The following is a 144,179-nucleotide window of genomic DNA, read 5'->3' as shown; positions in this document are numbered from 1 at the left end:
CATTTGCATGAAGGTGATATTCTGTGTGCGTTACCACATATTAATCCTGATGTCCTCTCTCTGTGGGCCACTGATAACCCTTTTATTGTTTGTGAACATCGTAGCTGGAAAAAACAGAGCTATAATTTTAACAGCGGGCAAAATAAACATTTTGAGTGGATGAATTAGCATAGGCCAAACAAATAGCATATATTTTGTTGTTGTTATTTTTATGTCTTGCTAAAATGTAGAGTCAATTACCGGCACTCCTGTCTGATGGAGGTCAAAGCAGGAATTGAACCACCTTTTGATCTGGCCTTGAAATGACTAATATGTCTTTTTGGCAAGCTTTTGTCACTCACAAACCAAAAAATAAATATCAAGCTGCAATATTAGCTCTGAATTTAGCTGGGCCTTTAGCATTAGTTCAAGATATCAGGGCTAAAGCTATTGCTATTATATTTGTGTGTTCCATTAAAGGTGCTGTACCTTTAATCATTAAAAACTAAACTAGTTCATTTTAAACTCTTTGTATTATTACCTGGTTCCTAATTATTCGTCAGGAGTTTATAAGTGCTTTTCACAACTCTCCAGGGCTGGTTTTGCCATCATGGTAAAGCTAACAACTACTAGCATGGTAACAGCGCACTTCCTGCTCCATAATTAGAAGAGAAAGTCTCATTCTCACTCGAATATATGTTTACAATATATCCATGTTGGGGCAAAATAAAATTACTTTTTTCTGCAAGGGAAAAATAATGTACTTTTTTATGTACCATGTAAATTATATATACACTGTCAAAAATGACCAAAAAAAAATATATAGATAATAATATTGCCTTACATTTTTATTGTGTTATATAAGCTTGACATGCTTTTCAAACTGTGTGGACTATTGCTCTCATCGTATACTTGTGTACAAGTCTGGCCTAGCACTAAAGCAGGGGTGTGCAATTATTTTCCTCCGAGGGCCATATTTGAATCCAGGCAAGTAGCGGAGGGCCGGCCCACGATCATTGGTGTGACATTTTTTTTTTTTCTATATCAAATAAAATATAACTTTTCTGTCAAATATAGGCTATTTAATCTATTATGTAATTAATTTCACATCATCTTTAGTAAGGATACAAGTGCAGACAGATACCTAAGGGCAAAAAAAAAAAAAAACATGCATATTTTTTTTAATATTACTTGGCATGTTTGGCGGGCCGGATTATAAAGACAAATGGGCCATATGTGGCCCATTTGTCACACATGTTAGTGCCATATGAACCATCTCGGACTCTGAGGACCTCAGTGACCGGCCTCCTGCTGGTGCCAGAGTCAGGACTAAACATGGACCGGCCTCCTGCTGGTGCCAGAGTCAGGACTAAACATGGACCGGCCTCCTGCTGGTGCCAGAGTCAGGACTAAACATGGACCGGCCTCCTGCTGGTGCCAGAGTCAGGACTAAACATGGGCCGGCCTCCTGCTGGTGCCAGAGTCAGGACTAAACATGGACCGGCCTCCTGCTGGTGCCAGAGTCAGGACTAAACATGGGCCGGCCTCCTGCTGGTGCCCAGAGTCAGGACTAAACATGGACCAGCCTCCTGCTGGTGCCAGAGTCAGGACTAAACATGGACCGGCCTCCTGCTGGTGCCAGAGTCAGGACTAAACATGGACCAGCCTCCTGCTGGTGCCAGAGTCAGGACTAAACATGGGCCGGCCTCCTGCTGGTGCCAGAGTCAGGACTAAACATGGACCGGCCTCCTGCTGGTGCCAGAGTCAGGACTAAACATGGACCGGCCTCCTGCTGGTGCCAGAGTCAGGACTAAACATGGACCGGCCTCCTGCTGGTGCCAGAGTCAGGACTAAACATGGGCCGGCCTCCTGCTGGTGCCAGAGTCAGGACTAAACATGGACCGGCCTCCTGCTGGTGCCAGAGTCAGGACTAAACATGGGCCGGCCTCCTGCTGGTGCCCAGAGTCAGGACTAAACATGGACCAGCCTCCTGCTGGTGCCAGAGTCAGGACTAAACATGGACCGGCCTCCTGCTGGTGCCAGAGTCAGGACTAAACATGGACCAGCCTCCTGCTGGTGCTAGAGTCAGGACTAAACATGGACCGGCCTCCTGCTGGTGCCAGAGTCAGGACTAAACATGGACCAGCCTCCTGCTGGTGCCAGAGTCAGGACTAAACATGGACCGGCCTCCTGCTGGTGCCAGAGTCAGGACTAAACATGGACCAGCCTCCTGCTGGTGCCAGAGTCAGGACTAAACATGGACCGGCCTCCTGCTGGTGCCCAGAGTCAGGACAAAACATGGGAAATCTGCGTTTCAGTTTTATGCAGCTAAAATCTGGAACAGTCTTCCTGAAGATGTGAGACAGGCTTCTACTCTGACAATGTTCAAATGAAAGCTGAAGACAGTTTTGTTTAGCTGTGCATATGACAGAAAGGATTTTCTTTGCACTCTTCATTATTCCTGTTGTGTGAAGCACTTTGAATTACCTTGTGTGTGAATTGTGCTCTACAAATAAACTTGCCTTGCCTCATTGCCACCTCTGAAGAAATAATATCAACTTTTTGCAACCTTAAAATGTAAAATTTCATATTGATATAAAAAAAAAAAATAGCACTGCCATTGTCCGTGAACAATATTCATAAAGTATGAATGTGCTGTGGCTTTGCTGTGCAACATAATACAAAGAATTATAATAGTAAAATACAAACTATGATCAAATAAAAGGCATAGAATTCACACTTTTTCGTATACTTTGTAATAGTCTTGGTTAAATCTCATGCTGACACATTAACCTAGATGTCTCTCTGCAGATCCACAGCAATAGGCTTCTTATGAGAGCATTCCCACCTCACTCCTTTTCTTCAGACGCTTCAATAATGAATGATTTCCCCTTTCAGAACTCTGTCTGTAGGCTTCGCTGATGTATGGGAGCCCAGAGGGGACATATAGGAAGCATTAGCTCAGCTTGAGATTCGACAAATGGGAAGTGAGTGATGGAGAACGTTGAGATCATTTTGACATTTGTGACGGAGTGAAAAGACATTGGAATTTCAACCAACGTCTGCATAGGGACGTGGATATATTTCACCGCAAAAAAACACTGGATATGAGGAGACATTTCTTCCAACAGAATGATGTTTGTAGTCAGTCACCAGCTATCTTTGGTATTGGATTCCTCTTACGATTGCCTAATTTGAGTGCAGGCCAATTAATCCAAGCTCCTTCCCCTTCGAGTGCTAATGCGATTAATTGGATTGTGGCTAAAGCTACTTGAAAGTGGGTGGAGAAAGTGATGTGACAAACGCTAACTTTACATTTGTGCCAGGTAAATTACATTTCCAGTCAAAATAATTCAATTGAGTTCAGCATATTTTTTTTTTCATTTTTTCACAACCCAGCTATGCCACACAACTGCCACTTCGCATTTGTGCCTGTGCTACCAAATGTTTAGTTTTGTATATGTTTTAATATATTTTAGGGTTAGGAACAAAAATATTTTAAAGTTTTAGTAAAGGAGCAGTACCGCAGTAGGAAAAACAACAACACGGTAATAACGGCTTAATAACATTGCGAATTAAAGAACATTTTAAAGTTATCATCTGAACTATAGGAGGAGTTAGACTTTCACTCTTACCTTCTTACATTTTCACTCTACTTCTGCTACACAATTGATTTTTGTATTTTGTTTTGTTACGCTTGGATGATTGGCATGAAAGCTTTTGCTGCCATGGAAATCTCCTGCATGGATGATGGATAATCTAAGTAAAATATAAACAAGAGCTACAACCAACAACCATTGTTGGTTTGTCTGTTTGATATGAAAACAGCAGCTCACAACTCATAGGGATCTGCTAACTGCTGGGGAAACTGTGGTTGTCAAGTGGCTCGTCATTACCATGTGTTTTAAGACTGCCCTATTCTTCACAAATGCTGGACTGAGATCAATGAGGCGCTGCGGATTGTCTTCAGCACCAAAATTCTCTCTGACTTTAAAACAATGTACCTCGGATGTAAGACTCTAGCGATGGAGATGATTAATGGATACCAGCAGCGAAAGAGGCAGTAACAAAGAAATGGATGATGGGAACTGCGCCGACTGTGAAGGACTGGACTGAAATAACATTGGACCTTTATAAAATGGAAAAAGTGACTTATTTTTTTAACTTAAACATGGACAAATTCAACTGACACTGGGACAGATGGGACACTGTGGGACATGTGCCTAATATTTTGTTTCGTATTTCCTTTTTATTTTGTCCTTACTCTCTCCGGTCTTGTTTGTTCTTTCTGTTGAGCCCTAATAATAATATCAAAAGAAAGAAAAGGACCACAAAAAAAGAAAGGGTTAGAACCTGCCGTAACGTGACAGCATTTGACTGGTGACTTGTGATGAACTATTTGTCTTTTAACACATGTTGAAATTATGCAAGAGTCACAAATGTTTTTGTGTGGTTCCCGTGATCGAATGAAATAATTTTTCACAGCACAGTCGCACCAAGGACACCTCCAGCTCGGTCTTTGTTAACGTTTTTTGCGAATAGCTCAATCATGTAGCTGCTCGTCAAAGATTATAATACACTCTTCACTCGAAAAAGCTTGAATGGACAATACCGAGATGTGGTGTAGTGATGACAAATAAACCTCTGCTTCCTTCAAATAACTTTTATCTGGTTGGGGGGTAAAAAATAAATCTATCAAAATTGTGTTTATCATTTTATTTTTATTTTCTGTTCAAAAGATATTGGTGGATTTTTTTTTGTGTGTGATTTATTTGGCATTAAAGAAATTTTAATATAATTAAACATAGTCTATTTAAATCAGGGCCTCATTTTGACAATGTTGAATTTGTTGAATGACAAAGTAAATCATTCAAAATGTTGCATTTGATGTAATTGCGATGAGCCTCCACACCTTTAATTAGACCTAGAACATTAATATTAGGTTTGTATAACATCAACATGCCTGAATTTTCCCAATTTCACAGTAAAAAGTACTAGTTTTTGTTGTTTGGGCCGACATAGCAGGAAGCTGGAGGGCCAACAAAAATTGGTCTGAGGGCCTTATTTGGCCCCCGGGCCCTAGTTTGGACATGCCTGATTGAAATATAGTCTTATTAAGCTGGACAAAGTCATCAAGAAGTCCAGCTCCGTCCTGGGCTGTGCTCTGGACTCGGTGCAGGAGGTGGGGGACAGGAGGGTCCTGGCTAGATTCACATCTATGCTGGACCATGAGTGTCACCCCCTGCAGGACACTCTGTCCGCTCTGGAGAGCAGCTTCAGTGAGAGACTGATCCACCCTCGATGTGTGAGGGAAAGGTTTCACAGGTCTTTCCTTCTGCTGCTCTCAGACTTTATAACAAACACTGTTAGTCCTGAACACTCGCAATACTGACTTAATCATGTGCAGTATCGTCATATTCATGTGCAATTACTGTCGTGATTCATGTGCATATAACTGATGAAAATAGACTGTTTATTTGACCGTTATTATTAGTATTATTTTGTCTGAAGCTAGCTGTTTTTATTTTATTTTATCTTTATTTTTTCCCTCCATTACTTATTAAGAAATGAGAGGTTTTGTTTATAAGAGTTTTGTTTATAAGAGTTCTTCTATTAAGAGTGTTTTTTAAACTTCCTATAAGTGATCTGTCCTTTTCCTCTGTATCTACCTGAGTTGCAACAACGAAATTTCCCCATGTGTGGACAATAAAGGATTATCTTATCTTATCTTATCTTATTTGTAATATATTCCTGGAATTTGAAGTGTAAGATTTGAATGAGTGTATAACAATGTATTATTCCTAAAAATGTTAAATAATGTTTGGACGGACTTCTATGGCAGGCAGTGGATTAAAAACAAATGTATGAATCAAAAAGGCACACACAACCATCACTGACTCTTTTTTTTGTTCATTCTATGATGTGCCGCAATAACGTTAATAAATGTATGACAAAGTTCATCGAGTCCACAACTGAAAACACACAATTAGAAGAACTTTGCGCGGTCCATCTCTGCTAAACTCCTGCCCACCGAGGCCACTGCCCTCAGCTCAAAGTGTAGCATAAATACAGAGACAAAAGGCAAGTAAGAGCGAGCAATTTGCCATCCAGCGCTTTGTGGAGAGCCTCCCCGGCCCACACAGCTCCATTCATGGATCACGCTTATCGAGAATCAACCGTTGTTCCCGTGCAGACAAAGGCTTGCTGCTGTGGGATAACTTTAATGGGCCATGGCCGAGTCCAAAGAGCGCCTCTTGTAGCGGCAGAGAGGGAGGAGCGTAAAGGCAATGGCTATACTCATTGATAATGATGAAAACAAATTAAGGCATGTGCTGTTAGAGCTGGAGAGGGTTAATATTTTTGAGTTGGCACACAAGTGAGGGCGAAATCTATTATTTGAAAGTCTATGTGAAGTGGAGAATGCATTGCTGTTTTGAAGATCAAGTTGTACAGCAAAATATACGTCCTGCTTTAGGCCTGATTTAAAATGGGTTTGATTTTGTTTTGTTTGGATGTGATTTACCAATAGTTTTCTGGTTTTATTTTATTATTTATAAAGCATACAAGCTTAAGTGATCTATAAAAAGACACCTTGACATCAAAATGACCGGTCTGGAACAAAAACACTGAACATTGCTTCAGAAATGAGGCAGAAGACCATCTCTGCTCAGACAGATGAAAAGTGAGAAAGTCGTACTGTATATTTTCAATAAGAATTCCACGCAAACCTGGACAGATCCAGAGCCACAGGTAAAAATACAGGTCAGAGTGTAATAATGTATGAACATGACAGAATGAAGCTGCTGTGAGCTCTGACTGTGTCCACACTATCAAAAATAGTGAGTCCATGTTGAGTTTGTGCAGCGCCATGTCTGTAATATCAACATTTCATATCAGAAATCATATCACAAGTCCATGTTCCTGTTCCTGCTGCTGATGCATGAATATGGACTCATATATTCAGCCTGAGTGTTGACATTTGGCCCGTGGTCCAAAATGAGTTTTGACACCCCAGGACTAACCCAAAAAAGGACAAACACCACATCATTCTCTTACTGCTATTTGAGAAACACTGCCTATAGTCCATCACGCAGTGCAGAAACTATTCTGTAGTGTACAAATGTCACTAATATCAGGCTAGATAGGTGTACAGAATGACCAGCCAGACAGAAGTGTAAAATATATCTACATGTATCCTCGCATTCTCAGGTAAAGTAGGTTTCAAATCCTCCTCATCCCAAATGATTCTGTCTTTTCTTTTCTAGAATATATTCTTTCAGTGCTTTAGCTCACTTTATGTAATACTTTTATCCTTGTGTCAACATTATGCCTAGCTCCCCGGCGCATTCCCATAAGGCCCGGTACACTCGCACAAATCCATCAGATACACAGACTCTCTTTGCAGTAGAATCCATTCAAACACCCTGCTTTATGTAAATCCCTTTTTCATATTCTACTCTGATATTTTCATAATCCAGCCTTTTGTACCTCATCTAACCTACCTTTACACCTTACCTCACCTCAGCTTTCTCCTAAAATGCCATTTTTTTCATTTTATTAAATATTACAATTATGATTTAAAAAAAATACTGCTGACATGCTGTTAGAAGAAAAGGAGTCTCCAATGCAACTGAATTTTTCATGTCGTTAGTGACGGAAAAGGTTGCATTCAGTCATTACATAGGTCTACTAAACAGTTACTTTACAGTATTCACAACACTTTGACATAGATTGTTCTTTACAGTACTTTCTTTAAAATGTATAGACTCAATGTGGATAGTGTAAATATTTTTTTTTAAAACATAATTATACTAATTACAGTCCAAAGGACACTGACCAATTAGTAAGTTCACTCAGTCCAGTCTGCTTTTTTAATCTTCCAAAGATATACTGTATTTCTGCATTAATATTGAAATTACATAAAAACTGAAACTTTATGGAGTTAAAAATAATGCTAGTAAAACTGTATTGTGATCAATTCAGAGCAGAACCAGTGGAGGATTTGTTGGCAACACGGATTGAGGTGACCACGTATTCAGAAAGACAATGAACAGCATAATACCCCTGCTTTAAATTTAATGCAGGATTAGTTTTTCAAGATATGCATTGTTCATTTCTTTGGTACCATTCTACCAATATTTGACCTTTATTTTATGCAAAGCTGTAAATCCTTTCTTGCGCATGAACAATACACACACAGTTATGACATTATGGTGATGCTTGTGACAAATAAAACGCCATGTCAGCACGTTGATATACAACATGCCTTTTTACATTGTAACTCCTGACTGCCTCATGGCAATATCCAATGTGCTTTATGGACCATATTATAAGAATTGAATTCCAGAACAAATTGTATTAAATCTATGTATAAACGCCTATGGCGTCAGTTGTATGCAGTATATGTAGCATGTCGTGGGTTTAGAGTACCTGTAGTTAAAAGGTGTATTGGGAAACATAGGAGACCACCACATGAGCTGCCAGCCTATGCAGGTGTGTTCATACATTTATGTATGTTTTTCTTAAAAACAACCATGCTGAAGAAAGGGGGCTTCATAAACCAATCTGAAATTACAAATTATTTAAGAAAGGGAATGAGTGAATTTAACTGTAACTGGCAGCAGGACGTGGAAGCCTTTGGACTAGCAAAAATCTTTATGCTTTTAGAAATCCAAAGACCTTGGATCTAATAGCTAGGTCCATAAACTAAGCTGAACACCTCTACGTGCGGTCATGTTTTGTAATGAGGATCCGATGTTGCGTGTTTTTTGTCATAATTTGTGACCTTTAGTGGCTATTACACAAACTCTCCTATATAAAAAACGTTGTAGGTATGGAACAGTACCAGCCTTTAGAATACACGCATTCTGAATATACAGTACATTATAGCTTCTGTTGGAAATTTAAGCGTATCGTTGATGTAATAAGGTTAATTATCACATGCAGGGTTAAATTAAACCCTCCATTAACTTCTTAGCATGACTGTTGCAGTTGCATACTCAGCTCATTGTCATAACTGTTCCCCTTATTTGACATGCATCCCTTATTTGGCCATGCATTGCTGAGTCTGCTCTTGGTTGGCATAATTTCTCGGGGAAGTGTGTCACACACAGTGTATTTGATTCAAGGACAGAGAATTACTATGTTATCACAACACGGCAGTCGGGACAGTTTTATATTCCTTCACATGAGGATGTTTCATTCATGCATGAGTAATCTTGCATGCAGCTTGTCTTCTTTTTAAGAACTTGAAATACTCCACCAGCTGATATCCTTGTGAGTTTAATGTGTTTTCAGCATTAGCATTTAAAATATATTCTGTTTAGTTCATATCTGTCTAAATGCAAACACATCAACATATTTGTATTTTGCTCAGAGTTTGTGTTGTATCACAAAATGTCCTCTTCAAAAATAATTAATATAATGAACTTGATTGATTTTCCTGTACAGAAATGATGTTGTCATGACAGCTCTCAATGCACAATGAAGTACTAGTAATTGCAGGATTCAAACACAGAGAACAATCAAATTAACCAAAAATGTCTATCAAAATCATCCAAACTATCTTCACTTTGTGTTTGCCACCTGTGCTCCTTTCCGTACAACACCCCTAACTGTACAAGAAAGGCAAAGCAACACAACATTTCCAGGCAGAATCGTTCAAATGGAAGAAAGGAGGTCGATCAAACATTCCCCATTTGCGTTTGTTCTCAGTATGGCAGACTTTTCCCGTGGTGCGTGTGGAGTCTGCATACTAAAGAGAGCAGCAGCATGGTGTAGCGCGTTGTTCGGATCTCAATAATGTCCCCCGGGAACCAAGGTGCCTCCACAAACCGAGGAGGAGCTGCAGACTTGGGCTTTATTCATTGATACCGCCCACCGTGGTAAAGAGTTTCAAATGGGAGGAATTACAGGATCAATAGCGTGATTAGCAGAGGCCTTGTAGCGGTAGCGTGTTGCTGGCAATCTATTGTATCAAGCTAAACCCCGGGAAAAGGACGACGGCTGCTACGACCCTCTGAGGATTACTGCAAAAGGGGAGAGGCGCATGAGAAACAGCCTAAAAGAGAGCAAGATCATCTTTACATTCAAGCTGCACCATTATGTTGAAAGGAGGCGGTTTTAAAGGAAACATGTAAAGCAAAATTCACTTTTTTTGAGCTTTTAATCATGTTGTAACATTGTTCCCTCATCAAAAACATACCTGGAGTTGTATTAAACTTCATTCACACTTGTTTGATTAATCCTCTTTAGTAAGTCCTCTCCTATCTGAGCCTCAAAAAACACTATAGTCCAATTTTCCAAGTTTTGTGACCATTTCAATAGCAAGGACCACGCCACAACTATGGAATATGAGAGAATGTTTATTGATAATAATGACGATGGATCGACAATTGAGCGACGATGGAGCGACGATGGAGCTACGATGGATCGACGATGGAGCAACGATGGAGCGACGATGGAGCAACGATGGATCGACGATGGAGCAACGATGGAGCGACGATGGAGCAACGATGGAGCGACGATGGAGCGACGATTGAGCGACAATGGAGCTACGATGCAGCGACAATGGAGCAACGATGGAGCAACGATCGAGCGACGATCGCGTGACGAGAGTTGGCTGGGTAGAGACACAGAATGGGGGCTCTGTCTCGGGTAATCAGCCCAGCCGATTCAGAACCCCCCCTCCGTAGACGGTGATGTGTTAAGGTGGAGATGATAGAGACATGGGGTGGGAGGGTGGGGTCAAGAGAGCAGAGACGACAAGAGATGCTGTGAATAGGCCTTATAAATAGGGCTTCTGGGTAATTAAAGTGTGGTTAAAGAGTAGGGCGTGTTTCCTGGAGGAGTAGAGGTTGAGGCGTGGTCCCGCTCCTGAACCCACATTGACGATTAACATCTCCAACCACACTTGTTTTAAATTTCTTCTTCTTTTTTTTCTTTTTTCAAAATAAAATAAAACAAACAAAATCAAACAAGATAGGGCCAGAGAAACAAAAATTATCAGCTTTTTCCATGCCATGAATACATATTTTACCCAGAGATTCTCCACTTCTTCCAAAGGGCTCTGCCGTTTGTCATCTGCCATTAAGGCCTGCCCAGGAATCCCCGGCAGAACATTAACCTCTATATTTTTTCAAGGAGCTTCATACTCCGGGTACAGCAACGCTATGAATGCTATGAACATTGTTTAATCTGCTTTTCACCCGCCCCTCGAGGCAACTACTGTTGATAAATTGAATTGAATTGAAATCATTACAAGTTGGAAAACACCTGACTGCTAGAGCTATAACTATAACCAAAATATTGTGATAACAACACAAACTGTTATTATCACTTATTATATATATATATAATATTATATATATATAAAGATTTGATGAGGTTATTCTGTCGTCCCATTTGTCCTGAGGCAGACGGACAACTATGGCAGCCATTCTGTGCCTTTTGGTTTATATATTCATTAACAAACATAAGAATGTATTTCAAAGACTGCCTTTTGAGAAGTAAGCTGAATATAATATATTCAGCTTACTTATCATTGGCTGAAGTAAATTGTAACTAATTTGTTATAGAATGAAGCTTTTAATTAAGACGCTGCTTCAGAATGATAGTGTTTGAAATGCATTGCTAGAGTTTAAATAAGCCAAAGGTACAATGTTTGTTAATTTGTCAAATGAGCACTTTAGCCAAGCACAAAGGCGCTTGGCCTGGTAAACTGTAGTAATGGACAACAGGGTGAACGTTCCAGCTGGTTCTCTGTTTTTTGGCTCCTGAGACATGTCTAAGTGCCTGTGCCAAAGTCAAATCCCCAACAAACAGGAGGCCACTAAAACTGTAGTTCACGATTTTACATCAAAATGTTCTGCATGGCTATGCCAGTGTTTCTCTCAGCACTTTTGTAAGAAGGTTGCTTCTTACCTGGAGTTTAGTGAAATAGTAGATCATTCAAAAATTGGCAAAAGGACCCAGACTGTTCCATGTTTGCGATGGTGTAGTATCTAAGATTTTCACATGAATCGTTTCAAAATTCATTGTTTTTTATTTTTTATTTGTACAGATTCTAAATTTAAATTGCTCATACGAACACTATTATTATCTACACAGTTATACCAGATTTAACATTTCATGTTCAAGCAGCCAATATGATTCAAAGTCTGTGTCAAAGCCTGTCAAAGTTCTTAATGTTTCAGGAAATATAAGCCCCAAGGAGAATATGCAAACTCAACAAGGGAAGAACCAGGACCCTCTTACAGCGGGGCTTGAGTCCTAGTCTGTTGTGCCTCCAGGGCGGCTGGCTGTTACTCGCAAATTGTCCTAACACACGATCTGCTGACACTATCTGACGAATCCTCCTGTTAAGAGCTGAGACCTTTGACTGAGATATAAAGGTCACTGGAAATTGTAGTGAAAATGTTTCTGCAGTGCTGCTCGTTGGTGGAGTGGTTCACGCGGCAGCACACAAACCAGGCTCCATGTGCAGCCGGCCGCAGTGTTGTGAGTTTGAATCCAGACAATTTACTGCATGTCCTCCCTTCTCTCTCATCCCCATTTCACACAAAGCTGTCCAGTCTAGTAAAGGCTACGGACCCAAAAAATATAATATTTCTGCAGCTAAACTTGAATTCCCTTTGACATCACTAAAGTTTAAATCTATCTAGTTTGTGAAATCTAAATAAGGAAAACATGTATGTAAAGCTGGCTGCACATTTGAAATTGTTGATTTAAGACGACACAGAAACACAAAGTCTGGAGACCACAGACATGAGGACATTTTGCGAAGATTATTTGTCTCAAGTTCTTCCAAGCAGAAGAGATTGCATTGTCACGTGATTGAACGGGCTGTGTAATGAAAGCAAATAACAAATGTGAATTGGTTTGAGCAGCTAGCTTTTAGCATTTGCTAATGAGGTACTTGACAGATCGGAGGTAGAGGTGGCTGGACCTCAATTGCCCTTAACGACCCAAACTGTAAGGGGAAAATTGTCAGATTTGTCATCAAGGGTAGGGCAAGTTTCAGTTATAACTCCTCCCTTTAAGCAGCACCAATGTGACCTCATGAGAGTATAAACTCTAGCTGCTCCAACTGCTGTCCATCAGATTGAAAATTACATTTGGCTTTTTTTTTCTAAAACAGTGTCTAGTTGACTACCTTTGAACCCTTTTCCTCCCATGGCCCACTCCTGGACAAACGAGAGATTCATCGACTGAATCAACTAACCTGAAATGTCGATGTTACATTCTTATTACAATTCCACAGGTTTAAAATCCAAAGCTTATCTCAACAGCACGACTTGCAACCTTCACTTTTCAACAGTCCAGTGGTCTGCTCTCCGCGCCATGCCCTTGCTGTGTCACCTCACCTCTGTACACTCCTCTTTAAGTCCTTATGCATTTCGGTCTGCAGGGTCTATACACCCACGCACTGGCTGAATTTCATTACAACAAGCTATTACACTAGCGAGCTGCTGGCAAAGCCCCGGGACGCGAAGGCCAATCAATACAGTCACTATCTGCCCCCTCTAATCTCTGTCGCCTGTGTCGGCCCTGCTATCTGTAATAGATCTTTAGGATTACACAGCTCCTGCTTAAGACACTTCTAGGTGCTGTGAACTGGAAGCTCGCAGGACCCTAGGGGGGCAGTGTCCAGTCATGCCGAACCACAGGGGATACACGGGGGGGCAATGGTGGGAGAAACGTACAGCGATCATGAGCGACAACAACAAAGGGCAATTGGAAAATAGTTAAGGTTTGTGGAGCTGAAACAAAATCTGTGCCGTTGTTAAATTTCAAATGGTTTTCTTTGATTACTGGCATCCAACTGTCTTGAAACGCTTGTTAACACATTCCAATCCACGAAAACAATGTTTGGGTTAAGGAATGTCTCCATGGTGATATTTGTCTGGTGCTGTTGACTCATTTTTACTTCCACTTAGGTGACCACAATAAACCCTTCTCCAGATAAGATGTATGTTTCAGAATGGGCAAAACATGCAAATTCCACAACGGCTTCTTGTGTTCTGTAAAATGACCACTAGAGGGCCCTTAAAACTAGTTAGAAAATTGCCCAAAACAGGGGAAAATACAACAACAAAGAAGGCACAGACATTTTTAGATACATTTATATATTAAAACTGACGAAAAAAAGAATTTATTTGTTTTGCAGCTTGTTCTACTTTCTTTTTTTAAATGTTGAGCTTGCACTGTGTTCATTACTGTCCCCAGCTACACAGCTCATTTACTACACATCTGCACTCTCTGAGAAAACAGATCAAACGACGGACAGAAAGAAGCCTCCGTGCGTATCCTTGGATGCGTTTGGAACACAGAGCATAAATGAGCCTTAACGTGGTCCGGGAGTTGAACCCAGAGCCATTCACGCAGCAACCACACTCTAAAATGTGTTGCATAATGGATAATGAAATGCACTTTTTAGTAGACAATATTCATCTTTTTTAGTTTACAAAAAGATCTAATGTATTTTCAAATATCTTGCTGGGTTGTTTCATCCAGGGTCGTCTTGAGCACATAACATTGTCGTGTCCCTGGGAAAGCCACTTCACTCAGATTGCCTACTCAATTCAAACTACAGGTACCGCATCGTTAAGTATTTATTGAAGCCTCACACTGGCCGCTGGTATTGTCTTGTTGCATGTGCATTGTATACCAGACTGCGACGCAAAGGTGAACGCGGTTGTGGAGCTGCTATGTGGATAGAAAGAGAGAGCACGGACTGCGAAGGACGTAGCGGAGAGGTGGATGAGTGAGGAGAGGATGCGGGGAAAGAGAAGGAGGAGGGATAAGCAGCAGGGCAGGAGAGGAGAGAGCCATGTCATTTCTCTAATCCTCCTGGCATTTATACTTTCAGCAGACAGATAATGAAAATGGAAAATAAAATGAAAAACTTCCTCTCTCCCTCCCTCTCTCTCTCTCCGCGACTTGCCAGTGGATTTCCTTATATATAATCTGTTGCACTTTCTTCACCTTTTTCCCTTTTCTCGATGCGTCAGAAGGATGGGCGGACTCAGCAAACCTGCCTACATATTATTTACCTCCTGCTTGAAAGGAGCGTTATGGAACTTCTCTGGTGGGCGTGTCTCACCGCGGCATGCCATTGTCATTCCTACATAGTTTTAACTCGCACAATCTCACACATATCAATAATAATGCAAAGGTTAGATGCAGAAAACTCCCCCGCGTGGCTGTGCTTGTCTGTTGTTCTACGCTGACAGCCATAAGCAACACTAACATGCCGTGTAACTCATGCGCTGTGACGTTCCTCTAATTGGACCGCAGCTCTTTGTCCTGATTTACAAGTGCATCGGAGCCGCTGTCCCGGGGTGTGCACGTTATAAACTATAGGATCGTTCCCTTTTCATTTCACTCCATCAAAACCCTCAATTAAAATGTATACTGTCTGCACGAACAGACTTAGGAAACAGATTTGGCAAACGTTTTGTGGAGCTTTTAAAGAGATTTGAACCATGTTATAATAGTGTCTCGCCCCCAACATCAATGAGGTTGTATTTTGCTTCATTCGCGCTCGTTTCATTCATCCTGTCGTGTTTGAATTTCCCCCGGAATGTTGGGTCACGGGTAGAAATCAGCGCAGTTTCCGAGTCCATAAACCGCCACCGGGCTCGTTCTACGGGCCAATCGTGTTCGCCACTAACGCACGGCTCTGTCGCCTTAGCGTTCACGTTGCCGATGGGCTTAGTTTATTTGTTTACATTGTTCGTTCCCGCCGCTGACAGCCGTTCAAAGTTAAAAGAACACAGTGTAACTCTTCAGGTTCCTCCACCTACTTGTCTCCACGGAAATGATGCTTTTCCTTATGTTCCACAATATGGCACTAAAACATCTGCAGCAGCACGTGTCGAAATGAATACTTAAACGCACAAAGAGAGTAAAAGGCACTGCAAGCTCACTGTTGTCATCTATTGTGCGCTAATGATTCTATGAACATAGATAAAGAACTAGGAAGACAATAGAGTTCAAAACAAGAAAATATACCTTTACCCCGCCTTAACTGTGTTTCGCTTAAGGACACAACAGAATGGGATAAGCTTTAAGTATAAGTATTTATATAGAATGGTATATATCAATTTCATGCTGCTTTTCAGGAATTTTTGAAGAATGCATCTCCGACAGTGACTTTTAGTGATACAGGGACGGAGGGTAAAGGAGGTCGGGAGGATGTTTACTTTTACTGCATTCGACATATTTCAATAGACATTTTTGTTCGTTAGGGATGGATGATTTGAACATAATAGGCGCATGGACATGTTCTTAAAGCTGTAGCACTAATTCAAATGTTGCTGCGTTGTCCTCCTCCTGCTCCAGTTAAAGATTAGGATGAAAGTGTATTGAGCACTTCATGGGTGCTTCATAAAGCTCTCTCCTGGCGGACTCAAGTTAACCCGTCCTCCACTGACTATTTTATGTTTGCTTTTTTTCCTCCATCGCATCACAATTAACCCCAAGATAAACGGGGTCAGCGCCAAACAATTTCACTCATCTTCCATCATTTCAACGACTCTGATGATTCCGCAGCCACTAATTCTTCTCTCGAAAACTCGCTCAATAATTTGTTCGACCAAGATTACTTAATATCCAAAGGCGAGGGAATTTAATTACAAAAAAAAAAAAGGTAAAATGTATGATTCAGGTTTATAGTAAATTTGTGTATCACTTAACTGAATTTACGGGGTGCAAGAAGACTGACATTTTGTGTATCATTATGTTTGTTGGTGTAGTTTTAATTGGATACTGGGGCTTGCACGTATTTCACTTTCAGAGCGAGGTAATTGATTTTCCGTCCCGCCGCTATCTGAATAAACTTTGTTTTTGAAGTTGTGAATGTATGTAATAGTACGCGCCATTGGAAGTGCGGATTTAATTTTCACCAGTAAATTCACTTGAGCGCGTTTTCTATTAGTTTTGATAGTGCATTTAGACTGTCATGGTTTTTCTTTTTTTAATCTCTGCCTGAACTGTCTGAGTTTGCATGTTATGTTTAAAATGTACTTTATTATTGTTAGGCTATGTAGCGATTCTTTATTTATGTGGAGTTGTTATTGCTTTGTGATGCAAATACTTTTACTGTGTATGCTGAGCTATGGAGATGGAAATGTAAAATGTAATAGGTCATTATTTATTTTTTGAGATTAAAAAAAAGCTGCAATTGAGAAGAAAAAATGTAGCAATGGACCGGATTCTGCTTTTTGAAATTTGATCTGATAATACATTAAGAATATCACAGTATCGATCCGATACCGATTCTAATGAGTTTTTTATACCAATGCATTGAAATTCCTCGACTATGAACTATTCATCATCATTACTCTGCTTGAACTAATATGAAAATACTAAAATAATAATATATATGTGCAGAAACATGATATATAAACAACATATTACAAAAATGTATTTAAAATCTATTACAAAACAGCATTTTTCAGAGAAAGTTTAATATTAATAACACTAGTTTAATTTTATACAGTGGAGCATTCTAGGCAATGCAATGACATCTGCCCATAATACAAATAGAACTGTAAAATGTATGTTTTTTTTTCGGTATAATCGCGTCTTAGGAAAATGCAATGTAGGTGGTAGACAAAAAAAAAACTGTGAATAAACGTATTGATATTCAGTTTTGTCTTATGTTAGGCGTCGAGTTGGATAATTATTAGTCACTCTTACGTTCACTTTGTACCCAAATCAATGTGTTATTAAACTAAAGAATGAAATGTGGCCTGTATGAGTTATTGTATTTGCACATGATGAGCAGCTGCATGAAACACAAGCAAACATCTGACCAAAGTCTCGAGTGCATTCAATACATTTAAACTTTGTAGATCGAAGGTATCACAACAAAGAGGAGGTGTAATGACAGAGTGCTCCCTTCAGGCAAAAGGATATCACGGCACGTACATTTTGACACATTTTTTTAGGTTTCAAGCGATCTACAACAAGACACCAACAATTTTTGTGTTATATTCCACGTGACCGCTAAGCATTGTGGAGATTGTAACGTTGTCTTGTCTCTTGATCAAACTGAGAAAACTTTAGGAAAGAAACACAGCAAGACAAAGATGTGGAGCCGGTGTATTTTCAAATCTTGAAATTTCCCCTCTGCTGATTTCTGTCTTCTGAGACTGGGGCTGTACAAAACAGCCGTTTGTTCTTGATTTGAAACCTTTAGCCCTGCCCTGCCGCCTCATGCTGTTGTTAGCATATTCGCGTTAGGCATTTTCACCAAAGCTCTTTTGGGGATTTGTTTTTTTGTCCTGTGTCTTCCCCATTAACCTAAAAGATGGACAGTAGACTAATCCTCCAGCTAGACAGGCAACCTCTGACCATGACCCTAGCTCAAGAGGACACATTTCTATTTATAATGTTTATTGTATTCTGTTTGACTTGTTGACTTGATGCACAAGGGAAATTACTTGTACATGTAACACAGAAACACAATACAAAACGGTCTTTAAAAACTAGGAATGCACCGATTTTAAATGTTATTATTACATTTATGTTGAGCATCATTTTGACTGTTTCCCACAATTATTGACAACATGGCCAAACAGCAGTGAAATCCTCATGTTTCTTTCATTTTCCTACTCCAGTAGATGACTATTCCTCTAGTATGTGACCAGCTTCAGTAAACAAGATAAATATAGCATTAGGGTTCCCTGTTTTGGAGCATATACTGTAGATTGAAATTAAATGATGTACTTTAGCTCAAAAGGTTGTCAAGAGAATTTTTTTTTAATTTTTTTGATGGCCCTTAGGCTTTATTAGACAGGAGAGGACAGGGTGAGATGGGGAATGAGAGCGAGGGGAGGACATGCAGTAAATCGTCAGAGTCGGGATTTGAACACACGACACTGCGAAATGATTGTGATTGTCGATTACTAGATGTACTTGACATCCCCAATGAAAACAGAATAAAAGGCAAAGGAGTGTATGTTGCCAAAATGTGAGCTCAAGTAAGAGCAACACTTAAATACATTCATTCTCAAGTAGTAGTAAAAATAAGTGAAGTTAAAAAAAAAGACATATAGTTGGATAAACTACTTTTACGTAACAGTTTGGACTCGATATTCTGATATTTACAAATAAAAGAGATGCAAATTGCAAAAATGAAACTTTACATGAAGGTATCATTTAATGTGCTTTTGTCAAACGTTTACACACTATATAAACCGATGGCTAAAGGTCAAATATTGTCAATTATATTAAAAAAAATAAAAAAAATTGACTACTACTCTGATCTGATCTTATTTTTGGAGCATCCTCGTTCCCCTTCACTGGAATTATCACCTATCGTTGTCCCCTCAGTGTTGCACTCCTGTATTTCTGTGTTCAAATCATGTTTAATAGAAAACAGACAATCACAGGAGATGTCTGGCTGCGGCACAGCTCTGGATGGGACTGGATCAATGTGTTTGGCAAAGCGCAGATCGTGCAGAGACAGGCTAATGCGTGCTGTTCTCCTCTGATACAAAAACACATTCACTTTCACTGCAGGTGGTGCGCCATGTAGCATTGATGTAGCGTAGCATTCACAGTGGAGATTGTTTTAGGCCAGCCATGACCTGTTGAGATTTTGGTTATGTGGTAGAAAGGCGGGTGTATATTTATTCGTTTCGGACCAATAGCGGAGTTGGACGAACCCTTGGACTTAAAGGTTGCCAGTTTGATCCAAGTTGCCCGATTACGATGCGTAACGTTGTTGGGTCCTTCAGCAAGACCCCTAAAGCACATTTCACACTGATCCGCCCTCCACAACCTATCAAGGACATAGAGTGACGCAGCCCGCTTTAGCCCAACTCCAAACAAGCCAGACAGTGACCAACCACGCAGCCAAGAGTAACTTCTGACATGGCATCCGACGGAAACAAGACAATCATTGACTTTACCAGAGAACAGCTGCTCTATATGCCCCATTGTTCAACAAATCTGCAAATGCGGACATTAAGAGTTGTAGTGTACCAATTACGGTCTGTTGCCGATTCCACATTCAGAAACGTCTGCTGCGGGACAGAAATGCATCCTTCGGGGCCAAATCAAAGAGACATATGCTGCCAACAGTGCAAAACCTTCCTCCTGCTTCCTCCTGCCTCCTCCTGCTTCCTTCCTCCTGTCTCCTCCTGCCTCCTCCTGCTTCCTTCCTCCTGCTCCCTCCTGCCTCCTCCTGCTTCCTTCCTCCTGCTTCCTCCTGCCTCCTCCTGCTTCCTCCTGCTTCCTCTTGCCTCCTCCTGCCTCCTCCTGCTATCTCCTGCTTCCTCCTGCTTCCTCCTATTTCCTCCTGCTTCCTCCTGCTTCTTCTTGCCTCCTCCTGCCTCCTCCTGCTTCCTCATATTTCCTCCTGCTTCCTCCTGCCTCCTCCTGCCTCCTCCTGCTATCTCCTGCTTCCTCCTGCTTCCTCCTATTTCCTCCTGCTTCCTCCTGCTTCTTCTTGCCTCCTCCTGCCTCCTCCTGCTTCCTCCTATTTCCTCCTGCTTCCTCCTGCCTCCTCCTGCCTCCTCCTGCTTCCTCCTGCTTCCTCCTGCCTCCTCCTGCCTCCTCCTGCCTCCTCCTGCTTCCTCCTATTTCCTCCTGCTTCCTCCTGCTTCCTCCTGCCTCCTCCTGCCTCCTCCTGCCTCCTCCTGCTTCCTCCTGCTATCTCCTGCTTCCTCCTGCTTCCTCCTACTTCCTCCTGCTTCCTCCTGGGCGAATTAGTGTGCACTGGGCTTTAGCCACTCACAGTGCCCAAAGGGTGTGGGCAATATATATATGGATTTGTCACAAAGCCATTCTGGTTCAATTTCTGAATAGCAATAGCAGAGATATTTCTCCTACCCTTGAACCCACTCTGCAAGCTTTAGATAGAAGGAGAAAAACACTGTAGCCTTACGAGGAGTAATCAGGAGAAACTCACAAAATAATCCAGAAACCTATTGCGTATTCAAGATTTGGGGTTTCTATGCTAGGATTTTGCCTGATATGCATGTTATAACGAATGAACCTTTTTGCTGTGAAGCAATCCACAGCCGTGTTGCCATGTGAGGTACTTTAAGAACACCACCATGACAGTGTTTGTACAGGATTCACCATGACGTTTGTGACTCTAACCTAAACCAGTATTCTTCGGTTTCCATTTTCCATTATGAATGATTATACCCTGAAAACCGAATGTTGTTTGAGTCATACGATGTGAAGGGGAAAAAATGAATGTTAAAAAACAAAGCATGCGCCAATGGTAATGGTAATACACCCTTTGTCACACCGACTATGGCATTGGAAAGAAGGATGGATTAGCTTGGTATTATTCGCTCCTTCTTGGCCAAATGTCCCCAGCACTCCCCAAAACAACTCAGCCAAGCTCATTGCATATTCCACTCGGCACATATGGTGGTGAATACATTTTTTTAAGGTAAATCTAAAGTTGGCGAGGAGGTCTGCAGAAGCACTCGAAGGTGCAAAGCAGCAAGACAACTTAATGGTTGCCGGTAATCTCAATTAAAACCAAATTGCCGTTCACACAGTAATTCAAATTAGGTTAGAACCCAGCGCTCCCAAAACTGAATATGCTTACCTCTGCGGAAACACGTGCAAAACTTGTCTCTCCCTGTCTCAAGCAAGAAGGGATGCGCAGAATTAAAACGCATTAACATTTAAATCAGCCGGCGAGATGAACAAAATATGATCAGGGCCTATGCTTTTTCCGTGGCTTTAATCAGAGTTTGGAAAGGAAGACACCTATGGAGCAACTCAAGAAGCTGCCCGAGCAGATTCTCAGGAGAGGCTAAGCTAATAAGTAATTAATGCACTATCCAAGTTGCAATTAGAAAGCTATTAAAATGTGCAGGTGTAAGTGTTTGACATATTCGTGAGATTGTACATTCTTATCATTTTACCTATGCTATTTTTTCTATAATATGCAATTTCATAATGTGTCATCCTCACTTAATGTCTGGAGAAAATTGTGAAGCTCCCCCTTGTTTTTAAAGTCCGTAAACTTACCTTCATTGTACACGTACTGTAATTATTATAATAGCTAATATTGGTTTTGTTTGGTTTTTGCTGGTGTTTTGCGCCGACAAATTCTAGGGCAAATAAGCTCTCGTTGGATTTACACATTATTTGACGTTATACTATAATAAATACCCAATAACCAAAGCTAAAATTCACTCATATTATGATATCATTCCTTTGAAAACTACAGGTTGGATTGTCCAGGTGCAATGTAAAAGGAATTTGACATGAAGCACCAACCGTTACTTAAAAATAAGTCCTTCAACATCTAATCACATTTCTGAAGTTCGCTTTTGTAACATCAGTGGCTCAATTAAAAAGCAGTTTTTATTGTTAAAAGATCCATTTGAGGAGTTATTGCTTTACCTGGAATGCTCCACAGTACGGCATTAAACCACAGTGAAGGAGAGAGCCACACTTATGGACCGACAGGCTGCAGATGTGTCCAGGACTGAGCTGAGTAAGTTCAGGTTGTTTTTTGTGTTTTTTTGTTTTTTTTTTCAAATAAAAAAACAACAACTAATAAAATAAATGCTATTAAATAAAAGCTTCAGTATCCACTTTCCCAATATTGATCCTGGCTTTCTGAATGAATGAAGGGTAAAATTGCCCATCTCATCATCCTACAGAGTCACTTATTCCTCCATCATCTTCCCCTATAGACAGTCTGTCTCCAGCCTGTTCCCTGAGCAGTGTGTGTCTCTATCACAGCCGTATCTCATATGTTCCCTCAATGTAAGAGGATGGGTCAAGCTATTTCATTCCCTTCATATCAAAACCCTGCTCTCGTCCGTCTCACTTCTTCTTCATAGTGTAGTGTGTTGTCAATCATTTTCCCACCTCACGTAGACATTATTTTTCACATTTTGTCTTGAGTATCCGTGTTGTATTTTACTGTATCTACGTATGTGTCTTCAAGTTCAATAATGTGTTTTTTAATTTATTTTTTTAAGTAAGTCAGTTAAAGTTGCCCCACGTTTTGTAAAACAGTAGAAATCAAATAAATAAATAATGATGTGTAAAAGAAAAAATGGTCTGGCTGAAACATCTAGCTGTGAATTGACAAGCAATTTTCTATTAATATAACCTATTTATAAACCTATTAACCTTAGAGTAAACAGAATTAAAACTTGTTATTGAACTGACGCATGAAGTAATTTGTATTTAATTAATATTCTTAATATTATTACATTTGAATACCTACACTTATTTATTTTTTATGGACTTTTTATTATATTGTCATGTATGTCTTCCCATTTAGATAATGCAAAGGCAAATATTACACCACATTATTCTGTACAGCCTTTGCACTGTAAATGTCAAATAATATTCCACTAAATTAAGCATTCATCCTCCTAGCAACCCACATTCTGTTGGCAAATCTTTTACAGAATACTACTTTTATTTCTGTTGATATGGAAAAAAACAGGAAACTATTGTCTAACATGGTTTAAGTTCAGTGCAGTAGCTGAAGAAACGGTGATAAAGCCACTGTTTTTTTTTAGGTTAGTTCTTATTGCAAGAGCAGCGTATTGAAAGTCTAACAATAACACGTTTTCGAGCCACCTGACATGATAGATGAGCCAGTCCACGATGTAGGGTATTGCGATCCATTGCAGAAGTGCCTCTTTCGGACAAGATCTCTGTGACTATGAATATAATATAGAATTAGAATATCCATTTTAAAGCTGGTTCATATATAACCGCTGTCAAAAGCTCTTGTTAAGTACAATTTTAAAAGAAAACACGTTTATAATTTATGTCTTTAAAGAATATAGAAAGATGCTGTCAAAAAAAAACAACCATCCAAAACATGTCAACTTTTATTTCAATTCAACACACAAGTGCAGTTAAGTACATGTAATATGTATGGCGTCACTGCCATCTACTGCTGACAATCAGTACTACACAATATAATGTTAGTATTCCCTTACAATGATTTGGTTACTATGTCAATCAATATATTTGAAAGACCAAATTGGCTTGAAGACTTATTCAAAACAATCAGGTCATGACAAAAATTACACGAATAGGATAGACATGTATAGATGGTTTTGTTATTTAAAATGTAAAATATGTGAAACATAACTCGTGTTTATATAAGCCATTCAAAACAACATTTCTTAATTCATGAAAAGTAAATAGTTCAGATAGAAATTATTTACATTTAGATCTCATTTTGGATTATAGATTGAACTAAAAAGACATAATGTTGCTTCTAAAATTGTCACGGTTATTTTTTTTGTTCTTACGAATATCGATCAACCTAATAATCTTGACATCCCGATAGGCAATAATATAAAGAAGTAGTTTAATCGAGCAGAGGATGGAGAGCTGTTGGCCAAGCAGGTCCCTGTGCTCCATCCATCTCGGGGGCCAGCTGGTTGTCTCTTACTAGGCTGTGATTGCTCCCACCTATAGTTTCTTTGCATTCAGGACACTGGGACTTCTCCATGGCCCCTCCACACTCGGTTATAAGATACACATGACCATTGGGACATTTGAACCAGTGCCCAGGCATTTGGATGGCTGACACAATCATCTTCCTCTCTTCATCGCTTATCCCCAACCCAGTGTCAGGGAATTTATTTTTTAACTCTTCTAAAATAGGTTTAACTCTTTCCTCATCATCTTCAGTGAATGGACCACACTTTTCCAGGGCATCTTGAATAGTATGTTGCTCTGATTTTGACTCGTCCTCCATTCGTTTGAATTGTGTCGTATTCCTGAGCGCAGTCAGTTCAGCCAAGAGCGTGAGTCTTCGTAGTTCTCTCTCCAGGTCGTACATCTGCTGCTCTGTAAATTTTTGCTGTGGAGATTTGAGCCAATCCAGAAGATTACTACACTTCTCTCGAAAATGATCGGTTCTGAGTCCGTGTCTATCATTTTTACAAATAATCCCCAAAACCCTGTCTACTCTTCTGTAAAAGTCAATTTTGTTCTCAATAATCCACAGATCAACTATTGACAAATCTTTGTGGTTTTGCAATCTGGCTTTAGTCTCACTGTACTTGTACAGTGATGTATATTCTGTGTTGTACATGCTTTCTGTGCAACGTTCCCTTAAGGCTAAAGTTTTTGCTTGAATATCTTCCTGATTTCCTGCTATCTTCTGCTTCACCAGCTCTATCTCAGCCAGGCAGCGGTTTATGTGAGAGCCATAACGGAGATTCTTGCGTATTGGTGTTCGACACTTGGGACATTCTTTGAGTTTGATGGCCACTTGTTCCTCATTTTCTTGCTGTCTCTCATCCATCTCCATGTATTGGTCCATTGCTCTACGTTCAATGATGTGTCCACAGTCTTGCAGCTGAATAAAGAGGGCATCCTCTTCCTGCTCAAAGCCAAAGAAGATCTCTGTGACCTCTTCACGATCACAGACACGGCACTTGCCTGGACATTTCTCTCCACACAGTCCGATGCATGGGTGTCCACAGGGCAGAGCCTTGTCACATGGTTCATCACATGGAGGGCGGTCACAGGGCTCATGGCAGAGCTTGGTGCAGGTTTGGTGTGGGCACTGCCAGGCACAGGGTTCCACACAGCGACTGCAAGGCTGGCCACAAAGCCTGGAGCACTGGCTGTGGACGCAGCAATTCTCACATGGGCGAGCACAAGGAGGGCAGTTTGTGCAAGGCGCCTGGCACTTGTGAGAGCAGACGAGAAGGCGCTCACACTTCTGGGAACAGTTGACGTGGTAGCGCCCCTCGTGGCAATGGTGACAGTTACCAGGACAATCATGACCACATTTCAACAACTGCTTGCATGGCACTGTACAAACTACCTTTTCAGGTTGTCTCTTGTAATAACAGAAGTCGTCTTTACTGTGGCCACACTTCAAATCAAAATTAATCTTTACTTTGCACTTGGTGGTGCAGGGTTTCCCACAAACAGAATCACATGGATGTTCACAATCAAGTGTCTTCTGACAGGGCTCTTGGCACACAAAGCTGTTTGGATCCTTGTGGCAAGGAACCATCTGTTTGTGTTGGCATCGAGGGATGGTCTTCTCCAGCATCACATTGCATTTCCCACAAGATTCATAGCACAACAATAAACAGCCATGTCCTAAATCACAAAGAACCTTCTGACATTTCTTCAAACACTGGTATTTCTTGTGCTCTGGGTCATAGGGATGACACACTTTTGCACAGACATGGCCGCAGTCTAAGCGGTATTCACACGGCTGGGTGCAGCCTCCTTCAGGGGCCTGTCCAAAGTCGGTCGCGTTACAAGCTTGCACCTGTCGAGAGGGGTGATTCTGACAGCAGAGCGTCAGACCTGTGCCAATCTGATCCTTCTCCCTCAAAGTGTGGAAGATGTTGCTCCACAGTTTGACTTGGCCAAGCATCTCACTGTTCCCTATGCAGTAAAGGCCTTTCTTTGCACGGGACAGAGCGACACACACTCGATTGGGGATGTTCAAAAAGCCCACCCTGCGCTCCATGTTGCTCCGGACCAAAGACAACAACACTATGTCATTTTCCTCTCCTTGATATTTGTCTACAACACGCACTTTGACCCCTGAGAAGCGACTAGCGGGCATGAGATTGCGCAGACATAACAGCTGGCCTGTGTAAGTGGTGAGGATGGTAATCTGTTCTGGTTTGTACTCCTGAAGAAGGAGGTACTGACACAGAGCGACAACAAACTGTGCTTCATGTCTGTTCTGATGACTTCTTCCATCTTTGATCTCCTCTTCAGGGTGTGTGTGTTCCACAAAGAACAAGTTTGTATTCAGACCCTGTAAAACATGGAGAAAAGTGTGTTGCAGTAGATGTCTAACTTAACCTGTTACCATCCACCTATTTCGCCCTGTGCACAATGGTTGGACAGACCCAAATGGCATTGCTTATTAAAAGAGGATCTTACAGCCCACATGCAAGTGCGATGCATCATTAGAAAGCTTAGGCCTTCTAGTTTCTGCAGATGTGCACATGAACACTGTCAGGGCTTCAGAACTTACACTACAGAAGCCCAAACATAAACAAAACATCCTTTTTTTTAGTCTCCCTGAATGTTGTCAATTTTTAATGGCCCTGAGCATGACATACTTCATTGTGTGCTTATGCGGTTCACTGCACATGCTGTTTATCTTGTTGACAACAACTGTGTACAGTTTCAGATCTCCGGGAACAGGCATTTTGGTGCTGTTGACCTTTTTGTATCAAAAGTATATTCGAAACAAGTGATCCAAATATGTGCCAACTGTGCCAAACTGTTTTATTATAATTTTAGCTCCTCTATGATCATAAAACATACATTTTGATGTTTTGTAGGCCACTAATACCCATTGTAACTGCTAAAAACAATGTATGTGAAAATGTGTAAATATGAGTTTACCCATGAATTTCCCATATAGAGGTGAAAAAAATGAAAAATTAGGCTGCCCCAAATAAATTGTCTGTTTGCTGTAACCCAAGTCAACATGTGGCTCGGACGGTAGGCAAATTCTTATTTTTTTTACTTTGAAGGCAAAAAAAAAGATCCAAATTTTGTCATTTTTTGAGTAGGAGTGACCACCAGGGGTCAGGCTTCAACAGTCCAGGGGTCAGGCTTCAACAGTCAATGACGGAAAACGTCTCTATAACCCCGATCGGGAGACTAAATCTCATGATTTTAAGATATTTTAATCAACCTTTTGTACGCCGCTATCCTTTATTTTGGTAGCTAAGGCGAGTGGGGGGAACATGCGGGGGACACGGGCGCCGCCATGTTTGTTGTGATGATGCTACTGGGCGTGTTTCAATCCCAGAATGCATTTGCGTAAGTCAAATTTCACACCCTGACAGAGAAACACATGTTCTATGGAGAATTCAGTGGCGCCAACAGAGGCAAACCATTTTTTTTAAAAAGCAAATACCGCCTCCTGCGTGTGCTCTGTTTTGTTACAGTCGCATGCGGAGGACTGAAAATGAAGATGCACAAGTGCTGGCCGGTGTCTTCTCAGTCTTTTGAGATGAAAGAAAGGTTTTTCAGCGTGATAAAAATATTCAACACGGCGGTTTAGGAAAGTCCGGTCGGTGAGTCGGCGAAATAATTGAAAAATAAAAGATTTTGAAGTTTTTTCAACAAAATGCTGATATTTTTTTTTTCAGTCGGCTAGTTTCATAGTGGGTCGGTCGGGTTGCGGCAAACAGACATATTATTTTGCCTAGCCTTATTATAATATTTTTATTTTATTTTTGTATTGGTATAATAATACATATATCTAACAAAATGAGCGTCCAAAAGGCTAATAAAATCAGAAAACGTTATGCGTAAAATCTAGTCGGCTCCTGACGAAAAATCTAGGCTCTTTACAGCCGTTACGCACAGAGAATTCTGTGTGTGGGACCCCTAAGTCCCGCCCCCCATTCTAAAGCTATTCTTATTGGCTAGAATAATATGTCAATCAAAGTCTGCTAAGTCATAGCTGACGTTAGCTATGTGGCTAAAAACATGTTAGCTTTGCGCGTCGGAAGCTGCACATTTTTTTTGGATGGTCTCATTCTGTAGTTAACAGTCTGAAGAAAAGATCGATGTCAAACACCATCTTATAAGTCAAACAGGTCATTTGTTATGGACGGAGAAATGCGCCGGACGAGCCTTAATCCTGACTATCGTCAAAGAAGAAAACTTTGTTTACTTGACAATATCTCGAAATCGGATAACTTCAGGAAAAATACAAGTGGATATTGTTTTTCAATGGTTTCTTACGGACAGACTGAGTACAAGGATGCACAGAATTAAAGCCGTTTCGCCCATCATAAACAGCAAACAGGTAGGACATGCGTTTGTAAAAGTTTAGACTTTCTCACAAACTATTTGCAATTGCTTCTTGGGGCATATTATTCAATATTCAATGACGTATTCATTTTGTTGAGAAAATAAGCTTTAAAATTATGTATAACTTGCTGGTATTGACCACAGAAATAAAAGTGATGATCCATCCATCCATTCATTTTCTACCGCTTGTTCCCTTTCAGGGTCGCGGGTGACTGGAGCCTATCCCAGTGACTTCGGGCCTCAGGCGGGGTACAAAAAAAAAGTGATGATGTAAGAGAATATTTGAGATATGGAATATGCGCGCAGGTGGATGGTAACATTAATGAGTGTCAAACATTCTGGAAAAGTCGCAAGAAAGGATCTATAACAGTAATTAAGACACAGACCTTGATGTTGTCATACTCTAACACAGAGGGATGGTTCTCCAGCTCTGAGTAGATGTGTGGGGTCAGCAGACGGGCAATGTCTGGCCTCATGCGATGCTGAAAAACAAGCAACGTGCTTTAATTAGTCATCAAATGTACAACATAAATGTATCAAAGTTTGGCATGATAATGGCACAGATGACAATACCTGATAATCAAGTCTGACGAAGGGAAGTTCCATGTTCACAAGCCTCTCAAACATCGACAGCTCCAGGTTGAAGTTCTTTGCAAGTTCATACACCGTGGAACTTGGACGTAGCTACAAGAAAACTTAGTTAACATTTCTTATGTCAACCGCTTCAATCATAAAAAATACAAAAATTGGAAAAAATGGATACTGAATGCTCAACTATAAAAAACAAAACAAAAACAAAACTGTCACTCCTAAAGAAAGCACAAGTCAGATAGAAACATGATCGTTTTCCATCGAAGTGCAGAGTGAAACTTCCAGGACCTCATGCATGAACTTTTGGCATTCTTCACTGAAAATGTACTTCTGGAAGTTGGGTGAACTCTTACAAACAGAAATTCAATGTTTTTCTCATAATGCAACCAGTTTTAATTATAGCATGACTGTAATATTTACAAAAATGATTTCCTGTCAAAACAACACTATGTGATACAATATGGGCCACGGTTACACCCCCCTGTGCCATCCATGCGTCTGCCAAACCCTCCACTCTGGCAGGGCAGCAGTTGACACAGCTGGCTTAAGCAATCTGAAATGTTAAAGGCGATTTGAGAACGCAGGCGGAAGAGCGCATGCGCACTCCCCCCGTGTGGACTGATACAACACACACGTGCGTTTGTTTATCAGCGCGACGGATCACATCGCATCTCTCGTCTCCCGTAGATTTCCGTCTCTTCTGAGTCAGCTCGAACAGTCTTTCTCCTTCTTAATTTTGTCCCGTACACTGAGGGACTATATTATGATAAATCCATGCGCTTAGACGTGCAGAAACGTGCTGCTCTCATGGGGACGAGCCGCACGCGGCTGCAGGTGAGCGGTAGGTGCGTTTTGAGATTGATACGTGGCAGGACTAATCGGCCGTCCACGCCACGAGGAAATAAGACTCAGATTTGGGCCAAAAAAATTACGCCTTTAAGAAAATTGTTGCCATTTGATTTTCTATCCCTAACCTCTAACCCTAACCCGAACATTCTTCAGATAGCCCTTTTAATGATCCATCAATTATGAAGTAATTGAAGAAGTCAATGAGACAAAATACTTAGGAGTCATAATTGATAGATACATGGGAAACCAAACTTGCTGTTTTCATTTTATCAGAAGGATAAAGCTGCTCTGATATTGTCACTTCTCTCTTATTGTCTCACCTCATGGTCATAGACCTCACCCTCAACACTTAAGCCATTGCACAAGCAGCAATTAAGGTATTTAACAGAAAACCCACGAGGTGGCATCGTTGTGATATCATCCAAAAACAGAATCTTTTCACATTTGAACCTTTTTAGCACGTTGAAACATTGATGTGTCACCACTGGTTTCTGGCTGTCAGGCGTCAGAGCTCTCTCAGACCAAACACCAAAGCCTCTGTCAGAACATCTTTTGGACATCTTTTGTCCCTCGCCACCACAGACATTGTTTGACTCCATCGCCACCACAGACATTGTTGATTCATTTTTCACTGTGGCCCTCAGAGGCAACCGTTGTTGTGATTTTGGGCGTTACAAAAATAAATTGAATTGAATTGGACAGTCCAGTTTTTCTCTCCATGGACCCAGTCTGTGGAACTCTATTCTCACTGACCTTTAAACTGCAGACTGACCTGAACATCTTCAACAAACGTCTGAAACTGTAGCTGAAGTCAGGGCAGAGTTTCGACACTTCTGAGTGAAATTCATGTTATTATTGCATACTTACCTATGCTAATTTATAATGTTTTTGTATTTAATTGTTCTATGGACAGGTGTTGAACATTAGCACTTGAAACAATGCATCTGGTTCATCCAATGTAATTGTTATGTCCATATAATAATGAATAAATATACTCAACACTCCAGCAGTTGGTGACATAAATATGCTTCTGCATAGTGTGATCGGGTGTTTATCGCCCGGGAAGCTACGAAACTGCGATAGTTGGTGTGTACTACTTGATTCATCATTATCTCTCTCTCCCTCTCTCACTCCCGTGGCCAAAGCATATGGAAGTTTAGACGGTGTTCCTTGGTAAATACATATAACATTTTATGTAAATGAGTGATGTGGTATTCATAGCTGGATGTCGGTAAATCAAGCCTCCCCATTGCCTGAGTGTGACTTACCTGCTGATGGTCTCCTATGAGGATGAGGTGTTGACAGGCGCTGCTCAAACTGGTGATGGTGTGAGCCTCCAGAACCTCTGCTGCCTCCTCCACGATCACCAGAGACGGGCGCACCTGCTGCAGCATGCGCCGGAACTTGGCTGCACCTGTCGTTGTCATGCCGATCACCTGGGAGTATATCAGATCCCTTTATGTATTTATGTTTGTGTTTATTTCAACCCAATGGGGTTACAATGAATACATTATAGAAAATTGTTTGTGCAAATACAGCACGTGTCCAGTGCAAGTGAAACATAAAGCCCTATCACATCACAACTCTGTAAGCCTGACTTATTTGGTTAAGTCTGCTAACTTTGTTCTTAATCGGGTTCAGTAAAAGTGGTTAATTTGGAAAAGCTCTAAGTGAGCTATAAAAAATGGGCAAAGCGTGGTAATATAGATAATAATAATATAGATTACAATAGTATCAGGCTTGGCCCATTTACCGTTTTGAAACAACTAGTGCTTTACCGTGGCTTCTTTGAGGAGGCAAAGGTTTTGCTGTCTTTTGACATCAGCTAGTCTGTCAACTGCATTTTGGTATTCTTCTTCAAGATGAAAGGATTTGGTACGAAGTTCAGCTTTGTAGTGTTTCACCCACAGTCTGCGTAGAAGAGGTAACACAATTAGTGGGAAAGAAAATAACATAAAATTGGACCAAATAAGAAACAAATCAGAAAGATTGACACCTCACCGATACAGTCTCCACCTGTCAGGTACACTCAGCGTCCAAATATCTGCAATAAGGCCCGCCTCTTCTTCTGTCATTGTTGAATCTTTCTTCAACTCTTGTTTTATTTTGTTCCTTATCCTTCTCTTTTGTTCCGGTTGATACTAACATTAAAACAATGCAATTAATTTATTTTTCTTATTTAAATGAATATAATATTACGTGACAAACATAATCATTCAATTGCTATCACATTCCACCAGTAGTGGCCATAGTACGTATGTATACACACACAAACCCAACATGTATGTATATTTCCGAAATAATGTAGCCCACAGTAAAACAAAGGAGTCAACGACATAGATTGCGTGATGACTCGCTCAATGTTCACTAAACACATTAGCGTTACTGGGAGGCAAAAGCACGAGTGAATGAATTATATATGGATATACAAATGGTTGCAGTAACACACTAAGCATACCTCCCATCCCTCATTGTTCTCCCCAGCTTTATGCTCTTCAGCTACTTCAGGGTCATCCAAAGACATGGCCAGCATTCTTTTCTCCACTGCCTTGACTGCCTGCCTGGCGTTTTCTCTCCTGTGATCATCTCTTCCGTCAATATCGCGTTCAGCCTCCAAAAGATCTGCCTGTTCAGCTACATGAATGAGGTTTTCTTTTGGGTGCTCTGCCGTGGCTTCAGCTAGCATATCTGAAACAAAATAATCCAAAACAAAACCTTTATGTATTTATTTTATTCTAAAGATTGCATAAATATTGAAAAAATGTTTTATTTAAGAATTACAATCTACAATGAAACATTTACTTCTTGAAAACAGCAAGACATATAATATTTATATTTAAAGGGAAAATTCACAAAGGCAACAGTCAGAGCAGGGAGACCAAGACTTCCGTTTATGGGGGTATCCTGAGGTGTTCCCAGGCCAGCCGAGAGGGATAGTCCGTCCAGCGTGCCCTGTGTCTTCCCCGGAACACCTCCCCGGAACACCTTCCCAGGGACGCGTCGTTGAGGCTAGGGTACAGATGCCCTCAACTGGCTCTGCTCTATGTGTGACTGAGCTCCTCACCTAATCTAAGGGGCCACCCTGCAGAGGAAACGCTTGTATCTGCGATATCATCCCTTCGGTCATTACCCAAAGGTCTTGACCATAGGTGAGAGTAGGAACGAAGATTGACCAGTAAATCGAGAGCCTGTTGACTCCTTGAGCTCCTTCTTCACAACGCAATTCTGTTAAAAAATAACGACCTTCCTTCCGACATCCACTTCCAGGTTTGTGGTTGCCGTTGAATCTTTCCGGCTTCATGAACAGGGGATCCAACTCACAACCAGGTGGTGATCAGTTCAGACCCTCTCTTCACCCAAATGTCCAAGACACAGCTGATGACACAATAACAAAGTTGATCATCCACTTCCGGCCTGCCGTGTCTTGGTGCCACGTGAAGTGATGCTTGAACATGGTGTTTGTTATGCATGAACCCTGACTAGCACCAAAGTCCAACAACAAAACATAATTCCTGTTCAGACCAGGAAGGTGTCATCTCCGGTCAATGCACAACCAGTAACCCTTCCAGGAACTCCAGCGATACTCTGCACTGATGTTTGTCTGACCTGTCACCTAAGATCTGTTTGCCATGGGAGATAAGGTGAAAAGCCAAAGGCAACATTACTCTTAAGGGGCTTCCACACCGCCGCGGCAGAAGCGTCCAGTTTACATTCAAAGTCTATAGTAAACGCGTGTCGAGCGCGTAGTGCGTTATCCGCGGCGCGATTTCTTCGTTTTTGCGGCGCGATTGGTGCGTTTTCTTACGCTCTCGACGATTTGAGCTCGCGTATGAGGCGGCCAAAGCGACGCGCTCAGATATGTTGAGGTCTCTGCAGCAGACGCGCAGCAGCCGCCGCAGCAGCCAATCAGAGCTGACGCTCAAGTGACGTACGTACGTACGTATTTCCCCTCGCATTCCCGGTATTCCCCGTGGAATTCCCCAAGAAGCGCCACTTTTTCCTTGCTCGTCAACAATGACAGATTGAACGATTGATTGTGGCTGTTTGTGGGAGAAAGGAGCTGTACGATATTCACGGTGGAATACAGAGACCAGTGGCGGCTGGTGGTACAAATGATAGGGGGGGCTATTTGACATGACCGTGTTGTTGTTGTTTTTTTAAATGTCCAAAATTGAAATTTTAACATTGACTGTATGGTTACATATTTTAAATACACATTTACAACTGAATTAATTAAGTAAACACACTTTCTTTCCACTTTTGTTAATGATAATACAATGACTTTGAGGCAGATTCCATTTGCGAGAAAATACATTTGACATAAAATTACATGTTACACTTTATAAAATGAAAAGAGCAAATCAAAAATCTCAGTGATACTGTCACTTATAGTGCAGAGTAGCAATTACTACATTAAGAGGAAATAAAAACACAAACGAATGTTCACATTCATTCACTAGGGCCAATTTAGAGTCACCAATTTTTGCCTAACACATGCATGTCTTTGGACGGTGGGAGGAAGCCGGAGAACCCGGAGAGAACCCACGGTAACACGGGGAGAAACATGCAGACTCCACCCAGAGAGATCATGTGATATTGGTCTGGTCCAGGAATCGAACCCACGATCTCCTTCTTGGGAGGCAAGAGCGCTAACCGCCTTTGCCACCGTGCACCCCACCTTGTCATTTATAGCTTTCTTTCATGGGTTTTCTAATAACAAAAGCATATTTTTATCAGTAGAAGTTAAGCAATACTTAATGCTTAGCGATAGCCTTATGCAAGTAAAAAAAACTGCGTGTTTGTTGTCATGGTAACGGAGCACGGAGTTTGACAGACACATGTCTCGGCTCAGATTGATACGAAATCAGCCGCTTTCTACACAAATAAAGCAGCAAACAGTTGAGCAGCACATTCTGAGTCGTCGTTTTGGACGTACCTTTTGTCACAGACGTCTGTAGATCATGGATGTATTGCAGTTTTAAGACGTAAACACGGAAAACACGGCATGTGTGGCACTTCCGCGCGCGTACATGCCCCTGTCTCTAGCGTAAAAAGCGTAGCTCCGTGGCGTAACTTCTACGTTCAAAAGGGCGCTTTCTGGAGCGCCCCAAAGTTGCTATTTTCCTATGGAGAAAACCATAGTGACGTAGTCACTTTTGACTGTGATTTGATTGGCTAAAAATCCCCATTGATTTTCTATGGGGCTCTGGGGCGCTTTTCAAACCGCCCCACGGCTACGTAGAAAAGTGACACAGGCTGCGCCAGGCCGCAGAACACATCTATATCTATTTATAGATATATATATGGATATATATTATTATTTTACACATTTACACTGATAAGAATATAAGATATTTCTGAATAAATGTATCGTTTTTTGACACAAAAAAATTGACGTAGTTGGCAGATTGACAGGGAGGGCGGCGCCCCAGCGCCCTTAATGGATCAGCCGCTGCTGACAGAGACAGAAACAAACCAAAAACGCGAAAACAACACTCTCGATATCTGCAATTTTACACAATGAAAGGCCACACAGACAACAACTCCACTGCTCATGCGACAACACCTCTACTGCGCATGTGCGCAGAGAGCTCGAGCGCGCCGTACGTGCACCTGTGTATAGTGCCCGGGGCGTCGAGAGCGCGCGTCCGGTGCGTAAACCTTTCAAATGTACACGCGCTCAAATTCTGCGTCGGGCGCGATTAGGCGTCTGCGGTCTGTACGTAGCTTTAGGATTATTCAGCATGCCAACTGTACTGCCGACATTACAGACTGTGAGGTGCCATAGATAAACTGCCACAGATAGTTTGGATGAGTACACGGACACTGTGACGTCATATATCCGATTTTGTGAGGACAGCAATACCATCACACACCAAAGTAATCTTCAATAATGACAGACAAGTAAGCAGACTATTTCGGAAATCCAACCCGCGAAAAGCTGCTGGGTCAGACAGTGTCACTCCGGCCACCAGACACTGTGCAGGTGAGCTGGCCCCTCTCTTCACTGACATTTTTAACACTTCCCTGGAGTCATGACACGTCCCAGCCTGCTTCAAGTCGTCCATCATTGTTCCTCTCCCCAAGAAGCCCCGGATCACTAGACTGGACCCCCTGCAGTTCGCCTACAGAGCCTGTGGACGACACCATCAACCTGGCACAACACTTCATCTTGCAGCATCTGGACTTCCCGGGAACCTATGCCATGATCCTGTTTGTGGACTTCAACACCATCCTCCCTGCTCTGCTCCAGGACAAGCTCTCCCAGCTCAACGTGCCTGACTCCACCTGCAGGTCGATCACTGACTTCCTGACGGATCGGGGAAGAATATCTCAGACACTCGGACTATCAGCACAGGGTCTCCACAGGGCTGTGTACTTTCTCCCCTGCTCTTCTCCCTGTACACAAACTGCTGCACCTATAGTGACGACTCCGTAAAACTGATCAAGTTTGCAGACGAGACCACCCTCATCCGCCTCATCTCGGATGGGGATGAGTCTGCTTACAGGAGGGACGTGGACCGGCTGATGTTCTGGTGCAGCGGTAACAAGCTGGTGTTCAACGCCCAGAAGATAATTGAGATGGTCGTGGACTTCGGGAAAGTCCAAGCCCCCGAGCCCCCCCTCACAATCACAGACTCCCCTATCATCACTGTAGACTCCCTAAGCGTTCTTTGCACCACCATCACCCAGGACCTCAAGTGGAAGCCCACCATCAGCTCCCTCATCAAGAAGACCCAGCAGAAGATGTACTTCCTACGGCAGCTGAGGAAAGCCAAGCTGCCAGTGGAGATGATGGTTCAGTTATACACGGCCATCTTTGAGTCCATCCTCACCTCCTCCATCACCGTGTGGTACGCAGCCAGGGACAAACAGAGACTATAGCGCATTGTGCGCTCTGCTGAGAAGGTGATCGGCTGCAGACTTCCATCCCTACAGGACCTGTACATCTCCAGGACTCTGGGACATGCAGGTCGGACCACAGTCGACCCTTCTCACCCTTGACATGGACTATTTGAGCCACTCCTCTCAGGCAGGAGGCCACTCCCCTCAGGCAGGAGGCTACAGTAGATCCGGACCAGAACCTCCCGCCATAAGAACGGTTTCTTTCCCTCTGCCATTGGACTCATGAACACTTCCTAAATCCTGTAAATTGGTGTATATAGTAAGCCTATTTTTTATTTATTTTGTTGTTATCTTATAGCCTATTGTTATTGTTATCCCATGGCACAATTAAATTGTTTCTCTTTTTGACTTATGTAGTTTTTTTTAAATCATTGTTCATTGCTTTATGTTGCACCGAATCACCAAGACAAGTTGCTATGTTTGCGAATTGACAATGTTCATTGACAATGGTAATAAACCTTTTCTTATTATGATTATGATTCTGAGGGGAGGGGGGAGGGACTGTAAGCCACCATAATTACATAAAGCTTGTGCATGCAATGGTTCCACTGTGGTACATGTAAATTATCTTTAGCCTATTTGACTTGATCTTGATATGTTGATTTCAGGACTTGGGCTAAGTGATTATTTCCTTTTGACATATCCTTGGTCTTACCCTGTGTGTTTGATGTGGCATCGCTCTTTGGCACTTGGAGGCTCTCTAAGCCCAGCCACTCCATGATCACACTCTGCTTCTTCCCAGCATACTCAAGAACCCTTTTTTTCTGACAAACAATTAAATGTAGTCATTAATTTTAAATAGTGTGAGTAACAGGTTCTTATTTTAGATTCCAGACATTGTAAACATACATGAACAGCATGTAGACATTCCCAGTGCGGCTCAGCCATAAAACGTTGCAGGACACTTTCATTCAGCACTCCTTTAAAGGTGCACTCAAGCTGCAAGCTCAGGCTCTCCAGATCCCTTTCTGCACTCTGAACCTCTCTAGAAATCTGGAAAGACATGTATTAATATTACAATTAGATGATTCATTTTGTCACGCAAGAGTCACTCTCTGTAATGATAAAAAGTCTGTCAGACAGTTTGTGTTTCTACAGCTCCTGCAATACAACAAATATTGTAACTACAAAATAAACAACATTGATCCTCATGGCAGTAATACTAAGAGTTCTACAGCAGCTGTTAAGAGATGAGCAATTGAGCAACATAATAGAAAATATTTCATAATATGACATAAAGCTTAGTTTCTCTTCAAGTAAAAACTCACAGTGCTGTGTGCAGTTATCAGGTGAGTGGGTAATGCATCTATGAATTCATATTGGTTAGCCAGATCTCGCAGATTGAAGCGCTTTAAGATCTCACTGCTGCTGCGACTTCCTATTCTCACTATTCCTTTTTTGAGAAATGTATGGATACCTGAAATAAAAATATAACATGAGGGAGGCATGCATTTACTCTCAGGAGAGTAACATTCTTGTAGGAGTTGGCTTACCTTCAAGAAACTGATCCAACGCATGGTTAGTGTAACACACAACCAGAATGGGTGCTTTATTAGTTGCAGTTTTCCAAAGGCTTTGGTTGGTCAGCAGAGCATGAGCAATCTTAAGCCCAACATAGGTTTTTCCTAAAGAATAAATTAAATAGTAATGAGGATGTATTTAAGTAGGTGAGTTCTTCTTCCTGCATCATGTTTGCCTTACCAGTCCCTGGGGGCCCCTGTATAATGACAAGCTCTTTAGTAAGGGCCAACTTAAAGGCATCAAACTGAGACTCATCCAGCCCCAGCTTCTCCATTGTGGGCCAGGCCTTTGCATCCAGGCAGTGAAACGGCTTGACTTCGCTCTTGAAGTCCGGGTGAGCCACAGAGGACAGGTCATAAGTGTCAGCTCTCTGCAGATAAGCTGGAGGCTCCACGTCTGGGCTGCAGTCTACAAGGTATCTACAATCACACAGACAGTCAAAGTATTTATTTATCTTTTTAAATATGTAGTTCATAAATGTATCCGTCAGTCTTTGAGGATCATTTTTGAGCATTTCCTGATGTGACCGTGAAGGCCGATAATGGAGCAGCAAAGAGGTGATCTTTTCCCTTGAATATCCATACACACAAAAAGAAACACATTCATACTTTTTAAAGGGCAGCTCGTCCTCCTCCTGCTCTTGGAGGCCCTCCAGGACATAGCGATAAGCTTCAAAGTAGGCAGTGGTCTCTACCATCAAGTACACTTGGTTTTGCTGAGAAGAAGACCACATTTTACTTCAGCTTTAGATGCTTTTCTTTTGTGTGTTTATCATAACATGTCTCACCTCAATCCTGGCCAACGTATTTCTGCTTTCTTCTGTAAAAGTAATTTGAACTTTTCCTTCTTGGAGATCTTTTGGGTCTCGATCTGAGACGGTTGCAAAGAGGAAGCTCTCAAAGTTATCACATGACAAACAAACCAAAGAACCAAAGATCAGCCTCTTGGAATTCTGCCAGCGCACAAACTGTGGGGTAAGAATATAACATTGAGAAACACAAAAATTATGTATTTGGATTGTGCTTTTGGAAAGTGTGCATTTAGTCTTACCTTGAGTTGGTCCACATTAAACTGGATAACATATGCAAGGCCATTCATGGTGCATTTAGGTGCTATCACTTTTGTGTCATGATATACTCTGATGTCATCAAGTCGCTTTGCCTTCCCTTGATTCCCCACATTGTCCATTCGTCCAGTGTTCATTATGGTGAAGAGCAGCTCCTGGATCCCTTCTCTGAGCGGCCTCACAAAGTCCTCCCTGAGCAGCCGGAAGTGTGTGTCCAGATACACGTGTGTGTTTGGGTAGCGCTGGGAGGTGAGGTTGGGTCTCAGATAGGGTCTGTTCCCGTGTTGAAGCTCCTCTGGAGTCGGGTAGATGGGAATGGTCCTGAAGTCCTGCTGGTCTTCTTCTGCACATAACATAATTAATATTATGTGGTGGAAATGGGATTAGCCCACATATGGGTAAACTTACTCACCACCAGTGGGCAGCAGGGCGTAAGTGTCCTTATTTGAGCGTAGGGTGCCCTCTCTGGACTTGGTTTGGAGGTGACTGACAACGTGTTGAAGATGTTCCATATTCTCCTCTATCTGAGCTGGGACATCCACTCCCGAAGTCCTCAGACTGTTGACGGATGTGGGCAACAGTGCCAGGAGCAGACTCACAGGCTCCACTGTGCTGGCAGGGAAGATACTAAGCACCTAGACATACATACAGGAGTACTTATTAGGATTTTTTCTTTCTACATATTATTTTTCTTCCTCCAAAATTCAACTTAATAGTGCTAAACATGTTTTTTATAAAGTACATACAGTTGAATTAATTTGTGTCTCTTACTAAGTTACTATTGTAAGAAATTATAATAAAGGTGTCATGAAAATAAATATTTACTAAAACCACACATTTATTTCTGCTTTAAATTTTAAAAAAAAGTCACACAAAATCCCAAATCAGCTAAACCAGGGCGTTTCAAATGGCATCAGATGTTGTAATCCCATTTATATTTAATACTTTAGACTCCTGGTTCAGAGTCTGTGGTCTAGTCCTGTTCAAGATGTGGTTTATGCCTGTTGTGATCCAAACAGACCAACACTAGGTTTATAGAACCAGGTCTTGTTCTAGATCTACTGCTATGAACTACTCTAATCAATCTAGTTATGGATTAACACTGTGGTAGTCCTACTTTCCTCCCATTTTTTTGACAGAAACAAAGTGCTACATCCCAAAACATGAGTATTACACAGTTCTTAGCTTCTGTTTCATCATTTAATATACTTTTTTAGACCAATGTATAGCCTCCTCTACCTGAGTGAGGATGACCAGGATGTTCTCGAGGTGCTCTGGATACTTTTCTCTGCGGGCAGCGTCAGGCTCTGAGCATACGCCTACCAGGAAGTTTGGCAGGACAGTGCGCAGAAATATGGAATCTTTGATGGTCCCGGCCAGGTGCTGCAGGGTGCTTCTGTCTGCTCGTGATTTGAAGGCTTTACTCAGCACCAGACAGAGCAGTTCCAACATGTCCTTCTTCATTGTAGACTCTCCCAGGAGAGGTTTCAGCGCAGGGTGGGAGGAGACGCTGACGGCCACTTCAGACGGCTCTTTTTCTGAAAATTCTTCAAGCTTTTCGTAGTCCAGGGTATCAGGGTACAGGGATGGTTTTTGGCCTAGACTTATGAACTTGACGTGCCCTCTGCTTCTGTCTTGGTGAAAGTGTCGTGAGGGTTGCCTGCCCGCCCTCCTGCTCATGCTAAACCCTCTGAAACCTCCTCTTCTGTCATAGTCATCTGTACCTCTCACTCTCCACTCCATCCCACTCCACCCACTCCCACTGTTTCTACTTTCTTCTCTGCTTCTCCAACCCCTGCCTCTAAACCCTCCTCTTCCGCCCGTCTGGACCGGTTTTGCTGCCGATTGCCCTGGCCCTTCTCTATCACCAGAGTCTGCAGCCTCAGCCTCCTCTTCTCTTTCTTTATTTCCATTGCTGTCATGGATTCTCGGTGTCGGTTTTGAGCCAACACTTTCATCCCTTGACACTTCTGTGGAAGAAAAATGTTGAATCATAAAATGTTTTATTATCTTTTTATGTTTTAATACACTGACTGTCCAAAAAGAAAAGCTTTTCCATGACCACAGGATTTGTCTTTCCACATGGTTGTTTAAGAAAGGAGAAGCCACTCACTGCATCAGTTGGGTTGAAATACTGTGTTGCAGCTGAAAGATCATCACCTGCAGTATATATCCAATAGGAAGAGAGGACCTACTGTATTTGTTTAGTTAAATCCAAGTGGGGACCCTTTTTGGACAGGCAGTACATCTTCCTGAAATAATTCTAGTCTTTGCTATTTGTGAAAATCCAAATTTTGATTGCAATAAAATCTTGCAGACGGATGTTATGTTATAGACTCACCGTGTTCTTCATCGCTCTCTTCTGATTCCCCTTCCATCACACAAGCGATTTAGTCGGTAGGTGGACCAGCCAAAACCTGTGTACAAGTATTTCTTCAGAATACTGGAGGGGTGGAAAAAGTACTGGAAATTTCAAGTAAAAGTATAGTTACTTAGCTAAAATGTGCTAAATTTCAAGTATATATTTAAAGGCGCAATGGAAGATTTTTCGGCGATTTGAGAACGCAGGGGGGAGTGCTCCCCCCTGCGGACTGATACAACACACACGTGCGTTTGTTTATTAGCGCAACGGAGCGCATCGCATCGCTCGTCTCCCGTAGATTTCTGTCCACTTCTGCGTCAGCTCGAACTGTCTTTCTCCGTCTTCATTTTGCCCCGTACACTGAGGGAACTATATTATGATAGATCGATGCGCTTAGGCACGCGGAAACGTGGGGACGAACCGCACCCGGCTGCAGGTGAGCGATAGGTGCGTTTTATGATTGATACGTGGCAGGACAAATGATTTATCCACGCCACGAGGAAATATGATAAAAAAAATTGCTGAAAAAAATCGTACATTCCACCTTTAAGTATAAGTAGTCCTGCCAAATGCCCTGCGACGAGTTTGCCACTGTCCAGGATGTACCCCGCCTAAGGCCCGAAGTCACTGGGATAGGCTCCAGTCACCCGCGACCCCAAAAGGGAACAAGCGGTAGAAAATGGATAGTCCTGCCAAATAGCACTAAAAACTCATTGTGTCCATGTTTACATGTTTCTATCCTTTTCTAAAGCTACATGAAAGCACAAGAAAAAGACTAGCACAAGACTTCAAATACTCACAAGTAGTAAATTATGCATTCATAAAATTCAGAGAAGTTTAAAGCACATTAAGGTGTATAAATGCTGTTATCCCTCTAAGATCCACCAGGTGGTGATGTTCAACCAGCATTGCCTTTAATGTGGCATGACATGTTTGAATGATTTTCTCATTTTAACTATTATTGGTGTATTAATACCTGTTGTAAATGTACATTATAGTTTTACAACATCCAAAAAAAACTTAATTAATGAATTCAAATGCAAAGGTTATGCGTAATTTAAAAAAAAAGTTGTTCACTATTTTTATTTATTTGTATTTTAATATAATATAAATATGACCTTTGTAACCTTAAATCAGCACTATTATATGTGCAACTTTCTGTACGATTCCATGACCTTTTATCCTACATTTATTCAGGATTACATACACGTAAAAAAATGAATCTAGCTCAACCTACCAGTATTCTGAACTCTGCCCTCTAGTGGTAATTCATAAAACATACTCACAATAAGTTTCATTTCATCAGAACAGGAAATTAGAGTTTGAGTTTATACTAGTAGTCTTTTTTGAACATTTGAACGATTTTGTAAGTGTATCCAGCCCTACGTTATCCCATTAATATTATCATATGCGCATTATTTAACTGTAAAAATAATCATAATAATAATAATAAAATAATTTAAAATAAAAAAAAATGTAACTATACAACGACACTGCAGCTATGACATTCATGGTAATGTCCAAACAACAGCCACGCACAGACTCAGACAGTAAAAACCCAAATCCTTACCTAAGAAGGCCTTGCTTGTTTTCGATGTGCTGGAACAGTATTCTGTGTTCTTCAGAAGCTCCAAGTGACTGATCCGACACCCTATGTGCAGGGTCTTATTATTCTAGTTTAAGTTTCGTTTTTGCAAGATGTGATGCAACCAAAGTTTAAATTCACAAATGCCCAATTACTCTTATGCAGCAAGATAGAAAAGGCTACATGGGCTTTTTACTGAATGTCGTCTTATGCTGCACTTCCTGTATCGAATTAATGTTTCTAATTGTATCCTCCGCATTTCAGTGTCAGTATAGTGAGATGAATAACAGACAAGAGATGTGATTTGGGAATGTGTTTATTTGAAAGCTCGAAGTCAGAATAATAACCTACTGTTGATCATGGTTGAGGTATTGACAAGTAAAAATTATTTAGCAAATATATTGATACATCAAATGTATTAAAAATATATATATATAATAACAAATCTGGCTTTATCATACATTGTTTATTTTGCACCTTATCTGCACATATATATATATATATATATTTATTTATTTATTAAATAATATATACTGTATGTTTAATATCTCAGTTCAATGGGGTGATTAGTCCCTTGCCCCACTTTTTCATTGCTGTCACATGAATAGTATAAAAAGTTAGATTTACACAGAAAACATGATTTTAAAAAATCTCTCGAAAATAAATCAAGATCAAAACAAAAATGACTTAAGACCTCATTACTAATCCGAACCTGTGTCATCATCAGTCAGTTTCATTTCAGGAGAAAACATGAACTGACTGTGCCACAAGTTTTATTTAGTCTGTTTTAAACCAATGCCTTTTAGTGCCATAACCAACTCTAGATATCTCAGATTGATAATCTGATTTGATCTGTGACCGACACCCATTTATCAAGATATTAGAGCAATATTTTCTCCATTTCAAGGCATAATTCTGATTCTGATTCTGAGAGTTCAGTTCAGTTTAATGAGACATTTTCCCAAAGGCTCAGTGGAGAATGTGTCTCCACTGCAATCTTCACTTTTTTTCAGGAAGTGAGGCAAATGATAAATATCAGTTGAGCTAGTTGAGCTAATATGAAAAAACAAAAATGAATATTAATGAAGTTTAAGGTCAAGGGTGGTCTAAGACATAAGGCACGACAACTGAAATGCTGATTGTTCATATTCCTGACTCTGGGCAGCAGCAGCAGGCCGGCCCCTGAGGTCCCAAAAGAGCCGTTGTTTACTGGTCAATGCACAGGTTCATGAGCTGAGAAAATAATGTTATGACTCAAATCGCTGGAATATTAGCAAAATGATCATTAGTTGCAGCCCTGCACTACACAAAATAATATGAAAGTTACTGAAAATGAACACTGATATTAATCATAACCATAACATTAATAAATCATCAATTGAATCCAGAAAAAAGGAAACAAAAAATAATCCCACTACTCAAGAAACAAAAGAACAAATCTTTCTTGGGGACATTTGAAAGTGACTGTGCCATGAGGGTGACTTGTAAAGTATATTTCTGTAAACAGAGCAAATAAATAACATATCACTCCAATAAGATAGTGGTTCCATGGAGGTTCATAAATGCTAACAAGGAGAAAAAAGCAAAGTGGGGGTTGAAATCTGCAGATGCACCTCACTCAGAGCTGGAGAAAAAGGCTTTTAGAGTCTCTGCAGCACAGTCTTGGAAATAACTCAAGAGGGAGTTTAAATCAAACAAGTTGTTTTCATTGGATTATTTCAAATTACTTTTAAATGAACATGAAACAAAGCTTTCAATCTGTAATGGATTTAAATTGTTTTTCTTTAATGCATGCCTTTTTGATTTTGTATATATTGTTTTATCATTGTTCACTGTTTTATGTTGCACCGAATCACCAAAGCAAGTTCCTGTTTGTGAATTTTAAATAAAGTTAAACAAAGGTAAAAATTAAATGATTAAATAAATAAATGACTCAACACTGATCCTGGGGGACCACATGTAACTGTACGAAGCTCTAGTCTTTTATTTTATTTAACATACTGGGATCTATTTTCCAAATAAATTCTGCACTATCTACATTCCTTGTGAGAACAAACTGTGCCGATAAAAAATATTTTTGCCATTTGCAATGAACGATATACAAGCAGGTGGCCACTCCTTTAAGGCAAGGCAAGTTTATTTGTAGAACACATAAAGTGCTTCAAACAACAGGAAAAAATCCTTTCAGTCACATGATCAGCTAAACAAAACTGTTTTTAGCTTAGATTTGAACATTGTCAGAGTAAAAGCCTGTCTCATATTTCCAGGAAGACTTTTCCAGATTTTAGCTGCATAAAACTGAAAAGCAGATTCCCCATGTTTAGTCCTGACTCTGGCACCAGCAGGAGGCCGGTCCATGTTTAGTCCTGACTCTGGCACCAGCAGGAGGCCGGTCCATGTTTAGTCCTGACTCTTGCACCAGCAGGAGGCCGGTCCATGTTTAGTCCTGACTCTTGCACCAGCAGGAGGCCGGTCCATGTTTAGTCCTGACTCTGGCACCAGCAGGAGGCCGGTCCATGTTTAGTCCTGACTCTTGCACCAGCAGGAGGCCGGTCCATGTTTAGTCCTGACTCTGGCACCAGCAGGAGGCCGGTCCATGTTTAGTCCTGACTCTGGCACCAGCAGGAGGCCGGTCCATGTTTAGTCCTGACTCTGGCACCAGCAGGAGGCCGGTCCATGTTTAGTCCTGACTCTGGCACCAGCAGGAGGCCGGTCCATGTTTAGTCCTGACTCTGGCACCAGCAGGAGGCCGGTCCATGTTTAGTCCTGACTCTGGCACCAGCAGGAGGCCGGTCCATGTTTAGTCCTGACTCTGGCACCAGCAGGAGGCCGGTCCATGTTTAGTCCTGACTCTGGCACCAGCAGGAGGCCGGTCCATGTTTAGTCCTGACTCTGGCACCAGCAGGAGGCCGGTCCATGTTTAGTCCTGACTCTGGCACCAGCAGGAGGCCGGTCCATGTTTAGTCCTGACTCTGGCACCAGCAGGAGGCCGGTCCATGTTTAGTCCTGACTCTGGCACCAGCAGGAGGCCGGTCCATGTTTAGTCCTGACTCTGGCACCAGCAGGAGGCCGGTCCATGTTTAGTCCTGACTCTGGCACCAGCAGGAGGCCGGTCCATGTTTAGTCCTGACTCTGGCACCAGCAGGAGGCCGGTCCATGTTTAGTCCTGACTCTGGCACCAGCAGGAGGCCGGTCCATGTTTAGTCCTGACTCTGGCACCAGCAGGAGGCCGGTCCATGTTTAGTCCTGACTCTTGCACCAGCAGGAGGCCGGTCCATGTTTAGTCCTGACTCTGGCACCAGCAGGAGGCCGGTCCATGTTTAGTCCTGACTCTTGCACCAGCAGGAGGCCGGTCCATGTTTAGTCCTGACTCTGGCACCAGCAGGAGGCCGGTCCATGTTTAGTCCTGACTCTGGCACCAGCAGCTGTTTTACAGCTCGTTTGGAGAGGCCAGTGAGCGGCCGTTACAGTAGTCTAATCTACTGGAGACAAACGCATGGATAAGTCTCTCCAAATCTGGTTTAGACACTATATTTTGATTTTGGCAATGTTTTTTAGCTGATGTTATTGATTTGATGTGGCTGTTAAAGTTCAAGTCTGAGTCCATTATTACACTCAGATTTCTAACTTGGTTTGTAGGTTTTAGAGCGAGACTCTGGAGGTGACGCCAACACTTTCTCTTTGTTTCTGTGACAAAGAAGATGATTTCAGTCTTGTCTGAGTTCAGCTGGAGAAAGTTGTTTTGCCTTCACAAACTGATCTGTTGGATGCAGTGAGTGAATCCACTGGTCCATATTCACCTGTGACAGTGACACAAAGATCTTAGTGTCGTCTGCATAATTGTGATGGGACACATTTTCACTGCGTACATTTTTTTTGTATTTATTTTTTATTGTGTTCATAAAAACAAACAATATGACATACACCTTGACACAGTGTTAATCAAATTTGCTACTAGTATTAACATGTGGAAACATCGAAACTTTGACGCAAAACAGTAAAATTGATTTACTCTATAAAGCACGTAATGGCGAATTCAAACAATGGCCATTTTGCAATAACAAATAATCAAATTAATCAAATAGTTAATGAGTCGGTTTAATCCCTCATTTGTCCAAGAGTTTTCTCCATTGTAAAAACATATTCACTTGTAGTCATCATTGTGCTGGATTAACATATTGTGATGGACTCATGAGGAAATAAGAAACATGTAGACAATTTCCCAAAATAAACATAATATTGAAATAGAGCCTACTGCTCTACAGTTCTGAGTGGACGTACATGAGAACAAATAAACTATCTCTCTAATACTCATACATTTTATGTAGAATTAGCATATGCAGTCTGAAAATGAGAATGTACAGTTTATAATTATAACTGTGGTCCAAGTGCACTTGGCCAAGCAGGGCGCTGGGCTCCATCCATTTCTGAGGCCAGCTGGTTACCACTAGTAACTCTGTGACTGGCACCACCAATAACAGCATTGCAATCTGGGCATTTGCGGCTCTCCGTGGCCCCTCCACAATCAGATATAAGATACACATGACCATTGGGACATTTGAACCAGTGGCCAGGCAGTTGGATGGCTGACACAATCATCTTCCTCTCTTCATCACTAATGCCCAAACCAGTGAGAGGGAATTTCTTTTTCAGAAGCTCCAAGATTTGTTTGACCCCTGCCTCATCGCCTTCAGTGAAAGGACCACATTTTGCCAAAATATCTCGTAGAGTTTGTTCCTCCATCTGAATGTTTCCCCTTTGGCCTCGGTTTAGTGCCATTTTGGAGTGAGCGTTTAGTTTAGCCAAGAGCGTCAATCTCCGTAGTTCCCTCTCCAGGTCAAACACTTGCTGTTCTGTAAATCTTTGCTGAGGAGCTTGGAGCAAACCCACAAACTCTTGAATCCTTTCTTTAAACAATTCACCTTCAGAAGAAGACATATTTTCTCTTTCCATCACCAGAAGCTTTGCAACTCGTGTAAAAAAATCCATTTTGTTCTCGACAACCCACAGGTCGGCTGAAGATAGATGGGGGCTTTTTAGCTGATCTTTGATTTTGTCGAATTCATAATTAAATTCTGCCTTGTGTTTGTTTTCCCTCCATAGCTTCCTTAAGGCTAAAGTTTTTGCTTGAATATCTTCCTGATTTCCTGCTATCTTCTGCTTCACCAGCTCTATCTCAGCCAGGCAGCGGTTTATGTGAGAGCCATAACGGAGATTCTTGCGTATTGGTGTTCGACACTTGGGACATTCTTTGAGTTTGATGGCCACTTGTTCCTCATTTTCTTGCTGTCTCTCATCCATCTCCATGTATTGGTCCATTGCTCTACGTTCAATGATGTGTCCACAGTCTTGCAGCTGAATAAAGAGGGCATCCTCTTCCTGCTCAAAGCCAAAGAAGATCTCTGTGACCTCTTCACGATCACAGACACGGCACTTGCCTGGACATTTCTCTCCACACAGTCCGATGCATGGGTGTCCACAGGGCAGAGCCTTGTCACATGGTTCATCACATGGAGGGCGGTCACAGGGCTCATGGCAGAGCTTGGTGCAGGTTTGGTGTGGGCACTGCCAGGCACAGGGTTCCACACAGCGACTGCAAGGCTGGCCACAAAGCCTGGAGCACTGGCTGTGGACGCAGCAATTCTCACATGGGCGAGCACAAGGAGGGCAGTTTGTGCAAGGCGCCTGGCACTTGTGAGAGCAGACGAGAATGCGCTCACACTTCTGGGAACATGCGCGGTGGTAGCGCCCCTCGTGGCAAAGACTGCATTTCCCACGACAAGCATGACCACATTTTAACTCCTGCTTGCACGGAGTTGTACAGTAGGGCTCGTTTTGTGTTTTGAAATGACAAAAATCCATTTTGTTGTGGCCACACTTCAAATCAAAGTTAATCTTTACTTTGCAGTTGGTGGTGCAGGGTGCCCCACAAACGGAATCACATGGATGTTCACAATCAAGTGTCTTCTGACAGGGCTCTTGGCACACAAAGCTGTTTGGATCCTTGTGGCAAGGAACCATCTGTTTGTGTTGGCATCGAGGGATGGTCTTCTCCAGCATCACATTACAATCACCACATGTCTGATAGCACAGGCGAAGGCAACGATGTCCTAAATCACAAAAAACCTTCTGACATTTCTTCAAACACTGGTATTTCTTGTGCTCTGGGTCATAGGTATGACACACTTTTGCACAGACATGGCCGCAGTCTAAGCGGTATTCACACGGCTGGGTGCAGCCTCCTTCAGGGGCCTGTCCAAAGTCGGTCGCGTTACAAGCTTGCACCTGTCGAGAGGGGTGATTCTGACAGCAGAGCGTCAGACCTGTGCCAATCTGATCCTTCTCCCTCAAAGTGTGGAAGATGTTGCTCCACAGTTTGACTTGGCCAAGCATCTCACTGTTCCCTATGCAGTAAAGGCCTTTCTTTGCACGGGACAGAGCGACACACACTCGATTGGGGATGTTCAAAAAGCCCACCTTGCGCTGCTTGTTACTCCGGACCAAAGACAACAACACTATGTCATTTTCTTCTCCTTGATATTTGTCTACAACATGCACCTTGACCCCTGAGAAGCGACTAGCGGGCATGAGATTGCGCAGACATAACAGCTGGCCTGTGTAAGTGGTGAGGATGGTAATCTGTTCTGGTTTGTACTCCTGAAGAAGGAGGTACTGACACAGAGCGACAACAAACTGTGCTTCATGTCTGTTCTGATGACTTCTTCCATCTTTGATCTCCTCTTCAGGGTGTGTGTGTTCCACAAAGAACAAGTTTGTATTCAGACCCTGAAAAACATAATTATAATCCATTAAATATCAAAGAAAGTAACTCTAAAAACACAGAGATCAAGCACAACACAGACCTTGATGTTGTCATACTCTAACACAGAGGGATGGTTCTCCAGCTCTGAGTAGATGTGTGGGGTCAGCAGACGGGCAATGTCTGGCCTCATGCGATGCTGAAAAACAAGTAACATGCTATAATTAGTCATCAAATGTACAACATAAATGTATCAAAGTTTGGCATGATAATGGCACAGATGGCAATACCTGATAATTGAGTCTGACGAAGGGAAGTTTCATGTTCACAAGCCTCTCAAACATCGACAGCTCCAGGTTGAAGTTCTTTGCAAGATCGTACACTGTGGCACTTGGACGTAGCTACAAGAAAGAATCTCAAGATTAAACAGCAAGTAAAGATAAAAGTCCTACATCTTTCAGTGGAAGGGCAAACCTACATCCCTTCAGATGCCCCCACCTAAACAGTGAAAGATCACAGCACCCCCACCAAACCACCCACCCAGACACATCAACCTGTTAGCCCCTCTCCTCTAGAACATATGCGTTTCCCAAAACTGCCACAGAAAAGTCGAGTGAGCGTAGTGTGTTGACAGTATTTCCGGGATGCCCTCCTACAAGACGAGCCAGTGAGGGTGGCCAAGCTCAAACCTTAAGCAGCCATGACAACTGTGTGCGCGTGAATGTATTCTTACTACTGCTCTAGACTTAAATCTTTCAAATCAGTAACAACTTTTAGTTAAGGCCCCACTGCCCTGCTCTCATCTCCAAAGGGCAAACAGCAGCAAATCAAAAGGAGCCTTCATAACTTCAAAAAGCTATGACTTTCGGAAACGTTCTAACAAGCTTTTAAATGTAACACTACCAAACACTGCCGCTAATGTAAAGATTTAAGCCTTACAAAGCGTATAACAGTGTAGTGGAATAAAGGTTTACTTTAACTGATAAATCGCAGGTTAACGCTATAATATGACTTCAATGACAAAGTCTTTGTTGTGTTTTTGTCCATTCAACTTGACAGGCCTATGAATACATATTTATTTATTTATGCAGTGATTGATATTCAATGCAGTTCATTCATACATTTTTGTTTTTGTTTTAGAGTCTTTTTAAAATAATATATTTTTTCCCCCTAATACTCAGAAAGCTAAGCTGCTGAGGATCTGATCAATACAGTTTTCCTCATACAATTTGACCGCGAGAAAGGAAACTAAATCACCAGAGCTGACCTGCTGCGTTATAGGTTTAGAGTAGCGCTGTCTGACTGGTGGAACAGCTCAGTGAAGCGGAACTCTTCTCTTTATGCAATGATAGAAATGTATTATTTTAAAAGCATGTATAAGTATTTATAGTAAGTTTACAGTATCACAAAACTTTGCAAAATGTTTGTACTTTCATATTATTATGAATGTATAAAATTAAAACTTTTTGAAGAAAGAAATATTTGATTAGATCACTGGAGAAATTCATTTTGACGCGGTTAAAGGGGAAAAAAGGATGAATTGCTTTAACGCAAACATTTTCCCGGCCATAATTGATGTACAGTACAATTCCGTGAGTATAATGTATGCAAATGAAACAAACCTGCTGATGGTCTCCTATGAGGATGAGGTGTTGACAGGCCCTGCTCAAACTGGTGATGGTGTGAGCCTCCAGAACCTCTGCTGCCTCCTCCACGATCACCAGAGCCGGGCGCACCTGCTGCAGCACACGCCGGAACTTGGCTGCACCTGTCGTCGTCATGCCGATCACCTGCACGGTTTTGCAGATTAGTCATTTGTAAGTACCACAAGGAGAAGGTAGCCTAAGGTACTTTTTACAGCACTCATACGTTACCGTTGCCTCTCTGAGAATACGACAGTCTTGTTGCCGTTTGACTTCAGCCAGTCTGTTCACGGAGTTCTGGTATTCCTGTTCTAAATCCAAGGCTTTGATGCGCATTTCTGTTCTATAGCGGGAAAGCCACAAACTGCAAAAAAAAAAAAAAGATTAAATGAACGTGAATGAATAATAAATAGCTTATATGCTCTCCTAAACTAGTGATGCCGGCGATTTTTGTTTTCGATCCGATACCACGTAATCCCAATCCGATACCATTGAGTTTTGTATTAAAATGCATTGAAACTTTTACCTTGGTATGTAAACGATATGACCGTATTTTCCGGACTATAAATCGCACTAGCCAAAAAATGCATAATAGAGAAAAAAAACATATATAAGTTGCACTGGAGTATGAAATCAGGTTGCAAGTGTGAAAATACCCAATAATATCACATATAAGTCGCTCCGGAGTATAAGTATAAGTATTAGGGCTGGGCAAGTTAAGGCGTTATTATCGCGTTAACTCATCACTTATTTACACGCGATCAATTCTTTTAACGCGCATTAACGCAGGTCGGAATCCCTTGGTCCGCACCAGTTCTAAAGCCTCGTACAAACCGCTGCGGACGAATCGCGCCCGACGCAGAATTTGAGCGCGTGTGCATTAGAAAGACAAACGCACCGGACGCACGTTTTCGACGCGCGTCCGTAGAATACACTCAGCAGCAGAGGTGCGTCCGAGTCATCCTGCACATGCTCAGTGGAGGAGTTGTGCTGTAAATGGAGTTTAATGTTGGACCATGGCTTTGGTTTATTAACTTTACAAAGTCAGCGGCTATAGGCGCAGCCGAGGCAACCCGCCCGGGGGCCCGCGTGAGCAGGTCCCGCCGGGGGCCCCCGGGGGCCCGCGTGAGCAGGTCCCGCCGGGGGCCGTAGCTGGGGAGATCCGCGAGAAGGGCCCGGCGCACGTCTTTATCAGCTGAAAACGTGAATAATCTGGTGCCTTAGCAACTGGCTTAGTGCAGAGGAGTAAAAAAACACCCAGTTTTAGGAATCTACAAACTTTTCTGGTTCTTTTCAACGCCCTGGCAGTGGCAATAAGCTTTAGTTTTGTGTTTGATAACATTGTTTAAGTTCAAATGCACACAATGTATTTATTTGTATTGAACTGGTTAAGTGTTTGTTTAATGTTATGGCGCTTTAGTCTCAAGTTCTAAGAATGTACAAACTGTACTGAAGTGTTTTCTGCTTTTGGGACATTTGGTACTAGACTGGTTCTGCTGCTCCTAAAATGTGTTTTGAGTGTCTAATGTTTAATGAGATTACAATGTTTCTGACGTTACCTCTGAAGTGGACTGTTCATCTTTAATGATTGTGGCTCAGGATTTTGTGGCAAGTGAATACTTCATATTTGATTTAACTGCTACTGAATAAAAATGCTGATGCACTTTACACTTCTTTTGAATTCATTTTGAATTTTGCACGTTAAAATGCGATTAATCGTGATTAATCAGGGAAATAATGCGATTAATCGCGATAAAAAAATGTAATCGTTGCCCAGCCCTAATAAGTATATAAGTATAAGTCACACCCCGGCTAAAACTATGAAAGAAGGTGCGACTTATAGTCTGGAAATTACGGTACTATTTTCACTCCCCCCCCAGCTATAAACAACGTATTTATTAAAATGTAATGCATTTCAGGTGTTGTTGTTTTATGTTTTTTGTATGAGAATCGAGGATAAAGTGCTTTTTTCTCACCGATAAAGTCTCCATCTGTCAGGTGCAGTAAGGGTCCAAACATTAGTAATGAGACCCTCCCTTGTCTCACAAAAGGTTGAACTTTTCTGCAGCTCATTTTTGATTTTTCTCTTCAGGTTTTTCTTTTGGTTCTTTTGCAACTGTTTCAAAAACAAGAAATACACAATGCTTTTGTTCAGAGTTTCACATAACTGTATTTATAGTCCTACTTCAATCAGGTCTAGCTCTTTTAGTCTAAAGGCAAAATATGAAAAAGTCCTTGAAAATATCTGGTTGTCTTAGGGATCATCTCAAAGTGGGTTGAAGCTGAAAAGACTTACTTTTTTTCGTCTCTCTCTAGACCCACTCCCCCCCCCCACGTTACTAGAGCATAATCTCTTGATAATTTTCTGCGCCGCGTCTTGCAGCAAAAAAGCTTTTCCAACTTTTCTGCACCAGCCGCGTTGGCGACGGCGACGCCCGCCCCTTTTCAGCTTCAACCCATTTTGAGATGATCCCTTAGCTGGCATACTTAATTTAAACCTTATTTACTTTTTTAATGACAAAAAAAAACAAAATGCCTATACAAACGATCATACACAGACATACTTGACCGGATAATAAAAATAGGTACAATTTATGTTGACATGCTAAAGATAGCACTAGTGTTTGGATAGCATTTTTCCTTTTGGCAGTAAAAAACAAAGGCCTCCATGTGTTTAGTGTGAGGTGTTTCAAAACAAAATATGGGTGCAGCTCCTAAGTTTCCGCATCTAGGTGAACATTTCAATCATGAGCGTAATTCTTGTCAAACTGGTTTATTACAACTAAGGCTCTAAAAGAATCGAGTAAGTGAATATCAAGGAACCACCCAGCTATTATTCACAAACAACAGCGAAGAAAATAATTACTGCAGCTAAAAGCGTACAATATCAAATTTAAAATTGTAATATTAACAATTATAACTTGTTTCTGGTTTATTTTGTACCTCCCATGCGTTATCACTCATTCCCGGATTCTCCTCAGCCTGTGCCTCTGGTTCATCCAGAGAAATGGCCAGCATCAGGCCCTCCACTTCCCTGAGAACCTGCTCCGTGTCCCTTTCTTTGTGTTCATGTTTTCCACCTCTGGGATAAATGGAGTCGTCGATGAAACGCTCAGCTGCCATCATGTCTGCCTCCTCCACAATATTAATGAAGACATCTTCAAGCACCTCCGCAGCAGCTTCGGCTTCCGTATCTGAAACACAGACACTTTAACAAGTCAGATCTGTGGGGGAGAAGAACCCACTCACAGAAAGAAAACATGTATTTGAGTCTTTGCTTTGATTTGAGCAATGAAACACCAGTAATCGAATCAATGTATGCATGATGTATACTCCAGAATAGTTACACAATGCACCTTTAAGTGAAGATGTTATATAATGAATGTGTCACTTTATTTGGTAGTCAAAGCAGCTACATCTTTGCAGCTAAGTACGTTGACCTGGACTTGTGAACACTAGTATTAGGTCAAGTGGCAGGAGGCTGGATGATTTGAAGTGCAAGAGTCATATAATCTCTATCCGGAACTTATATCAAGACTGTTTGGCCGGTTTTGTTGCCAGCTTCATTTCAAACTAAGTCCTTACCGTTAAACATGGGCGTATACACTGCATTCCCGTGTGACAGGCCTCCCAGACCCAGCCACTCCATGATCAGATTTAATTTTCTGCCAGGCACCCTTTCAAATCCATCCTGATTCTGCAAAACAGAAAACAAAACAGATGAAATATGCAAATATGTTTTGTAAAAAGGTATAAAAGGTATCAGACATACATAAACCGCATGTAGACTGTCCCAGTGATTCTTTGATATATATCTTTGCAGGAAATTCTCTTGTAGGACTCCTCGGACAGAACATTCCAGTTGCACACTCTGAACCTCCAGGCCGCGTTCGGCCTCACGAACCTCTCTATAAATCTGTGAAATAGTGGAATTCAAAAGTGATCTGATTCTTACGGTATAAATTAAGTGACGTAACCATTCATGAAAAAACCCTCACTGTGTTGTAAGCAGCCGACAGTTGGTTGGAGCCATTTCGTTTGAACTTCTCTTTGTGAGCCAGTTCTCGCAGATTGAATTGCTTCAAAATCTCACTGTTGCTGCGCCCTCCAACTCTCACTATTCCATCAGGGAGAAATTTATGGATACCTGTAAATGTAAAGCACTGTATTAATGGCCAACGAAGTTTAATATAAGTCATTTTGCAGTAAATATAAGGATGTAATGCTATGGGTACATTGGTTACCTTCAAGAAACTGATCCAAAGCATGATTTGTGTAACACACAACCAGAATGGGAGTGTTAACCCTCCAAAGGCTTTGGTTGGTCAGCAGAGCATGAGCAATCTTAAGCCCAACATAGGTTTTTCCTAAAGAATAAATTAAATAGTAATGAGGATGTATTTAAGTAGGTGAGTTCTTCTTGCTGCATCATGTTTGCCTTACCAGTCCCTGGGGGCCCCTGTATAATGACAAGCTCTTTAGTAAGGGCCAACTTAAAGGCATCAAACTGAGACTCATCCAGCCCCAGCTTCTCCATTGTGGGCCAGGCCTTTGCATCCAGGCAGTGAAACGGCTTGACTTCGCTCTTGAAGTCCGGGTGAGCCACAGAGGACAGGTCATAAGTGTCAGCTCTTTGCAGATAAGCTGGAGGCTCCACGTCTGGGCTGCAGTCTACAAGGTATCTAATTTTTCAAGAACACATTAGTTAGTTTGACACGACCTTGACCATGATCAGCTGCACTCTGGTGTCTGCCCCCACACACACTCAAAAAAGAAACATTCCATATTGTAGTTGTACCTCTGAAAGGGCAGCTCGTCCTCCTCCTGCTCTTGGAGGCCCTCCAGGACATAGCGATAAGCTTCAAAGTAGGCAGTGGTCTCTACCATCAAGTACACTTGGTTTTGCTGAGAAGAAGACCACATTTTACTTCAGCTTTAGATGCTTTTCTTTTGTGTGTTTATCATAACATGTCTCACCTCAATCCTGGCCAACGTATTTCTGCTTTCTTCTGTAAAGGTAATTTGAACTTTTCCTTCTTGGAGATCTTTTGGGTCTCGATCTGAGACGGTTGCAAAGAGGAAGCTCTCAAAGTTATCACATGACAAACAAACCAAAGAACCAAAGATCAGCCTCTTGGAATTCTGCCAGCGCACAAACTGTGGGGTAAGAATATAACATTGAGAAACACAAAAATTATGTATTTGGATTGTGCTTTTGGAAAGTGTGCATTTAGTCTTACCTTGAGTTGGTCCACATTAAACTGGATAACATATGCAAGGCCATTCATGGTGCATTTAGGTGCTATCACTTTTGTGTCATGATATACTCTGATGTCATCAAGTCGCTTTGCCTTCCCTTGATTCCCCACATTGTCCATTCGTCCAGTGTTCATTATGGTGAAGAGCAGCTCCTGGATCCCTTCTCTGAGCGGCCTCACAAAGTCCTCCCTGAGCAGCCGGAAGTGTGTGTCCAGATACACGTGTGTGTTTGGGTAGCGCTGGGAGGTGAGGTTGGGTCTCAGATAGGGTCTGTTCCCGTGTTGAAGCTCCTCTGGAGTCGGGTAGATGGGAATGGTCCTGAAGTCCTGCTGGTCTTCTTCTGCACAAACACATGTGAAAGGGTGGGGGTATTTAGAGTGAGTAGACAATGTGAATGCATGTAAGTTAGTTTAATTTAGTACAGTTGTCATTTGTATTTTAAAAGCACATTGGACAACAAGTGCAATAGCTCTCAGTTTGCACAACCTCACAAACAAATAATGGACAAATTAAAACATTTTATTTATGCGCTTTTAAGGACACTCAAAGTCGCTTCAAGCAATAACAAAACATACCTATGTTTTCAGCAGTGGGCGGCAGGGCGATCAGACTAGTGTCCTTGTCTGAGCGTAAGGTGCCCTCTCTGGACTTGGTTTGGAGGTGACTGACAACGTGTTGAAGATGTTCCATATTCTCCTCTATCTGAGCTGGGACATCCACTCCTGAAGTCCTCAGACTGTTGACAGCACCTGGCAGCAGCGTCAAAAGCAGACCCACAGGCTGGACTGAGCTGGCAGGGAAGGTACTAAGCACCTAAAATAATAATGTAAAAGAGGACAAATACATTAGACACCTTTATCTCTTCTTGAGTTAAAGGTGCAGTATGTAACTTTTCATGTAGAGGGTCTGTGAGGTGCTTTGTCTGGAATGTTTCAGTCTGACTCTGGCATTAAATCCCCCAAATTACATAGATTCTTCACAGATCTTCTCACTACTTGCCTTACTCCATGTGTATAGTAGACAAGTAGATAAGATCTGTGAAAAATCCATGTATTTTGGTTGGATTAAACATATGCAATTGAAAAATGCTACCTTTAATTCCATACAGTGGAACATTCCAGACAGAGCAATGACAGCTCCATGGAGGCAAGCAGGTGATGACCACTCCACCAGAAAGTTACTATTTTTGAGTAAAGATTTGTAAGTAATAATTAATGTATAGCCTCCTCTACCTGAGTGAGGACGACCAGGATGTTCGCCAGGTCCTCTGGATACTTTTCTCTGCGGGCATCATCAGACTCTGAGCATACGCCTACCAGGAAGTGTGGCAGGACAGTGCGCAGAAAACTGGAATCTTTGATGGTCCCGGCCAGGTGCTGCAGGGTGCTTCTGTCTGCTCGTGATTTGAAAGCTTTATTCAGCACCAGACAGAGCAGTTCCACCATGTCCTTCCTCATTGTAGGCTCACTCAGGAGAGGTTTCAGCGCAGGGTGGGAGGAGACGATGACGGCCACTTCAGACGGCTCTTTTTCTGAAAGTTCTTCAAGCTTTTTATAGCCCATTGGTCCATTTTTCCTTTCTCCCGTGTTGTCTCTCATCTCTTGTCTGTTTCCACTTCGAGCGCCACTGTTATTTCCCCCCCTTCGGTCTCCATTCTCTCTACCTTGATTCCTCCATCTTCCGTTTCCATTTGCACCAAATTCTCCCCCGCCTCTTTCTCCTCCAGCTACACTTTGGCTTCTGCCTCCTCCCCTCCCTCTCCCGCCTCTGCCTCTATCTCTCCGGCCCCCCTCATGGTTCCGCTCAGCTCCAGCAGTCCCGCGCCCTCCTCCACTCCCAGCGCCCCTCCAGCCTTCCCCTCCTGCACCCGCATTAGCCCCTCTCCCAAACCCGCCGTTTGGTTTGTCCCCATTTTCACGTTGACTGGACCTGGCGCGGTTTGGGGCTGCTCTTACTTTTGGCCGCGCCCCTCCATGACCTCTACCTGCTGCTCCCCCAGCATTCTCAGTCTGTCCACTGCCTGTATGACACAACAACATGATATGAATAATAATCATATTACAAATGTATATTAAAAAAGGCAATGCATTGTTTGTGAGTTTCTGTTAATCACCATGTTTAGCTCCCCTCTGGTGTCCTGGTTTTTTGTCCATCGCATCAGTTTATGCCGGCCTACGGAATAAATAACCATAAATAGCCATAAAACAACTTCAAACAGATAATTTAGCATATTAAAACATATTGGAAGGCAACAGGTGTAACTGTATGTCTCACCTCCATAGACTGTAGGCCTTCTTAGCTCCAGGTTCAATATAAGCAAGAAGGTTGTTTTAACAAGTTTTCAATAATTGTTGAACCCGTTCGACCTTTGACCTATAGCATTTATTTTATTTTATTTTTAATTCGGCCCACTGTGTATTTGAATTTGACAAGCCTACTGTAATGTAAAACCAGACGATTGCCTTACGTCACCTAGACCTACTCTAGGGTGACCTCTGGTGGATTCGAAATGCATTGACAAAGTATAGTTTCATTTGACCTACTCTAGGGTGACCTCTGGTGGATTCGAAATGCATTGACAAAGTATAGTTTCATTTGACCTACTCTAGGGTGACCTCTGGTGGATTCGAAATGCATTGACAAAGTATAGTTTCATTTGACCTACTCTAGGGTGACCTCTGGTGGATTCGAAATGCATTGACAAAGTATAGTTTCATTTGACCTACTCTAGGGTGACCTCTGGTGGATTCGAAATGCATTGACAAAGTATAGTTTCATTTGATCCTCAATATAAATTGCCATATAACAATGTGATCTGTAAATAAAGAGACCCGCTTTATACATGGATTTAAAGCTCAGAGGCAAATTTCTTCACGCTTGAACGCTTGATTCCTCTAACATTTCGGTATTTATTCTCAAATAGAATAGATCATCTACCCGTCCCCTAATTATAAACGCTTAACAACAATTGAGTGGACACATTCCAAATAATCCTAGTGGAAAATGGCCTTACCTCCCTCTGCCGTGCTGACCGACGTCTGCCTGATGAGGAAGTGCACTGAGTCAGACAGCTGAGGCACGGCGCTTTATGAAGGCTGCTTTTCAGTTTCGTTTCATCACCAGGCTCCGCACCCAGGATGACAACACGAAACACCACCTTTACTTTCTATTTACAGATAAATAGTCGGGCAACTTAAAAGGAATCTTACGTCTAGTTAAAATCTAGCCTAATTTCTGCTCAACCACACCATAAATGTACTATTCATTTAGGCAAGTTTAATTGTAGAGCACGTTTGATTTCATACACAAGGCAATTCAAAGTGCTTAACACGACAGGGGAAATAAATATGTGTGTTTAATATGTTTATGTATGACAAAATGTTTGTATTTCATGTTTGAAAATATGTGCACATAAAGCGAGATAAGATAAGAAGTTGCGCCATAAAGCCTAACATTTGTATCTTGTATATTTTGGAGTCTGAGAAAAGTAGTATACCCCTACTTCGATAAGTAAAACAACAACTTCATTATTGTTATAAAATCTGACGTTATTATAGGAGTTCAAATTCATATTGCAAATACAGGCAATCTCCGTTCAATTTTATTTTGTTTAAGATTGAATGCTATTTTTGTAACACTAAAACAGATTGGACTTGGTCAATTGCAAAAAGCCTTCGACCTTTTTTTTTTACATCTCAAAAGGCACATATGTGTTTTAACAGATAAACTCTTCTCCAAAACAGTAAACAGCAACGGACGAAAACTAAGCAACGAGTTTCGTTTCTACGTCACTGCGTCACGTGGCCACTTCCTGTCTGCGTGACCCGGCCTCCTGCGTCATTACGTCATCATTCAGCCCGCTAGCCTGGAGGAGATCGTTGTATCCCATTCCTAGCTTAATTAAATCAATGTAAACATGTAGCTTTATCGTCTTTTAGCCATCGCAACGCACTCAGCAAACGCCTCCGCTCGTATCTGGCCACCGGATTCTGCTCGTTATGGCTTTTTGAAACGAGAAAAGGATGTAGTTTGCGTTGGCTGTCAGTGTCATGGGCTGTGTCGTCTTGCTAGCGTTGCTAATCAAACGGCTCGTCACTAGTAGTAACGGGGTCATAAGATTGAGGTCCAAACAGGTAATGGCAGGCGTGATTGCGTGAAAAGAGACGGAAAATGGAGACGTCGGAAAGCGCTGGTCCCTCGTCGTCGCCCGTGAACGGAAGACAACGCAGCCGGGGTAACGTTAACGTGGCTTTAATGTCCGATCAATACTTTTTGTTTCATTGAATTTGCGATGCGAAATGTGGAAACGTTCAAACTGGAGGTCCTGGTTGATATAGATTTATGTTCCTAATCTGTTTGAGGGACATATTCTTTCACATTGCAGTTTAAATGTGACTCAACCCAACAGCCCTGAAGTAAAGTAGAGCCTTTCTGTTGTCACATTATGCTCTTTTCCATTCATGATTAAGCACCACTTATCAGAAATGACCCATCTTTTACCTTTAATTGGGCAAGATAACGGTTGAATAAATTGAAAGCCTCATTTCACGAGTCACTGCTGTTCCAAAGGGCATTTTATTGTTCTAAATTGTGTTTCATTCCTGCCTTTTTCCTTTGTATTAGATCTGATTTTGTACCTCAATGTGAAAGAAAGAGGGTTGAAATAAATCTCATTCGGACAGTTCATTATGTGTACATTTGCATGCTCAAAAGGAATCTGCTCATCAACAACTGGTGTCACGTGTCAGTTAATCAATTGTGTGCATCATGTTCTCATCTTGTTCAAACCTGCACTGGTCGTGACTTGTGAACAGTCACAAACTAATCACATAACTCACATCGGATGAATCATAGTCACTGTCATGAAAAGATCCCCAAGGCTGTTTCGTATAATATGTTCAAAGCCAAACTTCTCATTAAAAAAAAACTTGTCATATGACCTGGTTTCGTGGGATTGTGCCTGTAATCAATTTTAAATCAATCAAGTGCTAGTTTTTCGAAAAGAAAAGTGCAAAAATACAGGAAATAGCATTGAGTTCTAGATTTTGTAAACCTCTAATGAAAATGCCATTCAAAACGCATAGACAATTAGCGTACAAGGAATTTTTCTGACCGTTTAAAAGTCAATTTAAGAGTAGTTTAATCTGTCATATGCACTTTTAACTGAGCGTAAACACAGGAGTCCAGCCCGGTCAGACGTGTTTGGCCCGAAAACACGGATCGACCGCTCAATTCACCCAATGAAAGACTAGGGAGACTTAAGGCTAACCCACTTTTGCATCTTGTTTTAGACCCCGACAGCAAGCGGAAGAGGAAGATCGCGGACATCTCCCAGGCTCTGAGTGCCAGTCCTGTGGATGTGGGGGCTCTGAGGAGGATGGCCATCAGCGAAGGTGGGCTGCTGACCGACGAGATCCGCTGTCAAGTGTGGCCTCGGCTGCTCAACGTGCCGCCTCATGTGTTGGAGCTGGAGCCAGGTACTGGGCTTAAGTTTCAGACTGAGAAGATGATGACGTGACTATATTGGATCTAACGTTCCTTGCAGAAAGTGAAGCATTTTGAAAAGTCTGGTGACGATGTACACAAACTAAAATACTTTGTTTCGCTTTGTCTGCTTAGAAAGTTGACTCCAAGCATATTTTAATACAATGGATAGTATTTCATAAAAGTTGAGTTAGCATAGTAAGACTCCTTGAAATAGATATGCTAAATCTGTTGTCCAAAGATGTGCTGAATAAAAATGCTGACTGTACGAGTTGCAACTTCTCCCATCCATTTATTTCAATGTTTGACTCATGGGAACTCCACTCCCCTAGAAACTGTGGATCGAGAGAACAACAAGGATTACAACCAGGTGCTGCTGGATGTACAGCGCTCACTGCGGAGGTTTCCTCCTGGTGAGTAAAACTTCCATTGCTTTAATGTGTGTTAACATAATTTAAAACCCACCAGTAAAATAAATCCTTGATGTTAAATGATATCAATTGGCTGTAACAATCACAGTAATTACACACTAGTCAAACTGTTTTTTATAAAAAGTTTTGTGAAGCATAAATCATTGTGCTGTCTTTTGTCCCGCTGTTTGTTGATGCACTTCGTTTTTATTTCAATTCATATCTGTTTCCATATCTGTCGTCGTGACAATATATTTTATGAGACTTTATCTCTTGTAGATCTGGGGCGATTACGCTGTTTCGGCACAATACAAAACATGCTGCATCAAGTGTTATGTTTCAACATCATAAGGAACTGTTATACTTTACCCTGAATACATTTAAATGGAATGCACAGGTTAATGTTTGGCATAAGTTTCAGTCCAAATAGTGATACCAAAACCACCTGTGTCTGAAAACACATGTACATGAAACATAAAACATGATCGTTTTAGATTTTATGATGTCATGGTGAGGTCAAGTACTTCGATGTACAGTGCTGCCTTCTCCTGTCCTGGCAGAAGTCCTGTTCACTTTGGACTGAGAAAGCAGCTTTATCACTACAAAATATGTAGTGTATCACAGCAGAACGAAATATTGTCTTTGTTTTACCTGGGTGCATTGCTCTGAGAATCTACTGGCTACACTGGGATTGTACAAAGATGTTTTGTAACAGACCGTGGCTCCCATGGGACTTATCTGTGGTGCACTATTGCCACTATGACAGAGCTTAAACTGTTTGGACATTATATAATCAGTTACTGATTAACAAACATTTCAGTAGTCTCTTGTTGCAACTCAACAATGTAAGCAATAATGAATTGAATTTATTCAGGTCAGTTGTCAGTCCATATGTTCACAGTATTTACAACTATATTTGTCAGACGTTATCCACATGTGCAAGTTTGTCCAGAAAAAGTAGAAAAAGACCAAACATTTCCTTCTTTATTCTTCAAAAAACAATAGTAGAAGTTGTAGTTTGTGCCAATAAATCCAGTCTCTATGCAATTGCATATGCAATTGTTCTAAATAAAAGCTAAACCACATGTTGTTGCTGCAGGTATGCCGGACGAGCAGAGGGAAGGTTTGCAGGAAGAGCTGATAGACATCATCCTCCGAGTGCTGAAACGAAACCCCCAGCTGCACTACTACCAAGGATACCATGACATAGTCGTTACCTTTTTATTAGTTGTTGAAGAGCAGCGAGCAACAGCTCTGGTGGAAAAGCTGTCCACTCATCACCTCAGGTGCCTTGTGTCTGACTCCAGTCCAACTCTGTTGGGGCTCATCAATAACAAATGCATTTTGTTTCCTCCAGGGACTTTATGGACCCCACAATGGACAATACTAAACATATACTGAATTATTTGATGCCTATCATTGATAGGGTCAATCCTGAAGTACATGATTTTATGCAACAGTAAGTACTTTAAAACATGTAGAAATGTTTTTACTGAAATTAGGGTTGTCTCAATACTAACATCATGTTCTACTGCTTGTTCCTGTTCGGGGTCGTGGGTGACTGGAGCCTATCCCAGTGACTTTGGGCAATACATTAACTAACATACACTAACATTTCACACTCTTAGTTCAATATGAAGAAATGACCTCAGTACTCGATTCTGATTCAGATACCACAATAATAATAGTAATTAAAACATAGTTTTTTTTAGAAAAGTAGTCATTCTCAATCTGCGAATCGAATATGGGAACTGGGGTTTTATGTCCTACTGTTTTTCTCTACAATTGAACACTCCTGGATGAATGAGGGATTAAACAGACATGTTTTTTAGACAATACACATTTTCAACACAAATAATAGTACCTACTTTATTTTACCATTTGTTCTGACGAAGCTCAAGAGAATTCTTTTGCTACCGATACTTGCTTTATGACCATCTAGTTTCAATACTACAGTAGTTTTAGTATTGATTAGTATCTGATTTTTCATACTTTAGACGACCCTAACTGAGATTGACTACAAAAGGATTCACTGTTAAATCACTCGTCACGTATTTCCTCTTTTAGGTCCGAGGTGGGCACGGTGTTCGCTCTAAGCTGGCTGATCACCTGGTTCGGCCATGTCCTGTCCGACTTCCGACATGTCGTGCGGTTATACGACTTCTTTCTCGCGTGCCATCCATTAATGCCCATCTATTTCGCTGCTGTAGTAAGTACTTCGCTGCGACGCTGGTCTTGCATTGCACAGAAACTGACCTGCCGTTTTACTCTTTAGATTGTTCTGTACAGAGAAGAGGAGGTACTGGAGTGCGAGTGTGACATGGCCATGGTTCACCACCTCCTCTCTCAGATTCCCCAGGACCTTCCCTACGAGACCCTCATCAGTCAGGCCGGAGATCTGTTTGTCCAGTTCCCGCCCTCTGAACTGGCCAAAGAGGCGGCCTCTCACGACAGGTACTCGCATGTAACATTTGCATGTTTTTCCAAGTAAATGCGAAGCCTGGGGCCGTTTTCCACTCCTTAACAACACAAACTGAACACTATTCTTGGAAAAAGTAGGACTGATCAAATGGATTAACGAGGGTTTTGATATTTTTACTGAATCACAATTGGTCAAATCACATGGAGCGATACAAAAAAATACAGTAATGTCATTGCAATCAAACCAAATGTTGCTATGTATTGGAAGAAACCTCGGTAATATGTCTGCTATGTATCTTTAATCTACTGTCTGAAGCTTAACTACACTTACACACTTGCATTATTAATCACCTCACAAACATTGCTCACATTCGTTTTCAAGCAGACTTTTATTTTTTACAAACATGCACCGTTTTCCTCTTGTTTCTCTTCTTTTCTTCAAGCATGACTACAACTACTTTTAAGGACTTTGAGCTTGCGTCTACTCAAAGACCAGACTCGGTTCTTCGGCGCCGGCGCAGACAGAAGGCGGGGACTGTAGAAGGCCCCGCCCCCTCGGCTGTGACGGCGGTGGCTCAGCCTTCAGCTGCACGGCGCTTCGTCCGATTGGCCGTCATGGGACTGACGGTGGCTTTAGGGGCGGCGGCTCTGACACTGGTCAACACTGCCCTGGAGTGGGCCCCCAAGCTCAACCTGTTTCCTTGAACTGCTCCACTCTGGACCCTTGTGTTAACCCAGACTGGAATCAGATTTGTGTCAAAATGTGTGTGACGTCAGCCCACAGCGGTTGTACCTCTTCACCCGCTCATGTGAGACACTGTCCGTTCCCTTACAGTCGTTCTAAACACTCCTCCAGTTCTGTCCTTATCTGTGACGTCATCGCTACTGTAAGAATGTACAACGGTGACAGTGTCCAGGATGTAGACCACCTAAGGCTCAATTGGCTTCGGTCACCTGAAATAAATCTTTGAATAAACATTATGCCTGGCCACTTCTGTCCAAAACGCACAACTACGCCGTCATGATGTTTTTTGACTGATCTTCAGATACATTTTTATTTGTTCCACTAAACCGGTCGGCTGAGGCTTACCGAAGCCTTGTTTTTACTTCTAGGATCAACAGATTTAAAAGCAGAATCATTTTTTGATCAAATCTGATTCCACTCCACCTTCATCCACTCGACGTCTGGATTATATTGTCAGAATAATAACTGCTTTGTGACTTAAAGATTTCCCTCCTCCAGGACATCCGAGGATCCTATGTAAAAGAAGAGACTGGATTTTATTGAAGAGGACACATCCTATTATGTCAAATAAAGACTGTATTTATACTAAGTATCTTTATCAAAGTTTATTTATATAAGGTTATAACGAGTGCTTATAGGGATTTATGCTGATGGCTTAGACTTGAAATCGCTGCCATTTTAGAGAAGTATGAACGGTCTGGATGGAGGATTGTGTGACTTGATGTATATTTGCTGTTTCTTTTTGTTTTAAATGTTGGTCATGACACACAGACACAAGGCAAATGTATAACAATGTCTATTAAATAACAATAATGCAACGCTGTTTTCATTTAATGTTTACTTCAGTGTTTTTATGACAAAATGGTGCAAATTTACTACTTGCTACTTTGAAGTATGAGTAATACATTATAACAATTGCATTTAAATCAGTGTTTTATAAAATGCCTGTGTTTCATGACCTGAAAACTACGCCTCAAAAACACATTTCCATTGTTTGCTTTTTATAAATGCTGTCGTGTTATACAGTGAAACAAGTTGGTGCACACAATTGATATGCTCCAAAATGTCTTTCAGTCGATGTCAGTCTTTTTAGCGTGTGCATATTGTGCGCACCAAATAGGATCTGCATTTTTGTGTTCCCTTCTTGGATCTCGCGTGCTTCTTTAGGACAGATGTGCGCGTTCCTTTCCTCCTTCATAACTTAGCACCGCCTCTGCGTCTTCTTTAAAATAAATGTCCCAACATCCACAATTTGACACTTTGGTTTTTTATTTCAACTCACGTGGTAAAATGCTTTCTTGTGTGAACCAGTGCAAAGAAGCATTTATTCAGAAGTTTTTATTCATTCTCAGCAAATTTAAATCAAGCCTTCCACAGATTTACGCTTCTGAATTGAGATGACAATTTTAAATATATATTTTTTTTGTTTACTGATAAGATAAGATAATCCTTTATTGTCCCACATGGGGAAATTTCATTGGTGCAACGCAGGTAGATACAGAGGTAGATACAGAAGAACAGATCACTTATAGGAAGTCTGATAAACACTTTCAGTAGAAGATCTCCTATAAATAAATAAAAACTCATTATTTAAATCTTTCATTTGCATCCGTTTTAAATTTTGAAGTATACTTTTTCCAGCTTTCACATCTTTTCAGAGCGCATTACTTTTACAGAGCACTTTTTATAGACAAATGTGTATTATTTTTGTGACATGCTGGAGTTCTTTTTTGCCATATTTAGTTGTTGCCTTGGAAGTCTCACACTGGTTTAAGTTGTTGGTATTATTAGTGCATATGAAGGTCGCTACATGTCAGACATCTGCACTCACTGTTTTTATGATTTAAATGCACTTAACTTGCCTTTTATTTTTTTAAATTTAAATGTGTTTTATTAATGTAAAGCTGTACAGAATATTAACATAATAAACCAGTCAAAATGTTGTTTTTGTCCACTTTCATACAAATATCTCATACTATGTTTATCATACTTGTTGCTGGAATCTGGTTGAACTCACTCAATGGAAATTCATTTTCTACCGGTGACTGGAGCCTATCCCAGTGACTTTGGGCCTTAGGCGGGGCACAGCCTGAACAGGGGCCAGCTCGTCACAGGGTTAAACACAGAGACATGGACACACAGGCAAACATTCACTCACAAGTGGCAAATGGACAGTGGGAGGAACCCGGAGAGAACATGCAAACTCCTGAGAGATCATGTGATTTTAGTCTGGCCCGGGAATCGAACCCACGATCTCCTTGTTTGGAGGCGAGAGCTGTGCACCCGCAACCTCGAGAAAACGAATGAATAACCTGAACTTAGCCTAAACTCAAACTAAAGCAGCTTCTAGCAACAGGCCTCAGTTGATAAAAGTCATACAACAATGTGACTTAAAATACACAATAATTAACCTCACAATTGATGAACGTAAATAATTTTGCTTTCACAGTGTATTCTTGCAATTTATTGGTCAAAGTAAACTTCAAACACCTGAGTGAGCAAGATATGCCTTTCTTAAATCCAATTGTTACTTCATGGCAGTTTAAAACATTCAAATACACTTACAAAATGCTTGTCGCCATGTAGAGTTCCTTTAATGCAACTCATTAAATGCAAGCGAGATATGTTTAATTGTATTGTGTGGAACATCCCAGGCAACGCTAAAGCATCTCATAGTTACAAAGTGCACCTTTAACATTAACACCTTTTTTTCCCCTTGTAAACATCTTTAATATACATCCTTCACCATTTATTGATTATTCTGTCAATTGAAGAAAACATCAACCTCAATCATAGGATATTAGGAAGAATCCTAAGTGTGCCTCACATGTTAAAGCTCATTACAGTTAACTACAATAATATATAATCATTGTAGCCGTTCAAATTGCACATAAACACTTGCAGAATATAGAATATGCCGCTCTTATAAAGATTACCGTATTTCCCAGACTATAAGTCACACCTTTTTTCATAGTTTTGGCCGGGGTGCGACTTATACTTATATTTATACTCCGGAGCGACTTGTACGTGATATTATTTGTTACTTTCACACTTGCAACCGCATTATGCATTTTTTGGCTTATACTCCGGAAAATACGGTATATTCTGCCTCGAGAGCGGAGAAAAGGATTCGAAAAGGTGAGCGCCATCTCCTCGTAGCACTGACATCATAATAAGAAAGTATCCCTTCAGTGCATTGACATGGAGCCGTGTAAGGTTTGTTCATTAGTGTGTGTGTGTGTGTGTGTGTGTGTGTGTGTGTGTGTGTGTGTGTGTGTGTGTGTGTGTGTGTGTGTCAGTGGCAGTTCTGGCAGTTGGGATGGCACGGTTGCTGATTGAGCCGACATTTACAGCCTCCCGATGTGTCCCCACGGCCCTGGAAAGAGAGCAAGATGTTTGCATTTACTTCAGTTACACGCTTAACACATTGGTTACGATTAAGTTTACTGTTATAATATGGTGGCAATGTTTTATTTACTATGACTACCACGAGTACTTCACGTTTGTTTATTACCACAAATTCTAAAAATGTAAAATCTAACTTTGCACGCGACGAAAATGAAACCAAATTTAAGCGGTTTTTGAACCCGTTTGGAATGGAATGAAACGGTTGAACTCTTTGTGAAGCTGAGACTCGGTAGTTTTGGCCTCTGATGTCCGATTTACTCTATTATAAGTGGTCACAAACTACACACAGAGGAACATCCAGCCAAGATTTAGTTTATTAAATATAAACGGAGTAAAACTGCTGTTGTTAGATATGACCTGACACACGGTAGACAGAACAGTGTTGGGTCTTAACAATCTTCATTTCAAAGCTGAAGCCAAAAAATGACTAAACATTAGATTTAGGTGTGTCTTATTTGTCATTTATGGAGTTTATGGAGCACAAACCGATCCTTTATTTACTGGTTTATTTGACTATGTTACTATATGATGGTGGAAAAGGGGACTAAATTAAGAAAAAAGCTGACATTTTAAAGCAATATATATGGTATTATGACTGTGTTTTCAGAAAATGTACCGTCTTCGTACTGGCTCAGGATTATATCAAGTATTATATCATATTATATGTGTCATCGTTATCATGCATCGTTGTACTGGAAAGTAAAATGCCACTGAAAATGTCTTAAAAACACACAATTATGTTTGTTAGGGTCTAGCCCCCAGTCGTTCCTTTCATTCATTTAGGTTTTTGTTTATCATTATCTGACAAAAATGTATGCCATTTTATTTTCATATTTTTCAACGCAGAGACAATTTATGCACAACATTCTTCAACAAAATAAAGGTGTTATAATTTGTCAAATAATAATACCTGATAACGATGAATTTTGGCCCTTGTTTACAGTATGGTTGCTAAGTGACGTCCATCTACTGCTCATGTCCAACCAGGAAGTTACATTATAAGCATCACCAAAATTGTAAAAAAAAAGAAAAAAAAAAAGAATTCTGTAAAATGTGTGTCATTTTAATCCTAGTTTTAGATCTTTGCATTTAGTTTTAGTCGGCACATTTTTTTAAATCAAATATTTACCTTAAACAAAGGAACACTGTATTATTACCGTAAGTCGCACCTTTTTTCATAGTTTTGGCCGGGGTGCAACTTATACTTATACTTGCAACCGCATTTCATACTCCAGTGCAACTTATAAATGTTTTTATCTTCTCTATTATGCTTTTTTTGGCTGCAGCGCAACTTATACTCCGGAAAATACGGTAAACGAAGTGTTATATATTTACGTTTGGTCCCCAGCGTGCTTGTTTGGTCACCCAGCAGATCTCGGTCCGACACATCACGCAGCAGATCCAGTCGCAGCCGTCCTTCTTCTGGACGATGATCTTGCACCTCGGACACTTCATGGCCTCTCCGTTTTGCAGCATGGCCTGCCGCACACAACTCCACTTTATCGCCGCAACGTGCAATTTAAATTTGAGTTACGCGCACAGAAGACAACCTACATCCACCATCTGTTTGGTTTTCTGCGCCGCCTGGTCGTTCTCCGCCCGGATCCGGAGGTCTTCTTGGTAGTCTTTACAATTCATGTCTTTGTGAATCGCCTAAAACAGTCATCTATTATTCAGATTATCCAACGTGCTTTCGGATTAGATCATAATGCGTACAATAATATCGTTTCTACCCGGCAGAGGATGCAGTTGGTCTCGTCACAGATGTCGCAGTGGAACTCGTTGACTTCGTCTTCGTGAATGCACCACCCGGGACAGTTGGCCGTCTGGCAGTGGAAGCTGTGCTCGGAGCGACTCTCCGCGATGCTGAGGCGCAGCTCCAGAAAGCGCTGCAGTTGTTGTTCGGTGAGGAGCTGGAGCGCACACGAGGCACAAGTGTCAGGCCCAGTGTTAGCCAGCATTAAGAATCATCTACGCTCAATAACTCTAATCATATCTGGACGAAAGACGTAAGTTCCAGTGTTATCCAGCAGCATTTAAAGTCAGTGAAAATGAATATATTTACACAGTACATGTTTGGCTGGTTTTCAGGGGCTAATAAAATGTAATGCTAGATGTGGGGCAGAAGTAAATATTATTAAAACGCAAATATTGACAGTTCAATGCTCAAGTCAAGTCACGATGATCAGGCTTTTTGAATATAACTTGTGTACCGGAAAATACAACGCAATCTAAGCCATAACTGCAAGATTTCTGACAATAATTGAGATTGAATGAAGATTTCAATTTGTGTTTTAATTGTACGAGTTCATATTTGTAACCCCGTGCATTTCAGAAACACGTTTGTAGAAGTCTTATTGACAGGGTTGTACAAAAACAAAACTCGATCATTTGTTGTTCGCAGAGGAAATTAATTCGACTAACATTTGCAGTCGATGTGATTTGCCATCTTTCGATCCTATTGTGATGCATCTTGCAACTCTAGTAATCCAGTTAAGAGTAAACTGGCCCTCATCGGGTAGTAAATCATCACATTCTACAATCTGCAAACCAGCAGTCCGACAGTAATGTACCAAAACCTCTAATGTGCAGACAAAGATTAAAATATAACTTCAGCCCTTTTTGCAGCATTTAAATCATAAACAATATACCCAATAAACAGATTTAGATTATTTTCAAAACAACATTGTCCACAAGATTGTCAATATTTCTATATATATCGCTCTACTTTAGTAACAATACTAGGGCTGCAACGATTATTCGAGTTAATCGAATAATTCGATTACAAAAAAGCTTCGATTATTATTTTATTGATTCGATACTTTGTTTAATTTACATATTTTATTAAGAACACGTGAATCTGTGGCGCGCGGAGCGCACGGAACGACTTGTGGCGCTTTTGTTTCCCACGGAGCTTCTTCCTGAAGCAGCTGAAGCATAACAGAGAGAGCGGCGTGTTTCAAACTCACGAGTGCGACTCATGGATCTATTATAGGTGCGACCGGGAAGAGTTTTGTTGTGTAAAAGAGCACGTGCCGCGAGCAACCACCATTAGTTCCGCTCGCCGCCCGCCCCAGCCCCCGCCTCCCGCCCGCCCCAGCACCCGCGTCCTCACCGCACCACCGCGGACCCCGCGCTCCACACTCTGCTTCCCAGTCACACTCGTACGTTTCAAACATGCCACACGTTCGTCTGCGGCGCCTTGAAACGGCCGATACATCCATGGAAACAGCAGGAGAACCGTGACCGTGATATAATAATCTGATGTGAAACAGAAAGTCCGCGATGACACGGAGCCAACGCCGTAAAGTGACAAAATACAAAATGTAGAGCCACCGCTCCAAACACCAGCATCACTGTCCCACACACAGTGTTTTACAAACTACACTGTTGTTACTGGCGTCCCATTCAACCGGTCCCTGAAAAAAAGTCTTGTGATTGCACCGGTCCGTGTGAGGAGAAAGGTTGGGGATCGCTGCTTTAGGTGGTACGCGGACACGTCTTCAGGTCTTTTGTTTTGTTGCAAGTTTTAGTAAATAGTTTACCACAGTTTGGCTCTTCCTTTAGTCATTACTTAAGACAAAACTACTGTGGCAATGGTGTATTCCTCATTAAGACCTGGTGTAACCCCAAATTAGCCCCAAAATAGCCCTGGTTTTGACCTAATTTTTATCTGGTGGTACTTGGAAAGCCAAATCTTTTCTTTGCTGGTATTGTGTGTTACGGCTGTTACTCACCGCTTTAATCTCTCTGTCGAGCAGCTTGCTGTCACACGAGGTGTCGGCACAGGCCACCTCTGCATCCTGACTGTTCACGATCGTCCCTACGAGGCATTCCCTGACACACAACGGAGAGACGCACATAATAAACACGATAAAACCTTAAAAACACCTGTATAATACTCCATTTTTCCTTTACTGACCGGCAAAACGTGTGGAGACATTCTCGCAGAACAACGCCCTCCAGTGGTGGCAGTGGGGTAATGCAGATGGGGCAGTCCACTTCCTCTTGGTTGGGAATGAGCCCCATGTTGTCTGTTTCTATCAGCTCGAGGTAGTTTTGTTCCCTTTCTTTCACCTGAGCCTTTATTCAAATGAAAATGATTAACTTTATACAAGAGTAAACACAAATAAAATCTGCCTTTGTTGTGTACGTAACTATAACAACATTATGTAAGCTGATGGTATTGATAATGTGTGTACGTGGCAGTAGGGTTGACCTCTTAGGCATGACTTTATTGGTCATAAAACAATGGCAATAGTTTGTTTTTTGCACGTAAAGCCAGTTATTTTTGCCATAATTTTTTATTTGGATTCTGAGGAAAAACACTGCACCAACTAATGAGCATAAAGCAGATTATATTATTCAAACACTGTTTCGGAAACTTTATAAACTGTTCCTAAAACATTTTGTCTATAGCAAAAATGAATGGAAATGAATGGAAATGTGCTTCTTGAACCTCGGCGGAATTTGAAGCGTTGAGCTCCGTTACTAATGTTGTTTATTTGGAAAAAAAACTGGATAAGCAGCATCAATGTGTGTCTAAAACAACACATGCACAAATAGAAAAAAATATTGAATACAAAATGACAAATATCTGTAAGAAACTGGCACAGTATTGAGTGAAATAAAGTCTTTTTGTCCGTACAGTTGTGTGGTTGTTACCTCTTCATACAGCAGCATGGCCAGCTCCTCCTGCTCCATTCTCTGGATCTCCACTGGGTCTGGTGTGTACACGTTGGGCACCTCATAGTCCTCTGGTCTGGCCTGACTGCAGATCTCACAGCCTGGACGAGTGGGTTTGTTCACAAAGGTGCACTGAGGACAGGCCCATCCATCCTACAGGCACAAAAACATTTAAATCAAGCTAAAAACACTTATAGAAACGGGCCGTTGGCTTCCTGTTCAAAACCGCAGAACTGATAAGCAGCGGATTGTCATTTACATGTTTTTTATTTTTGAAATACGTGACATTTAGAACACTACATGTATTAGTCTTAATTCTCACCCAGTTTCAGTCAGTGATTTTGTTTTTATTTAGTCCAACTTTTGTTTGAAGGGTTTTCTTTTCTTTTCTTTTACAATGCTGAATAATTGATTACTTATAACATTAGTACACAACATTTTTGAGACACGGACTTCTCACCAGTCAGAAAATATCCCAAGTGGCCCCTGTCCAGACTAAACCCAGAGCACAGGACCCTTTGGGGGTCCGCGAGCACTTACCACAGGGTGTGAGTTCAGCTTTCAAAACAAGGTGAAATTGAACAGTATTTCAATATTATTATCGATTTCTCCTTTGTAGTACATTTTTACCCCTTATTAATGTTTTGGAGGATTTTAGACATAAATATTAATTAAAACATGAACATATAATAGTAATCATTGTAGTGTACTAAAGAATATACTCGATTCTCAATACTAATTTCAATGACTCGATGATCATTTAAAAAAATTAAAGTTGTAGTCAATTGACTGACATTTTCAACACTAAATAATTATTATTTCTTTATTAATTAGTGTGGTCTGATACCAGCAATGATAAAGCTCAAGGTAATTCTAAAACTTTTATAGCATTTAGTCCTTTTATTTGTTTTTCTATTCTTTTTGTTTGGTTATTGTTTCCACTGTCTACAAGTCTGCAATTTATGTTCCATTGTAAATTAAATCACTTGCCCAAGAATAAATACATAAAAAACATTATAAAAAATAAAGGCGAAATACTACAGGTCGGTCTGTCAACAATTTGTCCAATCTGCTCCTATTTTTTATTTTTTTTTAAACATCCAGGAGGATTTGTTGATATCCAATTTTGAGCCTGATTTATTAAAGTCTAAAAAATTAGACACAATTTGAAATTTTAGGCCTATTTTCAGTCAGATCGAGTTTACTAAAAAACAAAATTATATATCCAAAATAAAAAAAATTGTACTTAATAAGTCAATAAAATGAAGCAAGAAGTGCAGACCTGGTTATGTCCTTTTTTAAGTTTAAACGTCCCAAATATGTGCAATTTTTACACAAAAATGCTTTATTTCTTCTTACATGAGTAAACTACAGGATATCCTTAAATTTAAGATTTTTCCTATTCATCTGTTTAGTCATTAGTTTCTAGTTTTGATACTAGTTTTAGAATAGATTAGTAGCCGGTTCATGTTTTACATGATAGAACTTGACAATTATTATTTTGTATTAGACTATTATAGTAACCTGTGTTTGTACCTGTGCGGTGAGCTTTGGAGGTTTTGGAGCAATAGGAGGACCTTGTTTCGGCTGTGGAGGAGTCTCAACAAAAGTGCCTCTGGGTAAAAGCTGCATGGTGTGCATTGATTCCATAATGCCTGCAAGAATAGAAATGTAATGAATGAATAACATGAAATAATTCTGATGCTTTTGCACGATAAAAAAGGCACAGCTATAATGTAATGTGTCATGTAAAGTTCATGATACAAACCGTCCAAAACCTGCTGCTCGTGGTCCAGTTTGTGTTGCTGCTTGGTGAAGTGGGCCGCAGTGGCCGACAGGAGGAAGAGGAACACCTGGTCCCCGCTCTGTCGAATACCATGACCGTACAGCGTCTCCGAGTCCTTAGCGAGTCGTTTACCAATCACCCAGCGCTGCAACAACGGGTGGAAGCCAAAGTCGACATTGATCTGGAACAAAAACAAGATTCGTGAGCCTTTATCCTTCAACTCAACCCCCCAGGATGAGCCGTGTGGGCAAATGTGCATGTCTGAGGTTGATGGGGGAGAAAGCCAAAGGAAACCCACCCAGGGCAAGCACTCACTCTAGAGCAGTGATGCACTATAGCAACATAAATAAAATTAATTCCTCTGAAGTGAAAGAGGATTCTGTCAGGAAACGCCATCAGAATTTTGATTTAGCCTAATGCAAACAGAGATTTTAAGATTTACTTTTAACATTGTTATGGCAAATGTATCTCAACGGATTTGGTCAATAACAGGCGCTAAAGTAGTGGTAAGCTAATAATAAAAACAGTGCAGAGCAGGACAGGAATGGAAGGCTCACGCAACAATTTGCAATCCAAGCATTTGTCCTAAACTAGTAAAAGTCATCAAAATGATCACATTTCATCATGCTATTTTTCATTTTTCAAGTGTTTTATTGCAAAAAAATACCTTCAATGTATGCATTTGTATTGAGAGCAGATTCACCGCTGATGAGTGTAATGTCATACTGTGGAACATTCTCGGCCAAACAATAACATCTCCATGGAAACAAGCAGATAGACATTCCACATAGTGCAGATTTAACATTGAAGTACCTTCTCTTTGAGTTGTGCAATCGTCATGTCAGTAGAAACCTTAAGTGTCACAGGGACAGAGGTGTCTGACAGGCCGTCTTCCACTCCAACTTTCAATCTACCAAAGAAGATACATCATAGAATTAACACACAATAACAACCATCAGAAGTCACAGTAGCTCAGTTCATAAAGTCTGTTTTCTGATCTAAACATTGACAGTTTGGTAGAGCGGTCAGATCCTCTAGTCCAGGGGTCTGCAATTGGATCTCAGCTTCCACAGAAGAGTATATAGAGTCACCGTGTCCTTAGGAAAGTCACTTAACCTACCTTGCCCCAGTGTCCGTGTACACTAGTATATGATATGGGTGAGTGCTTCCTTAATCGCAAAGCACTTTAAAACAAGAAGAGATGAGATCACTTTTATTCGTCGCACAAGGGGAAAATGTCAACGTTGCAACGCACAGTTCAAAAAAAGCTGGTAAATAGAAACATTCAATCAAAATATAGACAAGTAACTATAGAATGTAGGTTGAACAAGAATATACGGCTGTAAAACTTGTGTACAATACTCTGACTGTGATTATGTACAGTGCAGCGTATGGAAAGAGTAATATATATATATACCGTATTTTCCGGACTATAAATCGCACTGGTGTATAAGTCGCACCAGCCAAAAAATGCTGCATCAGTGGTCGGGATGCAGGTGAACAGGGACACAACATCATATGAAACCATGAGGTCATCTGGGTCCAGTTGGAGATGTTTCACTTTATCCACAAAGTTGTGCGTGTTTTCCACATGATGTTCCGAATTCCCCACAAGCGGAGCCAATATAGTTGTTAAATGCTTGGCCACATTGTAAGTGATGGAATCTGTGCTGCACACTATGGGTCTGAGTGGAACCTCCTTTTTGTGTATTTTTGGATGCAGTAGCAGCAGTGAGGATCAGACTGCAGGAAGACACCACCTACAGGAAAGGACCAAACTGACACCTGAACACATATGTAAACTGTTGGACATCTGTCTGAACACCACTTACTTTCAATTCCGGGGACAATTTTACAGACAGATTCATGGCTGTGCCATGGGCTCGCCCGTCTCTCCCATAGTGGCCAACCTGTACATGGAGCATTTTGAGAAGAAGGCACTGGCCTCATTCTCAGGCATAGCTCCAAAACTGTGGCTCCGCTATGTCGATGATACTTTTGTAACAATTAAGAAACAAGAGCTGGAAACCTTCTCTGATCACATCAATGCGGTGGACTCACATATTAGGTTTACAAGAGAAGACGCTAAGGAGAATCGCTTGGCCTTTCTTGATTGTTCCACGATCAGAGGAGAGGACGGGAAACTCCAAATAGAAGTATATAGGAAACCTACACACACGGACCAGTATCTGTTCTTTGGTTCCAACCACCCACTACAGCACAAGCTGGGGGTGATCAGAACCTTACAACACAGAGCTCAAGGTGTGCCCACCAGCTCAGAGGGCAAGAAGAAAGAGGAAAAACATGTCCGAAATGCCCTCTCAGCCTGTGGTTACCCCGCTTGGGCTCTCAACAGAGTGAAGAGAACCAAGAAGCAGGACAAAAGGGAAACTGAACAGAGAAGGAAGGGTGTTTCTATCCCTTATGTGTCTGGCCTGTCGGAAAAACTGCAGAGAATTTTTAGACAACACGAAGTCCCTGTTTATTTTAAACCAGGAAACACTTTAAGACAAAAACTGGTTCACCCAAAGGACAAGTTGCCGACTCAAAAACAGAGCAATGTAGTTTATTCGATCCAATGCAGTGAAGAAAGTTGTAAAGAACGTTACATAGGTGAGACGAAACAGCCTCTACACAAGAGGCTTTATCAGCACAGAAGAAATACTAGTTCAGGTCCACAGAGCGCCGTGCATCTCCATCTTGAAGCCTCTAATCACTCGTTTGAAGACGGTGAGGTGAAGGTTTTAAGCAGGGAGAAAAGATGGTTTGAAAGAGGAGTCAAGGAAGCTATTTTTGTTAAAAAAGAAAGACCTTCTTTAAACAGAAATGGAGGGCTTAGGTTTCATCTTCCTGTTATTTATAATGGGATTCTGAACCCCTGGAAAGGTAAAGGACATTTAGATGCTAATCAGGTACTCAGGGTGGTTGAGCCAGGGTCTCACAAAGACAAAGAGGATTCTAATAGCCCATTAAGATTCTGAATAGGCTAGCTCGGTAGATACAAGGGGGAGTTTCTGTTGAAACAAACAACTCTTTCTACTTCAGGAAGGCTCCTCCCAATGGGCGGGTCTTACCACAGAACAGTATTAATATCGGAGTTCTCGACCTAAATTCTGTTATTGACAATGACTCTTGGATGAGAGTCGAAACGTCTATTTTTTCAAACTGAGTCCAGATGACTACAACTGAAGCTTTTTCTACTATGGAACACGCCTGGACGAATGAGGGATTACACCGACATGTAACCAGTTCATGTTTTATTGGAGTATAATCACACAAAATCTTTATTATTTTTGGTTTAATATTGTGTTCAACATACCTGGTATTTGTTTTATTGTGCTGTCAAGGTCCTCCAGCCCCTACTTCTTCTTCATGTGTTCCCATTGACACACTAGTATAAATTTGAGGGTCGTGACTTCCTCTTCCCTTTTAATATCTCCGTGCGGGGAAGAGATCAGTCATCCCTCGTGTCGTCCTTCATGTTTTATATGTTGTATATTGATTTAATTGTTGTTATATCCCTTTTAGTTTGGGCTGGATTTTCCTCGTGGCATATGTAAACTTGTTTGGTGTTTTTCTGTTCACAAGTGACAAGAATAAACGGATAAACCGGGTCTCGTGGCCACTCGATTGACACATCGATTCCATAACACAACGCAGGAACACTCCGGTCACACAAGTATATAAGTATAAATATAAGTAGAAGTCGCACCACGGCCAAAAATATGAAAAAAGGTGCGACTTATAGTCCGGAAAATACGGTATTGTTATATTACAGTATTGCACATGATTCCTACAGGTGGATGACACATACAGGACCAGCAGCGTATTAAAAAGGTAGAAAAACACAGTAGAAAAGGTGACACTTGAGCATTTCACGTGCGCATAACGTACCGGATGGAGTCACGTGGGTATGCCTGCGGTCGGACGCTGACCGACACCGGCACGGAGAGCTCGGACAGCCTATGGGACAGTCTGGCCGCCTCGTGGCCATCTCCAGAGCTGAGGGCGTCACTCAGAGACTCCGCGAGCTCCTCAGCTGTGGACACACAACAGGAAGCGCGTCTGGAGTCACGTGACAGTGCGGTTGAACTTTGAGTTTGTAGATTGTCCCAAAAAAATACAAAAATTGACAAAAATGGCTGGAAAGTGTAATTCTAAAAAACAAAACAATAAAAACAAAATGGCAACCCACTAGAGGCAATTCTAACAAGATAAAACCTACAAAACATGAATGATACTGAAACAAAACCGAAAGTTTTACTCACCTTTTTTTAAATTGCTGTCAACTTCAGTAGTCATATTCTACATAAAACATAAATATGTAATGAAATGGTATAGACTACTAGTTAGCAGATTTTACAGCTCTGAGCGTGTACAATACAGGACAAAGTACACACCTACTGTAGTTGTTTGGCGCAGCGGCTCTTCAGACCTTTACGCACGGTTTTACGCACGGTCGGAGCCCACAATAACTTGGATAAAGTTGAACTTGGTGCTAAACTATTTGGTTGTTCGTCGAAACGGGAGCTCACGTTCATTGCTGTCGGTTGTTATCGTAATGCAGAAAGCGAAACTAACTCCAAACTCAGGAAGAGCGCGGTTAAGAGGATATCGCATGGATTTTGGGCACGCCCCCTTGCTCCGTGTTTACATGTTTAAATGTTTTTATGTAGGCTATGTGTAAAAAAGAAAAGCACAAGACAAAGAAGACATCAAATATTCAAAAGTGATATATATATATGCTTTCATGAAATTAAGTTTAAAGCACGTGAAACGTAAAAAAGGATGTTGTTCCTCCCAGATCCACCAGATGACAGTGTTCATCCAGCGCTGCTTTTGGAGTATGACTTTTATACATAACTTTCTGCATTATTCCATGGATATAGACAGTTAAAACCATACTTCTCAACATTCTCAGTGTTTAATGTCATACTGTGGAATATTTTAGGAACATTTCAATGGCACCCAGCAGGAGTCAGGTTTGTGGAGATGCAAAGTCCAGTGCACCAGTGTTTCAGTACAACAACAAAGAAAAAGTAAAACATGCTTTCAATGCTTTCATTGTAGTCTGTTTTTTGGCTAAAAGGTTACTGGGGCTTTAAGAAGAATAAATAAGAAAAAAAAAAGCCTTGAAAGTAATGGATTGTTGATACCATTCTCGATTTTGTTGAGCCAAATGCAAAAAGTTTTATGTTTAAAGGGAAGAAACTGAATCCCCCTGGACTGCGGATCAAAATCATCTACTCTGTCACAAAACACACGTTGCCTGTCTCTCATTCTGATCCATAGATTGTATAGATTCCATGGTAAATAAGTAATACGAGTGTGCGCGTCTTCCTTGTGCGCGTCTCCAGCAGGTGGCGCTCACACACACGGACCCTGTGCCACACGCAGCGCGCACAAAGTTGCCCCGCCGCACAGCTTCCCCTCGCCCTCACTTGGTGTCTCTCCTCGCACCCGCATCTCCTCCTGCGCTCCTCTCCGACACACATCCCCTTTGCAGTTTTTTTGTGAACGTTCTTCGGCATTTTGCGCAAAGATGCTGGCTTGTACAGAGATAATCACCATGTGTTTGCAGTCCGCCAAACACAAGCATCTCCTGGAGCAGCAGAAGCAGCAGCAGCAGCAGCCTCCAGCACCACAGCATCAGCAGCATCAGCATCAGCAGCATCAGCATCACATGCCCGGACAGGGACTGACCATCTTCCACGACGTAAGTGCCGCAAGTCTTCGTTACAGTAAAAACTACTCCTGCTGATGGCGCGCCTTGAACACGCTGCAGTTTGCTTAGGACGACTCATATTTCACAGCATCCTTGAGCAGGTATAGATACAAATATTGCTCCTCAAGAGAAGGACAATCTGTTTTTTACATAGAAAAAACACAAACAATAGTCCAATTCCGGGCTGTCAAAACCCATTGGACAGGCTTAAAGCTATATAATAATTTGTCTTGTTCGTTTAAATTAGGCTATTACCAAACCTTGAACATTAAACTGAGCCTTGATTTTATATATTTAAAACATTTTTAAAAAGAGCTGTACAATGTAGCAGAAACAATGCATAATAAATAATACAAATCATAATAATACATGTTTTTTATCTTCTTTTTTTACTACACTGACATTGTGCTTGATGAGGAATGATGCACCCTCTCCTTTCTTTTTTATTTATTTTCACTCGGTTTTATTCTCTTTACTCTTGTCCTGTTTGTTTTTTATGTTTAAAAAAAGTGTAGAGTAAAATAAAGTGTGACTCAACATTCAATGTCTAATTTGCCTCTAAATACAAATGGGCTGCAACGATGAACTGACTAATCGTTAACTAATTGGCGATAAAAATAATCAATGAGCTGTTTTTGATAAATGCAGCTATTATCTGGACAAAACAGACTCTTAAAAACAATCAATGGCATTATTAAATCAAAATCAATAACGCACTTTATTGATAAATACTGATATCTAGAAGTATTCAGTCATTTCAACCTTTTCTGCTTCATAATGTATTGAAAAAGTCTTAATATACAACATAATTTGAATCAAACAATTCAAAAAAACATGATTGTTGTCTTTTATAACTGTCAGTTGCTGCCCTGAAATAGTGTAACGTAACATTCTCTAACTCCAAACACAACCTTCGTAGACAGCACATTTTTCTTACACTACGAGGTCTTTTGTTGCCGTCACGCTGCATATTTTGGCTTTGTGTGTCGGGAGACCATAATGCATCATTTACAGCGGGCCCAGGAAAGGTCAGAGCAGCTTCCCACCGCGCCGAGGTGTCATGGAGGCACGTGCCCAGACTCGGAGCATCATAACGACAATCATCCATCATCCATCATCCATCGTTTTATCAGGAATGTAAAAGAAGTTCATTCCATATTCTGTGCGCACCTGACGTCGCTCTGTCCTCTTCAACCGCTCATTATTCACAACAGATAAGCTGCAATCGGGCTTCCGTCGCCCTCTGGTGGGGACGGGACGATAAACAATAACATCGCTAATCAAGATTTTAATCAAAGGAAGACAATAGCTGTTCGCGGTACATTTTGTTTAATCACCGACAAAGATTATTGCAGTACATACATGTCATATAAGTATATTTCCATAAAACGTTTAAACCCTCAGCAATGTTTATATTGATCATGATATTATCGTGAATCGTGATTATTTTGGCCATGATAATTGTGATGCAAAACGTACATATTGTCCAATACCAACAACAACAATAAGACTTTGGGAATACGACTACAACCTAAAGCGATTATCTATCTAAAATTAACTGCAATAACATTATAATTAAGGCAATTTGTTAAAAGATTGACGGATGGAGATTGAATCATGTGAAATCGTCAGTTATTTGGGAGGGTTTTGAATGGACAATCCACATACAATGTTCTAAGTAAAAAAACATGTGGTTCGGAGCAAAAGTCAGACTTTTATTTGTATTAAAAGGCACATTTTAAAAGTCTGTATAGTTTATGTTCATGAAATCATTACTAAAAGCCATTTTCTTTCACTTTGTTTTTGAAAAGGCCAAATAAAACCGTATCGAAAGTCGAGATCGATCAATATGATAAAACATTTTTTTATTAAATGTAACTCTACAGTGGTAGTACTGCTAGTAATGGCTATAATAATCAATGGTTTGGGTTATTTAAATCTAGGTTCAATGAGGAGTCTGGTCGTATAAAGATAAATAAGTTAAATAACAGGTAGATTCCACCCCAAAATGAAGCACACGACAACAAGATTGGATTAAAAATGGATTAAATGCATTACTTAGCCCAATTTATATGTGCAATCAAGCAATCAATTGTGGGACGAGAAGCAATGTTTCATTTCCTTGACCCGCGTCAAAAGAATGTGAACGGATCAGAGCCTTTTCCCTGACAACATCTGACAACCCGTGCACATTTACCAAGGACTGACAAAATGCATCAAATCAAAAAGTGGCATGTTTGTAATGCCACGAGTCACATGGATGGTCTCTATTCACAGCTTAAGATTTGCACTTGTAGTTTTGAACCCGTCGAACAAGCTTCCCCAGTCTGTGCCTTGTTAGCAAAAACACAAGCTGTGGAATGGAGCGCTGCGACGTCGTGCTCTCTTCAGGGACAGGGACAAGAGTGTGACATTTTTGCCTAAAGTGACATTTTCTTTCTTTAGAGGAAAATATAAATCCTCGAGGTTCAGCAAAAACATGTGACAGCGAGTCCAGTTTGACAATCGTCCCTGCGAACGCTCCAGAAGGAGAATGAAGAAGGGTTAAGACTTCATGAGGCTCCTTAGATGACAGTGTTGCCTAATTGTTCTAAAGCTGGATTTCAGACATGCTGATGCTCGCGTGTACATGAAGTGTGTGTGTGTGTGTGTGTCTCTGTGTGTGTGTGTGTGTGTGTGTGTGTGTAAGTGTGTGTGTGTGTGTGTGTGTGTGTGTGTAAGTGTGTGTGTGTGTGTGTGTGTGTGTGTGTGTAAGTGTGTGTGTGTGTGTCTCTGTGTGTGTGTGTGTGTGTGTGTGTGTAAGTGTGTGTGTGTCTGTGTGTGTCTCTCTCTCTGTGTGTGTGTGTGTGTGTCTGTGTGTCTGTATGTGTGTAGGTGTGTGTGTGTGTGTCTCTCTCTCTCTCTCTGTGTGTGTGTGTGTGTGTAGGTGTGTGTGTGTGTAGGTGTGTGTGTGTGTGTCTGTATGTGTGCAGGTGTGTGTGTGTCTCTCTCTGTGTGTGTGTGTGTGTGTGTGTGTGTGTTGTGTGTGTGTGTGTGTGTGTGTGTCTGTATGAGTGTAGGTGTGTGTGTCTGTGTGTGTGTGTGTGTGTGTCTGTATGTGTGTGTGTGTGTGTGTCTGTGTATGTCTGTGTGTGTGTGTGTGTCTCTCTCTGTGTGTGTGTGTGTGTGTGTGTGTGTGTCTCTCTCTCTGTGTGTCTGTGTGTGTGTGTGTGTGTCTCTCTCTGTGTGTGTGTGTGTGTCTCTCTGTGTGTGTGTGTCTGTATGTGTGTGTGTGTGTGTGTGTCTCTCTGTGTGTGTGTGTGTGTGTGTGTGTGTGTGTCTGTATGTGTGTGTGTGTGTGTATGTAGGTGTGTGTGTGTGTGTCTCTCTCTGTGTGTGTCTGTGTGTGTGTGTCTCTCTGTGTGTGTGTGTGTGTCTCTCTGTGCGTGTGTGTGTGTGTGTCTGTATGTGTGTGTGTGTGTGTGTGTGTGTGTGTCTCTCTGTGTGTGTCTGTGTGTGTGTCTGTGTGTGTCTGTGTGTGTGTGTGTGTGTGTGTGAGAGCAGAGGAGGCTGCAGCTGCTGCCTCTGCATGATGAACGAAGCCCTCACACGGGGACGGGTTTAGGGACAGTTGGGTGCTCTCCACATGTTCAGCCTGCACTTAAATGCAGCTCTGTCTCACACACAGTAACATGTGTGTGATGGATAGAATAAGATGGATAGAATAAATCTACAGTGTTTGTGCTGATAGAAAACTGGCACAAAAGATAAAGTAAAGAAGTGCTTCCTTTAGAGCAGTGATAACATTTTAGCAATAATCTGTTTACATTGTGCTACAGGTTAAGATCAGGGCTGCTAAATGTGTTGAACTGTAACTCAATTTGTAATTATCGTGGATATACTTGAGTGAGAGAGCCACAGACAACTTTCTGTCAGGAAAAACGAGGACAGAATTCGGAGGAATAAATGCATTTATTATTTTCTTTTATTTGACAATATAAGACAAAAATCTAGTTTAATTAAATGTTTTGATTCTTTTGTCTTCTGGTGCCAAAAGAACTTGTGGATCCAAATAAACAAACATGCTGGCACTAGTCATGTTGTGTGAATATGTACTTGGAGCAGGCCGCCGTTCTTATTTTTGTCAATTAGGAATTATGATAATTGACATTTGCGATACATATCAGATATTTTACATATGGCTCATATTATTTGTCCTATATCTTTTTTTTGATGTGGTGGGCTGTTGCCTGGAATGTTCTACTTATAAGTATGTGTTTTTATAGCTAAAAATACAAAAAAACATTCATATTAAATGTTAACAGGGTGGCCTCTCCACAGACGTTACCTGCAGCTTGACTTGGTGGCATAACCTGCATGATTCTATCGAGTAGATAGACACGTTTAATGCCATACAGTGGAATATTCCAAGCAAAGCGAGGACATCTCCATTGAATTAAGCAGGTGGTGGAGCAGGAAAGTTACATAGTGCACTTTTAATAATCCAAAACTCTAGTGATATTATGCATTATATAGAGAGGCACTGGGCCAGACTGAACTCTGTAGTTATGGAGCTGTCTGGTGGGAAAATACACAAAAATAAACACTGTTTGTTGAACTGACATTTCTGTGGCAGTGCTCGTGTGGGAGGAGGGCGAATGAGTTGTATAGATAATTTTTAAAGTCAAGTGTAATTACGTAATATTTGATTGAACACAACAGCTTTTATAATAGTTCCAAAGTACTTGAACTGTAGCGGTGAAGTCTTTTTTAATTGTGTTCTTTAAAATGACACATAGGCACATAGACACACCATGCAGAAAGTATGTATCCTAAAGAAGTTCAAATTATTTAAATTTCAAGTTTGAAAATAACAAATTAATATCACATATAAGTCGCTCCGGAGTATAAGTATATAAGTATAAATATAAATATAAGTCGCACCCCGGCCAAAACTATGAAAAAGGGTGCGACTTAAATAAAAATAAGAAAAAGAAAAAGAAAATACGGTAGTTACTATTAGTTGCCATGTGATCTCTGAAGTAAAATGTTACAATTAAGTTTCATGCTAGTGTCAAATAAGAAAAATCTGCATCTATATTCGCTCATGAACACTTATCAAACACTGTCACTTTAATCATAATTGAATCACTCACTGCACTGTTCACTCACTGCACTCCATATGTAAACTCAACTGTAAATTTGTGTCCACAGTCAGCCTATTTTCTATCTTTAGTTTTATTCATATGCTTCATCTTATCGCTCATTGTTATTTTCATCCCAAATCAGATTTAGATGTTGCACCGAATCACGAAGACAAGTTCCTATCTTTGTGAATTCTGCTCATTGCCATGACAATAAACCCTCTCTGAGTCTGATTCTGATGTGATTGTTTGTGAATGTCCTGTATAATGTTACCATCTGCATTTTGTCCTATTTTCCAGATTTTCCGGCGTGCAGACAAGAACGGTGAGTCACCAGCATGTCCATGGATAGATACGTCTGCATGCGTCTTCAGTATGCACGCTTTTCATCCTTGCTTCTTCTGCTCCTTCTTGTAATCTTGTTTCGCCCGAGCGCAGTGCGAGAGCGAGAGACGGCGGCTGTGCACGGCCGACGCTTTACACTTCACTAACTTCGCCCGCTCTATTAAAATGAAGATCTTGTGTGGCACGGCTTCAAGTTTGTGTCAGAAACAGGACTGTCAGGCAGAAAAAAATATTGACATTTGAGTCATGTCAACTGGTGATATGAGAATATTATTGGTTTTAGGGGTTATTAAGGTCTATCATGCATTATTTTTGGTCTATTTATGTGTAATAACTAAAGGTGCAAAAGCTTTTAAAGGACACATTAGATGCAGAATTGACATTGTTCAGCTTTTCACCACATTTAAAGTACCTGGAGTTGCATTTAGCTTCATTCACACTAGTTTGAAGAATTGTGTTCACTAAGTCCACTCTTCTCTGGGCCTCAGAAAACACTCAGTTATAAACCTCCCACATTTGTGACGTCATAGGTAGAGCTCTTAGATCTTCTGTGCTGTAAACTATAAGTACACAAAGCAATTTAGTAATAATAGTGATAGCAGATACTAAAACAATTTGGCTACTGTAGGCCTAATATGTGTGATAACAGAAATAGCTAATTAAGAAAAGAGGCAGGTAGCAGTTCAAGAACAGTTCAAAATCAATACTCACAAATGCCCTTCAGCCCTAATAACAGTATTGAAGCATTATTGCAATGTTCTAATGGGAGATAGTTGTGGTAAAGAACGATATCTGTGTCCCTTTTAACAGTAGCACTTGTAACACTTCTTTAGCGAGTCATTTTTCTATCTTTATACTATCTTTATATATTTTCTCTTTCTTTCTTGACATCTCAGACGAGGACTCCTGCTGTTGTTTGTACGCTCTTATTGCTGCTTAAACATGGTTCTTATTTCTGTGCAAATCAAGGCCTGCGCCGTCCCACGTGCAATCAGTGCCTCTCTACACCTCTTATACTTTGGCGTGACAACTTTACATAATGAATTGTTCTGGCGCTCACAGTTGAATAGATACTCGACATTGTTTTCTTATTGGAATGGGCCTTAGCTGAGGGAACTGGCGTCACACAGGAAGAGGAGGAGATGCAGAGAAGGGAAATGCCTTGGTTTTGTCCATTAGAACCCAGCGAGCTGTGTCTGTGTTATGCAAACTTCTGCCTAATTGGCCTTGGGTCACGGGACCACTGTAAACACTAAGGTTGAACCAAAATGAGGTCCAAATGTGGAACAAAAAGAAGATAATTGTATTAATTTACCCGTATTTTCCAGACTATAAGTCGCACCCTTTTTCATAGTTTTGGCTGGCGTGCGACTTATACTTATATTTATACTTATATACTTATACTCCGGAGCGGAGTATAGGAATAACAAATAATATCACATATAAGTCACCCCGGAGTATAATTATAAGTATAAATATAAGTCGCACTCTGGCCAAAACTATGAAAAAATGTGCAACTTATAGTCCAGAAAATACGGTAAGTGTTTTATTTGGCTGTTTACTTAATGCAGCTCATGTTTTTTACAATATTGTCCATTTAGAAAAGGGTTTACTGGATTCTCTGACTTTAGAGTAAAGTAGTTTCAATAATATAATACATATATAATACAAAGCACATAAAATCGTTTATAACAGGTCTCTCTAGCGTTCTTTCTTTCCTTCTAAGTATCTATCTATATGTGTGTATTTTTAATGAATAATTGGGTACAGCTTTTACTTAATACACCAGGTTTTTTTTAAACTGTGGTCAGCTATAATTGCCACTTGCTTGTAGTAGTTTCAAAAGGTAAACTGAATGCCAGACTTGATGCTAGGCTTGTTAGTTTTGTGTCAGCCACTCCCCTATAGGAGGCTAATGAAAAGGAAGCATCCAAGATATACTGTTCTACACCTTTTCAAAAAAACCTACTGTTTCGTCGTCACCCTCGTAATTGTGAAGTTAAGTTCGCGGCGAGTTTTAATGAGCCGTGTTTCTTGACGCGTGCGGGCGAAAACACCGGTGGCCTTTACGCCATTAGCACAGGCGCGGCGACGGCACAAGAACTGCTCCCGAGGAGGGGGAAAAAAGCCCGTCCAGGCTTAAATTAGGATCTTCCTTTTATCTTTCCTGCAGATGGCGTGGGTAGAGGGGCCCCGTTTGAAGTGGGCCAACCGGGAATATCAGTAATGGTTGTCTATAGGCTTTATCAAATGGAAGCCAACTGTCCGTGATGCATTTGAGGGAATTTATAAACCACTTAGGAGCAGCAGCGACGGGACCAACCTTTGGGAGAGAGGAGGGCGCCCTACTTTATGGCCTACTTTTGGACTCTGTCTGGCTCTGCTTCTCTGGTCTCTGTTTATTAGGACAGTTTTGAAGACTCTTGTGTTTCAACGCTGACCTCTTGACCTCCATATCATGTACTGACTGTTGACTGTTTTGTATTGTTTTTAGACATTATGACACAAAAGCTAACAAGATACTAAATGCACACTGGAAAAAGAGTAGTTTGCATAACGTCAGTCTGGCATTAATCCTCTTTTGTCCTATTGTTTGGCGAATTTGTCAATTTTACAGTTTTAAAGTACATTTTTCCATTCTGTACTTCAAATATCCAAAGTCCAGTCATTGATATTTGGCGCCGTTCCTGTCATTGATTTCCATGTTATTGCTTTTTTTGCCGCAGCCAAAAGGTACATTCCACAGGTATCCATCCATTGTTTCCATTGTTGGAGTCTTACATCCAAGAGACACTGTTAAATAGAATGTCGGCGTTGAAGACTGCAGTGCCTCGTTAGTGTCAGTCCTGTATTTATGGATAACAGGGCAGTCCCAATACATTGCTAGATTGTGATGAGCCATTTGACATCCAATGATTACTTTTTAAAATTATTGTTTAAAATAGGAGGGCCACATTGACAGACGAAAAGGAGAAAGCCGCAAAACATCGCCTGCGCAGAAATGTCTCTCTCCATAATAAAAACAACATCGCAAATACAGTGTAAGTGTGTGTGTGTGTGTGTGTGTGTGTGAGTGTGTGAGTGTGTGTGTGTGTTTACCTCCAGTATGACTTTGTTTTCACTTTGGTTTATTCAGAAGCAATACCAGCCAAAGCAATACAAAAAACATTATGCACAAATTCTGAAAAGGGGGCGAGGCAGAAGACTGAGCTCATAATACCTTCCCCTTTACATTTACACTTAACAAACAGAGCTGCCAACACCTTCAGCACAACGTACAGTATCCACAATGTCCTCGGATTATAAGAAATGAGGATATTGAATTGCTTCTTTCAGCATACATTTTCAACACATGATTTTATAATTGTCTTCTTATACAAACTTGTAAAGTGTATTAGTGCTATTAGTTAAACATGTGCTGCAATAAATGAATAAAGAGCAGAATTGAACACAACTGCAATTTAATCCTACATGAAACCACGCATCAGACAATATTATTATTTTACTATGACATGACTTTTTTCTTTGCCAATTAGTGATCTATTAAGAAAAATGTGTATTTTTCCACTATTTAACCAACCCCACCCACCACCACCACCACTCAGGCTGTGTTGTTCGATTCTGGTTCTGTCCATGTTAGTTCAGGTTTAGTCTCACTTTAGTCCCAATTTTGAAGCAGTGTGCAAAGCTGAAGGCAGACTAATGCTTCTAAATATTCTTCTTATTGCTAATGAATACTAATTTTAGCTAGACTATTGTTCAATAAAAACCCTGGAAAATCTAGGACATTTTAAGGATTTGCTTTTGATTAATTTGCCCAGTATTAGTGGGTCATCGGCCTCTCCTTTGTGCATATTCCAGGAACACTCTTTTATCTCAGCCTTTGCAGTATCTAGAGCTGTGACGGCAGCGCTGTTTATTTTAGCCAAATAGACCTGGATGTATATTTGTGTGCTCTGAATGTTCTGGGGCCCCGCCATCTGTTTAGAAAAGCAATTTATGTTCCTTCTCAGTAATTCGTTTTGATGTGAATAAAAAGCGTGCAGCTGCTTCATCACACGCTGTACGCCGCTGAATAAAAAGGACACATTAGCTCAGACTTTAAAAGTGCAGCACTATCTAACCTTTCTGCAGAGTTCATCACCTGCTTGTATCTATTATTGCGTTGCCTGTAATGTTCCACAGTATGGCATTCAACTTTATGGCAATTTTTTTATTGATTTGTTGATTGATTTACACTTGCAATTGAATATATGTTGGATAGATATGTGTTAAGCCCTATTGTGGAATATTTCCACAGAAATAGTGCATATGGGTTAGGGTTGCACCTCAATTGTAGTCATCTGTAGTCACCGGGAACTCGTAAGATAGTAGGATAAATATCTGAGTTCCCGGTCCTGATTCGCAGATTGAGAAACGTTTAGTTTTTCCTAAAAACAGAATCCAGATGATACAACTGAATCTTTTTCTACAATGGAACACTCCTGGACAAATGAGGGATTATGACATCATGTTGCACCTCAAATAATGGCTGTATAAATTATTGTTTTCATAAGCCATGTTTTGACTGGCCTTGGTGCCCCAGACTGATCCGCCTCAGAATAATGTTGGATCCATTATGCACTTGAAAAATATTTATCTTTTTTCAATCTTGATACAAGTGTTGTGCATCAAAAAACAGGAAACAGCTGTTGGTAACATGCAGGACTCCCTAAAGGTTCGGCATTTCGTCTGGGGGCAGAACTTTTCTTTTCTTATTTCTTTTTTGACAATATATTGATTGTATTTAGGAGAGGATTTGGGTTAGGATTAGGCTTATGTTTAGGAATTGTTTATTTGGTTAAAATTATTATTAGTTTTAGGTTAGGTTTTGGGTCATGGAATGCAAGAATTCTCGAATGTGTAACTTTTTAATATTATTTTACAATGAGAGTAAAGTAAGTGTTAGAGATGGACGGCGGACTAACCTACGTACAATTTGGCTATTTTGCCTCATTTGTTTTCGGTTGGAGACAGGGCAAAGAAAGGAAACACAGCTTTAACACAGAAGACATAAACCTTGAAACTGGAAACTTCTGATCACTGGTTTGAACACAATCCTGTTCCACACCTGGTTAGATCTACGTAAGAGTATTTTCACCTTACCTTCATCATACAGTATGTAGCATCCGGAGTATCTGTGCCTGGTCCCTGATTGTTTGCATAATTTATCTGATACGTATCCTCTTTTAATAAGCTTTTTACATACCAGTGCTATATGGTGGAGGAGAAACGCATAAATTAAACTTGAAGAGGAGCGTATAGCTATGGTCCTCATTCTTCACTAATGAACACATAATACCCACATATCCTCTGCTGATGCTGTGTGTGGTGTCATCCGCGTGAGGCTAACTTTGAGGCTTTTTGATCATAATGTTGCAACGTCTGCATATGTGCTGGACCAATAATGAGAATGTCCTGTCAGAATAATGAGAATGTCCTGTGAGAACGGTTAGTCAAAGTCGCGCAAGTTTAAACAAGATGAGTGTTTTACTTGAGGGCAGTGGTCAGACTTGGAGATGATTAATGCAGTGTGACATTCTTAGACTTGTTATGGATTAAAGAAGTGATGAGGTTCCTGTGGACATTTAGTGTTTCTGAGTTAAGTTTTAAATTGTGATGTATTTTTTATTTTATTTTTTTAGACTGGCACTTACATGTATTTGGGCTGATGAAATAGGATCAGATCAAGAATGAGTTTTGATGCAGACTTTCAATGAAGCAGCAAGCACGTTACAACATTTGAATATTACATTCATTAAGCACAATTGAGAAAGTGGTATTTATAACCTTATTATTATTATTATTATTATTATTATTATTATTATTATTATTATTATTATTAGTAGTAGTAGTAGTAGTAGTAGTAGTAGTAGTAGTAGTAGTAGTAGCAGTATTAGTATTATTATTGTATTATATTGTTATTATACCTTTTATATTTATTATTTTGGGTACACAAACTCAAATACTTTCATATTAATCCACTACTTATTAGTGCTTATTAGTAAGATCTTAGGACATCTTTTTTGGGGGGTAATAAAGGTATAACCACATGAAATATTTTTTTTTACCAAAAGCTTATTAGGATCATAATTCATCTACAATGTTTTACCATCATACAAGCAGTAATAAAATGTCAAAATAGCATTATAAGGGACAAATAAATATTAATTGGCATTGAACTTGATTGTAATTAATTTCACTGCAATAAAATCAAGCATCGCTATTCTGATTGTTTTTTTTATATTTTTAAATATCTATATATAATAATAAACATATATATACATATATAAGTATGACAGGCAGCTACAATGCAAAACATGCCATCAAATATGTCATTTATGATAACTTGTTAATGTAGTTGCAAAGGGAACACTAATATAACTTAACCTAATCTGACCTTCAAAACTTAACGCTATGTACATTTGAATAATTGAAGAGATAAAGAAAGCCCACGCTGTGACGAGTGGTGTCAGGGCCAGAGGTTTCTCAGATAGATCCAGCTCAAAGTGTGGCAGTAGTCATCATTAGAACATCAACGGAACATGAAGTGACACTTTGGAGAGGATTGCCTGTCAGTACGATCTGCAAAGATGCACTTACAAGTTACAAAATTCTGAGATGTCAAGAAACCGATTTGGGAAAAGTTAAAATGTATTATACAGCAGTTTTCAAGTGTGATAAGGCATATTATTAAGTAACGGGATAACATTTGAAATACTTGTACGTGGTGGTTGAAGTTAGCGAATGTGTATTTATGGAAGTTTAATGCAATCTGACAGATGCTCGTTGTATTTGTTTGAATAGCCGGGCCTAATGCCACATGAAGCTGAAAACATAATTTGGGTTTGACTGAATTAATCCATTCCGACCAACCAGCGTGATGTCGGCTAAAGTGGAGCTAGCACGGACTGAGAACAGGGCCAGGCTGTACAGGCTATAAGACCATTCTAAAACTATTCAGGAAATGTCCAACTTTTTGTTTTTTTTCCTTGACAACCTTACTGCAATCATGTTCCGAAACGCACTTGTGGACGTTAAAGCAGTTTTACATGTGTCAGAATTGAGTTTTAAGTGTAAAAGGCAGTCTCTCAATTACAGTGCATTATTTTAGATTGGGTTTATATTTTCAATTCATACCATTGATTAGGCCCAAGTTTAACCCATGTTATTTTTTGTTTTAGCCTTTAGTTCATCAACCTACTTCAGTAAATAATTAGAACACTGGATTATTTAATTTTTTCAACCGTATAGTTGTGGTTGCATAGCATTGATGATATTTTGTTGTCCTTTTTTTTTTCTCATGCAATAGGGCTGCCTTAAGAAGACGTTTTCTTCTTGTTCTCTTGCAGCTATAAAACCTGGTGTCTTCTATTTCAATTATATCCTACATGTGTGATTGTTGGTGAAGTTTTAATACATGTGACACATTGTGGTGTGAGATAATGCACTAGATATCAAACACCCCAGTCCAAACAGATGGTCATTCTGCCCTGGGGTGTCTGCTGAATACGCCAGCTGGAACTGCCATATGTGTGCTTCATGTACCTTATCTTGTACCTTGTGTATATATAATTTTTGCACTTCACCTTTGAATCATTTGAAGTCCAAGAGATGTTTAGTTTTTGTTAAATACATTAGGAATGCAAGATTAGTCATCCCTGCGCAACAATGTTTTTACCCCTCCTTGGTTACTATAGGTCAGTAGAGTGCTGAATAGTGCAATAATCATAATATCAGTAGGCATGGCATTTGCTGGAAAAAAATATATAAAAACAAATATTTATTTTAGTTAGAGTTCATTTTAAAGTTAATATATGAACAACACATGAGACACATCTTGTCATTTGTAATGCGATGTAGTGTAGTAAATCCAGTGCAGTGAGGAAAATTGTAAAGAGCGGTGCATATGTGAGACTAAACAGCCACTTCACAAGAGGCTTTATCAGCACAGAAGACATGCAAGTTCAGGACCACAGAGCGCCGTGCATCTTCATCTTAAAGCCGCTAACCACACTTTTGAAGACAGTGAGGTGAAGATTCTAAGAAGAGAGAAAAGATGGTTTGAAAGAGGAGTTAAAGAGACAATTTTGGAGAATCCCTCTTTAAACAGAAATGGAGGTTTAAGGTCCTATTTACCCATAATATACAGCAGCATTGTTAAGAGCTCGGTCCCACGGGAGGAGCTCGGAGTAGAGCCGCTGCTCCTCCAGCTGAGGTGGCTCAGGGCTCTGTTCCGGATTTCTCCTGGGCACCTGTTTCGAGCATGTCCCACCGGGAAGAGGCCCTGTGGAAGACCCAGGACACGCTGGAGGGACTATGTCTCTCGGCTGGCCTGGGAACACCTGGGGATCCCCCCGGAGGAGCTGGAGGAAGTGTCTGGGGAGGAGTAAGTCCCCTGCTCTGGAGTCCCTGCTTAGACTGCTGCCCCGCGACCCGGCCCCGGATAAGCGGAAGAAGATGGATGGATGGATGTCCTATTATACAATACTTAACTATTTTAAGATCCACAAATGATCTCATGTGAGCTTTTATATTTAATCAATATCTGCTGCTCTGTCTTCAATCAAACTAAACTGACTGCAGTATCCATTTATAGTGTGCAGACAGGGACAGCTCTGCGGCTCTGGACTCTATTACCAGGATTAAAACGTCTTCAGCAGTTTGGTTGTGGAAACTTCAATGCGGAGCAGACTGATGGCTGCAGTCTATGCCAAGAGACAGATTGACGATAGGCTGTAGCAGAGACGCTTCTTCACACGCGGCGATGCAGCTACTTATCTTTTGCTATTGATTTTTCCATCCACGTCTGTCACAACATGCTGCGCTCATAGTTAACTGAACAGCCGGATGCGGTCGCTTTGGGTTTAGTAAATTAAACACATGTCATCCTCCTCGCTGTCGTCAAGTTTGTATTTATTAGAGTACAACTTAATTTTAAAGCTGGGATATCCAACATTTTCGTATGCAAATGAGTCAATGTTGTCTTTTCCCTCAGAGAATGTATTGTAAAAGCAGAACTTTATGGGAAAATAAGACCATTGCATGCTGTCTGCGGCTATTAATCAAGTATTTTATGCCTCGTCAACCCGGAAATAGCAGCTGAAACAACGCTCTGATTGGCTATGCTTGTGTGGTCGGCCCCAGCTTTACTTCCCTGTCTGAAAAAAGCTGTTTTAAAGCAATGCGCAAGCCAGAAAACGTATGCATGTGAATATTGGTGATGTAGCAAATGGTTTGTGAGCGCTCGGAACGAAAAAAAAAACAACTACTTCCAGCTTTGTGGTGTGAAAATTAGGCACCCCGGCTTCAAACAAGTCTGGAACAATAGTTTGAGCAAAAGACAACAATTTGAAGAGCAATTGTAGAGCTATGTATTGCAATGTGCACTTGAGAGATCCGTCTGGGGAAATGAGCAGAATCAGTTCTGGTTCAAAATTCAGGTCATCATTCACAACAATGTCATTGTGATGTGTTATTTGTTTATTTCTAAAACATCTTTAAAGGTATTATGTTGTTGAAACTTGTTATAAAAGTCAATCAAAGTGACAATACATCTTTCTACAATGAAAGTCCAAGCAGCGTCAAAACAGCAAATGGAGGGTGTTACATTCATATTGTTTTTAAATCAAATGTTCACTTTAATGTATCGACACTTGTGTATGGTTTCATATATTACACTTTTTTATCATTGATATACACACCTATTATTAGTTTTGTATGCTAGTGTCACTTTGTATGCTAGTGTCACTTTTCTGCTTGTTAATCCAAGGGTAAGTATCACTTTAACAGTAAGAAGAAAATACTATAAAACCCCTAAACCCCGGTAAATTCACATTGAACTTACCGGTAACTTAAAATATATTACACCCTTAAAATATATTACACCCTCGAAGCATATTTACATAAATCCACATTTATGTACAGATTTACAGTGAACTGAATATTGCACAATGACTTTTAAAGAGGATTTGCAGCTCCGCAGTTTTCATATATATACATGTATATATATATATATATATACATATACATATATACAATACAAAAATATATATATATATATATGACCTTTTGTACGCCGTTATTTTGGTAGCGAAGGCGAGCGGGGGAACATGCGGCGCCATTTGTTGTGATGACGCTGCTGGGTGTGTTTCCCTCCCAGAATGCAATGCGCAAGTCAGATTTAAATGAAGCCACAGCATGATGCTAAACGGCATGAGCGGCGCCCAGTCCAGTGGCGCTGACGGAGCCAAATCAACAAGTACAAGACAATAAGATAATCCTTTAATATCCACACAAGGGGAAATTTCGTTGTTACAACGCAATAGAAACAGGAGGAAAGGACAGATTATAGGAAGTTTCAAAAAACACACTCTTAATAGAACTCTTATGAACAAAACAAAAAACTCTTATTAACAAAAACTCCTCACCTATCTTAATAGGGAATGGAGGGGGGGAAATAAAATAAAATAGATAAATAAAAAATAAAAAGATAAAGATAAAAATAAGATAATAATAATAAAATAATGATAATAGAATAAAATGAATAATATAGGTTCCCTCCTGCCTGGTCTGTTTAATACAGAAGCATATGGAGGACCGAAAATTAAAATGCATATGCCATGTGCAATGCGTTATTTGTCCCTTGGAATGAAAGATAGGTTTACCAGCGTTATAAAATTATTCTACACAGCGCTTTAGGAAAGACCGGTTGGTGAGTCGGCGAAATATTTGAAATATATATATATATATATATATTTTTTTAACAAAATGCTGATTTTTTTTCTGTCGGATAGTTTTATACCGGGTCGGTCGGGTTACGGCAAACAGACATATAATTTTGCTCAGCCTCATACTACTGTTTTTTTTCCCCCACAAATCCAGTATATCCAATGATATTTCTATTGTTATTAGCCCCTGGGATCGATCAATTTTATTATTATTTTTTTGCAGTGGTAATTTCTCAAAAAAAATCACACTCACACTGGTCCAAGAGGCCATTTTGTATCCTCTACTTTAAATGGCCATAAAATCATTATCATCCCAAGGGCTAAAGAAAATAGAACTTTTTTACAATTCGGAATAGATTCTTGGAAAAATGTAAGTATTAGTGATTTTCCAATAGCTATATTGAGTTTTATATTTATATTGGCCAAAAAGTGTTACAATTATTAAAAAAATGACAAAGTATTTGGTATGTATGTATCAAGTATGTTGTGTCAACAACATTATTGTGTTTTTAAAGTATTTTAAAATGCCAGCCAAGTCTGCTTTCTGAGCATGTTCTGTTCTGAGTGTCAGACCAGTTGCAAATACTCTACCTGCTCTTCACAATCCTTTAAATTGGATCATTTGGTTTAAATTCTGAGCAGTATATGTTTATTTGATTAGTACAGTGCATGTTAATGAACACAAGTAACGATTGGAATGTAGAAACATTTTCTTCCATTTTCATGCACAACTGTAGCTGGCCCCTATTTATTTAAAGTGCTAAACATATTTTATATAGCTCATTTAATAATAAAGAATATTGGGGCTCTCCACGATAGTCCAACATTGAGAATTAAAATGAAAACAGTAATTTGACAAACCCATTGAAAAAGGAGTGAGGTAGGGCTGTGCTCGGTCTCCCCACTTGTGCGCATTATACTTGGCCTACATTCACTTTACAATCTTGTACTGTACTTCAAACTTGGTCAGAACGTACAAAACTCATGTGCAATGAAAGATGATTAATTTGATTTTAAATAGAACATTGGGTGTTGCCATGGTGACTTTTCAACAAAATCTCAATTTTGGAAAAAATAAATAAATAGATAAATAATTGTTCATAATCAATTGAGTCTTTGTTCATACTTTATTGAGGCCAGTTAATGTGTAGTTATTATAAAGTTATACCAAATATCGTATTGGCATTATTGCCCACAGTATACAGATACAGTAATCACATTCCATGGGTCACTCCATGACATAATCAAATATCAAGAAAAAAGCAAATGAAAGTATGTAAATAAAACAATGTTCTTATATTCATGGTTCCTTCTTTTACAGACGATGGAAAGCTGTCCTTCGATGAGTTCAATGCCTACTTTGCAGATGGCATCCTTACCACTGAGGAGCTGCAGGAGCTGTTCTTCTCCATCGATGGACGCCAGAACAAGTGAGGCTCTCCCTGCTCTGCTGCCACTCCCTTCCTTATAATGAAAGAAGACTATGGTCTGATGTAATATTAATTTACACCAAGCCAGCACTTAAATTTCAGTTAATGCCTTTGCACTCTTCAATTTCTGTGATTAGCATGTTAATAGTCAGAGAAGGGCTGGACACTGAATGCTGAGCAACGAAAAGGTTAATTAAAGTCATTAATTACAGGTTAAATGCCACAAACTTGGGCCGAGTTTGAGAAAAATATACTTTAAAAACAACCGTGCTGTTAATCTTAATCCCCATGAAAGTTGGCCACACCAGCCACTTGAAAACACACTTCTTAGAGATTGCAATCAAAGAAGTCAGCCTCAGGGGGGGGCTCTCGAGTAAGCGGTGGGCAAAAAGGAAAATCACTTTTGTTGAAGGGACAGGGAGCTAAATTGTCCTTGGCGCTTTATCACATGCTGACACACGGACAGGGGTATATCGCCTGAAAAAAGCATATAACTGTCAAACCACAGGTGTAGAAATCAGTTTGATATTTTATTTAGGGTTCTATTTTAGTTTCATAGATTTTAGCTGCTGTTTTTGTTTTTAACCCCGACAATATCCAAGCCTCTCTGTACTAAATCAAGATATGCATCTCATAGTATTAATAATATATTGTATATATATAATATTTATTGTGACATTGTGGAGCGGCTATATAATACTTAATATATACGTGCTAAATATGGTTATGTCATGTTCATGTTGTGCACTGAAATGGAGTAAAGAATCAGGGTCTATTTTTGTTTCCTCTGTTTTTTTAGCTATTGCTGCAACAGAACAGTGCGTTTAGGAGCTTATAACGAAACATTCCACATTATTATTATGAGATTTTGACATTAATATATCATGAGATTTTGGTTATTGTTACATCCATACATTGGTTTACCCAACTGTCTTTTGATTCAGACTGATTAATAAAGGTGTCGTGGTGGAATGAATAGGCATTTTCCAAAAAGAATGTCGCAGGTCATTGCATTCATTTTCAGCCAATCACAAATGTATAGTGTGTTTGCTGAATCACAAAATGCTGTTAATCTGAGGACAGTTTAATTTGATTCTAAATGATAGACCCGAAATTAACTAATTTGTTTCATACTTACTGGACTGATTGCACAACTCTTGGTAAAGTATTGAAGTGTAAAGTCTGGATCATCAACCCAGGCAAACATTTTTGAGCCAAAAAGACATTTCAGTTTGGAGTTTGCATATTTTCTGGATGGGTTTCTCTGGGTACTTTGGTTTTCCCATCAGACCTAAACAGGCACCAGTGGGTTCCCAGGCGCTAAGTTTGCTCACTGTTCCTAACTGGTTGAAGGATTCCAAAGACAGATGTCACAATAGTTTTAAATCCACAATTAAATCTACAAATACAATCTTTCATTAGCTTATCTGAATATGTTGTAAAGCGATTGACGACAAGCCGGACAAAATATGACATAAATGATGATATCCGTACTAACTGTTCCCTCTGCATCAGTCACTAATGGAAATGATAATAACTTAATAATAAAACTATACTTTTACCATCAACAGTCATGATTTTCCTCTGCACTGTACACCACGCTGCAGTGTAATCAGAATCAAAATCAGAAAAGGTTCTGATTCTGATCAGATCATTTAATATTCTTGTAGCTACAGTGGCAGAAATTAACTTGAAATGTGTTTAATTAACAATTTGAATGGTGTCCAATGTTCTCGTTTGCTTTGCTTTGCAGCAATCTGGACACCGACAAGCTTTCAGGTGGGTGAAAAAAGTCGTGGTAATTTATTTTCTAACATGTTGCATTCATACTTGGCACAAAAAAAAAAATCTCTAGTTTATTGATTTCTGTGTTACATGAAAATGCAAGCTTCAAATGTGGATTGTTGTCTATAGATTATAGACTTCATTAGATTGATGGACACATTTTATCATGTACACAATGTAAGCTGGCCACAATTTTAATGAATAATAATGTATTACTGCATTTAACTAAGATGCTACTTTTGTATTGCCTTTTTGGTACACAAGCAGTAGGGCGGATTTTTCATATATACCAGTTATGTTTTTTGACAGCAACATTTAGGAATAGTAATATTGATACTGGAGATGGTGTGAAAATTATACAAAAATTGAAAAAATACAAACCGTGGGGCTCACAAGGCATAAGCTGGTGTCATGACCAGGGCCGGCCCAGCCTATAAGCGAACTAAGCAGCCGCGTAGGGCCCCGAGGCGTTAGTAGGGCCCCCAATCTGGCAACCCGTTTTATGCGAAGTGCAAGCGCAGCGTGCGCCACTTGTGTAGTAGCGCTGCTGGCGCGGCAGCGCACACAGCGGTAACATATAACGCACAAACTGCATTTATTTGTAATGACAATCTGGCAACCAAGACACCAGACCTGCGCTGATTGGTCAACTTCATTGTGCGCGAGGAGATCGAGAGCAAAACATAAACACAACAGAACGTGGTCATCATGTCCAGAAGAATATATCTCCCGGTGCCGAAAAACGAAAGAAGAAACTTCTTGACGATGTAAAGAAACTGCAAACTCAACAACACTCTCCAGGTATTGAACTTATCTTACAAAGAGACGGTTAATGCTGCTGTTTGAAACAACACGAGTCTGTCACGTTAGTTCGCTCAGGCTGGAGGCGACGAGAGCTCTGCCCCGCGCACAATAATATGTGTGAATGAAAGATAATAAGCTTAACATTGACACCAGCCCGGTAGTGTGAGCTGCAGGTGAGGCCGGTGAGGGGCGTCTATGCCCCGGTCACTAAGAGGCGGAGATCCGGTCCGGACGAGCGCCGTCTCGTCCAGAACCTCTGACGTGAGACTTGTGAACAGTGTGCGCCCCCTGTCCCGGGCCCCTGTCCCGGGCCCCTGTGCCGCCTCAGTCAGAGATGAGCAGGTTTGAGTTTGCGTCCCTCTCTCTCACATCACCATGTGTGAGATCAATCGTGACTCGTGATGTCTGTTTTACTTTGACTTCTTAACGTGCAATGAGAGGAATGTAAAGGTTTATGCACGTGAGGTCCATCAGCCAATCACATCGCAGCATTGTTTCACGCAGGAGTCCAGTGTGTGATGTTCTGATCAGAACAAACATTTATATTGTAATTCACTTTTAATAGAGCAATAAAACATTTACATTTATTTAAAAAGCATCATTATACTATTTGTTATAAATTATAATAAATTGATAGTGAAAAATAACCAGACACATTACAATTACATCTGTTATAGAATAATACTATATATTTTTATATAAAAGTGGCAAAGTTGCAGAAGCGCAGTCTCTTCACTATAGCTAGATTTGGACCTTCACTTCTAGTTCTGGTCATTCTCTGGGAATAACATGTTTGCACTGTTTTATCAGTGTTAATTGTTAATCAAGCAATGCTTATGCCATTTGTTTAATTTAATATAACTTGTTTTGTCACTTTGGCAAGCAGGAACAGTTGGGAGCTGTAAAAGATAAATTAGTAAGGATAACTATTACTTTTACATTTTCAGTTAAAATAAATCAATTTGACCATAATTATTTTTCAGAGCCAATATTGTATTGAGTAATTAAGTACACTAATGTATTAATAACTGGCTTTAATCATTTTCTCCTGGCACAGTTTCATCACATCATCATTTTATAGCATTACAACCTCAACATTTTACTCTTACTTTAGCCGGCGGGACCACATTAAAATGCACCAGAAGACCCAAAAAGGTCTGAAAATCTCTGGCCCCCAGACCCCCTCTGTTCATTAATTTAAACTAATGTGCTAATGTGGCTGTCGACCCTTAACGCCCACAAATACGCCCAAAAACATCTGGGACGTGTGTTATTTGTACAGGGAGTAGAGGTGATGTCAGCGAAATACCAAGTTGCATTGTGGGATTTAAGTTATCAATATTTGAGCTTGTTGTTATTTGTTCACTGACAATGGCAATAAAACTGATTCTGATGACGTGGTGAGGGGCCCCCAAATATGTTTTCGCTTAGGGCCCCCTGAAGGCTTGGGCCGGCCCTGGTCATGACTTGGAGGATGTTGATTTGATAGTTATCACACTGTATTCAATGTAGTTTTTTGAAAATAAGTCAAATTACTCAATAAGCTATTAACAATAAACCTGATTTTAAATATTTTGCAACTTCAATTTATCACAGACTACAATTTAATATAGCAGTGGGGGTTCTGGATTGGTTGTATGGTTATTATGGGTGTCCTGGTCTCAAAAGTCTGGGCACGACTGCTTTACTGTTTGTTTTTCTTTTTTTAGCAACTGAATTATTATTATTTAAGTAACTGAATTATTATTTAAGTATCTGAATTTTCTTACCACATTTGGTGTGACACTGAAATACTTTTGGGGAAAAGGGAAAGCCTAAAGCCTCGTCCACACTGCCGAAGTGTCCAGTTTACATTCAAAGTCTATAGTAAACGCGCGTCGAGCGCGTAGTGCGTTTCCCGCAGCGCGATTTCTTCATTTTGCGGCGCGATTGGTGCGTTTTCATACGCTCTCGACGCTTTGAGCGCGCGTATGAGGCGGCCGAGGCGCCCGAAGCAGCCGGCGCGGCGTGTTCAGATTTGTTCAGGTCTCTGCAGCAGATGCGCCGCAGCAGCCAATCAGAGATGACGTCCTACGCACGACCCGGAAAAAGACCCAAAACAAACCCCGGAGCCAATCGCCTCCGCTTTTGGACTTTGTAAAGTTGGTGGCTGCCCATGAGTCCGAAGGTTCACTGGTCCAAAGGTTCACTAGTCCGAAAATTCTGAAATTTTAAGGTTCACTAGTCCGAAGGTTCACGAATCCGAAGGTTCACGGGTCCGAAATTTACCCGAAATTTTAAGGTTCACAAATTCGAAGGTTCACTGGTCCGATGGTTCACTAGTCCGAAGGTGAGAGTCCTCGCCTCCCTGTGCCCTACACTCTGGCTTTTCTAGTGTTGATGCAGTTTTTATGATTAAACTCACGTATTTTCCATAACCGACTTGTTTCTGTGCATAGCCTGAGCTCCTTATCGTATTATTAATGAATGAATGAACTCAAATAGTCCAGCCGTTTCAGGACCCTCGGCACGAAATAGTATAGCAGTTTCGCCCGCGCGCCGCGGCTCTGTAGACACTCCCGTCTTGGCGAGCTGAATTTCCTTTTTGACTACCAATCCTACGGTGATCGGATCAGGCGTATTTCTATACTTATGATCAAATGAGGGCATAAAGCGGAGGATTCGAGATGTTCCCTTGTTATTTTCACATACACAGTACAACTTGCTGTGTATAGTTGTGAGCAGCTGGTGCACAAAACGTTGTGACGAGCCCCAGTGCGTGTCTTCGTGCTTCGTGCGCATTTTACAGACTGACTACATCCCGATGCCGTCTGCACCTTCACTTTAGCCTATGAGGAACTTTCGGACTAGCGAACCTTCGGACCAGTGAACCTTCGGACTAGTGAACCTTTAAAACCTTCGAACTTGTGAACCTTCGGACTAGTGAACCTTTAAAACCTTCGAACTTGTGAACCTTTGGACTAGCGAACCTTCGGACTCGTGGGGGGTAACTGTAAAGTTAATAAACCAAAGCCATGATCTGCCATTAAACTCCATTTACACCACGAAATAAGCAACACAGCTCAACTCCTCCACTGAGCATGTGCAGGACGACTCGGACGTACGTCTGCTGCCGAGTGTATTTAGTCCGGCGCGTTGAGAACGCGCGTCCGGTGCGTTTGTCTTTCTAATGTACACGCGCTCAAATTCTGCGTCGGGCGCTATTAGGCTGCCGCAGTCTGTACGTAGCTTAAAGCGGCTTCCACACCGCCGCGGCCGAAGCGCCCAGTTTACATTTAAAGTCTATGGTAAAAGCGCGTCGAGCGCGTAGTGCGTTATCCGCGGCGCGATTTCTTAGTTTTTGCGGCGCGATTGGTGCGTTTTTTTTACGCTCTCGACGCTTTGAGCACGCGTATGAGCCGGCCGAGGCTGCCAATGCGGCTTACGCGACGCGCTCAGATATGTTGAGGTCTCTGCCGCTGAAGCGTAGCAGCCGCCGCAGCAGCCAATCAGAGCTGACGCTCCAGTGACGTACGTACGTATTGCCCCTCGCATTTCCGGTATTCCTCGTGGAATTCCCCAAGAAGCGCCACTCTTTCCTTGCTCATCAACAATGGCAGACGGAAGACTGATTGTGGCTGTTTGTGGGAGAAAGGAACTGTATGATGTATTCACGGCTCTGCAGTATCTGGTGTACCCAGGCACGTCGCCGCCGAGCCCGGCGCCTCCGTGTGAGGATTTTGAAAACCAAATACGTGAAAACAACGCTCTCGATATCCGCTATTTTATACAATGAAAGGCCACACCGACAACAAGAGAGCTCAAGCGTGCCGTACACGCGCCTGTGTACAGTGGCCGGGGCGTCAAGAGCGCGCGTCCACTGCGTAAACCTTTCAAATGTACACGCGCTCAAATTCTGCGTCGGGCGCGTTTAGGCGTCTGCGGTCTGTACATACCATAAGTCAGTGGTCCCCAAACTACGGCCCGCAGGCCACATCTGGCCCGTTGGGCCTTTCAATCCGGCCCGCCAAGCTTGTCCAAGTTATATTAAATTTAAAAATTAAAAATTAAAATAAATAAAAAAAATTAGTTTTTTTTTTTTTTTTTTGCCGTAGGCTTTATTAGACAGTAGATGGAATGAGAAAGAAAGGAAGGGAGAGAGAAAGGAGGACATGCAGCAAATTTCAGAGTCGGGATTCAAACTCACAATACTGTGGCTGGCCGTTCATTTTACCTTTCGCCTGTAATGCCCACATTTCCCCAAGAGATGGCCACTTTTCCCTTTAAGCTGCGCGCCTGCGCACTGCTCGCACATAGCGCGCTGCTCGCACATAGCGCGCTGCTCGCACAAGAAAATCTATGGCGTGCAGAAAAAAAAAATCACCACAAACGGCCACCGGGGCCAATCAAGCAGGAAGCGCAAGTGTTTGACATTGAAAAAGACTCTTGTGGACAGTAGAAGACAGTAGATAATTAATCATTATTTAATGCATTTGGAAAATAATTTGTACATTGAGCCTTGCATTTGTTGCTTTGTTACAAGTTACAGGTCAAATCTTGCGTGTAATTTATCATTAGTTCACACAAACACACCATATTTTCCTGGCCCGGCCCCTCGGCCAAATTTTAGAACCCAATGTGGCCCTCGAGTCAAAAAGTTTGGGGACCACTGGCCTAAGTGTACGTTGGAGCTGACTACAACACATTTTAATAATCACAAATATTATGCATTATCAAACATACAAAAGTCGATGTTAAAGCCTTCCGCCCTATTATCCAGATCCATTGGCCTAGTTTTGTCTCTGTACTCTGGCATGTGTGAAGTGTGTCAGATGGACTGTGAAAAGTGTAAAAAATAGGGCAGAGACCTGTAAATACCAGTCGTACCCAGAATAAAACTTCACTGCATAATTTATCGGATGCGAATGCCATCCCCTCCATTTGACGTCAAGAAAGTTTCTTTTATCTGGGCATGTGGAGAGCAGTGAGGTCTTCTGCTATGTGGGTTTGGCAGATGTTATTTTGGGGATTGACCAATTAGCCTCGTGTGAAGAGTCAATTTAAAGGTGCACTAAAGCACTTTTTATGTGGACGATCTGGCATCAAACAGAAAGATAACTGTAATTGAATAAATGCAAGATAGTTTAATGCCATACAGTGTAGCATTCCAACGTAACAACATCTGCATGAAGACAAGCTAGTGTATCCCCACCAGAAAAGTGAAATACTGCATCTTTATTTTCGATTATTACAGTGTTTCTCGCACCTTATCATGCTCCAACATTATGCTCCAACTGTCAGGTTGAAGATGCAAACAGTGAAAATGTTGATTGAGCAAATAACAAAAACAGCCAGCCTTTTAGAAAGTCATGGTTTTATTTCTTCTCAAAAAAACTCTCCTCAGCCATTAAAATGTTACTGTTAATATGTATTTGATGTAATGTAAGGAGCATAGAAATGATTGTGTGTCTTGCTGCAACAAAAACAGGAGCAAATCCAGGGTTCAGAATAAGCGGTGTCGCATCGCAAAATGCGACGCAATTTCTCTCAAATGCGATGCATTTGTCAGAAAAAAGGGCTTTTGTATCGCAGCTTTTGCGATACAAAAATGTGTGTTCAATTGTATAACCAAAGCGCCTAAAAGTACTGATCACTCGTCAATCAATCGTCAATAACATCATGACACATGTAGGACGCTGTGTTGTCATGACGAGTCCCGCTGCTGCCTCAGATCACGAGTCTGAAAGTGGGAGGAGCCACGTGCGGTAAAGTTAGTGTCACAGATTTGGACTTCCGAGGTCAATAGCTCCTAAACCTAGATCATTCACTTGCCAAAATATTCATATTTACACTGCCAAGTGACACAACCTCGTTTTTAACATTCAGTTGTATTCATGCGTATTTTGGGCGCAGCGAATTACATGGATCCGAATGTGCAGCCGGAGCCGAGCCGAGTGCTTAGGGACCGTCATCAAATGTGCAGCCGGAGCCGAGATGAGAGTACTTAGGGACCATCATCAAATAGCAAAACGAAAAATGGAATGGAACGTCAAATAGAGCGGTACAATTTGAATAACACAATAAATACACCATGATGGACACCACAGCAACCTTTATTTTTCCATCAGAAGCTTAATACATATTTTTTCTGGGTGTAAAGACAATTAATATGTAAACGAGACTCCTGAGAATAGTCATCTGATTGATGGTGATATGGAAGAAAGTTGTAAATAAGGCCATCTGACTTGATTTATTTGTTCAACAACTCATTTTATTTGCAAGTTTACTGTTTTATTTATTTTTTTAAAGTTTAAAAAGTGTTTAAAAGTTAATTTGTTAAGAGTTTTTTTTTAAATAGAATGTTTACAAATACATTTAAATAAATAATTGTGTTATATCAATGGAAAATATTGATTGTTAGGTCAATTTCATGTTTTGCTATGCAATTATCAAATTGCTATACAAATTTGAAAAAATTAACGGATTGTTTAGTAGCACCGCTATACAAGTGAAAATCCTTAATCTGAGCCCTGAAATCTCTTCATGAAATACTCAGTTATAGCATAGAAAGTATTTTACCAATATTGATGTAAAACAATCAGCCATAACATTATGTCCACCAAGCACAATGGTCTTCTCCATAGCAACCGTCAAAGCAGGAAGTTATTATTTTGATGGTACATTTTGTGGCAAGAACAATGACAAACACAGAATTTGGAGATACACATTGGGAGACAAGGTTATGTGCTAAATTTCACAAGGAGTGTGTTTTTTCCCTCTGCCAGATTATTTTTCCCAGCACCTGGGTGAATACCTCAGCGTGCTTTCATCACTGGAGAGTCTGAACATTGCTATTCTGAAGGCCATGGATAAAACTAAAGAGGTACGTTTCAATACACCGTCATGCATCATCCCATTGTATTGCAAAATATTGAACTAGACATGACCTTGCTTTTGTAAAAATATTTAAAAAGTGGTTTGTCGTCCAGGGTTTTGTGCTGAAAATGTGCTGAGTTGTGCTGATTCAAGTATTTCCCAGAAAACACTGTTGGAGCTCAGCTAGTGCCAGTGCCGCAGCCAGACTTCCAAAATGGATGACTACACATAAGAGCTGCAATAAGTCGTAGTGACTAATTAGGACAAAACGCTTCTGTGCTCCCAGTTTAGGCAAAGTGATGGGCTAATTTAAGTGGCCTTTTCATTTTTATTAATGTGCCACGCTTGGAAGAGACTTGTTTTAAAACTTTGCTAAAGCACCATGCACTTGCAATGAAACTTCCAAGTCAAAACGCTGCTTAATAATGTTTTAAAAAGATGTTTAATACAAAAAGTCCAAGGTTTGATTCCCAGGTCGGGTGTGGCGTTATTGTGTGGAGTTTGCATGTTCTGTCTGTGTCTGGGCGGGTCGCACAATAGACTGATCCTCCAGCTCAGGAGACAAAACCTATAGCTCAAGATCTGGAAATGATGCTGCATTATGGCAACTTACTGCTTCTAATTATCCATGGTAACATGAAGCTGACCATAACACATTTTCAAAGATTAATCAGCATCAGATCTACATATTAAAAAAACATTTTTAATTTCCAGTGCTCCAATATCACTTGCTTTTCTATTACAAAGGATGGCAGGAATATAAAATACAATTATGCATGTCATTAAACCAGGCTCTGATATCATACACATGTATCTGAGTGGTTTTCATGTGATTTTTTATATTTTGTGATATTGAGGCCCAGACTCTCCATTGAAATGTTTGACTTTACTTTTGCTTCCAGTTTCCTTCATCAGAATTGATTTAATGTAGAATGTTTTAGTTTACAGAATTTGAAAGGGTCTATTGATTGAGGGTAAATGCAGAGGACAATTTTTAAAGAAAACATACCTACTTCTGAAAACCTTCGCAGTGGAATTTGACCTTTTTTGAACTGGTAGGTGTTTCATTTCCGAGTGGACATCACCTCCTGGCCATGACCACTTTCTGAACTACAGTTCTCGTGTCCAATAAAACCTTTGAGCCAGAAAATCCCAAAACAAACCATGTTCATGTTGAAGACAATATGAGGCTGAAATTATGAAAAGGATTCAGTTGAAGGGATTTTACTTCCGAATGTTAGGACAGTCCAACTAATTATACATGGAATATAGTCTGTAACATAAGAAGATTCTGTTTGTTTTGTTACTATCTGTATCATGAGAAAATACATCCACATCCTATTCAACTCTGAACCATTGATTGTTTGAGCAAAGCCTGTGCCTTTTGTTGAATGCCATTTTAACTCTAACATTGCCCCCAATTTAGAGGGGAAATTGCAATCTATTATTCCCCCTCTAAATCACAAAAAAAATATGCAGTGTTGCGGTTTACTGTTGAACGGTTATGTATGCGTCTTCTTATTTTAATATGCTTCTCCAGCGCCACCTGTTCAAACAATGCCACAATATCTGCAAAGTAATCCGCCTATTTCACGTTTTTATTTTGCTCCTTTTAACAGCAAAGTCAAGTTTTATTCCCCGCTAAAGCGCCGTCTACTTCCCAGAAAATCTCCAAGTCAAAACACTCTAATTATGACCGAACGCTAATTTTGTGAACACAGCAAGTGCCCATAAATTGAGGCTTTGCGTAGGAACAACCTTTCTTGTTAAATGGAGGAAGCAAAGTAAACGTGCTGTGACTGCTTAAGCTTCTAGTCTTAATGAGCCCACCTTGCTCTTGTGTGCTTCTTCATACTGTCAGAGAGTGTGGTCGCAGTTACCCGCAGAGGTTTCAGGCTCTACTTAGCATATGTCGTGTGTCCCACGCCGCTGTGCTTTGGTGAATCCCAGGACACATTTGCAGAAGTAGCCACAGCATATTCACAGTTGGGTAGTAATGATGTGCTTTTACACAAACACATATAAGCCTTTTTTAATTTTGATGTAGTTTTTTTGACACAGCCACAGCTCAGCTCTATGCACAGCTCTCATTGGTTTATCTGCCGCATGTCCCGCCTCCCCGGTGCGTTTGTTTGGCTGTTTTCATTCGTGTGTGTGGGCAGCGGCGTTCGTTTGTTGTCGTTGGGATTATTCGTACTCTATCAAAACTCAAATGAACAAGAGAAAAACATGTTTATCTGCACTAAATAATAATAATAATAATAATACATTTTAACACACTTTATAATAATAATACATTTTAACACACTATACATTCGAATGGAACCTCAAAGTGCTAACAGTGGCTAAAAACAACAAGCAAGTTACAGTTAAAACAATAAAGCATACACACACAGATACAGACACAAATAAGTGGCGTTAAACTACAACAAGCTCTGCACTTGAATCAAAAACTGCAGAGTCTGATCACTGCAGCAAGAATGAAGGGACCGCCTCCCGATCATTAACAGCATATAGCACGAAATCAACAACTTTGAAAACAGTTCTCCAGAGAGAAGTTCTACATCCCATAAGCATTCAGCCACTGCTTATTTTGGGTCAATCATCATTCATAGAGTTCATCTGATGTTTGCGTGTTCACCGAGCACAAACTGCACTAGATTTAATTTTGTGAATTACCGCGGCTTATTTCTCTCTTTCTTTGATTTATTTTAGAAGTAACATAAAACATGAGGCTAGTTGTCCTGACACATTTTCAAGCTTTAGTTTTTCTGTCCACACAGTCCAGTCTCCTGTGCAGCTCACAGACAGGGGGCGCTGGAGAACAGAAGTGAGAGCACAGAGAGGCAGGAGAGGCTGAAGCTCCACTGAAAAACACTGATACAGGGTTTGGACATAAGTCATCAGCAGTATGTGAACAACAGGTTAAACACAACTGTGCCACAAGTGCTCTTATAATAAACATTTGAATCATCAGAGAAGCATCTTCCCCCCTTCCATCAGACCCCACCAACCCTCCATCTCCCATAACACATTTCCCACTGGTTGTAGGCTACAACTTGAATAAGTTGCGTATCAGTAGTTTTACTTCATAGGGTGGATTTTGATCATTTCCCCCTGTTGTTGACACAATATTTAACATTTCAAACAGGATTTCGATACTAAGGAATAGACTTAATGCCCATGTTGATACCACAATTAAAATAAAAGGTCTGTGTAATCTCAATCGTCCAGGAGTGGCCATTTTAAACAATGTCCAAAAGAAAGTTAAAAATAAAAACAATAGACATTTTCAACACACAATTGTAGTACATTTACAGTACAATTATGTTGCCATGTGGTCTAATACTTTTTCTGATTAAGCTCAAGATCAGGAAAAGGACAAGTTTTGTGATTGTTTTTTAATATATCAGAACATAAATAAGACTACAGAGGAGTATTTAAGAAAGTGGTATTATTTTGGGTTGAAAATGACATTATTGTATCTGCTTTTTTTTTTTTTTTTATCAATGTGGTATCAGGTATTTTCCTTTAGTATCAAAATCAAGTTTGAATTGTTAGTATCGTGACAACAATAAGGCTAATAAATGTGATCAAACATTTACTCTAGTTTTCAAACATCCATCCATCCATCCATCTTCTGCCGCTTTATCCGGGGCCGGGTCGCGGGGGCAGCAGTCTGAGCAGGGACTCCCAGACTTCCTTCTCCCCAGACACTTCCTCTAACTCCTCCGGGGGGATCCCGAGGCGTTCCCAGGCCAGCCGAGAGACATAGTCTCTCCAGCGTGTCCTGGGTCTTCCCCGGGGCCTCTTCCCGGTGGGACATGCCTGAAACACCTCCCGAGGGAGGCGCCCAGGAGGCATCCGAAACAGATGCCCGAGCCACCTCAGCTGGCTCCTCTCGACGTGGAGGAGCAGCGGCTCTACTCCGAGCTCCCCCTGTGTGGCCGAGCTCCTCACCTTATCTCTAAGGGAGCGCCCAGCCACACGGCGGAGGAAACTCATTTCGACCGCTTGTATCCGCGATCTTGTCCTTTCGGTCACTACCCAAAGCTCATGACCATAGGTGAGGGTAGGAACGTAGACCGACCGGTAAATAGAGAGCTTTGCCTTTCGGCTCAGCTCCCTCTTTACCACAACGGTCCGATGCAGCGACAGCATCACTGCAGCCGCTGCACCGATCCGCCTGTCGATCTCACGCTCCATCCTTCCCTCACTCGTGAACAAGACCCCGAGATACTTGAACTCCTCCACTTGGGGCAAGGACACCCCACCCACCTGGAGAGGGCAAGCCACCTTTTTCCGGTCGAGAACCATGGCCTCGGATTTGGAGGTGCTGATTCTCATCCCAGCCGCTTCACACTCGGCTGCAAACCGTCCCAGTGCATGTTGCAGGTCCGGGTTTGATGGAGCCATCAGGACAACATCGTCTGCAAACAGCAGAGATGAGATCCTGTGGTCCCCAAACCGGACACCCTCCGACCCCTGACTGCGCCTAGAAATTCTGTCCATAAAAATTATGAACAGAACCGGTGACACAGGGCAGCCCTGGCGGAGTCCAACATGCACTGGGAACAGGTCTGACTTACTGCCGGCAATGCGGACACAGCTCCTGCTCCGGTCATACAGGGACCGGACAGCCCTGAGCAAAGGGCCCCGGACCCCGTACTCCCGGAGCACCCCCCAAAGGACACCCCGAGGGACACGGTCGAAAGCCTTCTCCAGATCCACAAAGCACATGTGGACTGGTTGGGCAAACTCCCATGAACCCTCGAGCACCCGATGGAGGGTATAGAGCTGGTCCAGTGTTCCACAACCGGGACGAAAACCACTCTGCTCCTCCTGAATCCGAGGTTCGACTATCGGTCGGATTCTCCTCTCCAGTACCTTGGAATAGACCTTACCCGGGAGGCTGAGGAGTGTGATCCCTCTGTAGTTGGAACACACCCTCCGGTCCCCCTTCTTGAACAGAGGGACCACCACCCCGGTCTGCCAGTCCAGAGGCACGGTCCCTGAACGCCACGCGATGTTGCAGAGACGTGTCAACCAAGACAGTCCTACAACATCCAGATACTTTAGGTACTCAGGGCGGATCTCATCCACCCCCGGAGCCCTGCCACCGAGGAGTTTGCGAACAACCTCAGTGACTTCAGCTTGGGTGATGGATGAGCCAGCCTCCGAGTCCCCGGTCTCTACTTCCTCTTCGGAAGACGTGACTGAGGGATTAAGGAGATCCTCAAAGTATTCCTTCCACCGTTCGACGACATCCCCAGTCGAGGTTAGCAGGCCTCCACCCGCACCGTAAACGGTGTTGGTGAGACACTGCTTCCCCCTCCTGAGGCGCCGGACGGTTTGCCAGAATTTCTTTGGTGCCGACCGATAGTCCTCCTCCATGGCCTCCCCGAACTCCTCCCAGGCCCGGGTTTTTGCTTCTGCGACAGCACGAGCCGCGGCTCGCTTGGCCTGCCGATACCCGTCGATGACCTCCGGAGACCTACAAGCCAGAGTGGCCTGATAGGCCTCCTTCTTCAGTCTGACGGCATCCCTTACTTCCGGTGTCCACCACCGGGTTCGGGGGTTGCCGCCACGACAGGCACCGGAGACCTTGCGACCACAACTCCGAGCAGCCGCATCAACAATGGAGGCGGAGAACATGGTCCACTCGGACTCAATGTCCCCAACCTCCCCCGGGACATGGGAGAAGCTCTCCCGGAGGTGCGAGTTGAATACCCTACTGACAGAGGGCTCCACTAGACGTTCCCAACAGACCCTCACAATGCGCTTGGGTCTGCCAAGTCTGTCCGGCTTCCTCCTCCGCCAGCGGATCCAACTCACCACCAGGTGGTGATCGGTTGACAACTCTGCCCCTCTCTTCACCCGAGTGTCCAAGATACGCGGCCGGAGGTCTGATGACACGACAACAAAGTCGATCATTGACCTCCAGCCTAGGGTGTCCTGGTGCCATGTGCACTGATGGACACCCTTGTGCTTGAACATGGTGTTCGTTATGGACAATCCGTGGCTAGCACAGAAGTCCAATAACTGAACACCGCTCGGGTTCAGATCGGGGAAGCCGTTCTTCCCGATCACCCCTCTCCAGGTGTCACTGTCATTGCCCACGTGGGCGTTGAAGTCCCCCAGTAGAACAACGGAGTCCCCGGTCGGTGCACTGTCCAGTACCCCTCCCAAGGACTCCAAGAAGGTCGGGTACTCTGCACTGCTGTTCGGCCCGTAGGCCGCCACAACAGTGAGAGACCTGTCCCCCACCCGAAGGCGGAGGGACGCGACCCTCTCGTTCACCGGGGTAAACTCCAACACGTGGCGGCTGAGCTGAGGGGCTATCAGCAAGCCCACACCAGCCCGCCGCCTCTCCCCGCGGGCAACACCAGAGAAGTGGAGCGTCCAGCCCCTCTCGAGGAGATGGGTTCCAGAGCCCAAACTGTGCGTGGAGGTGAGGCCGACTATATCTAGTCGGTATCGCTCAACCTCCCGCACAAGCTCAGGCTCTTTCCCCCCCAGCGAGGTGACATTCCATGTCCCCAGAGTTAGTCTCTGTGTCTGGAGATCTGGTCGCCGAGGCCCCTGCCGTCGACTGCCGCCCAGATCTCTCTGCACCGGCCCCTTATGGATCCTCCTGCGGGTGGTGGGCCCACGGGGGGAGTTTTCAAACACACTTTTTTAATTCATTCACTACTTTTTACTTCTGCTTGTGTAAGATTGTTGAAGTATACTCACTATACTTACTATATTTTGCTCCTCCACCCTCCTCTGGCTCATTTGCTTTGTTCTGCTGAGTCATGTGTTCATTTGGATGGAAACTCCACAGAGAATCTGTAATGACATTTGCGTTTTGGGACTCTTGCCTCAATTTAAGCCCAATTAGATTCCATTCACCTTGCGTTCTTCTGAGCCATCCGTATCGAGTAATGTGATCTATGGGATGATTTCATTGAGCCCGTTTCGCCGTCACATCTGCGGTAGACAAATGAGACGGAGAAATTGCTGGAAATTACTCAGGGGATCAATTGCGGATTTGAGCTCTTTGTCTGTGCTTGCTTTTTTTTTCTCCCCCTCGTTCTCAGGAGTACCAGGGCTCCAGCGTTTTGGGCCAGTTTGTCACGCGCTTCATGCTCAGGGAGACGTCGAGCCAGCTGTTGTCTCTACAGAGGTCACTGCAGTGCGCCATGGAGGCTGTGGAGGAGCAGAGCAGCCCGGCCCCGTGAGTAACGCCGCAAACACCTCGCACTGTCAACAGCTCAAGAACAAACGCAGAGTCTTTTGCCAGTCTATTAGCGCTAATCCCCAGGTAAAGCCAGCGGTGTGACCTTTTTTGAACTGCCGCGCGGCGTTATCGATCCAAGACGCTGGTTTTCGAGTAAAACGTGAAGCATTTTTAGACGTTTTATAAGTCGGAACTATAGGCGTTTACCTTTCAATCAACCCTGTCGTGACATTGCGATAAATGATAATATCGAAGTTAATTTATGCTACTGAAATAGAATGATCCCCAAAAATCCTTTACAAATGTGCAATATGGTTAAAAACATGAATAGCAATACATAGATAGCAGAATTAAACACCTAAATAGTAAGTTAGTGTAATAATGTGTAGTAATGTGTCATATACGCTACTTTTTCAACGCTTGAATATTATTGCATTGCAAAAAATAACAATGTTTTCTCCCAGTAATGTAAAAAAAAGTACACAAAATGAATACTGATTCAGAAAAATTCATCAAAAAATTATAATTTATTGAAGGATAAGTTAATATTGTCCTTTTCTTGCAAACACAGGTCCAGATCCAGACTCAAACAGGATCTCATAAACCCACATTATTTTAACTTTTCTAACAGTGTGTACCTTTTAATGAATTGAGTCCTTATACAGCACAATATTTTCTGCTTTACTGACCTCTTGTGTAAGGACTTTTATTTAAAAAATTCAATAACCTATAATCAAAATATGGCAAACTAGCGCCTACTTCCGAAATAAATCCGAGTCAGTGTTAGGAGTGGGCAATTTTGAAATGTATATCTCAATCCCTAATCAATTATGTCTATCAGAAGATATTCAACTATGCATCAAACGTGCCTGTAAATGTCTCTGAGCTTCAAGTCCAGAACAAAGCGTGAATGCAACTGAAAATGAACAGATAACACATAATATATCCTTGTTTGTGAGATTATACTTGACGTTTCTGTCCCTTTTTGAGCTATATCTCTAAAACAACAATTAAGTTATATTCATTTTTTGATATAGCTGCCTTAAGTCTGCTTTAATATAAGTACGGTACTACAAATTGTGCATGTTAGTATTTTCTTTTCTTTTCTTTTTTTCGCTTATGTAGGTTGTTAAATAAGTCTGGCTAATACACAGAACAATTCAACAATACACAGAATGCACTTTCTTTCATTTCGACTGGAGCATTGCAGCACTATCAAACTAACAGCAAGGACACAGCTGTAGAAAGAGAGAGATGTTGAAAAAAAAGAATGAACACAGTGTGAGGTGGGATTGAACTGCTTTTTGTTGTACTATACAGAGTCAAACAAGCCTCTTTTCAATCTGAAAATTGAAAGTGAACAAGCACAGGAACAATATTAATGTCAACGTTCCAAGCCTTATTATAGGTGTGGAGGCTCATCAAAACTACATCGAATGCAACATTGCCAATGATTCACTTCATTGTCATGTTTCAAAATGCAGCCCTCAGTGAAAACAAGTTTGGACACCATCAGATAACAACATCTCTAAGGCCCTGTTTACACATCATCTATGGTCAGAAAAACACATCAAGCGCACCTAAGTTGAGGTCAAAAGCTGCAGTACAGGCCGTGCCCCCTGCTGTGCCCCCTGCACTACAGCATTGTTTACTACTCGGATTAAGGTTTCAGACCATGTGCTTTTCTGAGGCATTTCTGGTGCACGCTAAAGAAAAAGTAAAGTAAAGTAATCATGATTGTATGAGGTTTCTGGTGTAGATGTAAATGTATGAGATCGAACAATATTATACTTTGCCATCGTGACGGTTGGATGCGGCCGTAAGACAGTACAGACTCATCTCTCTGTGTGCAGTATTTACGATCCCGTCCCTCCAGTGTTTTCAGTGCACGCGGAACACAGAATCAAATGACACATAGCTCATTATCGTGTACAAGAGACGCAAATCTGATCTGGATTTGTGAAAACATTTAGCCGTGCAAACACCACCCTCATTTCCTTGTATCTGTGATCTTGTCCTTTCAGTCATTACCCAAAGCTCATGATCATAGGTGAGGGTAGGAACATAGATTGACCGGTAAATTGAGAGCTTTGCACTTCGACTCAGCTCCCTCTTTAAGAGTCCGATACAGCGACCGGATCACTGTAGACACTGCACCCGTCAATCTCACGCTCCACCCTTCCCTCACTTGAAAACAAGACCCTGAGATACTTGAACTCCTCCACTTGGAGGGGGCAGGACACCTTCTGCAAGGTCAAGAACCATGGCGGATTTGGAGGAGCTGATTTTCATCTGTCACTGCACACTCAGCAGACAACTCCACAGTCTGCTTCACCTCATCTCTGGGCGAAACACATTTTTGCAATGCATAACAAAAATCTCACCAATCGTTGAGTCAGTTTTTGGAGCAACAATTAAAAGTTTCTTCATTGCACTGATACAAATAGAACTGCCATACATCTTCACAAAAATACTCCTTTCTTCCATGTACTATGTATTTTTAGCCTGTATCCAGAAGGCTGGTGCTGGGCTGTTTATGTCAGCACAATTCACACTGCTCACCTCTTCTCTGTCTGTGCCTCCTTTATGGTGTTATTGGAAATAATGGAGTGATTATTTCCAAGGTGAATTATTGAAAAAGAGGACTGGGGGAGGTGGTATTAAAAAACAGAACATGAGTCAGTCTTGGAAGTGGAAGGAAATAAAGGTTGAGGCTGAAGGTGCAGAGATGTGACGCAAGCAGACTATTGTAATGTTTGTATAACTGATAATTGGACAACTGATGTTTCATTTTGCTTGTAGGTAGGGGAAATGTATTAAAGTGAGTTGGAGTGAGCTCAAATAAAATTGCTTTACAGAATCTGACAATCTCAGTAAATGTACATGTCTAACAATTGGACATCCACATTATCAAATATACAAATAATACATCATCTGATACCTCTCTACTGGTATTTAGCATTCAGATTGCAATTGACCACATGTTGGGAATGGTGAAGCAATAATAATAATTTGTAATGTGCAGTTTAAACAGATTAGACAATATTAGATTTATCGCAGCATTGACATACACAAAACACACCCGCCATAAATGGATACGCCTCAAACTGCCGTGTTATTGACTTGCAAATAGTGTGACCTAGACTCAGACAGTCTGTTTGTTTCTCACGCTTTTGAAATAGAAATACATGCTTCAAAAAGAAATTCATGCATCTCTCTTTCCCTGGGAATAGACGCCTGGGAGCACCTTAAATGAAACCATGGAAGAAATGAAGCTAGTGATATGTTGTATGTGTGAAACGTCTTGTGTTTTGATTGTTTAAGCTCTTTTTAATCTCTTTTGGACATATATAGGTTGTTTTATCATTGTGTATTTGTTTACGTCGCACCGAAATCACCAAAGCAAGCTCTATGTGTGTGAAATCTGCTCATTGACAATGGCAATAAACCTTTTCTGATTCTGGTGTAGATATACGGCAGAATCGACAGACTTTATGAACAAGGCCTCATATTTCTTCATCTCCTCTGCCTGCCCGGCCTGTATTGGATTGGCGGCTTTTGCGGTGGCCTTTGGGGCTGCAGGCTGTTCGCAGCGTGAGAAGCTCCAAGCATTGTTCTCCCTCTGAGCTGCCGGTGTGACGCAGCGCACACACCACGACCGTCACGCTGTTAAAGAGAAGGAGATGAAGACCAGCACCTAACATAGGCTGTGGGCATTCCCTTGGCTCAGTCTGCACTCGATTTTTGTTGCATTTACTTCAAAGCAGAATTTCTATTACTGCGCGATGATTCAAGTGTGGAAGTTTGCAGTTCGAGTGTATATGTGCGGCAGACGTGTATGTCCGATGTCCAGGCCTTTCAAATTGGGATTTTAATGGTGGGTTCGTGTATATATTCATTTAATTCAAGATGTATCACATAAACAATTGTATGTTTTGGATGATAACACGCTGGACTGGGAGGAAACAAAAGTTGCATCCCAGTTCAAGGGAAAATCTTCTTTCAACAAAAATAAGTAAAGTCAGAAACAGCCAAACAGTGTACCTGTAAGTCTTAATTTAGAATGCATTTATTATCAATCCACGTTTACAGTCTAAATGAGTAGAACCGGCACACAGTGATGTTCAATACAAATATGCACAAAATACATACAATAAAATAACTTAACATCAGAATCAGAAAAGGTTTATTGCCTTTGTCAAAGAACAGAATTCACAAACAGACGATCCGGTGCAACTTAAACATAAAAATAAAATCATTGCATTGCTCTGTTCTTGTTCTCTTATTGTTTTGCTTGTTTTGCTGTTTGAGGTAAAGACAGAGGAAAAAAAGGTATAACACAGCCAAATATAGTCACACGTTTATGTAGAGTAATTAAATATATTATTGCCCACCTAAATTTTCTGTCAGCCAAGTTCAGTGGACTAGAACCAGCCATTTATACTATTTATAGGGCGTTAATAAGCACTAGTTATTTGTTTAAGCACTTATAAGGCATTTAAAAGCTTTTATCACTTGGTTATTGAAACTAGTTATGATAAATATGTTTTTTTTAACATGGTTTGATTACATATATGCTTTTTGTTAATGGTTTAATAACAGTTATCATGTATTATAAGCCATCTGCAAATGCTATTAAATGTCTTTTAAGTGAGATACAAATAACTAGAGCTTCTTAATGTGTTATAAATAGTTTGTTAAGAAACCTTATTTTAAAGCATGACCAAAAAGTGCTACAAAGAGCTGTATAACTTGATTTTAATCTATTTTCAGCTGTCATTTCTGCAATAAATGTTTTCAATTTCAAACTTTGAGGGGTCAAAGCTTGAATGCTAACAAAATACAGCTGCTAAAAAAAACAAAAAACAACAACAACAACAATCTGCAACAAGCAGCCTCATACACTAACTTTTTTTGTGTGTGCATCGATTATTCGCATAAAGGGGAACAAAAGATCTAAAAAAAAATCGCATACACAAGTTCAAGGGAATAAACAAATTTAAAAAAACACATTGAATTGTAAAAATGAAGAATAAATTCATGCTTTGTTCTCAAAACTGCTGCCAACTCATTCCAGACTTTATTTTGTCTGCTGTGGTCCATATAAACCCTTATAATACCAACATTAGTCAACTAATAACTAATAAAAATCAACAAATAAATCAATTGACTAACACAGCGTCAACCAATTAATCATCTTCAGCTCTGCTATAATTAAATTAGTTACAGCTCCTCATAATAAAGCTGCATTAATCCTTAAGACGCCTCCAACTCACTTTTACTGTGAGTACACGTCATGGCACTGCGTCCTAAAACATACCTCTTCACCCAAGCTTATGACCTCCCCTACCCCTAGCCTCCTCTACCCCATTGCCTACACTTCTACCCCCTGTTACATCCCCATCTTTTTCTCTCTACTTCTTCTGTCTTGTTCATTTTATCTGTATATTAATGTGTTCTGTACGTGTTGTCCCCCCTGTCTGTAAATACCCCCCCCCTTTTTTATTATGTTCAGCGTCTTTGGGTCACTGAAAAGCGCTATATAAATAAAAGTTATTATTATTATTATTATTATTGTCCTTCTGCCCTATGACCAATATTGCAGGGTCATACACATTTCCCCGTACATGCCGCGTACAGTGCTTCTCCGCTCGCTCTGAAGCATCTAGCATCAACCTATATCTCCTTCAGATCCTCAATTATTAAAGCGTCTCTCCTCAACTTCGCTTTCCATCCCTCGTACGAGCCTCCTCTCAAAACAACGCCTCTCCTTGTGTATTCAGAGCTTGCTCGGATTCCCACGTGGATAACCCCGCCCGTCATCTCTTCCACTCTTGTTACTCTTCCCTTTCAATCTTTGACAGTTGGATTTTCTTGTCCCTCCCAGAAGAGAAGCCGAGACCACCGACCTGACAACGGCACCGAGGAACTCCAGACGCTGCGGTCAGAAGATCCATAACAATCTGTGCCTGTCCCCGTCTGACCCTCGCCCCGTCCTGACCAATGGTAAAAACACAGTCATTACGTTGTTATTACAGGATCTGAAGCATCGCCGCCACATGATTTCAAAGTCGTGATCAAAGCCGGATTGTTGTTTTTTTCGTATTGAGGTGTCAAACCGATATAGATGAGATTTAGACGAGGCAGGCTTTTGTTACTTTAGTTACAAGACGGAAGGAAGACGCGGGAATGAATTCTAAAGCGCTTCAGTCTTTAGACAGTAAAGGCTATAATGTTATTACAGGTCAAGGTAAAACTAAAAGCAGTTATGGTCGGCTGTTGCCATGGCGGGCTTCAGTGGGCGGGACACATTAGTAGATAGCATTTAGCCTTGATGTTTATGAGCGGCGGAATAATGGAACTGTAATCAGGAGGATTAAATGACTTTTTACTTTCGTACAGCCCTGGTTAGAGTCTAGTGCAGGTGTATCAGATGGTCCTGATTTGAACCCAGATCCACATTAATAGTTTTTTTTTTACATAATTTAAGATTCTATGTGTTTGAATGCCCCTTCTCTGACCTGCTCCGCCCTATGCCCCGCCCACTCGTGCCCTCGAGTCAGCAGAAATGAAAAACATTTCTGTTTCTGTTGCTTCCCCACGGCTTTGGAATCAGTGGCTTTTGAAGATCTGTCTTCAAAACGTATCTTTTTGTCCTCGACTTTTAACACTGTGTGAGTTTGCCACTGTTTTATGATGAAGTGTGCGGCACTTTGGCATCTTAAAGTCTAAAAGTGCTTTATAAGTAAAGTTGGTATGGTAAATAAATAAAGTAGAGTGTACTTTAAATTAGTCCCTTTTGTTGCGTACAAAATGAGCTCTACATATAAATTTGCCTTTACTTTAATTCCTTTTCCTAACATTTTAACAGTATTTTGTGTTCAGTTTCTATGCCCAATTTAAAATCAAATGTGTGTTTTTTGGACAACACTTTGCTAATCATTTGATAACTTGACCCTCTGACCAGCCTCTTGACCCTCTGGAATCTCAGGCATTTTTCAATTTTAAACTTATTTCTAGTAATTCCACCTATGTATCACTTTTTTCAATGCGTGTCCACTAGAAGTCTATATTGTTTCTTTCAATGCTAAAATGCTAAAATAAGTCTAAAACTGACCTCTTGACTGTTTTATCCACCCTCCACTCTGCTTGACATTCTATTACTTGATTAATAATGTTGTTCATGTTTATCGTCATTTATTTATAACTTCCGGTTTGTCATCTCTCTATAGACATAATCATATTTTACGTCACTATTACATGTTCATGCCGTAAATGTATATAAAGCCTAGTGGCCATTACATTGTATAATATGTGATGTATATTATTTGACTCTTTCTTTGTCACGTTTAATTCTGTTTGATGCTGGAGAAGAGACGGTGTCTGACTCAAGTGTGTTGTTGTTGTTGTTGTTGTTCTGCTGCAGGTGTGAGTCTGGACCACAAGGAGAACTGGTGCTCCCAAATCAACAAGCTCCAGCAGCTCCTGGACAAGCTCGAGTGTCAGGTGCGTCGTTTGTCCACACCTACAGCTATAATATTAGATCATGTGTGTTTATGGGGTTTAATCTTTCTTAAATGCACGTTCAGGACAGGACAGGATCGATGTGGTAATATAGATCTAAATAGAGTTTTCTGACACAATACAAAACCATATTTAATACATCTCAAATGATTGATGTTGGAAGAAGGGGAGTTATTTTATGCCATGGTTTTGTTTGTGCCTTTTTTATGGTTAATTGCCATTATTATTATTATTATCGTTGTTGTTGTTGTCGTTTGTGCATTTCAAAAATTGTAACAGGGATATTAGTAAGCAGTTGGTATTGTTACTATGCTCCCTAGTATAAGATTAGTTAGTTAGTTAGTGGTTGATTCATACTTTAGGGCAGGAGTGTCCAAACTTTTTTCACCGAGGTTCGCATTTTGAAACTTATACAGAGCAGAGGGCCACAAACAACACGAAAATGTAGAATTTTGGCATTTGACATTGACGTTATGATGCCTCCACACCTTTAATAAGATTCGGAACATTAAATGCTTGAATCGCTCCAATTTTACAGTAAAAAGTTAGCAGCATACCAATTTAGCAGGAAGCCGGAGGGCCAACAAAAATTGGTCTGAGGGCCGCATTTGGCCCCCGGGCCTTAGTTTGGACATGCCTGCTCTAGGGTATAATCTATTTTGTTGGATAGTTTTAGGTTCTAGATTTCATTTTCAGCCCATACATGCAGTTATGGCTCAATAAAGTCAAATTGAAATCCAAATTGCCACTATAAATGATGTTTGACTAGAGCTAATTTTTCATTTGCACTTTAAAAGAATTGTACGTGGGACACTATCTGGGTGTTAATGGAAGACTCTCACAGATTACCACCTCGGACAGACCACACCATCTGTGCGGTGTCACCAGATCGCCTCTGGTGGTGGCTCGTGTGGGCCTTTCTGAAATATCTTTATTTTTTAATACAGTCCTTCAACAGTGGTGGTGCAAAGGAGAGTGTGACTTTAGAAATCTGACACCTTCATTTTAAGGATAATCATGTTATTAAGGTCCAATAGTCTATGACAGTGAGAGTTTTTCCTATGTTTCGACGTTTTTTCATACATTTCCTTTGACTTTAAGGTTTGTGGGACAGGTTAAACAGTAAAGAAAGCGAGTTTAAGTAGTTTTAACAGCTTTTCCAGATATCTTACGGTGATTGAAATGAATTAGTAATATTCTAAAATAACAGTACAGTTGTATGGAGTACCATTTCCAGCTCTGCCCTAACATCATGCGTTGTGTACATAGCTTCTCCTTTATTGCAGTGAGGTTTGTACAAGCAGGATTCAGCCCCCGGGGTGTCATGGCGATGGAGTCACTTTAACATCTTATGACAAACAACCGTGTGTGCTTACATTTCTCCGACTGCAAAACCTCATCCCGCTCGTACAAGCCCGTCTCCGAGCTCGTTTCATGCCTGCCTGCCCCATCTGCTTCTGCCCCGTCACATCCAGACCTCCTCCATTGTCAGTCTCCTCACCCAAAGCATTTTTCTCTTTACTTTCCTCGGTTTTGCTTTGCCCAGCGAGACTCAAAAACGCAATATCATAGGCTTTTCATAGCCTGCAGGATGCTGGGCGTGTACTTTAATATATCTGCTCTCGCTCCACAACTGTCTACTGCAGTTTATATCTCTCTTCAAAAATTGTTGAGGTCATGTTAGTAAAATCATGCCGTACATTCTTTACTTATTTTTCTGCACATATTTACTGACTCTAAAATGTTAAATAATGGGTAGATTGAAAACCACGAATGACTTTCAATCTGGCCTTCCCAGGATTGGCGTAAGCGCTCCATCTACTGGCAGCAGAGGGAATTAAAATGGAGAAACAAACAAAGCTAGCTTGCCTCAACATGCTAATGCAGGCACGCAGTTGTAATGAATGTGATTTGATGGCAGAAATTATGTTTGGTTATGATTTATGGACTATGACGTCACAAATATGGGAAATTTGAAACCAAGTGTTTTTGTGAGGCTCGGAGGAGCCAAACTCGTGAACAAGATTAATGAGTTGTGAAAATGTGTTTAGAGGTTGGTTTGGTACTCAAGAAAGATTTTGCATCCACTCTGCTGGGAGAATTAACAAAGTGTTAGATTAGGCTAAACAAATTAGACAAATAGATTTTCACTTAATACTAATTGCTTTAAACAACATAACAGTAGATATTAAACTTTGGAAGGGTAAATATGGTTGAAACGGAGTGTGATTCTGAAAAACATAAAAAGAGATTGGAAGTTCTGAACTGGTTGGACCAAAATTAACTCTGTACATGGGTGAATAACAGTCATGAATGAAGCTAAATGTTACTGGTATGTTTTTGATGAGGGAACAGAGTTATAACTTGGTGAAAAGTGCAGAAAAGTCAGTTTTTTTTCAAATATATTAGTGCAAAATGTTGATCTGACTTGTCAACTAACAATTATTGGATTTTGACATCTAATCTAACTCGAGATTGTGAGCAATAGACTATCCTTAAGAAAGAATTTATCTTTAAATTGTATTGCATTTTACTTGTGATTATTCTTGAAGGGTCCCAAGCTGGAGCCGCTGAACAAGGACACACTGGCCAGCACGTACAAGTCGGTGAGTGAATAATGATAAGAACACATCAGCAGAAATGTTCACTTGTGGATAGTATTTGAACAGAAATAGGACATTCAAGGTGTGACATGTGAGATCCAGGGCCAGGCTCTGCCAAAAATCGACCCTGGAAATGTCACTGAATCAGATGTCACTGTAACTGGATTGCACATATCCTTATTAGTGCAGTCTATGTCACATTTCTAGACTGACTTAAAATGATTTGTTTATTTTCTCCAGACTGACATGTTGAACGATGGTTCAGGACCTCTGACATAACGTAGTGTATTATAATAAGGGATTACTAAAGTGTCTGCCTCTTGTTGCGCTCATAATGACGCTGACACAATTCTAAATCCACTTGTCTGGACCGTGGCCTCTGTTTGAATTTAACATTCATATTTGTGTGTTCTATGTAAGGGTCATTGATTATGGAAAAAATTATAATCATGATTATTTGAATCATTATTGAAATCACAATCATTCAAATGATTATTTGCTTAAAAGGTGCCATAACATGCTTTTTTTCACGTTTCGTAGTCTATCCTAAGTGTATGATTGATAATAATAAGGGTTGTGCAACACCCTTAACATAATAGTTAAGAAATATCACCCAGACCTTGGACCCCCTCACCAACCCGGAAATGCAGACGGCTTGGTTTGATATTCGCCCCCACCCTTGCGAAGAGCCCAACCCAATGTCCATCGCGCTCTTATTTCCTGGTTTTGGTGTACGCGTGCTTGCCCTTATGACGCGGTCTTGCCCCACCGCCCGTCAGTTTGGAGATTCGAGGAAAGGAGATAGTCTGTAATATAGCTAAACACTGCGGGAATCAATCAAAAAAACACTCTGGGTACATATATGAAGCACAAATAGCAATGTAAGAAAGTTAAAAGCTCTGAAAAGTCGATTTTGCATGTTATGGGACCTTTAAAGAGAGGGTGGGGCATCAACACGCCAAAAAACTAAGAGAACAGATCAAATGAACTCTCTACGAGTAGAAAGGGACTTTTCCCTAAGAATCAATGTTAATTGATTCAATTACAAAAGTAAAAAATATGCATTGCGCAAAAACACGTCCAAACACAATTTTAGTAATTGATTAGAGAGAAATTGAACTTAATCGCCTTCTGTCTCCTAATATGAAAGTCAGTCAGTGCTTTGACCCAATCACATTTATTTTTTCTGGGATTAAAAAAAACTTAACTTAAATGTATAAAACAGAACAAAAGCAGATAAAAAGCAGAAAAGCATACAAATAAACAGAACACAAATAAAGGCATCTAATGACATTTAGCTTGAAGTATACTCCAAAGGGATCCATGTACTGTGTCCATGGCAGGAGTTTTGAGGCCCAAATAAATAGTCCTAAAATCAAGTAGGATGCCAATATGGACGACAGTCTGCAGTGCTTTGTTAAGCTCCGTCCAATATTTAAGGACATTTGGACAGTCCTAAAACACTTGATAATGATTGGTCATGACAACCACAATTTCTCCAGCAGCAACTCGTATTTGTGCAGGTACTTTCACCTGCCATTATAAAATACGATGGTATATATTTTTTTCCTGCAGAAAAAACAATGGTATATTTTTCCTGCAGAATATATACTCGGTTGAGCAGTATATATGTTCACATTTTCTGGTTCTTGCCATACATCAGGCTCGGCCATTTTACCTTCATTGTTCCCCATGACTTGTTTTTGCTGCAGTTATAAAACTAATGATGCAGCAGTCTGTTTGCGGACATACATTTTTAACATTGGATTTGTTTCTCTTTCCGTATAATTAGAACGACATAACATTTGCTCAACAGACTGCGAGTAGATTTCTGTTGCAATGGAGATAATTATTTCCAAGTTGCGTTTTCATTTCCAGTATGAAGGTTTGATTGTAATATTTGCCTGTATTGTGTGTACTAATGACCAAACCAATTATCAACAGAAATCTGATTTGTTTGCTCAATGAAAAATGTACACAAACCTCCATCCATCCTAATTATGTAGAGACAAATGAGGCCTCCTGCTGCTAGTGTTCTCCCTCTCCACCTTTGTTTGAATGTTGTGAATGTGGAGACAGCCAATTTACTGTGCTCCTCCTCAAGTGGAGCCAGAGACCAGAAAACACGTTCTTTACTTTTTGTGAAGCTTAACTATTTGCTCAGCTTTGTTACTGATGTTTATTTTTGTGTGTGGCATAATTCACGTGTAATTTAGCATTTTAAAAGAGCACTGTACATTTTTAATATGTCAAAACATGCACAAATAGTAAATATATGTATAGAATATATACCGTATCTTTTTTGAATACTCTCAAACATTAAATGATTTTGATCCTTTCGTAGTAAATGTGGGTGATCATAGTATTTTTAATGCATTCAGTCATGTATCAATTATTTATTTATTGAAGTTATTTTCCCAGAGTGGTATTTCCTTGGTATATTTTATTTATTTATTTTAATTGTTCTACTTATATACAAAGATTTGAATAAATGTTTAGAAGATGGTAGCAACAACAAAAAATCTTCATCCGTACATTTTCTGACCATGTTTTGCTATTTTTTCTACTTTAATGGATTCAAATTGTGACACCGTTTTGTTTTTTCATCTTGTTTTTATATTTCAATGTGTGAACTACTGTGTCACAAGTCATTTCCCTTTCGATCAATAAAGTTTGTCCAAGTCTATGTCTAAAGGTTTGAAATCCAATACAAAAACATGAGATTTTACCATTTCTATTTCCAGTTTCCCATAATTACCTACAATAAAAGCAAGCCTGATTATGATTATAAGTATCCTGGCAACACAGCCTTCTCATTTCAGCATGCTATTTTCTCCGTGGTTGGTCTATTACAGTTGAATTATACACACAAAAAACGAATGATGCACTAAACTCAAATTTTGACAGATGAGAAAAGAAAAACGCAGCAGACATCGCCGCTCGTTCATCACATTGAGCTGCCGAGTTACAGTCTCTCCAACCAACATAATAGTTTGATCAATTGATAATGATTCATTAAATGTTGTTTCCTGTGCCCACAGAACATCCTGCTGGTCCAGAGGCAGATGTCCGTGATCGAGGGCGACGCAGACAAGTTCCAGATGGTTTCGAAGAGTTACCTCGCCGCCACCGCTGCCCACGACGACAGCCTGCAGTGAGTGTGTCTTGCTCATCAGTCCTGCGTAACGAGGGGGAAACATATCATCATACATGTCGGTTTCCGTGGCAACTGCGATATGATTGAGAAACGCCCACTTTGGTGCACAGCCAGAACAAACGAACGACTCAGGAGGACTTTTTTAACCAGTCTCAGGTTCTGTCGGCGCCCTGACTCTGTTCTAGCAGTTTTATGTATCTGCAAACTGTGAGTAGTAGTTTTAACTATTGGTCTTGTGCCAGATTATACTGTAGACAACTTTGTACAGTCAAAAGTGCTCATTAAAATGCAGATTATACACACTATATTGACTGGTCTGAGGTCTGAGGTGCAACCAATCACCAATTTACAACGCCATCCTCAGGCCTGAACCAAAACAAAGTAGTAGAGATTTGGGGATGACATCACAGCATTCTGAATTTGAACAGTGAGTGGCAAAAAGGCATCGATGGTGAGTGATGACATTTCAGTCAGTTTATAATACATTTTGATGCCCATTTATAAGCCATTGGGTTGTACACTTTACCAATTAAAATACAGACTAAAATTATGATTTGGATGAGTGGTGGAATGTCTTTGCTTTTAAAACTTTTGTCCAGTTCACAGAAGTCTGTTTTCTTTTGCTATATTGACCAAATAACGACCAGCTTTTTGTAACAATATATGTCGGTGCTGAAAAGTGCATTTATTTATCAGAATTCCAGACCAGAACGACCGGCAGAAGAAATAAAGTTCAATCAAAAATAAAAAGCTGAAATTAAATATTCCGAATCACTGTAAGAATAAAATACTGTAAGAATAATATACTATACTACTATCTACTACTACTTGTATCTACTATACATTCGCCTTCATTTATTCTTAGTATGAATTTCAAACCAAATAATAATAAAATAATAATAAGGTTTTTTTCCCTACAAAAAACACAAAATTAATGAAAGTTTGCCATTGTATTGTTTAGTTTCTTGCCTGCTTTGCTATAGTATTCTACATTCAATAACAAAAAGTCATCAATCATTGCTTCATGCTCTTCAGTTCAGTAATGTGAACTACATGTTTGCCCCAATATGACTTTTTAAATTATTATATACTGTGCTTAAATCACCAATCCTCATATTAACTACATTCCCTCTCCACTTTGAACACTCAGTTAACTTTGATGTTTGATGCTCCTATAGCTAATATTGAATTTCTTCATTTGCCTTTGCTCCTGTCGATTCCCGGTGTCAGTGTGTCCGTTCAGAAGCTCCCAGGAAAGTCGTGTTACATAATGTATGAGTTCTGGCAGGATCGTCTCTCCTGGATGAGGTCAGTACAGCGTGTGTCGTGGTAAATATATCTGTGTGTGTGTGTGTGTGTGTGTGCGTGTGCGTGTGCGTGTGCGTGTGTGTGTGTCCGTGCGTGCGTGCGTGCGTGCGTGTGTGTGTGTGCGTGTGTGCTGCCATCTGCTCGTCTTCACTGGTGGGGAACGGTTTCATCACAGAGAACAAAGAGCCAAACGGTCTCCTGCTATGATATGGTGAAAAGAAACAATAAAAAACGCATGATATTTAGACATTAGGGCCTGTTATTTATTATTATTTGTATTAGTTTAGTCCCAGGCAAGGTGTAAATTGGCTGCAATATGCAAAACATACATTTAGATTATATACAGTACAATTAGGATTAGTATGAAAATATAAAAGATTATGAGTCCATATATATACAGATTACTGGGTGAAATCTGCAAGAGCACAACAATACAATAATAATAATAATAATAATAATAACATGGGACAAGTGTGACACTAGACGGAGACTCTTTAGGCAGCAGCACAAGAACAGCAGAGGATTTTTTTGTTTTACTCTGGTCACAGGTTTGTTTCTCAAGTAACATTTTACAAGCACCTGCAGTCGGAGTGCAGCGGTCATAAGCCTCACCCTCTGTCTGTGCTGCTGTTTGTAAGATATGAGCCAGTGTCAGTGATGATCTTTTAGTCTCAAGTCTCCTCAAATGTTTGTCTCACACTTCAAGTGCTGTGGCTGCTAAATCTATTTGCAGTTACTACAACTGTTAGCGATTATGTTTATGCTAAGTTCAGGCTATAAAAACATGTTTAAAGATTAAAATGTTCAACACAGACAAAGTTATATTCAAAGATTATTAAATTCCACCTTCTTTTTTTAATCTAAAATTATTCTGGAAACTGTCCAGGTCAACATCACAATTTCATTCTTATCACCATGTGTGTTTGTTTGTTTGTTTGTTTGTTTCTTTATTTATCTATCCATTTATCTCACTTATATGGACATAACAATTACATTGGAGGAACCAGATGCATTGTTTCAAGTGTTATATAAATAAACTCTGCCCTGACTTCAGCTACAGTTTCAGACGTTTGTTAAAGATGTTCAGGTCAGTCTGCAGTTTAAGGTCAGTGAGAATAGAGTTCCACAGACTGGGTCCATGGAGAGAAAAACTGGACTGTCCAAAAGATGTTCTGACAGAGGCTTTGGTGTTTGGTCTGAGAGAGCTCTGACGCCTGACAGACAGAAACCAGTGGTGACACATCAATGTTTTAAAATGTGCTAAAAATGTTCAAATGTGAAAAGATTCTGTTTTTGGATGATATCAGAACGATGCCACCTCGTGTGTTTTCTGTTAAATACCTTAATTGCTGCTTGTACTATGAGGGTGAGGTCTCTGTTCCTGAATTATGTTAAATCCACCTGTTTCTGAAAATAGGAATGAGCGATATATCTGTTCCAGAATTGGTATCTGACAATATCGGGGGGAAATGCCGATATTTTATAGCAATTTTTCCATCATTCATTTGGCCTCAGAGCATAAAATGTGTCTTTTTCAACAGACTAATGGAAATAGAAGAGCGATTAGGCTAAAAAATATTGCTCTGTTTAGACAATCATACAATAAATGATTATATATCCTATATAAATGCATTTTGTTATTATTTTTACAAAAGGGAAAAGTGAATTTGTGATCTTTACCTGCTCATCATGAGTGTTGACCAATAGTATGAACATGTAGTTTAAATCAGAGGGTACAGTATGTATACATACTGCATTACTACTGCATTAGTGATGGATTTAAAATATTGCGTAATTGTAATATGAAAATTGTATCTTGAACTTGCACAATGGTGTAAAATGCATTGCTTTGTGGCTATGGCATGTGAAAATGAAAGCAGTAAAGTTTAGACTATGAACCTGTGACTGTTTTCAGTTAAAATATTTTAAAATGTTATAATGAATAATTGTACAAAAGATTCATCAGGGATTTTTTTGTGAATTAGTGACATTTCTAAAATAAAAACTGGCGACATTGAGGAGTGGCGTTATGTCAGGCTGGTAATAACATCCAGCGCTGGGAATTCTGAACAAAAGAAAAATAATATAATCATTTAATTAGTTAAATTAAATCAGACAGGCCTAGCTGGGATTTCCCGCACAGAAAATTGGCCCAGAATGACAAGCTCATGTTTTCTCTTTGTGCTCGGATTTGACTTTGACAATCCGAATTTAAAAACTGTTATATGCATTTTTATAATTTACAATTCACCTTTTACTATTGTTAACATGTGCAGAAATAACAAAATAATAATATGTTTTTAGGTATGAGATTATTTTCTGAAATGTGACAAATTAGTGAAAGCTGGAAATGTGTACGTAAGCGTTAAATATGTACGTAATGTGTAAGCGTGCCTGATGACATGGCATTTTGAGATAAATGTTAAATATAATAACTGAGAGATCATTTAATTTCTAAAAAAAGATATTAAAATACTTGATAACGGTTAATACTTGTTCATAAAACCGGCAAATATAACATGCTTTGTGTCACTGTCCCACTTATTACCTCCAGAAATGTGACCATAAGAACCAACATGTGAGAAGGAATATCAATATCTGCGTGTAATATGTCTGATATTGTCTTCCGCTGGTGTAAAAAGTAATCAAAAATGTATTATATTCAAGACGCTGGTGTTTAATTTTAAACCAAAAACTGACAAAGAAGCAGTATTTTCAAAAACAGTCCCATTTTACCCACACTCCCCCTACAAACCCATATCAGAGTACATAAATTCACTGTTGCCTCTCTCTTCAGCCACCTCCAGTCCAACAGCAGTAAAGACTTCCAGCGCTGTGTCATCGATATGCTGGAGGACGCAGAGGTCGTGTCCACCATGTTGCTCCCAGGTTAGTTTGTGCTTTATTCTCCCATTAGAACGAAGACAATCCCCATCTACTGTGTACGGGACGGGCGGGTTTTCTCAAGTTTCTGAATATATGTTCAGGAAGGTCATTCCAATCCACTTTATTTCTATAGCACATTTTACAAACCAAACAAACAGACAAACAAACAGACAAACAAACAAACAAACAAACAAACAGACAAACAAACAACGTGCTGCACATGACAAAAATACATGGAATATTAAAGGAAAGGCAGTACAAGTTGACCTGTAGCACATAAAGTATCTTTTTAAGGATTTTTCAAAATTCCTCATATATTTATTTAAGTTTCATTATTTAATTTAATAATGTAATCAACAAATTATTGGCACATTTTTCATACATAAGTCATAAAATTATTTAATGTCTTCATATTTAGGACTTTGTTGATGTTTTCTGCCGTTTGTGTATTTTTGTTCTCTCTGTGTATCATGTTTATTGCTTTGTTCCTGTTGGAAAATATAAAAAATATATATTAGGAATTTTTATTTATTTATTGAATGTATTTATTCATACATACATTTATTTACTTATTTATTTTGGCACAATAAAACCTCCAAAAGTAACACTTGACCATTGGCTTAAATACATACTAAGTGCATATTGTTAATAGAGGAGGATGAAGTTTAGTCTCAGTTTATAGCTATATTTGTTATGTCACTATTATGTCACTATTTTTCTATTCTACATCCTCCATTTTAGATTCTATTTTAGTTGCAATATTTGTATGCAATATACACCCACATGCAAAAAAACAACATGAAAACCCAATGTAAAAGAAAAAGGCTGAGCAAAGTATTGTTATTCAAACTGCAATGGCATTTTACAGCACTAGAGCAAACGTCATCAGTATTTCGAAAACTACTTTGCATCATGTCGAATATATAGCACACTTGCTTTATACTAAATGTTTATATCGTCATTATATCTCCACAAAGGACCTGACCAGTACACGGGGCACAAAGGTGAGCCTGTAACAAGCCCAGTTGGCGCATCATCATCCTCTGACGCACTTATTACTCCCCTGTCAGCGCGTCATTTATACCTCCAGGATCTATAGTGAATCACAGCTGTCACACTCCAGTCTCTCTCCTCTCTTACGTCCTCACGTTGATTTGATTTAACACAAGCTATTAACTATAAGTGGGTAAGTAGCACGAGTGTGTAACGAGGAGCCTTAAATGTGCTTGTTAAAGATGGTGCTGTCACTGTGTGGGATGACTGGGCCGTTGCCGGGTTACGGTACATGCCCATTTTCTTACACATTGCTGTATATATATTATACCGGTATATAATATTATTTATTTATTTTGAATCAGGAGTGAGGATCGTGCTACAAAATATACTTTTTGGAACAAATCACACAGATTGCATCAAAATGTTCCTGGCAGAGAACTAAACGCTGTCTCTAATGAGGCCACGTATTTCAAATTGTTTTATTATTCTCTTAAATGCTGCATGTTCCTTCTTAAAAGTGCTCTAACTTTTCTGCTGAGGGGTCCGCCACCTGCTCAATAAAGATGTTATTGCTATTATTCTTGAATTTTTTCCCCTGTCATTTTTCACATAAAGATAGATGGTTGGACCGTATTGTGTTTTGTGGTGTTATTATTGTGTCCTCTCGCTCACAGTCTGTCCTCAGATTGGGTCATTAAGGGGAAGCCGGGCCGGAGATGGGGCTCCAGGCTCTGATTGGGGGCATGAGCAGGAGGGATGGCCCCCTGTGGCTGGACAGGACAAGGCCTGCTCAATCGATAATACTGAATTAAATGACACATGGTGGAACATTTCCCTCACAATCTGTAGAAATGGGTTTGTTTAGAAAGACTTTTAGACCTGTGTGCGTCTGAGGCTTTTGTTTACTGCTGTGGATTGAATAGTTGATGAATTAACACAGAACACAATGATTATAATTTATTGATGTGTTTATTTTGTATGTTGATTGCGATAAAAAGTACAAGTCAGTGTTTGTCCAGTTCCAAGCCTCTATAAACTGGACTGGAAGACATACAATATTTATTTATTATGCAAGTTAGGAGCCAAAATGTTTTTGGGTTTTTCCCCCCCATTATTTTTAGTTGAAGTTCATTTATATAAGCACATTAGGGTGCATTTGGTCTCAAACTTGTCTCTAACCAGGACATACTAGTCAAAATGTGAATGCAACATAAAACAACTGTATTTATTTATCTTATTGTATTGTCTTAATTGATTGATTTTAAAATGGTCTCCATAAAAACACATTAAGCTAACTGAAGAGTTTCAATGGAACATCAAATACAATACACAACAAATAGCACCATACAAAGCAAACCAAAGCAAAAGACCATTACATAAAATAAATCCCTGTCAAGTGAGGCTGAAGAGGTGACATAATGTTGATCAAGCACAGTTTTCAATAAAAAAAAAAATCTTCTTATAATTAAAAACAAACAAGAATATGTTTCAGTATTAATTTCCCATACATCAACAATATAGAATAATATTACTAATATTGTTTTGTTTTTTGTTTGAGAAATTGATTTTGTATTTATCATTGTGGTATCAAAACCACTGTTCTTTAGTGTCAAAATTGATTTTTGAAATGTTTGTTTGGTGACAGCACGAGTAACAATTAATTGAGAACCTTGTTAAAACATTGAGCTCTTTAGTAACACTTTATAATGGATAATAATGTTCATTCAGGCTTAGTAACTACATTATTTCCCTAATTACCCCTTATTTAAGTTGTTATTAAGTCGCATCATTTTTCACATCAACAATTCTTTATTCACTACTTTTTAAGTACCTGTTCATCATTAATTAAGTCTTTGTTCATGCTTTATTAAGGCTAATTAAGGCTAACTTTTTTTTTCTTCTTTTTTTTTAACACTACAGTATATTAAAATTCCACTCAACGTGAAAGTATTCCAAGTATTCCGAACATAAACCATCTCTCAAAATACATCTCAAAATTTCCGCGCAGCAGGTATCCAGTATTCTGTAACTAAACATATAAATACACGTTCATCGTTGTTCCCAAAATACAGGCGTTATTGTGCGACGTCGCAGTGTCTGACTCGGCTCTTGTTTCCTCAGCTTCCTGGTGGATCATGACTAACAACAACGACTGACCTGGTGACGTTCCTCCGCACTCACGCCACAGGATGAACCCAAAACAGACGTCCCAGCAGCCACAAGAGACCACAGCGCCCCCTAGCACCATCTCTCTGAACTCCACCCGCTCCCACCGCTAATAAGGAGATCGTTACGTGCACCCTGCCTGTCCATAGACTTGAAATCGACCAGCTCTCTCTGCGCTGCAAAACTACCTTTTCCCTTCTTCATCGACATCGTGCTTTTGCTCATTTATTTTCTGTTGCACTGTTTGTCTAATACAGACCCTTTCAAACGCTATTAGAGCGCTAGAGATTCAACACAGAGGCGACTGGAGGCTGAATGAAGTAGACCATAACATATTTTCAATGATCAACTGGCATCAGATCTAAATGCTAATGATTTTACCTCTTTATTACAAAAAAAATAAGCGACAATTTTGAATTTCCAAGATTTCGGGAATTCAGGGTTTTACCTTCAACAATCTCTATTGAACAAACAATGTGAAATACTATTGTAAATGTTTTATTTGTGGTTCATATCTTTTTTTATTTTCTGCAGTTAATCACAGCTTCTCCATTGAAATTCCATTATGATCTTTTGCCTCCATTCCGGAATTTAGAATGTTTTTGCTTGACACTCTTTTAAAGGGTCTGTAACGTCAGTATTGAAATACAACCAAACGCAGCACGATGGCTGTACAGATTATAGTGAAATATTTAAGACAAATAGTGCTTTTTTTGTGCTTTTAATGAGTTGTTTTACAATAAAGGGAAGCGGATACGAACTTGCATGCTGAAGATCTAAGAGCTGTCATCCTTATATCTGATTTAATGTATAATATTGTTCTATGTTGCTACCCTGTTCTGTGCACTGAATGATGTAATTATTTAGCCTGAGTTGAGGTCAAATATATTTAATAAACGTTGATTAGTTATTAACATGCTAAGGAAATATACAATGAAGCTCAACAGTTACAGCTCAGCACCACTTTCCAGGAGTCAATTTCACATTCATTTTTCTCATTAACTCAATGATACAATGATAATGATAATGATAATACTACTAATAATAATAATTATAATGATAATGATACAAGTTTGAAAGCTTTCTGGGCCAAATCAGCTCTACAAACAATTTAAAGTCTGTTTCTCTAATGTTATTAAGCCAAGATGCTATTTCTGTCCGTTTGCTCTCAAAAACAATTCTCTCACATAAAGACATAAAGATCACACATTAAAGCAGCACCTGCACCACAGCCTTTACTCTGTGATTAAGATTCTGATGATATTTAATTGTAAGCCTGATTTATTCTAGTTTTACTCCAAAAAACGATGCAAAATTTGAATTGTTCGCCAATTTTCAATAAGGTCTAGTTTATTCAAATATTAAATAAAATACTTAAAATCCTGTCTTTACATTGTTTTGTATCTAATATGCACACAAACAATGAAGCAAGACATTTAAACATTTAACACATAAGATGTCTTATTTTTATATGAAACATGATGAAAAGCTTGTAATATTTTTTCTTCTTACATTTACAGTATATAAGTTAAAATAGATATGCCTACATTTAAGATTGATTCCTGCTGTGTCTCACCTTCAAACATTTATCTGAATTATGATTTTTTTTATTCAAAACAACTCTAGTTTCCACACAGTTTGTTAACCTTCGTCGAAAAATGAATGTGAAATGCACTTCCATCACGGCGAGCTTTGACTTTTGAGCTCCTACTCGATCATGTGTATATATTGTAACACAAATCCACATTTCTTTCTGCTTCGGTTCAGTAATCGTCATCACAGCTTGTATTCAATTTGAAAATGACTGTAATAAAATGAATAAAAAAGACAGTTCTTAGTTACTGTTACAATTAGTGAAAGAGGTATAATTAGCCATATTAATCCAACAGGGGTTACGCTTTTCTTTGTGATTTTCTAAAAAAAAAATCAATCAAGAACCAATTCATTGTTTAAATTACAAATTCCTTGAAAACAAAAAAGTGAAAAACAAAATGCTGTTCATTCACACAGAGACAATATTTTTTGTAACCTCAGATTTGATTCCAAAACTTATATTTTACATTCAAAAACATAAGGGCAGTAACTTATGATAACAAAAGTGTACCGTACGTATATTCAAACAATTTTCTTGATTAATAAGGATTTAATGATGGATTCCTCTTCGCCTCACCAAAATAAATCTATATTTTGCTATTGTAAATCTGTGCGTCTGCTATAGTTTAACCTCTTCATCTAGAATCGATCTGCTCATCAGTTTGACTCTCACGAGCAGTTTTAAATGGAAAAGACACAACCCCCTGAGACGTTTTATATCAAGCAAGACACTGGAGTAGAAGGAGATAACTAAGAGTGAATGAATGCATCTATCGCTCTCCATTTCTAAACTGTCCTAATTGTCCTCTCCTGTCTAATAAAGCCAACGGATCGGAAAACCTTTTAAAAAACATATTGATTTTGACTGCTTACAATAATCAAACTGTGAGGGGTCAAAATGTCTCCTTGAAATGGTAATGAACTCCAGTAAAGGAATTTAATGAGCGAGTCTGTCAGGCAGAGGGAGAAAAAGGCTGTGACTAATGATTACAGAAGGTCAAATATTACAAATATAAGCGTATTTATTAACATTCCGGATGTGTATTGGGTCAAAACAGAAGCACAAATAGACGTGACAAAGAGTAAACGGCAGACAACAAAGCTGGAATAACTAAATTGTTGGTGCCCATGTCCATCTAAGCTATTAAAGATAAAGGTATTATGTAAGTGTGGAACAACTCGTAATAATGATATAATATATATGTGTAGCATTTGGAGTTTTGTTAGTTCTCTCTGATTTTTGTGACATTTTATGGCAGAGGGCCAAAAACAACTTGACAATGTTGAATTTGTTGAATGACAAAGTGAATCATTTGAAATGTTGCATTTGATGTAATTGCGATGAGCCTCCACACCTTTAATTAGACCTAGAACATTAATATTAGGTTTGTATAACATCAACATGCCTGAATTTTCCCAATTTCACAGTAAAAAGTACTAGTTTTTGTTGTTTGGGCCAACATAGCAGGAAGCTTGAGAGCCAATAAAAATTGGTCTGAGGGCCGCATTTGGCCCCCGGGCCCTAGTTTGGACATGCCTGCTATAACACTTTAATCAATCTATACATCGTTAAAGATGGCGCTGACAGAAGTCGTAGTGAAAGCAGTCGGATGAGTCAGAGGCCTGGTCCAAATATTTCCTCCTGTCGTTTTGTCATCGTCCTCTTTCTTTGACCTGGTTTTTTTTAGGGTTGAACCGAACAAAACCTCTTGGTCTCCGACTCCTCACCGTCTTCTTTAACCACATCTTTGGCATTACTCTCCTCAGATCCGCTGGGAATGTTTGTGGTACCCGGCCACATACTTCACCTGCGATTCAAACTCTGCCGGAAATCAATGTTCATGTTCAATGTACTCATCTCCTTGAGTGACAGCGGCAGATAAATGGAGAAACGCCTCAAATCTCATATCTCTGCTTCTACTGCCGCCTCAATCAAACACAGTGAAGTCACAGGGCGATGCAGGGTTCAAAAATACACTGGCACAATATAGTTCTGGCACACAAGGACACGTTTCCCCTCGTCGTCTCTGGAATACAAAGTAAAGCATGAATGTGCGTGGTTAGATTAAACATTAAATCCTTTGAAATCTACTGAAATTGCTTGTCTTTGTGGCTGTAACAAACTCGTGAAGATGGTTTATTTATTCAACATTCTAGACATCCCCACATTCATACTTACAAGTGAGTACCGTATTTTCCGGACTATATGTCATAGCTTTGGCCGGGGTGCGACTTATACTTATATCTATACTTATATACTCTGGAGTGACTTGATATTATTTGTTATTTTCACACTTGCAACCACATTTCATACTCCAGTGCAACTTATATATGTTTTTTTCTTCTCTATTATGCATTTTTTGGCTGGTGTGACTTATAGTCCGGGAAATACGGTACTTTCTTGAGCCTCGGGGTGAACAACTTGTCCTTCACGTTTGATCCATTCTTCAAAGTTTGCAGGAGGATCTTTACTATTGTGTTTATTACAACAAATAAGTGTTGCCAATACAGAATACTGTACTGGGATCACTTTATGCCGTTTATGTCACGTTTGACGGCGAGTTGTGTAGAATTATAAGTCGTCACTCGAAAGGTTGAGCTATAGTTCACCTCGACATCTGTTCACTGTCCCGTTCTGACCGCAGAGGGCAACGTGCAGAGGACACCTACAGCTGAAGCCCTGCCAGCTCTGTGTACCTGGGCTTGAATATTAAAAGTCTAAGTGAATGCAGGGGAATACATGAGCAGCCACGGACAAAGATACGATGAATTATCTGTCCAACGACCATTATTCCTCTGCGGTAAACGTGTGGTTGGAATATGCGGGTAGGGGAGAATTATGCCCTTGTCAATGTTATTTGTTATTGTGACATTTTTAGCTCCTATTGCATATTTATTTTGCTTAATTAAAAGGGAATAGCTCTAAATGGCCTGGCACCTCCTTATCTGGCCGAGCTTCTGTCTGCTCGACACCCAAGTAGGGCTCTAAGGTCAACAAATCAGTTTCTGCTGGACGTCCCCAGAGCCAGACTCAAACACTGGGGGGATCGAGCCTTCTCTGTCACTGGTCCCAGACTGGCCATTACGCTCCATCAAAGCCTTTTTAAATATAGGCTTAAAACGTCTGTATTCAGACTGGCTTTTCTGTTCTGCAGTGACACTTTATTTTTTACAGTTTGTTTTGGCTTGGTTTTATGTTTTTGTATTGCCTTTGATTTTTATTGTGAAGCACTTTGGTTCCTTGAGTGTTGTAAATAACGGTTTATATAGTGATTGATTCATGAATGTGATACTGTGAAGAAGGAGCTGAGTCGAAAGGCAAAGCTCTCTATTTACCGGTCGGTCTACGTTCCTACCCTCACCTACGGTCATGAGCTTTGGGTAATGACCGAAAGGACAAGATCGCGGATACAAGCGGTCGAAATGAGTATCCTCCGCCGGGCGGCTGGGCGCTCCCTTAGAGATAAGGTGAGGAGCTCGGCCACACGGAGGAGTTGGAGGAAGTGTCTGGGGAGAGGAAGTCTGGGAGTTCCTGCTTAGACTGCTGCCCCCACGACTCGGCCCTGGATAAGCGGAAGAAGATGGACGGATGGATAATTGATGAGATGATTTTTGAGGATTCATCAGGTCCGCATGGATCATGTCGCCCTGGTCAAACATGAATCATTCTGGCTTGTGTGGTAGTGCACGTTAGGGATTCAGAGATACGCTCGAAGGGGTGAAGACGCGTGGATCTGGCAACCACACAAAGCAGGCTGTCAGGTCCTTAATCATCAAATATAGTTTTAGGGGATGGTTTAAATGCAGTGGACCGATTTCTCTACAAGAATATATAATGCATTTATCAAATAAGACTCATACTAAACAACAAAATGCAACGCAGTATGATTTATAGAGTGTTGCAGTGGATAAGGGCGTTGCATATGTGTGGTTGTGTGTACCTTCTCTCTCCTCCTTTCACGGTTTCCTCCTTTTAACTGTCTTGTGAAATAAAGCTTTGGGACTGGAAAAAATATTAAAAAACAATGTGATAGAGAGCAAGGTAGCTTGTTGTGACTGGCTACTCAAGAACAAGTCAAAAGAACAAAGTAGAGAGCACCTTTTTATAATTTTTTCCAACTATTTTATGTACTGAAATCCTAAAAGGACATTCCACTCTTATTATTATCGCTACCATTGGAATAGTGACAGAGCAGCCGCCGTTGTCTCTTTGTGGCCGTCTCTCCATTACGTTGAACTGTGTGTGGGAGTTAACAACGCGCCGGGCAAGTATCATGAAAGGAGTGATTCATCCTCTGCGTTTCGAAAAATCTTTACTAACAATGACTTCTGCCTTATTATTGATTTCTCACATCAATAAATGAGGAGTTTACTTAACAGTTTGTGCATGTTGTCTGGCAGTTTGTCTTGCATAAATTGTAGCACCAAACTGTTAGAAAAACATGTATTTGTTGTATAGGGATGGTGGAGGCTAGACTTCAGTTGCATTGTATTGAAATGGTATAGGGAGGGACTTGAAATCTGATTAGCCACGCCTTATAAGACAAATGATGAACAAAACAAAAAAGCAGAAATGGACCAAAATATTCATAACTCTTATTACTTTTTATTGAAGTGGTAAATTCTCAAATGTATTGCTGGAAAGACTTGCTCCTGGTGCCACCCTTGAAAGAAGTCTGTTGTAAGCAGCATTTTCAGTACAATTGCTAACCATGTAGCATTAACAACTTAAAAGACATTCAGACCATAGATATGTTTCTAATTTGTACTTTTTTTTTTATTTTTTAAAGGATTTCTAGATTACTTTACTCCAATATTTGTGTTTGAGTTTTGTTTACAATTTATTAAATTTTGTTTGTATGGAAATTATAATTCACATCAACATCAGATTAGATCAGATTAATTTGAAACATTTGTTTTTTTGTACTCGTTACAGTAATGGAACCTAAGAATTTTGTGTAGTACAACCTAAAAAAAAATACTGTATATACTACACTATAGCTTCCTTAAATATAAAAAAACATTAGAAATTAGACTTGGAAAAATGTATGTGGACCTTTAAGATAAGTTCATGAAAACCAAAGTATGTGGATAGAGCAGCTCCGTAGCAGTAATAAAAGAAAATCCATATTTATTCATATTGCTGTTGGCATACTTCTCTGTGAAACATTGATATTACTGCCTTAAATCAGTTCATTCTAATGTATTCTGTGATATCTTCCATATTTTCACAGCACAATATCTTCTCTGTTTATTGCATTTCTATGGTGTTGGTTTTACAATAAAAAATTGCATCCAAGTCTGCCAGAGACGCATTATGAACAAACAACTCAAGAGTGCTAGTACAGTCAAATATTCTCTTCTAAGTTCCAATGTGGCAGGATAGCCTGCAGGCGGGCCCCTGCCACTGCTTAGACGCCCCTGACAGGTGAATTGATCCAGCGTAGCTCCATAAATTGCCATCAGGTGACGTCAGTCGGCCTCTGACCTCACACACTTCCTGTTTGCTGGGTGCTCCACATCGCTCCTCAGTCCAGGTATTTGAGTTGTATGTGAATGAGAAAAGATTGTATGTCTAACTAGTGTCACTATTTAGTGTGCCGCGGTGCTGCCATGGGCCCGCGTGGTGTGTGACCTCC

The 144,179-nt window shown here is 40.5% G+C and overlaps 5 protein-coding genes across 5 annotated transcripts; 2 read left to right on the top strand and 3 right to left on the bottom strand.

Moving 5' to 3' along the window:
- Nucleotides 1-24,290: 24,290 nt before the first annotated feature.
- On the bottom strand, nucleotides 24,291-42,107 carry LOC140365970 (NFX1-type zinc finger-containing protein 1-like). The gene is made up of 18 exons (XM_072452596.1): nucleotides 42,042-42,107; nucleotides 40,940-41,670; nucleotides 40,113-40,335; nucleotides 39,685-40,043; nucleotides 39,422-39,601; nucleotides 39,243-39,349; nucleotides 38,815-39,053; nucleotides 38,607-38,738; nucleotides 38,382-38,530; nucleotides 37,963-38,106; nucleotides 37,769-37,877; nucleotides 32,666-32,895; nucleotides 32,209-32,348; nucleotides 31,986-32,118; nucleotides 31,476-31,643; nucleotides 29,341-29,451; nucleotides 29,154-29,249; nucleotides 24,291-26,743 (listed from the first exon to the last, which is right to left on the bottom strand). Exons 1-18 carry the CDS (start codon nucleotides 42,076-42,078, stop codon nucleotides 24,311-24,313), a joined length of 5,721 nt encoding a protein of 1,906 aa, XP_072308697.1. The 5' UTR covers nucleotides 42,079-42,107; the 3' UTR covers nucleotides 24,291-24,310.
- Nucleotides 42,108-47,562: 5,455 nt separating this feature from the next.
- On the bottom strand, nucleotides 47,563-60,341 carry LOC140365969 (NFX1-type zinc finger-containing protein 1-like). Its single transcript, XM_072452595.1, has 19 exons — nucleotides 60,323-60,341; nucleotides 59,423-59,481; nucleotides 58,542-59,329; nucleotides 57,885-58,122; nucleotides 57,291-57,649; nucleotides 57,028-57,207; nucleotides 56,849-56,955; nucleotides 56,494-56,732; nucleotides 56,295-56,417; nucleotides 56,049-56,197; nucleotides 55,823-55,966; nucleotides 55,636-55,747; nucleotides 54,994-55,244; nucleotides 54,027-54,166; nucleotides 52,282-52,414; nucleotides 52,030-52,197; nucleotides 50,698-50,808; nucleotides 50,511-50,606; nucleotides 47,563-50,433 (listed from the first exon to the last, which is right to left on the bottom strand). Exons 2-19 carry the CDS (start codon nucleotides 59,460-59,462, stop codon nucleotides 48,019-48,021), a joined length of 5,793 nt encoding a protein of 1,930 aa, XP_072308696.1. The 5' UTR covers nucleotides 59,463-59,481; nucleotides 60,323-60,341; the 3' UTR covers nucleotides 47,563-48,018.
- An 832-nt stretch (nucleotides 60,342-61,173) lies between these two features.
- tbc1d20 (TBC1 domain family, member 20) lies at nucleotides 61,174-68,312 on the top strand. Its single transcript, XM_072452601.1, has 8 exons — nucleotides 61,174-61,543; nucleotides 62,601-62,786; nucleotides 63,126-63,206; nucleotides 64,303-64,489; nucleotides 64,561-64,662; nucleotides 65,271-65,412; nucleotides 65,479-65,657; nucleotides 66,068-68,312. Exons 1-8 carry the CDS (start codon nucleotides 61,480-61,482, stop codon nucleotides 66,327-66,329), a joined length of 1,203 nt encoding a protein of 400 aa, XP_072308702.1. The 5' UTR covers nucleotides 61,174-61,479; the 3' UTR covers nucleotides 66,330-68,312.
- Nucleotides 68,313-69,500: 1,188 nt separating this feature from the next.
- rbck1 (RanBP-type and C3HC4-type zinc finger containing 1) lies at nucleotides 69,501-80,818 on the bottom strand. The gene is made up of 13 exons (XM_072452592.1): nucleotides 80,650-80,818; nucleotides 80,518-80,554; nucleotides 80,144-80,288; nucleotides 77,063-77,159; nucleotides 76,232-76,430; nucleotides 76,000-76,118; nucleotides 74,443-74,616; nucleotides 73,700-73,860; nucleotides 73,515-73,614; nucleotides 71,511-71,690; nucleotides 71,332-71,430; nucleotides 71,113-71,256; nucleotides 69,501-69,745 (listed from the first exon to the last, which is right to left on the bottom strand). The coding sequence occupies exons 2-13, from the start codon at nucleotides 80,549-80,551 to the stop codon at nucleotides 69,665-69,667; spliced, it is 1,533 nt and encodes a 510-aa protein (XP_072308693.1). The 5' UTR covers nucleotides 80,552-80,554; nucleotides 80,650-80,818; the 3' UTR covers nucleotides 69,501-69,664.
- A 945-nt stretch (nucleotides 80,819-81,763) lies between these two features.
- necab3 (N-terminal EF-hand calcium binding protein 3) lies at nucleotides 81,764-137,429 on the top strand. The gene is made up of 13 exons (XM_072452593.1): nucleotides 81,764-81,965; nucleotides 87,398-87,422; nucleotides 99,533-99,641; nucleotides 101,395-101,420; nucleotides 108,995-109,092; nucleotides 116,168-116,304; nucleotides 122,195-122,313; nucleotides 123,734-123,813; nucleotides 126,384-126,437; nucleotides 129,476-129,588; nucleotides 130,822-130,899; nucleotides 133,697-133,788; nucleotides 136,903-137,429. Exons 1-13 carry the CDS (start codon nucleotides 81,792-81,794, stop codon nucleotides 136,935-136,937), a joined length of 1,140 nt encoding a protein of 379 aa, XP_072308694.1. The 5' UTR covers nucleotides 81,764-81,791; the 3' UTR covers nucleotides 136,938-137,429.
- The last annotated feature ends 6,750 nt before the right edge of the window (nucleotides 137,430-144,179 follow it).

This window comes from Eucyclogobius newberryi, unplaced genomic scaffold, assembly GCF_026437365.1.
Source record: "Eucyclogobius newberryi isolate DKJ021-1_F unplaced genomic scaffold, fEucNew1.0.hap1 SCAF_19, whole genome shotgun sequence".
Taxonomy (NCBI): Eukaryota; Metazoa; Chordata; class Actinopteri; order Gobiiformes; family Gobiidae; genus Eucyclogobius; species Eucyclogobius newberryi.
This window is presented reverse-complemented; position numbering and strand designations above follow the sequence as displayed.

Excerpts from the sequence above, each read along its gene's own strand:
- LOC140365970 (XM_072452596.1), bottom strand. The coding sequence starts at position 42,078 with ATGGAAGGGGAATCAGAAGAGAGCGATGAAGAACACG. Across the intron at positions 39,054-39,242 it reads GACGAGCTGCCCTTTAAAAA|ATACCTTGTAGACTGCAGCC; the intron begins GTATGAATGTGT and ends GTGTGATTGTAG. Across the intron at positions 32,349-32,665 it reads AGAACAATGAGGGATGGGAG|TATCAACCGGAACAAAAGAG; the intron begins GTATGCTTAGTG and ends TTTTAATGTTAG.
- LOC140365969 (XM_072452595.1), bottom strand. The coding sequence starts at position 59,462 with ATGGACAAAAAACCAGGACACCAGAGGGGAGCTAAACATG. Across the intron at positions 57,208-57,290 it reads TTAATGTGGACCAACTCAAG|TTTGTGCGCTGGCAGAATTC; the intron begins GTAAGACTAAAT and ends CTTACCCCACAG. Across the intron at positions 55,245-55,635 it reads GTATACGCCCATGTTTAACG|ATACGGAAGCCGAAGCTGCT; the intron begins GTAAGGACTTAG and ends TCTGTGTTTCAG.
- tbc1d20 (XM_072452601.1), top strand. The coding sequence starts at position 61,480 with ATGGAGACGTCGGAAAGCGCTGGTCCCTCGTCGTCGCCCGTGAACGGA. Across the intron at positions 63,207-64,302 it reads ACTGCGGAGGTTTCCTCCTG|GTATGCCGGACGAGCAGAGG; the intron begins GTGAGTAAAACT and ends TTGTTGCTGCAG. Across the intron at positions 65,658-66,067 it reads GAGGCGGCCTCTCACGACAG|CATGACTACAACTACTTTTA; the intron begins GTACTCGCATGT and ends CTTTTCTTCAAG.
- rbck1 (XM_072452592.1), bottom strand. The coding sequence starts at position 80,551 with ATGACTACTGAAGTTGACAGCAATTTAAAAAAAG. Across the intron at positions 76,119-76,231 it reads CGAGCAGCAGGTTTTGGACG|GCATTATGGAATCAATGCAC; the intron begins GTTTGTATCATG and ends CTATTCTTGCAG. Across the intron at positions 69,746-71,112 it reads AAGCACGCTGGGGACCAAAC|GGCCGTGGGGACACATCGGG; the intron begins GTAAATATATAA and ends CTCTCTTTCCAG.
- necab3 (XM_072452593.1), top strand. The coding sequence starts at position 81,792 with ATGCTGGCTTGTACAGAGATAATCACCATGTGTTTGCAGTCCGCCAAA. Across the intron at positions 87,423-99,532 it reads CCGGCGTGCAGACAAGAACG|ACGATGGAAAGCTGTCCTTC; the intron begins GTGAGTCACCAG and ends CTTCTTTTACAG. Across the intron at positions 130,900-133,696 it reads GATCGTCTCTCCTGGATGAG|CCACCTCCAGTCCAACAGCA; the intron begins GTCAGTACAGCG and ends CTCTCTCTTCAG.